Source organism: Anser anser (assembly GCF_964211835.1).
Source record: "Anser anser genome assembly, chromosome: 2".
Taxonomy (NCBI): Eukaryota; Metazoa; Chordata; class Aves; order Anseriformes; family Anatidae; genus Anser; species Anser anser.
In genome coordinates, this window is record NC_139721.1 from 157,587,123 (window position 1) to 157,699,548 (window position 112,426).

Here is a 112,426-nt window from a genome sequence, read left to right on the forward strand (position 1 = left end):
TGGTTGCAGGGAGATGGGCTCTGAGGAAAGTCAGCAAGTCACAGCGGCATCTGCTGCTTTCATCTCCTTGGCAGGGTGCTACCAGAGTCAGCTCGATGGCTGGTGACAAAAGGCAAAACAGAAGAAGCTAAGAAGGTCCTTCAGAAAGCGGCATCCATCAACAAGCGCACCATCCCACCGGGACTCCTTGAGCAGGTACCAAAACCATGGGGGGAGCTGCTCGTCCTCAGAGACCTGCCTCTGAGCGTGGCTTTGTAGCACGCCTTGGAGCTGGGCTCACCTGGTAAACATTTTTCCATGAACGCTGGGATCATTTAGGGTTAGGCTTTTCTTCAGTGAGGGCTGTACAAGTGTGGAGGATGAGCATGAGGTCCCTGCTCTGTGGTTTCCATGTCTAAATGCCCAAAGGGGTGGAGTTATTTACGACCCCACGCATCCCAAGGACCCTGCACTGACAGTGTTCATCCCGAGGAACCTCCCAGTCTCCAATCTATTGCATGGGGCAGCCACACCACAGGCAGGGGAGCCGAGCCCCACTGGGCTGCCGTCCCTCCCACAGCAGCTTTGGGTCACCAGCCTGTCCCACTGAGCTTATCCTTAGTCTTTGGCTGGAAAAAGAGCTAGCCATGGGTTTTCTTTATCTGCTCCGACTCTCTGGCTTTCTCCATTTTGAAGCTGAAGTGTGAGACACAGGCTAAGTCTGGAAGTTTTCTGGATCTCCTTCGGAAGAAGCACCTCCGGAAGGTGACTTTAATCATGTCGTGTGCCTGGTAAGACATTGCCTGGTTCCCTCTTTCCTAGCTTCTGGGTGAAGAAAAGAAGGGCTTGAAGGTTACTCATAATTGTAAATTCACCTCATGTAAGTTTTTTTTTCATGTCTGTGTGCGTTTGCCATCTTTCTGTCTCCCAAGACTGGACCAGATTTACCTTTTCTGTGTGTAGGGAGAAGCTGATTATTCCAGATGCTGTGGGGTTTGTGAGAAAGGCTGAGGAAATTCTGGATTCCTGAAAGTCCCTGGGTTTTGGGGTAGTTTTGTGTCCCCACAGAAATTCTGGGTGAAGAATAAATGTTGCTGAACATATCAGTGTCCATACTGCTTTACCTCATTCAACTGTGTTGTACAGAATTGTCACAGGTGGTGACTAGAAGCAAAACAGAGGTTCCTGGGAATTTAAATAAGTTGTATGTGGTCTAACTAGCCTAATTTTTGAAGAAAAGATCCATGGAAAATCCATCTGATTGCATGTTTCATTCCATTGGATTTCAGGTTCGTTAACAGCCTTGTCTACTATGGTCTGAGTCTGAATGTGACTAATTTTGGTCTTGACATCTATCTCACACAACTTGCCTTTGGGGCAGTGGAGTTAGCAGCTCGCATTTCCTGCATTTTCTTGCTACAGTGGTTTGGGAGGAAAAAATGTCAGGCTGTTCTGCTGCTGCTGGCTGGTGTGATGTGTCTCATCATTGCTGGCATCCCCAAAGGTGAACAACCTCTTCCCAACTCAAAAGCGCGCTGCAGCCCTTTCTATCCCAGTTAAGAACCTATCTCCCCCTATCTGTTTCTACCTACACATTGCCTACAGTCTGTACCTTTGCCCCTGCTGCTATGCTGGTGATACAAGCAAAGCTGAAAGAAAGAGCAGGTTGGCAAGATGCTTTCAAGCTCATAGATGTGATATTTCCAAGTGAGAACTTCCCAATGACCTACAGCAGCTCAGCAACTCACTCCAGTTGCAGACTTAGAAAACGTTCAAGGCCTGGGAACAAATCTGGGTTCTCTTTGCCAGTTGTCCAAAGGTTATTTTTCAAAACATCATGTCAGGGAGTGGTGTCCAGTAGCTTATTTGGCAGATTTCCTTGCAAAGTCCATTAGAAAGGGCTGTCCCAAAACATAATCAAACTGCAGAGCCCCAGAGCCCTGTCTGAACTTTCTCCGTGGAAGCCACAGCAACTCTCTCTTCCCCTCAGACCAGCCCGTGGCGACCACTGTCCTGGCCATCATTGGCAAGTTTGCTGCCTCAGCCTCCTTCTCCTCCTCCTACGTCTACTCCGCAGAGCTCTTCCCCACCGTCATCAGGTGAGGTTTTGCCAGGCTTTATGGCTTCCCTCCCACAGGGCTAGCCTCCTCACAGGAGCACAGTTGCGGCACCCCACCACGGGTGGCAGTGGTGGCAGTGGCGGGACAAGAGCCCAGATGGGCCCACAGACACACTCGGTCCCTGGGCAGGGGCAGGAAGAGGTGGTACAACATGGCCGCCATGGCTGCCCCTTACCCCGTGGCCTGTCCCCTCAGCGGGGCAGCGCTGACATGGCTGAGGAGGGCAGCACGGGTGTGTGCAGCTCTTCTGTGTGGTCACCCTAGCCCCATGGCAAGCCCTCATGAGGGGAGGACACGGGGTCATAGCACTCCACCATGGTGGTGGTAATGCCGGTGACAGGGCAGGGCAGAGGCACCGTGACATGGCTGCCGAGTCTGCCCCTTGCACTGCCCCTGTGGTGTCGCGCTGCTCCCCTGGGGGACGGAGCCTGGCCCGCACCTCCCAGCGCCCCTCGCTCCTGCAGGCAAAGCGGCGTGGGGCTGTGCTCGATGGCGGCGCGGGTGGCGGGGATCATCGCCCCGCTGATCCGCCTCCTGGAGCAGTACCACCGGGCCGTCCCCATGGCCATCTTCGGCAGTGCCCCCGTGCTGGGGGGGCTGCTCTGCTTCCTGCTGCCCGAGACCCGCGGCACCGAGCTGGTGGATGACACGAGGGGTGGCCGCCCCGCAGCAGAGGTGAGCCTCCACACTGCCTCCTCTTGCTCATGGAGGACAGGGGGACCACAGAAGGGCCCATGGGCATTGCATGGGCTGGGCGTGGTGGCGTCTTTGGGGGCTTACATTGATGGGAGGGCAGGGAGTTAGTTGCCCATTGCAGAGGGAGGGGAGGGGAAGGGGTTGTGGTGGTGATCTGCCCCATAACACAGCCCAGAAGGGAATCTCAGACCCATGGTGGTCACCGCTGCCCTCCTGTCCATGAAATGAAAGGACTGCAGGAGTGAAGGGCACTTCCCCTGGCTCCCGCGGCCCTCCCCAGGGAAGGGCTGATGCCTTGTAGCCATGCTTTCCAGCTTTCAGCAGCGCGTAGCTCTCAGCTCCCCGTTCCCCACAGGGCAGGGTGGAATGGCAGCCTGGTACTTTTGTTAGGAGAAGGGTGTCCATGGGTGCTCAGAGAGTGGGTGATGTGTGGGAAGCCAGGTTGTTGAAGGCTGCATGTCTTTTGGCTAACTTCTGAAGGCTGCCATCAAGTCATAATCCATGTTCTCCGCTTTTTAATTCTTTTCTGTTTCACAGAGACATGTTTCTGACAACACAGGTGTGGATACCCCCCCAACAGAGGTAAGTGCATGTCTGAATTTAAAGATATAAAAAAAATGGAAATTTAAGGCCATACAGGAATTATTCAGAAGTCAGGATGGATACAATATAATGCCTTCCTTTCTCCTTCCTGTCTCGATTGCCAGTTTGGAGACTTTGTCCAAGACAGACACTGAAGAGCATGGGGTAGACTCAGAACATGTAGTCTGAAGATGCTTGTAGAGCAAGTGATGAATGAACAGGCACATTCTCAAGGTCTACTCTGATGGAGTCTTTTTTATAGCAGAACAATGAGGCACTGCTGTCTGGACACTGGTCTTGCAGCTGATCAACAAACCAACTTTACTCGTTGTCAGAGGGAGAGGAGATCTGTGTCACTCTGCGTTTGGAAAAGATGCACTTCGAATTGTTCTCGAGACCCGGTCTGTTATGCCTGGCTGTACGAGTCCTCCCCGACGTGTTTCCCAGTCCTTTGCAAACTGGTACCCGTGGAACCATCCCTGTCGTGTTTTACAGCAATAAGGAATTGCCAGTAGAGTGGTATTACTGGGCAAGCGAGCACCGGACTGTGTCCCTCCTGCACTAATCGCTTGGGTCGTCAGCCTTCGCGGCGGCCCGAGCCTCGCCGTTTGATCAGGATGTCACTGAAACCCTGTCACACACGTATTTAGGTTGTATTTCTATGTGGTGTTGAATTTGAATTTCTACATGAGTAATATAAATTATACTTTGCGTTTGATAAGAGACACTTGTAATGCAATATGTGAATAATAAATGGTGTTGATTTTTTTTTCCTACTGTTTCACAGTTGGCCTTTGTAACTGCTATTGGCTCTGGAGTGTTTTCTACACAGAAATTAGAAGCCTGTAATTTAACTCACAGATGGAAACGTGTTTGGTTTCCATCAGCCACAAACAATGCAGAAACAGAGTGTTAAAGCAGAATGACTGGGTTCAGTCAGGACTTATTTTTATTTCCAAGTCTTCTGATGAACAATCTTTATTTAAATATATTTTTTACTCTATGAGCAGCTGCAGAAGCTTCCTGAATTGTGTAGTGCACACTGCGTTTTGATGTCAGTTAAACTGAGTGGACATCTGGACATTTTAGCCCAGTCATTGTCAGCCTTTACTGGCAACCTCGGTTGGCTGCTGCCAGCTCTACTACAACATTTTAGTGTCACCTAATGTCATGCAAAGGCAAGAGAAGGGTGGCCTCCCCTTCTGCTCTGCATGGTTACGGTCAGAGAGTGCATTTGGTGCCCTTTCACAGAGCTGCCTCTTCAAAGCTCACAGCATTAGTCTTGTTCCCAGGAGAATGCTGGTCACTCAGGTTTGTACCATCCTTTTGTTTCCAATTATTTTGTGCCGTGGTAAACGGTGTTTTGAAGGCTGGGATGTTCCAAGTCCATGCCCAGCATGCTTGGAGGCAATACTCATTCTGTGCTTTGTCTTTGACACACAAGATCTCCTCAGATTGCAAGAGTGTGATGGGACCTGGCTGTGGTTGGAGATGAGGCCTCATTAACACTGACACATACAGACTCGCAGCAGCAGCACTAATACTGCGTCTCACCTCCTCAGCCATTCCCTGCTGCATCCCTTTCTGCAATCTTTTCTCCGGTCACGGGTCTGAAGCTCCAGTATGGAGCTGGGAGGAAGGAGAAGACAATGTCCTCCGCTCAAAGGACAGGCTCTGGGATCCTGACACCTCCACCCCACAGACAGATGTTGGAGCTGATGCATGGGGCTGTTCTGATTGTTCCTGTGCTCCCTGGGGGATCCTCTGGCAACAGGAGCTGCTTCACCCAGCATCTCACCTTGCCTCAGGCAACAGGTCTAGGCCTGTTTCTGCTGCCCCTTCACACCTTAAATGCCTCTGGCCCTGCCTGACCATTTTCCTTGGCAGTGAGGAGGTCGTGATAGATAAACATGGGTCTCCTCCAAGAGGGAGATGGAGATCAGGAGGTCGTAACCTGAATGCAGGTGTAAGGTAGGGTGTAAGTGCAGAAGCAGGGCTTTTCTCACATGTCAGCTGTGAACAGCCTGAAGAAGACTTGGACATAAATTGATCTGTCTTGGCAAACTCTTCAGCTACACACAGTGTCCCTATAATTTGCTCACCACTACCACCTTCAGCACCATCCCAAACTGTCTCTCTCATCATGCTTTGACAAACCACTCTATTAAGGCCTTGCATTTGCTACTCCATTTTGTTCCCACCTCCCCTTCAGACTTCTGACTTCCTCCCCTTGGCTATGGAGTTATTCTCTTTCCTGTCGTTATCCATTCAGGTCACCTGAGACACCTTTTACCCTTTGCCCAAACCCTCATTATGATGTGAGCCTGTAACATCCCATTATATGAATGCAAAAGTGTGTTGCATTTACACATGCTATTTTAACTTGACTTTGTACTATCAGCTCTACTTGTGCAGGACCACACATAGACCAGTTAGCAATGGCATTAAAGCACAGTGATACCATTGGATATCCTCCCATTCCTGCTGAGCTGGGCAAATCACCACGAGTCGAACTATTTAGGTTCTCGTCAGCCAAAAATGTATCATCCCGTAGTCTTCAGATTAACCAGGTGCAGTGGTCTAGAGAAGAGGAGGCAAAATGGATCTGCAACCTACTGGAAGCATAAATGAGTTGGAGAAGAAGTACATCAAATGTGTCTGGACACCATTATTTATGACGTGAAGGGAAACAGAGAGACTCAAGGAAGAGTTCTTACAAGGAGAAACCATGTTTCACTCAGTAACTGTTCTACTCCAAGCTCTTCCCTCAACATTTACCCTCAACCCCTTATTTTCCATAAAAGCCTGAAAGAGGAAGACACCAGCCTTTGCAAAGGAAAAAGAGTGTTCTCACTCAAAAGACTGAGCACCTCTATGCTCAGGTCCACTGAACAGGAGCACCACAGCCAAAATTGAGCAAACCCCCTGGAGAGCAGTGCCAGAAAGAAGACGGCACCACAGCCAGCCCCTCCTGGTGGGACTGTTGCATGTCACTGATTTTATCCAGAACGCGGTCTTCACCAAACTGCATATCCATGGGATACTTTAATCCAAGGAAAACATGCAGGCATGACAAGAAGGAGAAATAATGTCTCATTTGAAAGCTTCCCAGCGTTACTAGAAAATAGCCTTCGAGCTGTACATGGTCCAAGCTGTAACACCACCATTGCATATAACTTCTGGGCTCCGTCTATATAAAGCTAGTGGTAAAAGAAAGTATTCTTGTGGGACAGGAGGTAAGAGGAGTGGAAGCACAGAAAAAGAACTTTTTTTTTTTCATAATGTAAGACAAAAGTATTTATAAAACATTTAAGTGCAGGTTGCTATAGCAAGAAGGAATAGAAGATAATAGAAGATAATAGAAGATAATAGAAGATGAATAGAATAGAATAGAATAGAATAGAATAGAATAGAATAGAATAGAATAGAATAGAATAGAATAGAATAGAATAGAATAGAATAGAATAGAATAGAATAGAATAGAATAGAATAGAATAGAATAGAATAGAATAGAATAGAAGATAATAGAAGATGAATAGAAGATAATAGAAGATAATAGAATAGAAGATAATAGAAGATAATAGAAGATAATAGAAGATAATAGAATAGAAGATAATAGAAGATAATAGAAGATAATAGAAGATAATAGAATAGAATAGAATAGAAGATAATAGAATAGAAGATAATAGAAGATAATAGAAGATAATAGAAGATAATAGAAGATAAGATAAGATAAGATAAGATAAGATAAGATAAGATAAGATAAGATAATAGAATAGAAGAGAAGAGAAGAGAAGAGAAGAGAATAGAATAGAATAGAATAGAATAGAATAGAATAGAATAGAATAGAATAGAATAGAATAGAATAGAATAGAATAGAATAGAATAGAATAGAATAGAATAGAATAGAATAGAATAGAATAGAATAGAATAGAATAGAATAGAATAGAATAGAATAGAATAGAATAGAATAGAATAGAATAGAATAGAATAGAATAGAATAGAATAGAATAGAATAGAATAGAATAGAATAGATCTGGTATTTCCCAGAAAGATTTGCACTTTCTTCTAAGAGACCAAGTGCCACAAGATCTCTCAGTTTCCCAGAACAGATAAGCTAATGTGGCCCTCCAGCACAGCCTGACACAAAACATCACTGCACACTTTCATTCAAAGGCACCAGCACCAAGGCAAATATTCTGCTTCCTCTTAGACATCCTCGTTCACTGCTTGCTGTTTATTCTATCATGTAATTTTTTTTTTCAGTTCAGTATCTCAAATCTTAAAAAAAAAAAAAGGAGTGTTTTAAGAGAGGGTGAGAAAACCATGCTAGACAGTCAAGAGAAATCACTCCTGCAAGTGTGAGATTGTTTTCAGTGTTACATCTGCTCTGGCTTTTTCTTTACTGAACACAATACTCCTTTGCTAGTCTATTCAATATTCTGGCAGGTGTCTCAACAGGAGAAAATTAACAGTCTCGCATTCTTGGAGATGGGACAAGAAAGAGAAAATATTGCATCCATCCTGGCTTCAGATTTCTTTCTTTTTTCTTTAAATTAAAAGCATTTTCTCCAGTGACTGCACTGTAGAACATGAGAGACAGCATGCAGTGTCTGAGGAGAAACTATAGAGGGAGATACAGGAAGGCAAAAAAAAAAAGAAAAATAAGGTCAGGAGTTGGCAGTGACTGCTTGAGTAGGATAGGAGGTGTACTGTAAATGGAGACCCTGCTTGTCCTCAATGCCGCCACAGCACCAGGCAGCCTCTAATTAGAGCTGCTTGCAGGCCCAGCTAGAAATAAGTGGTCTTTGTGTACTCATTGTCTTGGCCACCATCTTTTACTTTCACTTGTCCATTTTCAGAGCTGCTGTTGGCATTTTCACAGGCCTAATGAAAAGAAAAGAGTTAAAATTAAAAAAAAAAAAAAAAGAAAGAAAGAAATATGCATTATGACTTGATGGCAGCCTTCAGAAGTTAGCCAAAAGACATGCAGCCTTCAACAACCTGGCTTCCCACACATCACCCACTCTCTGAGCACCCATGGACACCCTTCTCCTAACAAAAGTACCGGGCTGCCATTCCACCCTGCCCTGTGGGGAACGGGGAGCTGGGAGCTACGCGCTGCTGAAAGCTGGAGAGCACGGCTAAGAGGCATCAGCCCTTCCCTGGGGAGGGCCGTGGGAGCCAGGGGAAGTGCCCTTCACTCCTGCAGTCCTTTCATTTCATGGACAGGAGGGCAGCGGTGACCACCATGGGACCAAGATTCCTTCTGGGCTGTGTTATGGGGCAGATCACCACCACAACCCCTTCCCCTCCCCTCCCTCTGCAATGGGCAACTAACTCCCTGCCCTCCCATCAATGAAAGCCCCCAAAGATGCCACCACGCCCAGCCCATGCAATGCCCATGGGCCCTTCTGTGGTCCCCCTGTCCTCCATGAGCAAGAGGAGGCAGTGCGGGGTCTCACCTCTGCTGCGGGGCGGCCACCCCTCGTGTCATCCACCAGCTCGGCGCCGCGGGTCTCGGGCAGCAGGAAGCAGAGCAGCCCCCCCAGCACGGGGGCACTGCCGAAGATGGCCATGGGGACGGCCCGGTGGTACTGCTCCAGGAGGCGGATCAGCGGGGCGATGATCCCCGCCACCCGCGCCGCCATCGAGCACAGCCCCACGCCGCTTTGCCTGCAGGAGCGAGGGGCGCTGGGAGGTGCGGGCCAGGCTCCGTCCCCCAGGGGAGCAGCGCGACACCACAGGGGCAGTGCAAGGGGCAGACTCGGCAGCCATGTCACGGTGCCTCTGCCCTGCCCTGTCACCGGCATTACCACCACCATGGTGGAGTGCTATGACCCCATGTCCTCCCCTCGTGAGGGCTTGCCATGGGGCCAGGGTGACCACACAGGAGAGCTGCACACACCCGTGCTGCCCTCCTCAGCCATGTCAGCGCTGCCCTGCTGAGGGGACAGGCCACGGGGTAAGGGGCAGCCATGGCGGCCATGTTGTACCACCTCTTCCTGCCCCTGCCCAGGGACCGAGTGTGTCTGTGGGCCCATCTGGGCTCTTGTCCCGCCATTGCCACCACTGCCACCCGTGGTGGGGTGCCGCAACTGTGCTCCTGTGAGGAGGCTAGCCCTGTGGGAGGGAAGCCATAAAGCCTGGCGAAACCTCACCTGATGACGGTGGGGAAGAGCTCTGCGGAGTAGACGTAGGAGGAGGAGAAAGAGGCTGAGGCAGCAAACTTGCCAATGGTGGCCAGGACAGTGATCGCCACGGGCTGGTCTGAGGGAGGAAGAGAAGAGACTGCAGCTGTGAGATGGGTGGCCTGATATCACCGCTCAGGGATGATGACTGGGGACTTGTGGTGAGAACTACATCCCCTGAAGGGAGCCATTGCCACTGAACAATGCTTGAACATGGACTGGGGAGCAGCTCTGGCCTGGATGCCACCCTCAGGACACTGCATCCATCTCACTACCCCAGCAAACTAACCAGAGGGCAGCTCTGTCAGCTGAGCCCATTGCTCAGCTTTACCCTCTCCTATCAGTTGGCAGGCAAAGATTTGCTGATCAGAATGGTCCTTGGGTACATGACCAAGCCCCTTGTGTCCAAGGCACTACGTTCAGCTCAATCCCTGACAGCCATGTGGGACTGCAGCCAGACGGATTGGGAAGATGGGGCCTTCACCAGCAAGAGAAGTGCTGGGGCTGTCAGCTCCCTGACCCAGAATCTAATCAGTCAAGACAAGAAGAGGCTGTTCACCTTCAGGGATGCCAGCGATGATCAAACACACCAGGCCACTCAGCAGCAGGGTGCCAGCCTGGGATTTCCTCCTCCCAAACCACTGCAGTAGGAAGATACAACCGAGACGGGCTGGGATTTCCACTGCTCCAAATGCAAGCTGTGTCAGGTAGATGTCCAGACCAAAATTAGTCACATTCAGACTCAGACCATAGTAGACAAGGCTGTTAACGAACCTGAAAACAGAGCAGAATGGAAACAAACATATCTGCTAGCCATGAGCAAATACAATATTGACCTCCACTGACAACATTTTCAGCATATCCTTGGATTTCCAAGGGGACATAAAACCCAACCAGTACCACAGGACTGCCAAAGCTGAGACTGCTAAAGTCTTTCCCACAAACTGCATTTCATCTACAACAACCAGAAAGAGCAATAACCATCAATATCATCTCCAAAACATGAGGTGTATTTACAATTATGAATAACCTTCAAGCCCTTCTTTTCTTCACCCAGAAGCTAGGAAAGAGGGAACCAGGCAATGTCTTACCAGGCACACGACATGATTAAAGTCACCTTCCGGAGGTGCTTCTTCCGAAAGAGATCCAGAAAACTTCCAGACTTAGCCTGTGTCTCACACTTCAGCTGCAAAATTCAGAAAGCCAGAGAGTCAGAGCAGAAAAAGAAAACCCATGGCTAGCTCTTTTTCCAGCCAAAGACTAAGGATAAGCTCAGTGGGACAGGCTGGTGACCCAAAGCTGCTGTGGGAGGGACGGCAGCCCAGTGGGGCTCGGCTCCCCTGCCTGTGGTGTGGCTGCCCCATGCAATAGATTGGAGACTGGGAGGTTCCTCGGGATGAACACTGTCAGTGCAGGGTCCTTGGGATGCGTGGGGTCGTAAATAACTCCACCCCTTTGGGCATTTAGACATGGAAACCACAGAGCAGGGACCTCATGCTCATCCTCCACACTTGTGCAGTCCTCACTAAAGAAAAGCCCATCCCTAAATGATCCCAGCGTTCATGGAAAAATGTTTACCAGGTGAGCCCAGCTCCAAGGAGTGCTACAAAGCCACGCTCAGAGGCAGGTCTCTGAGGACGAGCAGCTCCCCCCATGGTTTTGGTACCTGCTCAAGGAGTCCCGGTGGGATGGTGCGCTTGTTGATGGATGCCGCTTTCTGAAGGACCTTCTTAGCTTCTTCTATTTTGCCTTTTGTCACCAGCCATCGAGCCGACTCTGGTAGCACCCTGCCAAGGAGATGAAAGCAGCAGATGCCGCTGTGACTTGCTGACTTTCCTCAGAGCCCATCTCCCTGCAACCAGGCCCTGCAAGTAATGGGCACGATGTGTGCCAGTTGGGTCTAAATACCTCCTCAGGTCAGGCTTCACAGAGCTACGTTTAGGCCACGTCTGAGGACCTGAACCAAAGCAGCTGCTGCTTTCCAAGGCCCAGTGGCCCAGGGAGATGTGCTGATCTCTGCAGAAAGCCCTCCGGCATCTGTCATGCCTGCAAGGAGCGTACTGCCCACCTGCCACTTACCAGATGAAGAAGAAAAGGGCAAACATAGGAGCAGATCCTGCAATTTCCAGCAACCTCCAGTTACGAATCCCATAGCTCAAGCCAGCCAAAATCATTTGTCCAATGGCAAAACAGCAGTGAGTAATAAGCACTGCACGTGGTCGATAGGAGACCCCAACCCATTCCGTAGCTGAAAAGAAGAATGAATATTGAGGGTCATTGATGTGAATGATTTCCCCTTATTCAAGCAGTTTGTATCCCCTGGAGCCTCTCCTCCAGGACCTGAGGAGAAGACAGCAGCAGTCAGAACAATGATGTCTAACACACGTGCAAGTCACCAGTGTTTCATGAGCTGCATCACCGTTCCTTAACCCCAGGGTGTCCTGTCAGCCATGAGTATAACTAGGGTAAAGTACACCAGCCCAGACATCTGCAAGAGGACGTAAAGCTCATGTACCTCGCCGCTCTGCTCCCAGCATCCAGATATCCCCTTGCTGGGGCAGGGTTTGGGGCCCATCAATGGTATCCCAGACCCTTGGGCTCTCTCCCCATGTTGACCACCCCATCTGGGAGGCAGTCCCCTTGTCCTCATCTGAGCATTGCCATCTTCCAGATGCCCTCCGTGGCTCTCACTCAGGCTTGGCGAGATGCCAAAGGGCAGTGACAATCAAGACCTGTCCTCACCCCTCTGTATTGCCTCCTCAGCAAACCGGCTGCAGAAGCCACTGAGACGTGTCAAGCTGAATGTCCTGCTCATGTTAAAACATGAGCCATTCATTTGGGAGGACATTTTTCAAGATGTCCTGGATGACTTTTTATTTCTTTTTAGGCCATTTCTACTGCATCTTGAGAGACCGCATACATCTGCCTCAGGGTAAGGGCATCCTACTCACCTAAAGCCAGTAAGGTCATGTTGATCCCTGACACTGAAGCCCCCACGACACATCTGAAGGCCATGTATACGTAGAAATGGGGCACAAAGGCAATTCCTACACCAAAAAAGCCCTGGAGAAAGATGGAGATCAGAAGGACTGGCCGGCGGCCGATCCTGTGGAGGAAGAGGGAGGACACAGCTGGTATCTGGAGAGACCCCATGGGATGAGATGGGGTAGAGCCTGGAGGGATACACAATGATGTGGAACCATTCATAGAGGACTTTCTTGAGGGCAATGAGGATCAGACTACTCGCAATTTACATGTGAAACACTCTATGCAGACACTTTGCCCTCTACTTTTCCACTCCATGTTCACACAAGGCCTAAGGACTTTGGTCAGGGTCACTGTAATTTTGGGACAGTCACTGTGAGTGAGGAGCAGTGACCAAATACACAGTGTTGTGGCCAGCCAGTCCTGGAGCAGTGCATGACACTACACACTGCTGGTTTATAGGAGACCATGGGCAATTCCTTGTGCGTCCTCACCTGTCGCTTAGTGGCCCAAAGATCATGGCTCCCAGGAACAGTCCCAGCATGTAGACAGACTGGGAGATGTCATTCAGGTCCTTCCTGTCGCACACGAGGTCGAACTGGAGGAGGGAAACACAGCTGCTTTTGTTCCTGCCAGGTCCCAGCTGGGCAGCTGCTTTCTCAGGACGGGCAGCACGTCTGGCCCTGGGTGGGGACAGGAGGTGGGTGCCCGGGCTCTCGCCTTAGCCCCTGGAAGCAGAGATCCCTCTCCCAAGGATGCAAGTCTTTATCGTGTGCATGAGCTGCACAAGTTGGAGGTGGGACAGACCCCTGGGCACTCAGCGATGCCCCAAGCACCGGGACCTGCAGGAGTGCATCAAGGCCAGGCAGCCCAAGGGAGCCTCCTGGCTGGGAAGTGTTGGGTGAAGTGGGGCCTCGGAGAGGGGTCCCAGCACCTGGCTGCCCTGGCTGCAAAGGCTGGGCAGGGTGGGACAGGCTGGAGGCAGGACACAGGGCTCCAGGGGAGCCAAGGAACCTTTGGAAATGCCAGAGGCTGGGCTCTCTCATCTGGTTTTAGCCCACAGGAAGGTGCCCAAGAGACAGATGGAGCTGGGAGGGAGGAAAGACTGAGAGAGGAAAGAGGGAGGAATGTGGGGAGAGAGAAGAAGAAAGGTGCAGAGAGGGAGATGTTGGAGATGCCAGGAGGCAGGGTCTTTGCTCATCTGCATGGCCCATAAGGACCACATCTTGTCTAAGCCCTGAAGGGCTCTGGAGGTCCCAGAAAACTCAAGGGCAAATTAAAGCTCTTGGAAAGTAAATGTCTTTCAGAGGGAAGGTGCTGTGAGGAGAACCAGGCAGCAGAATAGGGGAAACTGTGGCAGGGAGACCCAAAAGGTCCCCCCAGGCCAGGTACCGTGAGTTACTTGGGTGCTGGCAAGGGGCTGTATGGTGAGCAGAGCATGTGCTGGACTCAGCCCCACACCGCCTCTGCCTTGGCCTTCCACAAAGTGCAGGACAGGAGGCTCCCGTCCATCCCTTCCCCTCCACGTCCCCACGGCGTCAAAAGGCATTTACAGACCTCGGTGAGCAGGGACGGCTGCTGTGCTGAGGGGTACACCCAGCCACTGCTGCACTTCTCCGTGGCGTTCAGGCCGTACGCCACGATGGAGCCGAGGTCCCAGTCCACGGGCGAGTACATGGAGCACTGCTCGTACGCCCCGTCCGCGTCGCGGGGCACGGTGAGGTTCAGCTGCTCCTCCTCGGTCAGGTTGGGGCCGACGGCACGGATCCAGCTGGTGTTGCAGTAATGAGGCAGGTTTGGAACCATAAAAAGCTGGCAAAACTGGTGGAAGGCCAGGCTGAGGCATGGGAGCACGGAGAAGAGCACCAGCCGTTTCTGAAATGTCCCAAAATCACCAACTGCCTTCAGAATTTCCCCGATGCCCGACATTGTCAGCTGAGTCGGGAAGAGGACAGTGCTGGGACAGACTTTCCTGCGGGCTGGAATTAATGTTTAATCCCAAGATAAGCTCTGCAGACGTAGGCAGGCACTACAAATATGCAGTCTCTTCAGGAGAGACTTAACGCCTGATGTTTTACATGTCCTAAGTACACTGTGTAACACATTAATCATTTCTGGGCCACCCACATACGGTGTCTGGTACTGGGTAAAGCGTGCAGAACCAACCCCTGCTTCAGGAGATCTGGATCGTGCCTCTGCCAGGGCCGTGTGGCAATGACACGGAGGAAGACCGAATTGTCCGAATCAATTGCAGGCGCTTGCTCTACTCGAGTGAGCAAGGTTCACAGAGGCCAAGACAGCCCAGCGTGATGCGGAGCTGGGAAAAGTCCAAGAAATGAAGTGATGCTAACGGCTGGGCAGAGCCAGAGGAAGGGCGGCCAGCTGGCTGCCATCCCAGCCGACGGGAGACTCCGTTTCCTTCATCTTCCGTGGCTTCCCCGTACCATCTCCCCTCTCTGTCTTCTGCCTCTGTGGTAAAAGGAGTTCCGGGCCCTAAGCGGCCTCACCCACTCTTCTCCACCACAGCTGAAATGGGAAAGCCCAGGAGGGTCGGTCAGACACCAGTCATGGGCTGCCTGCACCCGGACTGGCACAAAACACGGCCAGAAGGAAGAGATGATGCCACTTTTAGGACAAAGGGAAAGCAACTGTGCTCAGGCAGAAACCCCGAGAAAAGCCTGACCTCGCCTCGTCACAGAACGAGAGAGAAATCTGTAGGATCAACAGGAGGGACGGGAGGGAATGAACTCGTGGTGTGACCAGGTTTGGAACCATAAAAAGCTGGCAAAACTGGTGGAAAGACACTGAGGCATGGAAGCGCGGAGAACGGCACCAGCCATTTCTGAAATGTCTCAAAAAAAAAAACAACTGCTTTCAAAATTTCCCCGATGCCTGGCATAGGCAGCAGCATCTGCAAAGACAGATTCCCAGGGCTGGAACCGAGACTTAAACCCAAGATAAGCCCGGCAGCTGTAGGCAGCCACAAGGAGTAGGTAAACTTGAAGAAAGTGCAGCGCTCCGGGTTGGAAGTTGCACCCACGCTGCGTTCCTATTGAGTGAATCGGAAATTTCAGGAGTTGCACACCCTCCAGGGCAGGTTGCTTTCCAGGTGCAAATTCATCGGCTGCGAGGAGATTGCGAGAAGGCGATGGGCAGGTGGTAAGGAGAGCAGGGAAGCCAAAAGGAACGGGCAGCACGGCCAACTGGCGTGGACCAGTGACCCACAGGAGGGCGGTGAGGCCCTGGTGTAGGGCAGCGTCAAAAAGCTTTAGGAGCATCCATAAATGGATTTCTTACAGAGGCAGGGAGGGGAGAGCACTGGGGTATCATTCCCTGGGGCTTCTTGAGTGAGGTTAGGCTCGAAAGACTGCTAAGAAGTTGACTCGGATGAAGGGCTTGAGATTCAGTGACCAAGATCATCCCTTCCCATCGCACATCTTAAACTTGGAAGTTGTGTTCACCCAAGGTAAAGTTCTCTGGATCGGTCATTAAGGAGGAACGCCTTAAGAGAAATAGATGCAGAAAATGGCAAACTAAGCCGGAGAGCCCTAGCAAGAAAAGTTAACAGAAGACTGGAAACTTAGAGACCTTTCCCTTCTGACACGTCCTTCCCTCGCAGCCCAAAGCATGACCGCTGGCACGGGAGCGTGCTGCAGCAAGGGATACCGGTGCCTAGAGAGGAACAGCCTAAGAACCGTCAAGACGATGAGAGATGTGGATGTATCTGGGGTCTCTCACCTTCAATGCGTTTTGTTGAGGTCCTGGTTGCACTTCAGATGTAGAGGGAAGACCTCAGAAGCACCTTTGGATCAGGTCTGCCCTGGAGAAGTTGGAAAGAACAAGTGTTTGGAGGTGGAGAGGAGGGAGAGCAGTTTGTTCTCCAGACACCTCTCAGGATATAAATCATCCCACTCCAATACTGTTCCTGGCCAGCAGAAGCTCATCCCCAGCTGCACAGGGTGTGCAGAGCTCGGAGCAAACCTTTCAGCTACTGAGAAGCCCCCAGCATCCAGCCCTAAATGCCACCCTGACCCCAACCCCACGCAGACTCTCATAGACCGCCACCATCGAGTCCTCCCGGGGGTCACCAAGCCTCCCATCGCCCAAATAAATGTCTCAGGTGGTGCGGATGCCACTCGGACAAACCCCCAGCCCCCTCCCCAAGACATGCCAGCCAACTCGACGACACGTAAAGCACACGCCGAACACACGGCAATGGACAATTTGTTCTTTATTGATTAAAAATTAGAGACATGCAGTAAAATACAAAGTCCAAAAAAGGAAAAAAAGCCTGAATATTTTACATCTCTCATTATAATCTACAATACACCAAAGTTGTGAAGAGGATCCGTTTTCATTAACAGAGCATTGTCCTTAAAAGTAGGAACTTAAAATTACCACCTGCTTTCAGGTTCGGATCAGTTCGCACAAAAAAACAAATCCTTAATGACACTGGAAAACAATTATGAACAGCATTGGCACTTACTGGAACAACATCAGAAAAGACAGTTGTCTAGCACTGTAATAGCCCAAGTAAAAAATTTGGATTGCTACCCAAAACGCCTGGAGAGCTACAGAGCAAATGACATCAGTTTCTTGCTTATTTTCTCCCATGAAAAACTAACGAGCCCTGGGTTAGTGTGAACTCACACTCGAAGTCCTGGCTTTGGGAAAGTGGGGAATAACTTAATAAATAGAGGCTGCGTTGTTCCGTGTGAGCGGTTCGAGTCCTACCTCTCTCAGCACCAGTACGCAAATGAACCAGGAGGCCCCCAGGGCGTGCAGGCAGAAGTAAAAATAATACTGTACCAAGACTACATCCTCATCAGCCGTGGGGCGACATGAAAAATCAAGGTGCCAGCCTGCTTTTCCCCAAGCTAAGAAGCTTGCTGGGGGAAGCCGTCGGGAGTGCTTTGTGTCGAATAACAGGAGGAAGTGCCAGAGCTGGCACACGCGCGTGCACGCACACGAGCAGCCAAACCCAGCCCCCGTCAACTCCTGGCACCCACCTCCTTGGCTGGTCGGGGCTTCTGCTCAGCACCCCAGGGTGCTCTCACTCCCAGACTCTCCTCCTCCTCTCCTTCCCCTTCACACTCACCAGCCACGGGGCTGCAGAGAGCCGGCAGCTCCATGGGGACGGAGCCAACAGCCTCCTACAGGCTAAAAGGAACTAGGGCAGTATAAAAAGAGCATGCACAAGGCAGGGAGCTTCCGCAGCTGCTCATAGAGGAAAAATATATTTAAATAAAGATTGTTCATCAGAAGACTTGGAAATAAAAATAAGTCCTGACTGAACCCAGTCATTCTGCTTTAACACTCTGTTTCTGCATTGTTTGTGGCTGATGGAAACCAAACACGTTTCCATCTGTGAGTTAAATTACAGGCTTCTAATTTCTGTGTAGAAAACACTCCAGAGCCAATAGCAGTTACAAAGGCCAACTGTGAAACAGTAGGAAAAAAAAATCAACACCATTTATTATTCACATATTGCATTACAAGTGTCTCTTATCAAACGCAAAGTATAATTTATATTATTCATGTAGAAATTCAAATTCAACACCACATAGAAATACAACCTAAATACGTGTGTGACAGGGTTTCAGTGACATCCTGATCAAACGGCGAGGCTCGGGCCGCCGCGAAGGCTGACGACCCAAGCGATTAGTGCAGGAGGGACACAGTCCGGTGCTCGCTTGCCCAGTAATACCACTCTACTGGCAATTCCTTATTGCTGTAAAACACGACAGGGATGGTTCCACGGGTACCAGTTTGCAAAGGACTGGGAAACACGTCGGGGAGGACTCGCACAGCCAGGCATAACAGACCGGGTCTCGAGAACAGTTCCAAGTGCATCTTTTCCAAACGCAGAGTGACACAGATCTCCTCTCCCTCTGACAACGAGTAAAGTTGGTTTGTTGATCAGCTGCAAGACCAGTGTCCAGACAGCAGCGCCTCATTGTTCTGCTTTACGGACCGACTACGTCTAAGGATGCAGGATGAAGGACATGTTTTGCGGAAGGACTGCTTAACGTAAATCAGCAGGTTCAGCCCTCATGCCACGCCTGGCACTCATGTGGAAAGAACCCAAATGGTAAAAAAAAAAAAAAAAAAAAAAAAAAAAACACCCAACAACAACAAAAAATTAAGGCAGTTTACAAAGGGAAGCTGACTTCTAACACCTCGAAGTCAAGGAACTTGTCAAAAACACAAACACAAGGGAAGATGGCTCTCCCTCCTGTGGGTTAAGACTTGGCTTGCTTTCTTAGGTGCAAGCATTCAAACCAGCAGTTTTAAAAATACAGCTGAAGAGAAGCAGATTTCTCAGCACTCCAGGTGACCCAAACAACATGTACATTGGTGTTTCGGATGGAAGGAGAAGGTTAAGAACAAAAAAAATCCATTCAGTATTAAAACTTGTGCAAAAATAGCAAGTGAAAATAAAAATGAAACCACATGTAAGCAAACATTTAGGCGAGATCATCAGAGCAGTGGAACCCCCGCTTCGTACTCAGTAGTATTTTTCTTTAAAGTAAGGCAATAATAAAACGAACATGCAGGCAATGACATGTTGGATCTGCATGTTTGAGATGACATACAAAAACATGAGACTTGTTTACAAAAGGTGTAAACGCCATCGGTAATTTCAGGAAGGTTTGTGATCCTATTAAGGAAAATGTTAAAGCTTCTAGGAAGGGGGCTGTAGTTCAATTCTTTGGCAGTAGTGGTTTTTTTTAGGCTAACAGAAGCATTACGAATATGCACATGTGGGTTCTCTGTTGGGAAACATCTCCTGGGACCATTGTTTAGCTGATGCTGAGCTGTGCAAATCCTATAAGTTTGCCATCATCGGGAATATCTGAGCCTTCGACACCAGACGCCTGGAACACAAGGAACAGAGATGCAAATAGCACCAGACATGCTCTGCCCTCTGACACACACCGTGCTTCCTATCACAACGAGGTACATCAGATACAGTCTGGGGAGGGCGCAGTTACAGGCAGCTTAGCATTGCATTCAGTAGCTGGCCCTACCCTAAGTTAAATTGTTTTTTTCCCCTTTTTTTTGGAGCTAGGAAGGGCTGGGACTGAAGCTTTGCCAATGCCTGCTCTGACTAGGGCTACGTGCACCAACCAGGGAGAAAGAAGCAAAAACAACTTATTCACGGAGAAGGTCAAAAGTAACATAATTCACTGCTTTCACTACCAGTAATCTGGTTACACCCTCGCTGTGCTACTATAATTACCTGTGCCTTTCACCATCTCTGAAGATTTCATCTGCTGTTACCTCTCTTCTAGCCCATCTTCTCTTAGCTGTCCCTCACCCCAAATTTCTTCCTCAAAGACCCTTCTCCTCCATCCTCCTCCAAGAAAGGAGTCAGTGGCACTTCTTAGCCCACTTACCTGCATTGAAGTATTTCTGCCAGTTCTGGGCCAGTGTACCCTCCAAGCCCAAAATACCCCAAAAAACCTTCCTGTAATATTTTGATACCTTTTCTAGCCAGGACAGGGGAACGTCTGTGTTAGCATTAGATTTGGATTGCATACATCAGATGCCTACAGGAGACGACCGCAGGCGCCCCTATGCAATGCTTTATCTTTGCGAGTGACAGCTTGTTCAGTTAGGGAACAGGAATAAATACCAGTTTGAAAGTGACGGATCTGTTTGCTTGGGGCTCTTCCACAATTTTCTGCAAATTAGCTGCAACTGAAATCACATACAGACAACAAGAAAAATGGGCAAATATTAGGACAGGCTAGAGAAAAAACATCCCAAAGTCACAAGGCCTCTTCATACTACTCCAACGTAGAATTGTTTAAAAAGATACAGAAAGTTTAGGCTTCCATTAGACTCAGTCTGCTTAAATCTAAAGCTTTGAACTGTGAATATGCTGCCACTTGTTACAATGCTTCTTTTTCAAAGACAGGTTTTTCCTCAAAGTGATGGGATTAGGAATAATGAACTACCCGACTGCACCTGAATACCCAGTTCCTTCTGCACTTTCAGCCTTCCCAGATGCTGCAGGCTGTGTTTAAGGAAGTCTTGCTTGCTGTAGTTGAAGTACACAGGTGCTGTTAATGGTTCAAAGTTTCCCCTGCTGCATAAAGGGACACTTTTGTTTAGGAATCTGTTGCTGGAGGTAGCTATTCACATGCCCTTGAAGTGCAGCAATGTGTGCTGTTGCCTTAGGCCAACTGCACCACGTGCGTGTGCGCTTCACACTTCCTTCCGCAGCCTGCCTTAAAATAAAATAAATTTAAAAAGCCTGGCTGATTCCAGTCCCAGACCTCTCTTGTACAGAGCCTCTCAGCAGCACAGGCTCGTGCAGCGATTTGGCAGTGCCTGTGTCAGATGAGATTGATTTAGCTAATGCGCTGATTAGCCTTCATTTTGCATTACAAGGAACATTTGCTTCATCATCTTTCCAACTAGATCATCTGCCTGCGGCCTGACGGTTGCCTAAATGCACTAGCACAGAACTGCCACTAGAATTAAAATTAACAGCAGTTTTGTGGAGCTGTTGGAGAAGAGGACGGAGGCCACAGAGAACTTTCCTCGTACCCACTCATCAGGTCACTTTAAAGATGCAGAAGTGACTGGAATGGCTAGAGCAGAAGAAACAATTCGTACTTACCTATTACCAGATCTCTGCCATCAACAAGCCCTGCTGAAATTAGTTCTTGAGACACACCATCAGCAGTATCTGTTGGGGAGAAACACAAGAGCCAGTTACCAGGCAAAAGAAATTGTCCAACTGATGGAGGTGTCATGCAAACCTAAAAGAAACTTGTACAAACCAAACAGCAAAACTGTTATTCACGACCTTGCACGTGGAGGGCACGAGCCCAGCAAACTGCAATATTTGTGCTGAGATGTTCCTCAGTCAATTCTTCTAGCTAGCTGTTTTCAAGAGGGGAGCAAAAGCCACAGAAGGGCAAGGGAATAAACTGCACACACTTGTGGGTGTCAACTAGCCTGCTGCCCACAGCACTGCAGTGAGGCAGCTCTGAGCCATGCTGTAAAACTCAGTAAATTCACTGAAACTCTGAAACTAAATTCAACTCTGTAAAATTCACTGAATGCCTATGCCTGGGTCGTGTCCATGAGAGTTTTACAGGAGTGCTCTCTAGCAGCAGCGCTCCAAGCACTTGCTAACAGCCTAGACATAAGGCAAGCCTTGGAATACCCTCTTAGGAAAGCACCATGGAGAGACACTTCTACAGATACAACTGAACAACTCCAAACACAAAAGATCCCCTTCCCCAAACCCACCCTCACATGCAGGACTTTCACGCCAGCTCACCTCTCCCTGGGGTAAATTCAAATCGGATATCATTGAGTTCTTTTTTCGAATTCCTGTGGGAAGAAGAACATTTTATATAGAAGAGAACATTTCATTGCACCGAGCGGTGCCCAGAAGAACGTGCTATCACCGAAGAACCAGTCTGTGAAGAGAGCTGGGTTCACCCCTGCACTTTTTCCCCTTGAAGGGCAAAAACTGCTCGCTTGGCTGTGCAGCTGGAAGCCAGGCCCTCAGCGCTGGCTGCCTGTCAACTTCCCAGAGCCTGAGTGGGCTGAATTTCAGGAGACATGAGGGCCACAACGTGGTATAAGGCCATGTTCCACTGGCAGCAACTCGTAGCTACCGGCAGCTTTATCCTCAGAGCACATCCTTCAGAGGAAGCGAGCATCTGCTCGTTCTGCAGATGCACGCACATTATGCAACTGTCCAAGAAGGGCTGGGAGATGATGTTCAGAAGTCCCAGTACCTATCAAAAATCAAGATGCCTAAGGAGGTGTGAGCCAGGTTCCTTAAAAAAGAAAGGCCAACTTGTATGATGATGGTGGAGTGCACTTACAACCCTTTTTCTCCTTTTCCTAAGGACATAAACCAGAATCCATGGCTTGAACTGAATAAAAAGCTCTTCAGTCTCAGAACTGGCTGATGTCTAAAGCTGTGCCTCAATGCCCAGATGATCCACAACACAAGGACCCCTGAATCCCTGACTCCCTTTAAGGAACCCGGCTAATTCCTTCCTTCCCAGCCCATCAGAGTTTGGGAGATTTATACCAATATCAAAACCTCTTTCAATCTACAGTTCTTGCCAGGCTGAAGAAGCAGCTAAGATGAAAACTGCTTTTCTCAGCCCCAGTTTCACGAGGGTGGATGAAATCCAGGCTGACAAACAATACATGGCCACCACCCTTTTAACTGAAAGGGCAGATGACAAGATGCACTACAGAATTCCTCCCATGGCCCTCTCCACAAAGACTCACCTTACCAGAACAGGTCAGTTTTGTGCCCTTACCTTAACCTTAGTACAAGGCTGATGGGGACTTTTGTATCTTCCTGTACCGGAGCTGCAGCAGGGGCAGGTGGGGCCTGCAATAGGATTACGTTATTTTAAAACAGACAAAGACCTCCTTTCTCTAGTATTAAACCTAGAGATAACCTCGATCAACTATAAATACAAATTAAAGTTTAACCCATCGTTGGAGCCACAACACTACTTGAAAAACAATGAATATTAAATGGAAAAACTTCACACTTAAACAGTAATTCAGGAGGTTCTCTGCAATTGTCTTTAAAAGAAGAAAAGCTACTGAGCTATCAGAAATGTCAAATCAGCAGGAAACTTCAGAAAAGGCGCTAACTGTAAAGAGACTGCTTGCTTTGCCTCAGAAACTAAGGTTTTGGGGCACCCACAACAGCTTCAAGACCTCACGTGCTTTAATCCCTGCCCCAAAATATCTGATTTAAAAAACTGATACAGTTGTGAAGAGCACCTAGGGAAAAATAATTGGTAGATTAGCATATTCTTCAATTACTTTTTAGTGAAATTGAAAACTTCAGGAGCATCTAGCAGTGAATTCAGAGCTGCCTATTCTCACTTCTAAACTACCTCTGACTAATTATTGGTGCACGCAGTCAAAGCATTTTATAGGCTCAGCAGCAGACTTCCAGTGGGAAGGATCCATCTTTATAACACTAGTGATACTTCCAGTAAAGTACTAATTATTAATCAAACTCCACAAAAAGAAAAAAAAAAAAAACAGAAAAAAGTCAATTACTCTTCCACTGTGCAAATCATCTGTGCTGCACGTGCACGGCCAGGGGTTTTAAATCTGCAGTAACAAGACAGACAATGCCTGGCTGATAATTTAAGCCTAGAAATCTTGACCAAGTTCTTTTTTCATCTAGATTGTTTGCTTTTTCACGAGAGAAGGTGATCAGCCTTTGTATGAGAGTAGTGTTTTACTCCATCTGTTGGTGTTCTTGCGCCACGAATGCAGCTCAGTGCTACTGACCACACTCTTGGTCCTGTTGAAGCCTGAAGAAGTTTTACCAGGTCAGTGAAAACAAACAAGAGCCCACAAAGAGCCCATCAGTCTGCAGAAAGGTAGCCAAGGAGTTACAGGAACCGAAAGAAAGCTATAAAGAGGTGCATGTTGACTCAAAGAGCCATAAAGAAGAACGGAGTGACACGCAGAGCTATAGGATAGGGAAGGACGCACTGACACAGGGGTATGAAGTTCACCTCAGGCCAAGCTACCAACAAATAAACTATTGGGGACGAGTGGCAGGGAGCAGGATGCTCTGCTAGTGCAAATCAAAACACTTGCGTTGAGGCCAATGCCACTACATCAATTTACTGAGCTGACAAGTCCCGGCCTTCACTGCTGCTGGAGTTTCAACTGCTGCATAAAATGCCGGGATTAAACACTGGCCCCTTTTCAAGAGATTTGAAAGGATTTGATTTAAGCGTTAACGCTACTTCTAACGTAGCCAAGAATGTGACAGCCCCCAACCCTCCTGGTTTTGTTTAATGACTAAAGCATCAGCTTTAATGGCTTTGTAAACAGGAACATGAGCTGACTGCAGTGAAGTGATATACGTATCTTTTCGCTTACTTTATAATAAAAATAACGAAATGTTTCTAGGAAGGAGTCATTTCAGTTATTTTTCTAACCAGCGCTGCCAAGTTTCTTCCCTCTGGGTCTGCCAACGGGTGATGCTATCTTGGACCTCTTCAGCAGGGACAGCCTCTGCCCACCAACAAATATGAACATTAGTGTCTTTTATAAAGAGGTGCCATCACTCAGAAGCCTGGCAAACTCGGCGGTGCTTTACTCCAGCAAGCCACAAGACATGTTCCAAGTATCCCAGCAATGATTTGGTTTGGCCATTTTTCTCTTTTTAAACACAAGTCAGTGCTCTTTCCCAACTTTGGCACGTCTGCCTTTCTGACCTATACCCTACACTTTAAAGTGATGTAGCTAAAAATTAAACAGGGGCTTGTCGAGCTTTTACATCCCCTGTTCTTCCCCTCAAGGATCCATTCTGCTTGAAATGGATGTTTGAAAGTACCACAAGATTCAGAGCTTCCCAAAGACAGAGTTTCTCTGCTATTTTTGACTGATCCAAGGACAGTTTCAGGCTTCCTGTCTCTCTTTTGAAGCCAGGAGAACCTGGATGTTCTGGTTTCTTCTTCTCATGCTTGTCTCCATTCTTATCCCATAGACTGCAGCGATGCTGAGACACACACCATCAGAACCTGTTTGTGCTGCACCTTAAACACACTGCGCCTCTTTAAACACCAGGAACAAGCAGCTGTCACTGCAACGACTCTCCCTTCTTACCTTTAACCCTGCCTCAAGCCAAACATTACACTCCCTGAAGAGCAGAAAAACATAAATCACTGCTCACCCACAGAATAAGAACAAAACACTGCTGAGCCCAGTCTCTTTTTTAAAGGCTGTCTTTTTTTTGCAAACCAGCAGGCCAGCCGTCTCTTCTGTGCAAGCAGCAGCACTAACGCAACCCCAGACAAGCAATTTCTAAAGGTTTAGCTCATTTTAGCATGTCTTGAACAGAACGGTGAAGTGCAAAGCTGAAAGCTGGCATGAAGGCTGTCAGACCTCACCTGGGCTGCTGCTGGGGCTGCTGGAGGAGCCTGGCTAGGTGGAGGTACAGCAGCTTGAGGTTGTGCAGGTACTTGTCCTGCAGCCTGAGGTAGTTGAGTAGGTGCCTGTGCTGGAGCACTGAGTGAAGGACCTTGCGGCTCGGCTGATGGGAATAGCTGCAAGCAAAAAGGTGTTTGAATGAGTTAAAAAAAACTCAGCGTTTGGACTCAAGCACTTGCTTCCCACAAAGCGATTGTTTGCCACGTAAATCACTTAGAGAAGTTTAATGCCAAAGGCATTCCCAGGCCCCAAGGACACTAGCACTGATCCTAAGTTGGTGTTCAAGAGGTTTAATGTTTCCTCACGTCCAGGGACCCTTCTGCCCTGCCATTTTCAGTTTTATTCACCAGTAAAAAAGGATAAATAAACAAGATTGCAGCATGACTGCGGATCTTGGACCAAAATTAAATATTGATGCTTGCAAGGCTGGATGCAAGCAGAACACCTCCTACCTTGGAAGAGAACAGCCCTATCCAGCAATTTTCCCCTTCTCAAAATCTGAGGCCTACTTATATTTTGTAGTAGCCATACAGTCAGAGCACAGCAACTCTGCTTCAGTTTGTACTTCTATTCAGAGAACACAGCCTAGCAAAGCATTTCAATATCTATCAATAATTTATCTGTTCATAAAACAAATGTCAGAGTCGGAGCACTGGGGTATTCAACAGAAAAGTGCATTCAGCTACAGTGCAAGTTCTTCCAAAAAAAAAGGTGCGTAATATAATTGGGGTGGAAGGAGCTAAATGAGTAACTTTTTTTTTTTTAACCTCTTGACTTATTCAGATCAGAGAATTTGATTTTGGCATGATAGGCAAAGAACTGTAAGCTTGGTCTCTTCTTCAGTGTGCCCTCCAACTTACTCCACTCAGTTAAAGGAAACGTAACTCACCTTGCATGTCTAAAAGCCTGGGCATTAGACCTTCAAACTACAATATATATCAAGGGATGTATCACAGTGGAGAAATTCAACCCAAACAGATTCCAGCTTTCAGCTTTTTCTTTCCATTTAGCCTTTGCTTAAAATTACACTCCCAGAACTGTAGTATTTCTTATAATCAATCCTTGGAAAGAGGTGAAAGTAGAACAGGGCAGCCTAACCCAAAACTAATTTCTAGGAGACCAAACTCTTTATATATTCCTAGACAGGTAGGGAAAGGAAAGACATGACACATTCTCTAGAAGATAAACAGTCTCTATCACTGAAAGATAAGATATACTAATATTCATAATGTAAGAAACACAGGACAGAGCTGAATGCAGATTATACAATGCAACTGAAGTTTTGTTTATGATCTAATTCTATTAGAGATTTATTTCACAGTTTTGAACATAGGTTCCAAACCAGTGAATTAGATCATGCTCAACAGACCTTTAAAGATTTTTAAAGAAATCAGAACACTGTTGCTCTGTTTAGCTTCTTGCAATCAATTCGTCATATTACAAACTTTTGCCACAGCAAGTAAAGCTGAAAAAATATGCATAAAATTTATCTTAGAATGACCTCTTAGCATTAAATAGCCAGTGATTAATTTCTGTGGAGGTTTTCAAGCACAGCTCAGCCAGATACTAGCTTCTAGTTTACACAATATTGTTTTCGAAGGCTAATAAAAACACACTCCTTGTAACAGAAGTAACAAGAAGTCATCAATTCAGGAAGACGTTTGCATTTAAAACTTACCTCTGAATTCTGTACAGGTTCTTTCACTCTGGGAGACTGAAAAAAAAAAAAAAAACCAAGAAAAAGTTATCATTGCCTTGACAGAAATTAAATTTACTGACTAAAAGGACCTTTCAGAGCCACACTGAACAAATGAAACCTACATTGTTTTCAAATTATGTAGACATACTAAGTTCTGTAATAAAATGCAACCACAGTCTGTTGCCAACCTAATCATATCATAATACCTCAAAACCTGCAATCATACTGCAGTATTGCAGTTGACAAACAGCGTATACAATACTTTAGCTGCTGTAATAATTAACCAACAGCAAAACCGAGCACCCTTGAAGATCATTCAGATTGGATCAAACTGCTCGCGCACTGAGATGGCAAAATCCATTTTAAGGTACCCAAGTCTTGCAGAGAAATATAAGCAACAGATCTGCCTCAGCCTTACATGTGCTGCTTTAGAGAAAGAAATCTCTTGCCTGCTTCTTCTTGCCCTTGGACTCTGCACCACGCTGTGCTCTCCATGAGAGAGAGCAGAAAACTGACGGCCGTGCACGAGTTCAGCAGTGCAACTACCAGAGGAATGGAGAGGAAAGTGCAGTCATAGCAACGTGGCCAGGCCTTGCTTATCAGCAAGCAAAGACAACAAGCATCAGTTATTTCACGTGAACAGAAAGGAATTGCCAGGGATTCCAGGGAATCTCTGTAATTAAGATATCCTGCAGCTCTGACTCCCAACGGGTCAATTACTGCCTGAAGACAAGATAGGTAGGATGGCTTGGTCCATGCTGGGATTAACAAATTAAATCTTCTTTCTCTGCCTAGAGGTCTAAAAGACAGGTTGTGGTCAGGACAGTACAAGCCTGAAAGAAGAGCAAAAGTTTCATTGTGCCACTGACTAGAGGCAGTGCATGCACTAACCAGTGCCACTAACTTAACCAGTGCAGGTCAGGATGATTTGTAATGGATGACCCAGAGGCATCTCACGAGAGAAAATAAAATGTTTTATTCACAGAACAGCCACTTGCAAAAAGTCCTCTGGCCAGGAGGAGAAGGAACAGTTCCTTCCCAGTGACTAAGTGCAGACAGTGTCAGGAAAAAAAAGTCACACAGCTGGAAAGGTAAAAGCTGAAATCCAACCTGGAAGGGTAAAGGCTGAAACCCATCTCGATATGTTAAACTTTCACTTGACAGTGACCAGGAAAAGACAAAAAACGTGGCATTGCTCTCCGAGATAAACAGCTACACTCCACGTCTGCAGGCCACAGCTTCAATGTTGTTCTTTCAGGCAGAAAGTTCACATCTAGAGTACCCGGATGCCTCGAGGAATAACTAAAAGGAGCTTGTCTGAAAGATCACAGTGTGCTAGACACTGCACAGACAAGTTTGGAGACACTGGCCCTGCCCCACAGCTACCAACCAACCCAGATAAATGGCAGACAGAGGTAAACTAAGGAAAAACGTGAACAGGCAGAATGGAAATAAGATAAACATCAGAAGTCATTAATTTAAGGCCCAAGTAGGATGACTTTGGGGATGTGCTTAAACATATTAATTTACTTTTGCCTGTGTAACCCAAGACGGGAGCAACCAGTGAAATCTGACCACACCACATGCTGTTACGCAGATTTATTGAGTAAAGGAAGGTGAACGATTTAAAAACCCACATACTGCAATTGTTTTAGTTTGAATTCAAGGTTTTAAATGCAAAGAGCAAGGAAGTTCAGCAAGGATTCAGATATAAAATGTAAAGTTGAGCCAGCAAGTTCGCATATTCAATCAATTAGGCAGAAATTTCTGGTTCCGTTTACGAGTATTTGTCTGCTTTCAGGTGCACTCCTAGCAACAGACTTGCAAAGCACACATTTGTACATATTAATTTCACCCTATTTTTTTCTGTAAAGTGGACACAAGCAAAAAAATACAAACACTTTATGTATAAGCTTTTATACAGGATAAGAATGAAGTGCTTTAGCAAATAAAGTCCATGGGCAAGCTATCCTTTAAGGGTGAAAGCAGTAAAACGCAGGTGTAGCTGGAATAAAAGGTGACACTTAGTGAATGTAAGTCATTCTGCTCAACAATTTAGTTAAAATTGCAGTGGAATTACTGGAAGGTGGAATTTATACGGTGTTTGAAATATGGTCAAAACGCAGCATTGACATTAGTCCTCAGTAACATCCCTGTATTCAGAGCAAACATTGGCAGTTTAGATCCAAGTCTTAAGACTGCCTGAAAAGGGATCAAATGCAAGAGGTGCACAGGCATTCCTGTTCTTTCACCTTCAGGCTGAAGAAAATAACTCAAAAGGTGTGCAGTGGAAAGACATCCACGGTAGGACTCAGGCGCCTAAGCAGACGGCGTGGTCCAAGACGCCTTCCTGACCTCCATACTGTAATTGGTCTCCTGAAGATGTGCGTTGTATCTACACAGCGTGTCCCCAAAATGGCAATATTTTTCTACATTTAGAGTAGCTGAATTGACACCTGCTGCTCCAACAACCATCCTTTGTTAAAAGACCAAAGGTTTCTTGAATGGGAGGCCTAAAACTTAAGGCCAAGCATGGCCTAAATTGAAGAGATAAGAACAGACAGAAGTACAAGGAACTATGCCAAAGCTCCCAGAAAATAAACTCGCTTGAAAAGGAGCTTGTAAACCTGTGTTGTTTTCTGTGTAAAAGGAATGAAACAATTAAGTACTGTTCAAAACGCAGTAAGCAGTGGTAATTCATAGGATTCTGAGCTTAGATACAAGATAGAACAAATTCTAAGTAATCCCTGAAATAGAGGTAGGGTCTTTTACAGTATTCCATCCTAAAAATTGATCATTGTACGCTACAAGAGGGATTTAGAAGATTTGAGTTTCTAAAGGAAAAAGAACAAGAGGAAATGACCTTAAGTTGTGCCAGAGGACATTTAGGATGGATATTAGAAAAAAATTCTTCACTGAAATGGTCGTGAAGTATTGGAACAGGTTGCCTGGGGAAGTGGTTGAGTCACCATCCCTGGAGGTCTTCAAAAATGTGGAGATGTAGAGCTTAGGGACATGGCTTAATGGCAGACTTGGCAGTGCTAGGTTAAAGGTTGGACCAGACGATCTTAGAGGTCTTTTCCAACCTAAATAATTCTGTGACTTTCAGTAGTACCCACCTGACACCAAGAGATCCTCCTTGACTATATATGAAGCTTGATATAATAAGCTCTTTTATAGTCACAATAGCTATTGCCACAAATTACTATGCGGAATTATTGCATTAATAATACATTTAAACATTTAAATTAATAATACATTTATTAATAATAATACCTTTAGACCCCCAAGCATTTCCAAAGATGCTAAAGACAAAATCTTGCTTTTAATGTTTAAGTGTCTACACAGATCAGCAGTAGAAGGAATGAGAAAAGTGAAAGTTACAAAGTAATAAATGCTTCAAACCAAAAATATTTTTTCCCCTTTGATATTGAAAAGCTTCCTTTAAATATCTTTCCCTGTGTCACTAATTCATCTCCAGAACAATTAAAATGCTCAGCCCACTTCATGCTACCCACCGCATTGGCAATGGAACCGTGAATACAAGCAAGCCATTATAGTCAAAATCTGCGCCGCCACCCACTGGGAGGAAGGCAATCTGGAAATGAATTGTAATCTTTAAGTAGTCAGGCACTGTGCATTACTCTTCTGTGCTCCTAGGGGTTAGGCTGTGGGGTGGGTGTGCTGGGTGAAGCGTTTTTTGGGAGGATTTTCAAGTGCTAGACCAATCACTCCTTGCAACTTCAGGGATGCCACAGGATTTTCTACTTGGGGCTAATTTCAGTGTAACCGGTAGTACAGAGCTAGGCCCTCTGTGGTTCAGCTATCAGCCATAAGCACAGGCCATACCGATTTCAGTTCCATCCTGGAGAGGGCAGCAGGACAAAACCTCTCCTGACACTTCCAGAAGACAGCGTCTCGAGCAGTCAGTACCCCTAAAGAGAATATCCCAGCTCAAGTGCATTAGTATGCTGAGATGGGAGAAGGTCGTCTGACTTCATGTCCCCAGTTACACTCAACATCCCTGAATTAGAGCAGCTGCGCCCCAGAACGAGTACAGAAAAGAGATCAATAGACTTTCTTTAACCTTCAGCCTGCTTCCTCTGGTTTGGCTGCAAGCTCAAGGGGCAGGATAACAACAGCTTACTGTGAACCATACTTCAAACAAGGCTGCATGCTTCTCAGGGATATTTAGACATACTATAGATAGAAAACAAAACAGATACCAGAGTCTGAGGACCCACCCTGAGCTGTGAAATTGCTGCTCTGCCTTCCTCACTTTCTTCGTCTAGCTCGTCATCACTCCACTCCCAGCCACCATCTTCAGTCTTATGAAGACGTCCACTGGAACCTGGGACTCTCCTTACCTGCTCAGCACAAAGACAGAGAAAAGACATGTCAAGAGGACAGCTTCTACAATTTTTATTATTATTTTTTTAAAGTAGAAATGCACAAGAGCATCTTCGGCCAGGGCATTTAATTATTTTATTAAAATATCTAGCTCTATCTAGAAAATGCTATACTACTATAACTCTCATAAAAAAATTTAAAAACAAGCATAAAAACTAATACAACTCTAATAGCAAGAGCCCAGGATCTTTACAGTACCTTTTTGGATCTTTCAGTAATTGTCGGTGCTCTCTGTAACATCTTTTCTTGTAAAAACTCTTTATTCTGAAAAAAAAAAATCACCAAATATTTACATTGCTGAAAATACCCTTTGATTCCTTCAGTGCCTCTGAAAATGAAACTGCTTAAAGTATTTTTAGCAGAAAGTGTTTTATGTGCTTTGCACTCTTCTCCCCTCAAAGAACTGAGCTCTAAAAAAAGTTAATCACTTTCCTCCTTTGGACTACAGTATATGATGTTTCATCTTAAATACCTTTTAAATTAGCAGTCGCACTTTTCCTGCACACACTGATAAGAAGTTAACGATTGAGGAGTTGTATAAAAGTGGCTGACTTACTGGGGAACATGATATACTCATTACATCACAGCATCTGATACCCTGCTGAGACGTTTTAGGTTCTTCCCTTTGCAGATATTACAGCATCTGGATCTAGCCACTTTGCTGTTTCCTATCCCTAAATTTATGCCTGTCCTACTGTCAAAGGCAAGCCTCAGATGTCAGGCCAGGACGCGGGAAGCCCCACATGCAGGGGTAATGATATGCAGGAACTGGGGCAGCAGGAGTTAAATGCACAGCACACGCGAAGTTTAGAAAGGAAGTAAATGCAGTCATCACAGTAAGTTAGATATTGGGAAACTGCTGTGATGCTTTGCTGTATTAAATTTCCTCAAACAACTGCATTTTGATACATGGCTCTCAACATTATTAAAACATATTTTTATATAATATAAACTGGATTTATATTTGGTTCAGTATAAGCGTGTAGAGGCTGGACTCCCCCATCCTCACGTTACAGCTGTCAGCTTGGCAGTGGCCGACGTCTGAAAGTCATTTAACCCTGAGCGCTAACTGGCATATATTTTCACTCTGGGTTTAAGTATTGCCTCATTTACAATAATGTCAATTTTCTATCACCACATGTGCTAATATGGTACTCTGTAGTCATTTAATGAAAGCATGAAAGAGATTTTGTACATGGTGAAGTGTAACATGAACTAAAACATCAGCCAAACAGAGAAAGGTCAGCAATGTGTAAGCCATCTCCTTGTCACTTTGGACACACAACGTGCATTCAGCACACGGATGCAAACAATTCAGTTGCCTAAAACCCCATTAGGGATAACAAAAACCTAGTTAATGCTGTCAAAAGTGCAGACATCAACTAAACTTGCCCTAAAGCAACCTCTTACATTTCCTAAGCTGGCTCACCTCTAGACTTCCTTGGTTGCACGTACTGGATTTGTATTAACTTTAATAGGACACCATGCTCCTTTATCTACGAATTTGGGAGCTGAGTACTACTTTCATTAAGTGCTGACGCTGCCATGCTATCCCAGGTTTGGAAATCTTTTTGAAACTTTACTGGTGTTCTGCTATAAACCCCGTTATTTTGATGACAAATATGCCACAAAAAAAAAAAAAAAATAAGCACACAGAAAACGTTTCCTCATTCCCCTGGAAATTAAATTCTCCCTTATTATGGTTTGTGTCCCCCAACAAGACTTCACAGATGGCATAGGCACTGATCGGCAGGCACTAAGTAGATAAATGCTCACTGGCTGTTTGCCTTATGGCTATAAACCAGAATTTCCTACTATTTTATGTCATAGGATTTTCACTTTCCATAGCACAGGGCGTAATAGTGTCAGGTAACCCTCCACACAGTGGGCCTTATTCACTGTTTTGCATAGAGACTGATTAGAGAGCTCACTAAAATACAAGCTACAGTTACTGCCACAGAGACCTTTATGGCTGGCCACGCAGCCAGAATGGCACCGTTACAAGAGGAGAAAAAAGCCCAAACCCACTGAAAGCCATTTAAATGCTCGAGAATTTCTAAATAATTTCTCCTAATGGTGGCATACACGAGGAGGTAGAGAAGAGAGGTTTCATTCTGTCCGTTCACAATGACCCATTCAACCCAGCCAGCTATGCTGGCCCCGAGTGAAACGGCGCGTGTTCACGCCAGTAAAGCTTTCACCATACCTATTCTCCTCTCTCCTGCCTCTGCACCGATCAGCTTAGGAAGTGTTTTCTTACCTTTGCTTTCGTGAAAAATTTGTGTCTTAAAAGTTCTGCTGCTGTCGGTCTGTCAATAAAAACAGATAGAGAGAAAACATTACAAATGTTCCCTTTCAAGGCAAGAGTCTTCCAGGTTGCTGCAGCTGTAACAGGACAACTCCTAAGGGCATCAGCTTCTCCTGTACAACTGCCCTAAAAGCCAGTCGACTTATTTATAGTAAATTTTACACCACCAGACCTTTAAGTGTCAGTATATTCTCATCAAAGCCTGTTGTGAGTTAACTGGGCAGAGAACGGTCCCATTTGGATGCTGAACTTGAACCTCAGAGCCTAGCTGATAGGACCACAGAAGGAATTTGCTGAGACAAAGGATCCTCACCTACAGCAGGAGGCAGTACTTGCCATGTGCAAGTGACTGAGCTATTTCAGAGACCCTTGATTATACACGTGCAATTAGTTCTATTAAATGCAAGCGGGACAAAGAACCTTTGTCTAACATCAAGTCCAAATTATTTTCCCTTTTAAGTTACGCTTTAGGACCAATACTGAGAAGTAAAAGCCATCCCTTGGTCAGTTTAGAAGGAGTTTTCTAAAGACTCAGACCTCCATGAGGAAGTACCAGCTCACAACATTTCCCAACTGCACGCTGCTATAAGGGAGCAAAGATAATTTAAAAGGGATTCACTAACTTCTCTTTAACAACCTGTACACCTGCTTAAACGTATCTGATTCTGCAAGTTGCTCTTTGCAAGCGACCTCCTGCTCCCATAGTAAAGATGATGACAGTAGCTGTTAGTGGTGCTTGAGAAGAGAGAAGGGGGATGCCACAATTCCAGGTGATTATGGTTAACACATTCTAACCTGCAGGGGCAGGACATGCTTTAAAAATGAGGAAGAAAAATATCAAGCTGGGGAAAAAAAAAACCAAACAACTGCTATCAGCATTTATCAAGCACTCCACTGGATTCATTAAGCATTTCAGATGTAAAGCTTTTTAGAAGAGAGAGACCCCATCTCGCAACGTGTAAGAAGCCTTTATTTCAGGATCTGTCACAGCAGGGAACTGCAAAACGTCTTCATTATTCGTAATTTAGGAAGGGGCTTTTCCCCTTCCAGAATTAGCTTGCTTACTGAGGACAAAAGAAAATTAAGTGGTATAAACGTAAAAATCCAGCTGTGGAAACGTGTGGTTTTTTAGCTTTGTATTTGAAGGAATGCTGTTCCTAATGCAGGACAAACACGCCTTTAACCAGCTTCGCTGAGGCTCTCCTGTGCGATGGGCTGTGGGCTTTAAACAGTGCCGTAGCCAGCTGGACCTTCACACAGCTTCAGATGCTGCCACAACATAACAAAATAAAGCTATCCTGGGAGCCACAGCATACACACCACCCCCTCAGTGATATTTCTAACGCCACGCAGCAGTCAAGCTACTGTTAGAAGGAAGACTGGAAGTGTCGTCAGGTCACTTAAGCAATTTGTATTGGCAAAAACATGTTGGGTAAAATTTGCCAGTGTTTTTTCCTGATTTTTGTTCCCCCCAAAACAAGTATGACATAATTAATCAAGTCAATTGACGCAGAAAGCCTTCTTTACACTGGCAAATTTTAAGAAGTTTATTTACGAAGCTTCGCAAATGAACACATGCTGCCCAACATGTAATTGCTGATTTACAAACACCGAGCAGCTTTGACTAGAAACAAACCATGAACTGCAGTCACCTGTTGGAGGCAGAAAGGGGGAGAATGGTCCCATGCAATAGGGGCCTGGGATGCCCTTGTTAACCCAAATGAAAGATGCATGCCCTGGCCAGACATGACGACAGGCGTTTATCCTTAAAAATAAGGACAGCCAGAAGAATTTGCTGCTACACAGCAGAATTGCTGTGTTCACCGTGACCACAAGGTTGGAGAGGAGTTTTGACATTTTGTTTTTCTTAAGTTTACTTTGGTGTTACCAGTTCTCACCTTTTTTCAGGGTCTTTTTGTAGGCATGAAGAAATCATCTTCCTAAAAGATTTCCCATACTTCTTCAGCATCTCTTTATCTTGCACACCAGTTTCCAAAGACGGAGGATCGTTTTGTAGCGTCAACATTAAAACCTGGAAGAATCACGTCTATTGGCAATGAGATTTTTCTTGGCTTTTGTTAGGTACAGAGCTTTGGAACACAGCATTTTAAAACAGCATTTTCAACACGCATCTGAGTCAACAAGGTCTGTCTCATTGCAGCAGCTCTCTCAGGAAGCCTGAACTCAAAACAATTTTCTTCTTAAGAGTTTCAGCTGTCTCCTCCTATTCGCCAGACAGCAAGAACTCACCTCACTACCTTTCCCTCAAGAAAACTACAGGGTCTCTCCTGTTCCCTCTGTTTCCTACAGCCACTGAGGAAACAATTATTTTCAAACCTTTACACCTCGGAAAATTCTGACTGTCAGCTGAGAGTTTCAAAACTCATCCAACACAGAGAGTTGCCTCCACCTCCTTTCCTCGAGAAGCCAGACTAATTTATACCCAACAGTCCACGCTACTGCCTCCTATTACATCTCCTAGCCCACAGAGCAGTCTGCAGGCCAAACACAAGGTCAGGATGAGCTTTCAGGGATGTTTGGCGTTGTGAGAGGCATAAGCACAGCAGAACTTCTACCAGCCTTCATTTCAGCTGAGTGGTTGTGCAAGGTGTTTGACTCAAAGACTGTTTAGACTTCCCTGCAGATATCTTGCATTCCGAAATGAAGCTAGTGTAAAAATTCTGTAAAATTTCTGTAAAAGCACAAGGGCAACATAAAACAACGCGTGCTCACTTCCATGTACCACTGCGACGACAGGTGAAGACACGTCTCACACAAGTACCCATCAAGCCAAACTGATTATTTCCTTCACATCACTCAGATATTCCAAAGGAAAGGAAGAAAATTACTCATTTCCATTTTCACTTGCCATCTACCTACAGATGAATATCTATTTTTAGAAAAGGAAGCTGCAAAAAGCACATTTAAAAAAGCTTTCAACAGCTATATTGCTTAGGGCAGCAGCAGCCCATCAATCTAGCTGAAATTATACAGTCTGCAAAGAATTCAGGTTTTTTTTCCCCCTCTCCTTGGAGGGTCACTTAATGCACGGGTCAAAATTAACCTGCGGTGAAATACAATCACACTCGATATATAACACACAAAGGTCCTCTTGCAGGCTGAATAACTGGAACCCACACTTAATAACTGGAAATTAATAACCTACCGCATGACAACGTGATACTAAATAGGTGATCTTTGTATCCGAAGCTGCAGCCCATGCACTGAGATCAATAAATAGAAGTACGGCTTGCAGAAGCTACTGCAGAATGCTGCTACTAATCAGTGAGCAGATGGAAATATCAGTGAAAACAGCAACAGCTAAACCAGCACAACATTTCCCTGAACTCCTCACTGTTCTGCCACAATCGCTGGCATGGTACGAACTTGAGTGGTATTTCTAAACCACTCGGCCACTCAACAGTCTCCTGCACAGAGCTCATCCAAATCTTGGAATGAATACTGCTCCACAAGAGTTAAACCGCTGCAAAGTCCTGGCATTTAGAGCAATGCATGGAGGCCCCTACTCTAATGAGTTAGGAGCTACTGGACTCCCAAAATGGTATTGTAAGTAAGAGGTGGGAGGGGATGCACCCAAATCCTAAAGAGATGACACCTGCCTTGCATAGGATTCCAGCAATTAAAGGACTCAGAAAAGGAAAATTTGCCACATGATATGGCTAAAATTGAGGTATTTAGCACCCACAAGCCTTGTGTAAGTAGTCTATCCATTAGCTGTGGGTTACTGAAAGGGCTCTCCATCCCCCTTCTGTTCCATGGGAGGCACTGTGCCTCCTGGGGGGAGAAGCAAAGTGGCCTTCAAAAGGGTGGGAAATGCAGAAGGGGCCCAACATTTTGTGATCAAGACAGGGCCCCCATCAGATCACATGGAGGGGCTAAGGAAGATCTCAAAGATCAGACAGAGGGCAGGATGCTCTAAACCTCGACTAATGTCTCAAGTTGTGGCAGGGGAGGTTCAGGTTGGAAATGAAGAGACATTTCTCCTCAGAAAGAGCAGTCAGGCATTGGGACGGGTTGCCCAGGGAGGTGGTGGCGTCACCGTCCCTGGGGGTGTTCAAGGAGAGGTTGGACGTGGTGCTTAGGGACATGGTTTAGTGGTGACACTGGCGGTAGGGGGATGGTTGGACCAGCTGATCTTGGAGGGCTTTTCCAACCTTAATGATTCTGTGATTCTACGATAACGAGGTCAACTCTGCTAACTTTAACATACAAACTCTTTGAAAGAAGAACATGTTAGACGCAGTTCCTGTTTCAAGAATCAGGAAAGCGGGGAAAGTTATGCAAACTAAGACAATCCACAGTGCAAGACATTCAAAAAGATTTTTGAAGTGCCAGCGTTTAAGCAACAAAGTTTCCTCCACCTCAACTTCAATAAAATATTAATATCACCAATTCCTTTCCATTTCCTCCTGATGTGGCACTTTCCAGAAATGCCTGACCCTGTTGAGTGATTAACAGGACTCTGTTGTTGTCAATGCAAGAAATTCTTTTAGAAAAACTAGTAACAGGATTTCTGAGAGGTTTCAAGAAGGATCATCAATGCAAACGGAATAGTTTCCTGTGTGTCAGTGGATGTTTCCAGTGTCAGTGGATGCCAGGTAATATTTTCTGAATTATTATTTACAGTGGTAACATCTGCTGCCTCAAGGCTCCAGGATTGAGCCACACAGCCCTTTCCTCACGAATGGCGACCCTGGCAAGTCTCGGGATCTAAATAAGAGCTGTGCACAGTTTCAGACAACGCTGATTAAGTGGCGTGTTTTTAAAAGGTGACTTCAAGCAAATCTAAGAACATCATGATCCAGAAACGCAAGGAGAGAGGACAAACTCTTCAACAAAGCAGTCTGGCCAGATTCTTTGGAACGCCCCCAGAACACAGAGATCCTTTGTCTAGCACGAGTATTTGAAGACCTGCTCACCTTCATCGGTGGGTATTTATGGTAAGGAGCTGCCCCTGTAGCCAGTTCGATAGCAGTGATCCCAAAGCTCCAGATGTCTGCCTTGAAATCGTAACCTCTGACCTGAAAGATATTAGAGAATGTTAGCATCTGCGTCTCCTGTTGTCGTGCACCACGATCCCTTTCTTTAGGGTTTTAATTATCCTTGCACCCTTTCCTTACTGTCCCCTCATTTCTCATCAGGAATTTGGAAACACCAACACTACAGTGTTAAACAGATGGAAAAAAAAACAAAACAAAACACTTTCTCCCTCCTCTCCCACAGCTCCTAATGCTCGTAACACCTCTTTGAGGGCTTAAGAAGCCACGGTCTGATGGAAATTATGGTCTTGCGCTGTGCAACTAGGGCTGCTCTACCCAGGCTTCTCCCTGTGTGGAGCATAAAGGGGCACTGGGTTAACCCAGGCTCTGACTTCTACACAAAAACACAAAGTCATTAAACAGTATAATGAAACTCTCGTAGTTAATAGACGGACTGTTATGCCCTCGGGACATATGCCTCACTACACTTGTAGTCAACCGCTTAATCAATCTGACTACAAACATGCTCAACCCCGAAACTTCAGCACTGGGAAGTACCCGGCAGCTCGGTAAAAAGCCCCTCGTTCCTGCCCGCAGCCTCGTGTTTCCCTCCGCTAATTAATAGTAGCTTCTGCACTTGACATTAAACACAGGCTTGTTCAGGAAAATTTATAGCATTTACTTCCCCTCATGCACAGGAAAAAATATTTCATATGCCAAAGCGGTTACTTCCTCATTATCATTAGGTAATATTTTGGCACATGCTTTCTCCACTGCAGGGGAGAGACACCATGTACTAACTCCAAGAAGAGCTACAAAAATCAAAGTGTTTTGGCTGCTTAGTATGGTTTGTATTTCTTCTTGTTAGACCACGGAAAAATGAATAATGAATCAGAGCAAGGCTAATAGGCTTATTGTATTCAGCCACACTAACAAGCTTTAGAAAGACGCCCATCGTGACGAAGCCAGGAATATTCCCCAAACTGCCTCTAGGATGATCTGGAACTTTGAGAAAAACAAAACAAAAAAATCCCCTCCTCTGTTATTCTTCATGTGATTTGATAACTGAATTAACGTTTGTTATAGCAACAGCAGTTTGTATCTTGTACTCATTTCTTCAACTCTGCAGGCATCGTTTCCACGAGCCTTAAGAGCTTGAAAGACTTCCTGAAACGGAGTTTATGGAAGCCATCGTTATGAATGGATTTCAAATAATTAAACTAAACAAGATCTATAGAGATCTCGTATTATTTATAAGAACACAGTAGATGAGGAAATATGCCATAAGTTTTACGAAGTGACATTTCCTTACACCATTTTTAGGCTTTGAGAACAACTTTGGCACATTTTTTGTCTTTATCTTTCAGCTGATCTCAGATTTCTGCACTGCACAGCTTCCCATTTTAACTGATTAGTATTTTCATTGTACCAAAGAATCCTGCTTCCAAATGAAATCTATGAAATTCAAATCTGCCTATAGTAGTTCACCTTAAAATCTATCCAATATATATTAGTCACCATCCTGCAGTTAGTTTATCATCTATTCTCCCTCATCAACTTTTTTTGGCCATAAATCCACCAAATGAACATTAAAAGACAATACCAGGCCATCATGTATTAATGTGCTAAAGCTCCTTAATGACGTTGAAATAAAACAGATGGAATCCAGAAAATCTACAGACCCACGGCCAACCTAGAGCTACCCCTTTCTTTTCCCCTGGTTGGATACAATGGCTCAGAGTGACACCTGCTGGAAAGCAGCAGGATGATACAAATGGGCACAACGATTTCACAGCAGCACTCAAAATGCCTCCTTACCGTCTAGTATTCACAAGTTTGATGTGCACCCTCACAGAAGTCACAAAACTGCCTCCTTGGAAAACAACTGCCCCATCAAAAACATCCCTTTTCTCAGAAAAAAAAAAAAAAAAAGCTGTTTCTTCTTTCCCCCCAGTCCTTTGTTGATTGCAGCACAAGAGGCAGCACTGACACGAAAGAAAGAAAGGGGCAACTCCGATGCAGTTCTAGGAACACTGAATGTGCTATTTTTATTTACTTTTTTTCTTCCCCCTCTTAAAATCAATGCAACAAGAAAATCCAGAAGTATGTGATGGCAGAGCAGTTCAGAAGCGAGTTCTCAAAGACAGCTCCTGACTCGGGGAACGTGCCTCGTGCCCTGTGGTGTTAGACTCGAGGAGACAGCAGGAGCGCTTTAACACATCGGCCCTGCAAAGCTGCAATGGGGAGTCACTGAAAAGGCCAAACAGCGAAAAAGCCCTTCATAAACAGTATATTTAAACCCCTCCAGAATGAATTCAATTTCTCAGGAAGTTTTAGGTATAGGAAAAAAATGTACTAAAACTCTCCCACTGTTTTAGCTACGTTTCATTACAGATACATGGGGGTCTTATTCAAATTCTCCTAAAGTATTTTATTGCAAGTAATAAGAAAAAAAGTTACAAGCCAGGTTTATTTTAACAAAACAATGTTTTTCCTTTTTTTTTTCTTCCAGGAATCTTTGTAACAAAAATATTTTGGAAAAACATTTAGATCGTTGTATTTTTGGTTGGTGCACATGCCAAAACTGAAACCCTGAGCCCGGCTCTCTGTCAAACTTGTAAAGACGATGAGGAACACTTCTCAGAATGTTTACGGCACCGGACAGCAGTGCAATAAACAGCTGCTACAAAAGGCCTCGCTGGAAGTTTGCTTGTTGGTTTTGCTCAGCAATGGGCAGCAGCGCTTTACATTCAACAAAGTTTTCAGGTGGCCTTCATCAGTAGCCGCGCAGACAAAGCTTACCCCTCTAGTTTAGTCTACAAGTAGGAGAGGACAAAAAGTGACATACCTCCACCCAACAGGAAGTATGACATCTATTAGCCAGCCAAAAAAGCAGAAGAGGAAGGGGGAGAGGCGAGCATTCCTCAATATTTACAGTCTGGGCTCTCGTAAGCCAAGAGAAACTGAAAAGCTCGAAGTCGACTGTGCGTAACTTTGCCGTGGTAACTCCCCGCTCGGATAAGTTGCCATTTGCTACCTCGAATTTTTGTATTTGCCAACACCGAAGAGCATGTTACCTGACTGGCTATGTGCGTATTTACCGCGTGTGAAACTATTTATATTCCACCTCACGTTCAGGCATGAGGGAGGGGCAGGTTAATCGTCTTTATGCAACTGCTGAGCTGCCTCATACTTACCTGGGGGTACAACCCTCGAGACAAGCAACAGGGCAAGAAGCTACTGAACTCTGAATAATCCACAGTACAAGCCTAGCAGCAGTAGCCATACCTAAAAACAATTCTGTGGTTTTAAGGAAGCTTTAAAGGATGCAAAATTATCATTTTAGGCTGAAGTAAATATGGCCGTTGCGGACAATGGGGAATTCCAGGTGCAGATCAGCTAAGAAGATGCTAGGAAAAACGGCTCACCTGTTCCATAACTTCTGGTGCCATCCAGCAAGGTGTGCCCACAAAGGTTTTCCTGACTTTATTTCTGGTAATGTCACCACCGGTGGCCAAAAACGCGCTAACGCCGAAGTCTGAAAAGCGAACAAATGAGACTTTGTTAAGAACACATCCTGAGCAAGCTGCAGGGCCGCCCCCCCTCTCCCCCCATATTCCCAGCCATCTATCAAGTAGCAGACCTCGCAGTTATGCATGAGGAGTTTCCTAATGAAGAATAATCAACAGTTAGCAAAGAGTGCTAGTAGACGAATACTCTGTAGCTGACCATCCAAATACTCGGGAGAGCAAAGCATTCGGGGCTGGCTGGCGGAGAGGAAAATTCCACTTTCCATTACAGCCCACTGGACACATCACAGCCCGCCCTCGCTCTCCTGGCAGACCTGCTGGTGCACAAACCTGCCTCTGACAGTCCTTGCTTTATTTGCATTTGTGTACATACGTAACGAATTACTGAGCTTCGTTAGCGTCTCGCTAATATTTACAGAAAGATTTTCTGAACAAAAGAAGTCAATGCATAAAAATCTCCCAGAGCTTGTAACATTTGAGCGTCACGACAGCATCCTGCAGGGTGGAGGCATCAGTCAGTCCCCTGGTTTGGATCTCCTGTTACCAGAACGTGCTTTGCTTGGTAATTTTCCGTCGCGGAGATGCTCGGTGCTTTAGCAGGACAGGTTCTGAGTACTTACCACGCCTGACCCTCACAGGGGATGCCTTGCAGACACCCACTCTCACCCTGCACAGGGTTCCCTCACTTAAAACGTTTTTCACAAGCTGCAGGATGCTCAAAGATGCATTCACCAGTAATTCTTTCTTTTACAACAAAATCACAAATCATTCTTCTATATGAAACCTATGACACCGATGCTTTCCCAATTAAGACTGATATGGAAAACGAGAGCTGCAAACAGCAGCAGGAGGGCGCAGGGACAGCAATAGGATATAATACGTTTGTTCAAAATAAAGCATTACAAAAGATTTGGCAACCAAGCCACTCAGGAGACTTTCCTTTGAATAAAAACAAAATTAGTCAGGTGACAGGGGAACTAAACACAAACTAAAAGTATTTCCTCCCGATTCGCTCTAAACAACATTGCTTATGCCTTGCAGAATTATGGACCTACAACAGGTCAGTCTCTACAACTCAGTTTTACTCCCTTCCCCCCGTTTCTATTTTTTATTCTTAAAAGCAATCACGATCTTCAATGCTGTTTTTGAGGCTGATGACAGGCTTGGAGGGTGAGTCCGAACTCCAGGGGTTATTTTACGTAACAACAGAACATTATTTTGGTTTGAAAACACAACTCAGCTGCTGACAGTTAACTGCAACTGTCCAGGACTTGCTCAGAGGAGCCGTGGAGTTACACCATGGCTTAAGGATGGCGCACCCTGAGAAATCAGCTGCTACAAAACAGGTCTTTTTCAGATCTGCAAGCAACAGCATCCAAGCGAGAACAGGGCCGAGCTTCCCCCTGCCCCACAGCAGCAGTGCAGCGAGGCCCCTCTCACCGACCTCTCAATATTGAGAAACGAAATTATCCCTCGGAATAATAACACGCCGAGAGCTTCCAGCTCCCCTAGATTAGAGGCTTCCAAGGACACGAACGCAGCACTCACTAAAAAACCAAACATCAATAATTGAAGGTTCGCATTAAAGAACAGAAGGTTTCACTGAAATTGCAGGGCTAAAATCCTACGTTTGCACCAACCGCCTACAATTAGGGTCCAGCTTCTTCCAGATGTGCCTTTCTGTCCCATTCCCTCTTCCTGGGGGCATCCCATATTGCTGCTAGCCTGGAATTTTTAGTGTAGTCTAGATGAATGTCTATTGCTGGCAGCACTGCGATCTATATTTCTCTGGAAACCCACTAGATCTGCTTCCTGCAACAGTGCTTTGGCTTTTCCACGCATGCATCTCATCCCTGCTTTTCTTAGAAACTGAAAGAGCTTCCAGAAAAGCGCGGAGTAAAATTACTTGCACTTTACCCTTTATTATGGAGAGCCTTGCAAGACCTATTGTTCTAAACACAAGAACAATCAGAAGTTATTTTAAAGAAAGATAATACTAATAGGAACTTGTCCAAGTGCCATCAGCACGCTATTGTGATGGGCTCTATTTCAGCTCGTGGACATTATCTTACCTCGACTTTCCATGCACTCACTCTGAGAGTAAAGGAAATGCCACTCAAAGCAAAAGCAGTAAAAACACGCAGCATTCACATTTCACATCAAACACGAGGCCGAGTTTCTGAACTCCAGGCTGGAATTGCGCCCCTACGTTTGCCAGCTGAGGTCTGCAGAAAGCTTAAAAGGAATTAATTCGTATTCCATTACATGGTTGATTTATTCAGTGTTTTCCCAATCAATTCCCCTCATTTGCAGTGGGCTAAAACTGGCACAACCAGCCTGGGCTACCCGGCTGTAAGGAATGACTTTGAAACAGCTTTCCCAAATGTCATCTCACTGACTTTATCCGAGCCCCAGCTATTAAGATAAGAATGCGTTTGCTCTCAGGAAATATCTGGAAAGCAATAAATTAAAATCCTAACCACAAGTTAGGGTTCAGCCCTCACTTCTGAGCAGCTGATACGATCTGCGTCTCCTCCTCTCTCTGCCTAAGCTCCTAAATTACTGGGGGCTGCCCCTGTTACACTTCCCTCCCCAAAGGTTAAACCAGAGCTAGAGCATTGCAAATGAATTTAACCCCAGGGAGTGGAGAAAAGTCATGCAATTCAAGAGGTATGGTAGCTCACAAGTGTTCACATCTGTGCTCTTTGGCAGCTTGTGTTTTACACTGCCTCGCCACGGCGATACCTGAAAAGGACTGCAGCAGCTGCTGGTGCAGGCTTTGCAGGAAATATGGCAAATTTTGCCTTTTGCAGTAGGAACTGCACGTGTTCATAACCCCACTGCCTGCAAAACTCTATGCTGGCAGCAAAGTTTGAAGACGTATGGTATTAGGCAATAATTCCTGCTATTATGGTATCCACTTTGCCAAACCTCAAGTTCTGGCCACTTGAGAAATGCAAAAACCAAAAGGACAATCTCCTCTTACTCCTCGGCGTCACAGAAGACCCAGTCTGAACAAATCACAAGGCACGAATGCTGTGCCAGGACCACATTGCAACACACACCTGGGCTGCTGTGGGTCAGGAAAACAGAATTTTGCACTATCACAAGTTAGATTGTTTGATTCAAATCTAGAAGTCAGCTGATAAAAAGAAGTCAGCCTTGGGCACCTGATATTTTAACATTAACTTAATTCTTAAGTCAACATACCTGTTACTGTACCTAGCTATACCACTAGGGCAAAAAAGACATTGTGCACTAAAGTAACTAGGAGCCAGGACCAAAGCGTATTGAGATCAGAAAGGCTCCTGAGAGCTGGCTGGGTTTGAATCAGACCCTAAAACAGCAATTCCCAACTTCTACGGGTGTAGAACAGCATAAACCCACCCTGACTGCAAACGACTCAGAGCTGTTTTTAAACTCAGACAACCAAGATACTGTGCTTCCTCAAGCAAGAAAAAAAGAAAGCACTCAGAAGACAGCACTAAGCGTTTCTTTCACTGAGCACCTTGCCTCTTGTGCAGTTGCTCGCCATCAAAAATTAGCTGCAGTCATACTGTGTGCTCTTCTGCAAACCTCAGGCTGTTAGAGCGCTGACAGCGAATAAAGCCCGACGAGAAGATGATGAAGGCAGTGGTAAATGGCAATTTTCTGCAGGGAACGTAGCAGGTTGGTAAGACAGCAGAGGAAACAAGATTAGTGAAGAGTAAAAAGCTTATTTTCCTTTGAAGACTACATGGTCATATGGTGCTATTGGATCTGTAAATATAGAATCACAGAATGCTTTGGGTTGGCAGGGACCTCAAAGCCCACCCAGTGCCACCCCCTGCCATGGGCAGGGACCCCTCCCACCAGCCCAGGCTGCCCCCAGCCCCATCCAGACTGGCCTTGGGCACTGCCAGGGATGGGGCAGCCACAGCTCCTCTGGGCAGCCTGCGCCAAGGCCTCAATGCCCTCTGAGTGAAGAATTTCCTCCTAACATCTAATCTAAATCTACCCTCTTTCAGTTTAAAGCCATTCCCCTTTGTCCTATCCCTACACCCCCTGACCAAGAGTCCCTCCCCAGCTCTCCTGCAGCCCCCTTTAGGCCCTGGCAGGCCGCTGTGAGGTCTCCCCGGAGCCTTCTCCTCTCCAGGCTGAACAACCCCAACTCCCTCAGCCTGGCTCCAGAGACAGATATGATGGACAAATATGACTTCTCAAATATGATGGACAGAGGCTTAGCAACTGCATCCACCAGTTCTCTCAGGACCCATGGATGCATCTCATCAGGTCCCATGGACTTGTGCACCTTTGGGTTCCTTAACTGATCTTGAACCTGATCACCCCCTACAGAGATCCTACAACGTCTCTTTCTGCATTCTCCTAGTCCCAGCCTTTGCCTTCTGGGGCCTGGGCTACGTGGCTGGTGCTCTTGCCAGTGAGGACTGAGGCAAAAGAGTCATTAAGTACCTCAGCCTTCTGGTGACCAGGCCTCCCGTTCCCTTCTGGAGAGGGCCCACAACTTCCCTAGTCTTCCTTTTATCACCAAATACCTATAAGAAGCCTCTCTTGTAGCCCTTGATGTCCCTGGCCAGATTTAATTCTGTCAGGGCTTTAGCTTTCCTAACCTGATCCCTGGCTGCTCAGACAACATCTCTGTATTCCTCCCAGGCCACCCATCCTTACTGCCACCCTCTGTGGGCCTCCTTTCCGTGTCTGATTTTGAGCTCCTTGATCATCCCTGCAGGCCTCCTGGTGGTTTTGCCTGACTTCCTTTTGCCATCCCATTGGCATGTGTCGCTCCTGAGCTTGGAAGAGGTGATCCTTGAATATTAACCTGCTTTCTTGGGCCCCTCTTCCCTCCAGGGCTTTGGCCCATGGTACTCTACCAAGCAGAGCCCTGAAGAGGCCCAAGTCTGCTCTCCTCAAGTCCAGGGTGGGGAGCTTGCTGCGAGCCCTCCTCTAAGGGCTCCCCTAAGGGGCTTGTTCTCCCAAATTCTCCTTTGGAAAGGTAGAGCTCTACACTCACACGCATTTCTAATCAACGACAGCTTTATTTTTATATGCGTCACCATCAGTTTAGTCTTCTTGCAATAATAATATCAGGGTACATAAAAGATTAATGAAATCTCTCTACTAAGTAAACGCACAAATCGCTTCTGAAACCGAGCCCCAGCTGCAGGTTAATGAAGATACGCCAATGCTGCACGAAGTAACTCAGGGGTGACGAAGCACATGAAGACGCTGCCCTTGGAGAAGTTCACAAGTGGTTACGTTACTTGGTTGTTGAAACACCTCTTCAGGAAACCCCAATATGACACGCAACATGAAGCATAGGTTACTTCACATCAAGCTGCTGCAGGGGAGGCACCAAAACCCCTCCCCAGCCACTAGGAAAACCCTTTTTTGCCCTTTTTTGAACAGCTGAAGAGGCTCAGAGGTGTGAGTGATGGAGCACTCGCTGGTCGCTCAAGCCAGCCCTGCAAGCAGCACTCCTCTCCCCGAGTTAGATCCGTGCCTTGCCCCTCGCTCAAGCAATTTCATCTCCCGAAGCTGCCATTTCCTAAGACGAAGTGGGGGAATGGCACTGCCTGCATCATCGCGCGATGTTTATGCAGAGCGCTATTTTCGTCCAATGAATTAAGAACAGTCAGGAACACAGCGAACTGGTGACAAGCTGGCATGGATTTGTGGAAAGTTACACAAATTCAGTTACACAAGTTTTGCCTGGCCTTAAGTATCCCCATTTTATAAATAGATAAAGTGAGAGGGCTTAGGCAGCTTGCCCAGTATCAATTAGCGAGTCCCGAACGACTTTGTGAGATCTCCATCTCCTTCAGCCACCAGGCAACGCCGCCCGTACGGGAAATTGCAGGCACGACAAATGCCAGCAAAGGGCCTCTTGGGGCTGGTGTTAATCCCGTCTCGTTTTAAAACCTGTAGGGCCAACAACACAATACCTTCAACAGAAAAATCCCAGGCTTCCAGGAACACGCGCCCTTTTGGCGCGAGCACGCCAGACTTCAGCAGACCCTCGTTTCTTCACTCAGTGACGGAGGAGTATTTGACAGTACCGTTCAACATCCCAGTGACTAAAATCAGAAAGAAGGATTTGCTCTGCACCCAGTCTCAGTAGGACCCTAACATCACGCCTTGGCTGATGTGTGGTTCTCACCGAGTAAGCCTCCTGCACCTTGGCAGAGCTTACCTCTCCCATCCGTCTCAGGCTACCAAGAGCCTGTCACTTCATCTTACGATAATTTACAGGACCTGCACAGCTCAATAAACTCAAGAATATTAAACCTTCCTTACTGTGAGACGAAGCCTCCTGCTTTATGCTGCAGTACTGGAACCGATGCAGTTTATGTCGACAAGAGTGTTTTTACCCATGCAAGCCTTTAGACTCCACGGAGCCAGTAAATGCCAGGGCACAGAGGTTTTATGTTCTGATTAAAAAAAATACAGTAATTGCCATGGAGAGGCTGGAACACAAAAGAACGCAGCTATCTCAATTTACATTGCAACCACCGCCAGCGCGGCCCAGAACAATGGTATCTGGGAAAGAAAGTCCAGCTCTTAAGAAGACAGATTAATTCAGTGAGCAAGGAAACACTCCAAGCTGAGAAAGCAATACGCTCGGAATCGTAACAGGCTCCAAAAAGTTGGTGCCAAGCCACAAGCCCAAACCAGTGCCCTTGGAAAAAAATGAAAAAAGAAGTGATTTAGGATAAGGGACCAGCTTCAGTTCAGGTCTGGGTGGGCAGCGGTATCTGCTAAAGGCAATTTTATGCCCTGGTTCAGTGGATGCACATTTTGAAAAGGAGAGTAGTTAAAAATAGTCATGAATAAAAATACCAAGTCCTAGGAGCCAGGGAGGAGCTTTAAGCTGGGTGTTTGTGCAGGCCATTAGAGGAATTTTTAGAACTCGGACTCTCAGCAAATGCCTCTGAACTCAGAGATTTCTCCTCCACCACATTACCTGCACCAGCCTTAACCTCCTGGCGCTGCTGAAGTGGCTTTCACAGCCAAAGTGCATCCCTCAACTCAGAATTACAAGCAGAACCGGAGAGAAGTCGGGCACACCTTCATCACGTTGCTTTTTCTGCTCAGCCTTAACAGCCTGTATTAGCAAAAGAGGCTTTTAGTTTTCAGGGAGCACAAACAGAATTGTATAATACTGCGGCAAGACTGCAGCCATGAATTGGGTACAGGGAAGGTTCCCAAGTGTGCCTTATGTGAATTAAATCACCGACACGTTGTGGAGGTATAGTCCAGCAGGGGGGTTTCCTCCATCACGGGTCAAGCGGTTTTTATAAACCTTCCTAAAAGAAGCTCTTTTGTTTCAAAGGATTTGCAGTTGGGGATTTGCATTCCTTACATTTGCATTTAGGATGCACATTTCTTCAGAGACCCGAATTGTGTCAAGCAGCAGCAGGCACACAGGAACAGGAGGTTGCAAAGGCCAAACACTAACTGAGAACTTCTCACCGCTACTCTGGTAGCTTCGGGCAGCTTTGATACGGGAACAACAAAAGGGAAAGGATCCATTATAAAGCGCTGAAGTCATTTTTTCCTATTAAACTATTTGCATTTTTTATGTACAACAAACCAGCGCCTTCAAGGGAGGTGCCCCATTTACTCTTAACCTCAGGCTTCATTCCACAGCTGATCAATATTTTTCCCCCTCGTGGTGTAACTTTCCAGCGAAACTTAAACACATTTGTCCCATGGGAATGCAGTGATGTCATCCAGATGATAACTGAGGCAGCCAATTAGCAACCAAATTATTCATAAGACGCATTGATATTGTCAAAGGCAGATGCTTTGATCGTGTTGAAACAAAACTCATTTTATTTGGGCTGGCTTGCTTCCAGCATTTTTTTTCCTCCTCAAAAAAATCCACGAGAATCTTTGCTATTTCATCCGGGGTCAGGAGGAAAGGAAGCTTACGTGTTAGAAATTCCCACAGAAAAAATGTTCACGGTTTGTCCACGTCAGGCTCTTCTCTAGCGTTCAGTCATTCATTTATTTTTGTTTCTTTCAAGTCATCAGCTGCCTTCACAGAAATTAAAGCGCTTCCTGCCGCTGCTGTGAACTTGCTGACCTCGGTGGAGTTTAGTTTTTCTACTTTGTCACAGGAAAGATTACAGAATTACTCCTCATGCATGTTTATGCAGAGCAAAAATTTGTAAAAGGGAACTTTGCACATCTTCCTGGGTTGCTTTCACAGAATATGCAGAGAGAAGGATTTCATCATTTAAGTGTTGCACATACAAGCCACCAGTAGACAGCTCGGTTCAGGGGAATATCTACAAATCCCAAATAAATTAAACCCTTTAAAAATTATTCAGCGGACAAAAATACATGAACAGGCACCTATCACCTTAATAAAAACCTTAATTAAAAGTCGAGCCCTGGCACCCTTGTGGAAGAGAAACACAAGAAGCTTTCTCCTGGGCTGGCTGAAACGCTGGAATAACAGCGCACTGCTCTAATGCAACAGCTATTTACAGCCTCTCCCAGCATATGATCTAGCATTCCGTACAATTACAAACCCTAAATGTTACATCTTGGCCCCATTATGGAAAAACCTTGTAGTGTTTTATTAGTATAAAGCATTTTGGAAGCCACACCCTACCTTCCATCGGCTGCCACATGGGATGAATTATTTACACTTCATTAGAGATGTAACAGCAAGCGTTATGAACCCTGGGAGACTTGCAAAGGGAAACAAAGCAGCTTCAGGTTTTAGACAGAAGCCCTGTATTTTAGGTGTTGGGTCTTTCCATAACAGCGCTTGCTGCCTTCCGCAGAGGAAGAAGAGTTACCCTTAAAAAACTTTCCAGTGCAACGCAGCCTGCCTCCTAGCGGAAAATCCGCGCCCCTCGTACCAAGTCGCAGGTCCAGGCGCAGACACACCAGGGGGTTTCACACCTCTCAGCTCGACAAAACCTCTGTCCGCGGATCCAGCAGCTGAGCTGCTCGCGTGGCTGCTTCCAAGGCGTTCATTTTGCCCCACCAGCCAAAGGATTTAATCATGCTGGCATCCATTATTCCAAAGAACAGTATTTTATGATATCAACATGCAAAACTCTACTTTTTTTTCATTTTATTTAAAAAAACAGCTGTGAGTCTTCTTGAAGCTAACATTTTCATGTAGGTTTCTCTTGCCCGTTAAACCATTTCTTCAGACACACGGCTATGCCCAAAGCTTTTTCAAAGCTATTAGGAAAAAGTTACCTGCAATTTGCACTGAGCCATCTTCTCCAAGAAGAATATTTCCTGCCTTCACGTCCCTGCGGAAAGACAAAGCAACAGTAAGTGGAACTCATTAAATCTTTCCTTCGCCCAACAAAAACGCAATACAACTTTGTTATTTCTCCTGTTTAACGTTGTGCTGCATTAGCACCTCTCGCTTCTAATCGCGCAGAAACAGGAGGCACTTAGCACCAGCTGTAACTGCAGCAGCCATTAAGTGGTATCTGTGATATTTATAGCTAGGAGCATTTTAAGTGCTATGGATACAAAGAAACTGGAAAATACTTACCAGAAAGTTCCCTAACACAAAAAAAAAAAAATCCAACAAACCAAGAAGAGTGGTTTGCCCCAGGTTCTCAATTTAGCTATTTTTATGAAAGCAGCACCTAGGACTGGCCTTATACAAGGCAGTCCAGGCCAAGCGAAGCAGCTTTATACCTTTATCACTTGCACGGCCTCTAACCTTGCACCCAAAGCACGCAGAGCCAGTGTGGACACATGTATTGCCACAAGGATGTGAGCAAAGCACCTGCCTGGGGAACAGATGCAGCAGCAAAGTAACATTTCACCACACACCTCACATTAATCTGCACGGAAGAGAAGGAGGGAAAAAGATGGAAAAAAAAAAAAAAAAGCACATTCTCCCCCCACCTCCTTCTGCAAATATTCCAAATGCTTGCACAGAAGAAGGCAGAAGTTATTTTTCTCTCCTCCCTCGTGCACCATGAGAGCAGAACTGGCACGATGGGCTGGCCGATGCATCCCGGCCGGGCCCCGGAGGTCTCCTCCTTCCTGGCTTCTGAGGATGCCTGGGCTGCTGCCAGGGTAATTTTCAACACATCCTCTCCAACATTTGCGCCTGCTAGGTTCCTCCCAACATCCAGTGGAAGATATTGGCATGGCCAGAGTCCCCCCCAGCATGGAGCGGAACAAAAGGGAATAAAAATTCTCTCCGTAAGGGCCAGTGAAGATGGTTTTAACAGCAAAGCAGCGCTGCGAGCAGACTCCAGTCTTCAAAGCAGCGTTTCAAGTCCTGCCAAACGCACACCTCCTGCTAGCAGTGACCATCCTAGGGGCCTAATCCGTGGCTGAGGTGCTAGTGTAAAAGTAGAGGAAAAATACTTGCTTTAATGATCAAGAAAATGTAGATAGAGACGCATGGAAACACGGAGGTTATATGGGGAGCCAGCCTCACGGAGCTGATTTAAAAGCAGAACGGGATACAAAGCAGTAAGGAGCTGTGAGAACGACACGGGAATAACCAAACCTAAAAGAAATCCCTGCAGGTCAACTCGAGACCCGCCCATTTTCCACTGGCTGAACGCACGAACGTTGCATTAATGCACGAACGACGTGCATTAAGGGGTGAGCCGGGTTTCCTGCCAAGCAGCATTATTGCGTTCTCCTCCCACAGCTAAGAGTTTTGGGCATGGCAGACAAGCAGGCGGCAGCACAGCAGCACATCGAGACCCTCAGGTACTCGGAAAGGACCTGAAGGGACTAAATACAGCATTAAAGATGCAGCTATGCTGTCCCCTGTAGCATCTGGTGGCCAACCCCGATACAGTCGGAGCTGTAGAGAGTTAATTTCCATTTTAATTGCGAGTTACAAACCTGACTGTCCTCTGCTCTCCCCCAACGCCTTCACGGTCTGTAACAGTGAGGGAATGGAAGGGCTCCCTGCCAGTATTTAGGCAGAAGATGCTTTTGGGATGCAGCCCCCCGAGCGTGCGGATCCTCCACGGAAGAGGGACGCCCAAATTCGCCGCTTCCTAGGCGAGGATCTGGCTGAGGCAGCGCACAACGCGCTTGGCACCAAAGCCGACAGCCCTCCCCTCCCAGCGGCACTAAATCAGAGGGAGAAGAGGGCGTTCGGGAAGCTCTCCAGCCCTACTAGAAACGTTTACCCAGGCAGTCAGGTCTCCTGCAATAGCCAAGGTGCTCGAGGCCCTTTCAGAGCTGTGGGGCAGAGGAACGGCGGGCACGGGTGCTGCAGGGCGAAGTTATCGCTCCTCTTCCTGAAGATGGATGCGAAGTAGCACGGATTTGGTCTTCCAACCACACTGCAAAGCAGCCCAGGACACCGCAGAGCTGTGCAGGATGGCACAGCTTGTCAGAACATCCCCGCCTGCTCAAGCAGAGCTCGCTCAGTATGGAAGGAAACCTTTAAGCACAACTCCAGGATGAAGCCTCCACCCTTGCGCGCTTCGGAGCCCCAGGAAAACTCAGGCAGGTTTCAGTGACACAGCGACAGCAGCCACAAAAGCGGCACACGTTCAACACCACCAGACTGTCCTACCCTAACAGAGCGAGCTGGGCAAGTTTGGGGTGTGAGAAGTAGTGAAACAATACTTCAGACTGAATCCTGCTGAAACAAAAAGGGTCTCCAGTCCCTTAACCCTCTCGGATGCAGGGGCTTGTTTCCTTTTTAATTTCAGCTTGGATCACTTACAATTTAGATAGTTTCTTGTTGGAAACAAAAATCAATAAATATGGTGCTTCGAGATGATTCAAAAACTTAAAACAAGCGCTGTGATAAGAAATCTGCTAGGCCAACAACAGCCACTGCCAAAATCCACACTGAAGAACTAAACACCAGCTTGATGGGGCATTTCTTCCGGGTGAGCAACCCCCTAAACACACTCTTACTCACCCTAGAGTGGCACATTCCTCCCCTGAGCACCAAAACGGATTGGTGGCAAGCACCCTGGGGACACTGCTTGGGTTTTGGAGTTACTGTAACACAGGAGCAGCTCCCAGCCTCGCCATTCCTCATCCCGGTGTACCAGCAGCAAGACGGCTGGCTGAGCACAAATCCCTTTATTTAGCTTACACTGGCATTACCTGCAGCAGCTACAAATTAGGCACCTTAAAACCATCCTTAAGACAAATTAATTAGATTTAAAGCAACGGGGCGGGGAGAGGGAATAGTGGTTTCCTGTTTCTTCTCTCCGGGAGATGCTCAGAAACTCGCCTGATGAATGGCGAGAAGTTTGTCACGCCGGGACACGGTTACTGCCAAGTCCAGGAGTTTGAAGGCACTTCCCACTAGCGTGGTAGTGACCCTGTCCTGGGCTGATAGGCTCGGAGTAAACCGCGTGCCTCTGGCATAATTACCGTACTGGAAGCAGCTTCAGGCTGCAGTGTAAACACTAATTATATCACATTTTAGATGAAGTTACAGAAGGCTGGAGTAAATGCTTCCTTGTCAGCAGCTTAACAAGTGCCGCCATCATTCGGGACGTTCCCGCTCCGTTGTTGTCGCCTTCCTCTCTTCCTAACGCCTCCAGGAGCCTTTCCCCAAAATCCTGATGATGTTTTTATTTACCTTGCACTTCACACCACACAGGGAAGAGGGGTTTGGATTCCCTCCAGCGCAAATCTGGATTCTCCACATCAGCCTTGCAAGGTTTCTCACCGGGGCAGAAACGCCTCCTCGTTTGCATTCTGAACTGGTTTGGCTTCCCAGCGCTACGGTTTCAGTTGCATCACCTTAATACCTCCGGGCTGGGGCTGGGCCACAGGCATTAGATGCTATATAAACAAAATTGATCCCTGATCCAGCAAAATCGGCATCCAGCTACAAGAGACCTGGAAGGCAATGCGGTGATGCTCTCCAGTTGCAAGTGTAGCGCTTCCACGCAACCCTCATTTCATTTTTCAATAGGCAGGAGAAAAAATTAGGTTGGAAACCATATCCTAATGGGCTCGTTCCCACTACGAAAAGCCCACTCAAGTATTTCAAATCCTTAGTGATCAGCTCTGCCGTCAGCCCTTGGCACTGTCACGGTGTTGTCACTGCAGGGACAACACTAGGGTTAAAGCCAGACTTGCTGCTCCAAAATGGAGCATGACATTTCCAGCAGCCAGCTGCGAGCCTGCAGCTCCAGCGTACACAACACAACCCCGTACTACAGACTTCGAAGAAGTGGCATTTGCCAGCAAAGCAATGAAGCATGTCAAGTTATTGCTTTTTGAATAGCCCTCTTAATATTGTTTGGAGATCAAAAAGGGTTCACTTGGCTTGTGCTCAGAAGTCTACTTCAAGAGCACCAACTGTGACAATTTAAGGCCGCTGAAAATGCAATGTGTGTAAGTGACCTGAGCAAAGCGTGGCATCCCAGGACTCCTGCAGCCCAGCACCAAGAAGAAAACTGCAAAGGGAGGAGGAAAATGTAGAAAAGCCCTGTTTATCGCGCCTTATTGTGCCTTCTCTTCTAACCTGCTTGTATGTGCCTTTAGGATGCGGTGCTGGCTGTCAGCGCGGCCGTGAGTCACCTGCCCATTAGATGCAATTTACATCAACCGCACCAATAAATTTTCATGGGCTGAACTCTGTAGCGCATAATTTGGCACGAAGGAGGAGAGGCTGGTCCTGCCAAGTTTCATTTAAAAAAAAAAAAAAAGAAGGCGCAAGACAGAAGAATTACTATTTTGTGTTAACGGTAATGAGCAACTCGGTATTTATTATGAATGCAACCGACGGCTGCAGTCAACATTATTCCGAGTAATTTGCAAAACGCTTCCAGGACAGGCTCTCTACTTTGTTAAATACAAAGCAATTTGTGGCGTTATACACCAGACGAGCACCGTTCTCTCTCCACGATCAAACACCTTACTCGTTTCTATGCTGTTACCTATGTTACCTCTTCCCCTTGCCTTACAAGCCAGGATATAAACAGTTACAGAAGGCGCGTTATCACTCGAGACAGCGCTGCAAAATGGCAACGAGGCTTGGCACGGTCGAGGGCACAGCGGTACTTTTATGCTCCCAAAAGCCAGCACGTTCAGCACCGCGCAGGAGACATTTGAGACAAGTGTGTTAGAAGCGGTGGAAGTCAGAGCACTCCCATTCTGGGTCAGAAAAGCCACGCACGCTAATATTTCCCTGCCCCAGAGGTGAGCCTGCAGTACTAAACTTCCAGGTGAGATGCAATTACTGACCCGCGCAGTGCGGTACCGAGCTCCGCAGGGGTGGATTCGGGAAGATATCCCAAAGCCAGAGGGCTTCCAGCAGCACAGAGCGGGCAGAGCAGCATCCTGCTCCTCCCTGCACCCACCTGCACCAGCGGGGAGGCCGAGAGCTCGAGTCGTTCCTGCTCATCTGGACTCTGGGACATGCAACGGCAGCCAGGCTGCTAGGAACTACAGCAGGGACCAGCCCGGCGTTGCTCAGGATTGGGAAAGCACCGACGCTGCTCCCGCTCGCTTCTCTGAACTGCTGCTGGGCCAGGGGGAAAGATCAGGGCTTCAAGGCAGGAGCTAGATGCTGGCCACATAGGGAAACCCACAATTTACTTGGAGTCTCATACACATTAGAAATATTTTTAAAGCCTCAAATTTGCATTGGTAAGAAGAGTTTTCCCCTCCAATGCTGCAGAAGTGGACTGCTGCTTGAAATCCAAGGTTTGGGGTCCAAGGAACCGTGACTCAGAAGCCTGATTCACTTGAGGTTAAGTCACTACTTCGGCTCAGACAATGGAGAGCACAGCAAAGCAAGCTGCTGGAGATGTTACTGAAATTTGTGCTGTCATCTCGGCGAGCTGAATAGCTCCAAGGACTTGCGAGATGCTGAGGCAGTAAAGAAAACGTTGAGCTAAGTCAGCACGAGGCTGACAAAGGCAGACAGCGTGGGGTGAAGAGTGCCACATCACTTACTGCCTCGCTGTGTCAAACACTCGCCGTTATCACAGCGTCTGCAACTCTCCTTTATCTCAAAGAATTATGTCCAGCTTACGCCTCTTGCTCCTGTGCCAACTTTGATGGTTTTCCTTCTCTTCCCACGTGTTTACAAGCCTAAAGAGAGGTGTGGTGCAGTGACAGATCCTGTCTGCCTCGGTCTTTGCCTCCCACTGCCGTGCCTGAAGCCCAGCATCAGCATTCAAACTCAACCACTCCTCAGTGCAGGGGCAGAAAACTAACCTTAAAAAGTGTTTCTGGACAGATCGGCTCCTTCAGACAGATAAAGGAATGGTGCAAGCACTACACCTTGCCCTGCCACCAAGTACTGAGATGATCTAATCACACAAACCTTCACAGCCCTGCTTCTTCCTCCCATGCAAGAGGAGGATGTTTCACGAGCTTGCCCCGGTGCACATCGCTGTTTAGCGGCATCACACAAGCGCGTGCACGCACCCGTCGGCTTCTGGCAAGGATGGCCCAGCAGCAAGGGCTGCCGACAGGGCTCAGCCCCTCAGCAGTCACTACAAGAGAAGTTCCAGCTATAACTTCGTACTTCACTTCTTCAGGTTTCCTTTATTCAGTCAAAACTTCAGTTTTTTTCCCCGTGTCCCCCCCCCAAAGGAAAGGACCCCCCCCACCCAGCAGGCTTTAAAACCAAGTTCTCCTGTCACCGAACGGCTGCTGAAATTGTACAGGGGATTTCTTCCACAAATTCATCTACTCAGCCCTTCCATTTCCTGAGCCGACTTCCTCTGGAAGGACGGCAGCGGGGATGAGGCACAAAGCTCCTTTAACAGCTGCTGCATGAAAATCAAGCTGGGGAGTCACAAGATCTGCCTCCCTCCCCTGGAGGCCCGGATATTTCTGGGAGGCCCTGCTTTAGGCACTGGTAGCGGAGGAAAACGCTCAAGTGATAGCCTGGTCTTATTTGAGTGTTTCATGGCACGTCACTGAACGTGTGAGTAGGTGGGGACGCTTTGTGTGGCAATGCCAGGGGTGCACAACACCGTGCTGTGGTAATGCTCTAAAAAGTGGTCCTAAAGTGCACAGAAATGTTCGGGATTTCCCCCAAACTACCAGGCAGATTGCCCCAGTTTGTGACGGAGCAGGGAGGCGAAGAAAGAAGAAAGCCAGTGATCAATGTGTCTCCCTGCTTTCTCCCTGTCATGACAGAGATCATAGGATCACAGAATATCCCGAGTTGGAAGGGACCCACAAGGATCATCGAGTCCAACTCCTGGCACCACACGGGTCTACCCAAAAATTCAGACCACGTGACTAAGAGCACAGTCCCAGTGTTTCTTAACCTCCGACAGGCTTGGTGCTGTGACTACCTCCCTGGGGAGCCTGTCCCAGTGTGTGACAACCCTCTCAGTGAAGAACCTCTTCCTGATCTCCATCCCAAACCTCCCCTGTCACAGCTTGACCCCATTCCCTCGGGTCGTATCGCTGGTCACTAAAGAGAGTATATCGGTGCCTGTCCCTCCACTCCCCCTCGTGAGGAAGCTGCAGGCTGCCATGAGGCCTCCCCCCTCAGCCTCCTCTTCTCCAGGCTGAACAGGTCCAGTGACCTCAGCCCGCTCCTCACACGTCTTCCCCTCTAGGCCCTTCACCATCTTGTAGCCCTCCTCTGGACACTCTCCAACAGTTTCAGGTCCTTTTCGTACTGAGGTGCCCAGAACTGCACACAGTGCTTGAGGTGAGGCCGCACCAGCGCAGAGCAGAGCGGGAAGATCAAAGTTCCCTCCAAGAAACACCATCACCTCAGATCGAATCAGGCTGAAGATTTTAACATAAGGCAGCTTAAAAAAGGTCTCGGTTTGCACAGGGCAACAAGCAGCCCCGCCATGGAGAAGCAGGGTGTGTATCTACACACACACGAAGCCCAGCGCCATCCGGCTCTACGAGGCCACCACCCCGAGCTCCTGCTTGGCAGCATCGGTACGCGATGGAGAAGGGAGAAATTCGAGAAATTCGAGACGCCCAGGGCTGACAGGAGACTTGCCACTTTGACTTTCTGCTCCAAAACCCAGAATAAGACGATTTTAGGTCATGCCGGCATTCTAAGGGGAAAGATCTCCTTATTTCATCCCGCTTATTGCATAAAGTGGAGAAGGCAGTTAAAATTGGGTGAGTTTCCATTGTAAAGTCACCTTTTAATAGGATGAGTCCTCTTGGCACTCCCAGTCTATCTCAGCGATGCTTTCCTCACTTCCACAAAACGATGGATTTCTCTCCAGCAGTTCCCTGTTTGTTGTCCTAAATGTGGGGGGGTTTGTCTTGAATGCGTTTGAAAGCATTAAGCTTTATTTTTTGAAGTCTTATAAGGACTCTGCAAGATGGGACGTGATTTGATTCAGTAAATGTTTAAAGTTAAAATTTTATGAGGCTGCACCAGAAATTGGAGCGTGCTTAATGTTACCACACAAACTCGGTAAATTAAGTATTTCTTATGCTTTAGCATAAGACATGAATGAGAACACTGTAGTAGCCTGAATAAATGCTTAAGGCTTCTCCCCGTATGCAGCTTTTGGGATCTCTGAAGGCCAGGGAAGCTGCTGCATTACACAGGGGACAATGTTCAAAGCCAACTTTTTGAAGCATGCTACTCACTTGACACATGGATGAACATCAGTGATTTAAACAACTTCCCTACTGCTCGAGAGACGCTGCAGGAGCCCGTACCGGGTCACCTACTCCCAACAACCCAATAACCTGATAAAAGCAGAGACAGGAGACGTTGCAAACAGGGTGGCTGTGAGTAAACGGGAATGGCGTTGGGGTTCTGCAAAGGCAAAAGGTAAGCAAGTGTGACATTTTCACCTGATATAACTAACGCTGCAGACAGGAATGAAGATTACCACCCCTGAACCACGTCCAACCCAAACACTCCCGACAGCTCAGGAACCGCTGGAAACCACACTAGTTTAGTGTGCAGCTCGGGCAGGGATCACTGACCCAAACCTGCAAGTGCTGCTGGACCTTTCAGAGCTCGCCCCGCTCTGTCTCCTGCTCCTTACCTTCCCAAAACCAGAGAACAACTCAAGCTGGAAGAGACTCACAAGGAGCATCAAGTCCAGCTCCTGAACTCTCTGCACATAACTTCTTATCTTCATGGAACAAAGGGGAGAGAAAACCTAAACTCTGTTTAACACAGCTCCTAACAGTTGTACGGAAAAGTTTGTGTGTGTTGGTGGTTTTTTTTTAGACTAAATCAAAATGATTTTGACAGGGCATGCAGAGACAAAGCCCAGAGGCAGTACCTGGGTCTGGGGTGAGTGACATGGGGACATCGCAGCAGAACGGGGTCATGCAGCAAGTGCCCATCTTTTGGTGTCCCCGTGGAAGCAGGCACGGGCACCCTCAAACCATGCAGGGCTGGGGCGCTGCCGCCAGCCTGGAGCCGCAGCAGGGCCCTGCAGCCTCCCCTGCTTTCATCAGGAAATCCACGTTTACCCCAGGAACTCTGATCGCCGGTTTTTAGGCTTCAGGGCTGAGATAGTTTTCCTTGAAGCAGATAGAGGCAGTCTCCACGGGAGCTATTGTTTCTGGCCGTCTGCAGATTCGGGATTTACATCTGGTTCTCATTTTCTCGTTGCAACCACAGGGATTTTTTTCTTTATTTTTTTTTTTAGACAATGAATTTCTGGATGATGCAGTGGAAGAAACAGCCACCAGGAGAGCACACTGGTTTGCCAAACCACCACAATACGCCCCAGTCCGACTGCGGTGCACACAGCGGGGAGATTCAGTGGTCTTTGTGCTCTCAGCACTGCCCAGCAAGGTGTTTATTTGGGGGAGAAAAACACTGAGTACAATCCAGAGCAGCATTTCTTCTGCTTTCCCACCGAGGTGCCCAAAGGCACAAGAATAACATTTCCATTGCTCTGGCTACTCAACAGTTTATAAATTAAAGCTGCAAAACTTTTATTAACAACCACCTCTAAAAGTTACTTCTGTCCATCCTTTATTTTCAGGGAGAAGAGACCAAAGCACACTCCCCTGAATATAAAATTATTGCAAAATACCGGTCTGGAGTCCGAACCTTCATTCCCCTCCCTTTCCCCAGCACTTCTCTGCCTCGGGGGACACAATATTATTCCCATACCTCCGAGGTGCCAAGTTTCTGTAGGAGAAGACAGCCTCCGTGAATTGTATCAGGGCAATCCCCTTCCCACGGCTGAACAAGAGCTAGTTTCCAAATTACTGCTGTCCTGCCTTAAAAAAAAAAATCAGCCTGGCAATTAGAGGCGAAATGTTCCACGTCCCGTTATCCCCCAGCCTTTCCTTTCCAAATTTCACTGCCGAAACGCACTCCCTAACATAAGATTACAGCCCGGGTTGGAGGGGGGCTGTGAAGTTTTCTTACGGCTTCGCTACAGAAACAAAGAGCTGCAGTACTTGAGTCGTCAAAATAATCCGAGGCACACTGAAATCCAGTTCTACCGCAGGATCTGCCAGCACAACGACCGGCGCATTAATCAGCTACGTGAAAATGGAGCTTGAATCCTGCAGGACAGTTGAGGTCTGCCAAAAAATATCTATCAGCTCCTTCGTCTTACGTTAAACTCTCTCTCCTGGAGGAGCGTTCCTGCAAAACCCCATACACACGCAGCCTGGCAGTGCAGATGGGTGGATGCTGACACACCAACGCTTTTTTTTTTCAGGAACTCTCCCAATACAGGTAGGAGAAAAAAACAACGAGGTCTTGATCCCGTGCCAAAGCAGTCCTAAGCCGATACATCTGCCATAACGACACATCAAGAATATTATTTCCAGGGTCTCTTCAAAGCTACATCCCAACAGCTGCCACAGCACCCTGCTGTCCCCGTGCTCACAAAACTGATTTAAAAGAATAAATAAATAAAAATAAAAAGCAGTTCCACACCGGAGCACAAACTGGTCTAACTTAGCATATCAAACAGGCTGTTGCACCTCTCTCCCCCCCCCAGAAGTATAGCAGAGAAAAAATTAATAGCTGGATCACCGCCTTGCCAGTATTTCGAGTGCATGCAACCCTAAAGGACTTCCTCAGCTTTTTTGTTTTTACAGAAAAACAAGCATAACGTCCATTAAGCTGCAAGAGGAGAACCTGACAATATACAACCATTCCAGCAATATATCATTGCACGTGGACTGAACTATTCAGTTACACAATGGCTAATCACGGGCAGAAGATAAGCTCAGAGATAAAAATAGGGAGAAAGACACGGAGGCCTTGCAGCAGTTAATCGGCGTGATATGTCTGTCAGCTGGCCATAAAGAGCAGCACTTGGAAAAGCTTTGAACTTCCCTCTGACAAGCCCCTTGAACCAATAAAACCCCCCGGGGTTGCTTTTGCTTTTTTATTTTCAAGTCATTCATTAAACCGCTGGGTACCTGCTGACCCCAAATACGCGGAGGAACCCGAGCCCGAGCGGGGAGAGGCTCGACGTGCCCTGCGTGTCACCTGCTGCAGGCACCCCAGCGAGATCTGCCTGGCACAGTGTCACAGGTCCCGGGGGACTTCACAAAACGTGCCCAAGCAGGGTCTGTCCTGCAGGACGGCTTCACACGGAGCTTTCAGAGTGGTTAACCCGTTAACAGGGTCACTGGGGTTTCAAACTGTCCTTGGGATCGCCGGGCGACACAAAATCACAATGGGGCTGTAGCAGCTGGCACAGGGACGGAGCTGCCAGCCCGGAGATAGGGGAGGCAGTGCTGATCTGAGGGAGTGATGGGGATCGTTTGTACTTGTTACCTGGTTCATGAAAATAAAACCTATTCCGCTTTCTCCTCTGTCTTTTCCATAAGGCCTCCTGCTGTTCCTTTCACCCCTTGCACGATGAAAGCAAAAAAATATCGCTTTGGAGACACGCGCTGAACGGCAGCTATTCAGGGCTCAGCCTCACTCCGGCTGTTAATTAGGAAAGCAAACAAAAAATTATAATTTAAGCTTTCACTACATATTTGGCTTTCTGATCTCCTCTAGAAAATACCGTCCAACTGCCCTCCCGTCCAAGGCAGGAGATTTACACTTCCACACGAAGCCAGCTCCCCAGACCCTAATTGGAAGTGGCATTAAGTTCAAGACGAGCTTAGGCCGGGTAAGATTCAGCAGCAGCAGTTTCATTAAGCCGGTTTTCCACGTGTTCACTTAATTTACCCATTTAACATGATACAGAATTCAGAAGTATTGAGACCTCCACCATCAGATACATGTTTTCTGGCCTGACAGATGATTTAGAGCAGCAACAAGCTGTCCCCACTTCAGGTCAACACTTGGGTTCAGACATTAAATATCCCGACACTAAATATCCCAGCCGAACTCTGTGCTTCGCTGGACTGCTGCTCGCTTTGGGTTCGTTGAGCCCTGCTTAAAGGAAGCCCTTCGGTTCTGCCCCTTCCCAGCTGACCTCGTTTCGGCCCAAGGTGTGCTGCAAACACCCGGTCCTGCAGCTCAGCCATCCCCTGGTGCAGTTTCCTTGAGAGACAGAAACTCTGAGCTGCCCCAGGGGACCAAAGTTCAGTTATTTTAAACACTTCCCCCCAAGAGCATCTCTGGCAAGACCGCGAGGCGTCCACCTGCGTTCCCCATCAGGCAGGACCAGTATTATGACCCCTCGAGTTAAGCGAAATGGGAAAAACATACAGAGATCCATGTGCGGTGCAGATGGGACCTCTCCTCGTGCAGCTTTAAATTGTGTTTATCCCGGTGCTGTATACACATCTGGATAAAATGCAAGCCAGCACGATTAACTCCATTAAGGAAACGTGTTTCCTCCCTCAAAGGCACGTGAGCTTGCCTTGTGCCAACGACCAGGAACCCATCCTTCGCATCACAGGCAGGAAGCCCCCACACAACTTCCTTTCCATGCCTTAAGCATTAGCACTTCTCCTGGTTTCTCTGCATAAAGAAGTTCCCCAGATCACTGCGCTCCCTCACGAAGCGGTAATCTGAACGCTTTTTCTGATAAAACACCCTACAAGTACCTGTACGGGCCGCCCTCAATAAATATGTCAAAGTAGGTGATGCACAACAGCAGCCTTAAGCTGCACCAGGGACATGGCTCCCACAGCTGCGGTGATTTCTGTCCTAAATAAGAGCAAAATGCTTCGACAAGCGGGACAAGAGCAGTCAGAGCAAGCTGGATTCAGTCCGCTGCAGAATGATTCAGTATGAATCACATTTTCTTCGGAGCAAGCAGTTTGAACTTCGTGAGCATCTCGGTTTTGGTGAGTGCAGGAAGGAAAAAACCACGAATATGCTTTGTACAATCCTCACCACAATCACTAGTTCCGCTGTTCCACTACAGCAAGGCACGCAGAGAAACACCTCTCCTCCAACACAGAGATCACCATGCGACATCTTCACAAAAAATTAAGGTTTAACACGTTCCTGCTGCTTTAACATACATATATTTCAGTTTCGTGAGACAAGATGAGCCAAGCAAATCAAGTGGAAATCACACATGAACAGGGTTTTGCCAATCACTCGTGCAAGGGTAAGAAATGACCACGTGCTCAGCAAGCAAGTTGGTCTATTATGTTTGCTTCCTAGGCTGCCCGAAGTCATTTTCTTGAAAACACAGCTAAAACAGCTGCGAAGTCAAACCTGCCTTCAGTGGAGACAACCAGCCTTCTTAAATCAGAGCTTTAATGGAGACTGGAAGCTGAAATCTGAGATTTCTTTCAGGGAGAAGAATGATCCCAAAATTGTTTCCAACCTTCTGGTTCTTTTTAAGCCCAAACAATCTACAAAGACCAGTCGGTTTGACCAAAACTATGAAATAAATGCTGCTTGGCTTTTCTAATTAAAAATTTTGGCGAAAAAAAAGTCACCTCTTCTTGTGCAGCTCTCGCAAGAGGACTGAAACTTATTCCAGCACAGCAGCAGCAGTGCTTATCATGGCATTGTACCAGAAGATGACCAAGCTCAGAGAATTCCCAGGGAAGAAGAGGCTGTTGTTCCCAGCAGCAGCCCGGGGCTGGGATGATGTATGTTACCCACAAGCTGTATGTTCTATTTTCAGTGCATACTTAGGATTGCATTTTTTTTTTATTATTTTTTAACGGCAGAACGTACTGACTTAGTATCCTCTCTTTCTAAAGCACGCCACACCTTGAAACACCAGGGGACAGGAAAACATGCTTTAAAAATACCTCCCAAATGACAGACAAGTACAGAAACCCGCGTTGCAGCAATCCATCAAATCCCAGGCCATTAGTTAACGGGCTTTTACCTACAGAATAAGTTTTTCACTTCTGTTTCCACCTCCTCGAAATGAAATTACCCAGATTTAAATTTTGTCATGTTGACAAAACAGGCTAGCCTGCAGCTAGCCTTAAAAAAGAACCAGGCTTGAAGGGCTCCTTATTGAATTGCCCAACATTTCTTACGCAGTACTCTTAGTGATTTGTAGCACTGCAAGAAGCAAAAGCAGCTGAAGTTTTACCAGCTCTAACAACTACTCATTGTAGCTGGATCTTGACCCGTGAAAAGAGTTCTTCTATACAAGAACTTTAGATATCTTGAAGTTCACCCAAACTTACCCTGGTCATGGCTTTCCTAAAGAAGCAGCTACTGTGCAGAAATTCAAGTCCTGAGTTTCAGCAAAGCTCCCATCTTTATTTTCCACTTTCCATACCCTAACAGCAGGTTGGGTGGTGAGAGTGCACGTGCTCAGCTGCTCTGTTTCAGTGACACTCGTTTCAGAACAAAGATGAGAAATGTAAAATACCTGTGGATTTGCCCGTTTTTATGCAGGTAGTCCAGCCCCTCCAGCACCTCCTTGAGGATTGTGGCTATACAGGGTTCATCCAGGACACCGGTCTTGTGTTCTCCTTTGGCCACAATGTGCTTTATAATATCCAAAACGGAGCCTAGAGAAAATAGTTAAACACGTTAGCGTGATCTAGAAGAACTGATTTGCAGCTCGGTGTACTTTATAAGCACTTAGTACCCAAGTTCTTGGAATTTATTGGGAGGGGAAGCAGCAATGGTGAGGACCAGTCCGTAGCTGCAGCATTTCCTGCAGGAAAGCAGAGGCAGCAACGCAAGCCTTATGCTCATGAGCCTTAAAGAAGAGCAGATCCTCACGGTGGGCTGTAAACACCCTGCGACCACAAGTGCCTGAGAGGTTCTTTGAACAAGCCAAAACGTAAAGTGTACACACACAGACCTCTTGGAAGGGCTTTAAGTAGATACTGATGCTACAGCTGTTTTAGTACTGGAGAAGCAGGAGGGGGAAATGGAAAAAGCAGGGGGCTGCCAGGACTCACAAGCAGAAGGCAACAAGCTTGATAAAATTAGACTCTTTCTGAGCTCTCATAAACTCAATGCAGAGGAACAGCAAGAAAAAATTAGTATGTTAAGGGACGGCACTGCCCTAAGAAAAAAAAGTGGAAATAATTATACAGAGAACAAACGGGACTGAATTCTGACAGTGAGTCACTTCTTCGCTGCAGACAAAACTGGGATAGCTTGGACCCTTCCCTAGAAACATCAGCCTTTAGTTTTTCTCCCAGCCGTGGTGTGAATTACATCACCTTGCATGACAACCCACACTTGATAGAGTAAACTACCTCCCGGAGCTGCAGCCAGGAACAAATGGAATCAATGACCAGGAACAGGTCTCTTGTGCCAGGTCCCATTTTCATGATATATTGGGTACTGGGTTCTTTGAGAAGATCATCTTCAGTCTAGATGCACACGCAGAGCTTGATTTTATTGCTCCTACCGCTCCAGCACAGGATGTCTCAGTTTGTTTGCCAGGCGTGTGCTAGTTAGCACCTTCAGACTTGAGTTTATATGGGTTCATCACTGGGTAGCCAAGTACTGGGATTTTTAAAGATACGGGCACAAAGTAATGTTAGCAGTACCAACAAGTTCTTAAAGAATGAGAAAGGCAGGCATGACTGCAAAGCACAAACGCAGTCTTGATTGTCTTTGAAAGGAAACACAACGCTTCTGTATCTGAAGCACAGCAAACGCTGAGAAACTTGGTCACATGAATTTGGTTAATGCGGAGATTACAAGTTCCACCTTGTAAATTCTTGAAGCAAACTGAAAAATACAATGGGATTTTTTTTTTGTCCTTTTCATCCTTTAAGGTTCAGCTAGGCATTAAACCCTATTGCTCCTAAAATTTATTTTATTAACTATCCTATGAATCGCTAGGCCAGAATAATCATGCAGATAGGTTTTCAGTTAACAAAATATTTTACTTTTGGATTCTCATGTAAGAGCAAAAAGACTACAGGGTTGGAATCTGCACCACGTGGAAAGGCTTACTCTGCAGATAGAACTGCAGAGGAAACAATGACACGGGTGCACGGGGTCCCCAGGTTTGTGGGAAATGATGTGTTTGGGGTTATCCACCAGCTCTCCGCAGCCAGGGGAGCCACCACGTTCCTGCTCTGCCCAGCTGCACACTTTCCATCTTCTCCAGCCCACCGTAGCTGGTGCTCACATACTACGACATCCAAACCAACTGAAAACTGCACTGAGAAGGGGGAAAAGAAAAATTAAATGCTCTGTTTGGTTGGTAGTGAGCATAATCCTTGAAGAGATGAGCGTCAGAGCCAACAGAACGGAAAAGGAGGGTAAGAAGAAGGGAGAACACATCTGGGAGCAGGGGAGGATGCTGGTAGCTCTCGCGTGTCAGCAGTGAAGCCGCTCTGATCGCCGGCTGCTCCCCTGAATGGCACCTCCGGCTTCCTCATCCCCCAAAAAACTTCCCTTGGCTGACGACATTTGCAAAAGACATGACCTGAGCACACACTAACAAAACAGAAAATAAATAAATAAAATAGAGAAGTCTAGTTGCACAACATCCCCCCAACATTTCATGCAAGAATACCCTTCTTCGCCTTCCTTTACCCTGTCTAAGCACAGAACCACTCCTCTTCAGATAGTTTTGACTCGGGTCTTAATCAGCCGAAGGCTCAGGTGGGAGCCAGATTTCCTCTCCTGGAGGAGCCTGTAACACCCCCCAAGTCAGGGCACATGCTCCTTCACTGAAATCTCACATTTTAGGTTCTGCTGGCTAAGAAAAGGACTCTCCTGGACAGTGTGGGGACTCACCTGGGATTCAGCCTCCCACGTATCCCTATTTTAGAAGTACATGCTTGCAAGCCCTGATGCTCTTATTTTGGACACGACTTTTTGTGACACCTACGAAAAAACCACCCAAACCCCTCCTCTTCCACTGTTCAGGTTTCCCCTCTGAAATGTGCCTTTATCTGGGGAACAAACTGCCGCTTGTGTAGAAGTCCAGTGAAAATATGCGGTTCTTCACGTACTCGTTTTGTCCTCTTCCCACCCACAAGGCTGTTAGCAGACTTTGTTCAAAAACATTTCCCTTCTCCTGCGAAGGGCTCGGGGAACATGAGGAGGCAGATCATCTGGTGCTGAAAATCGTGTGGTCAAAAATCCTGCGTTAGCCAAGTTAGAGGTTGCACTTAGCCCAGAAAAAGGAGTGGGGGGAGAAAAGGGGGGAAAAAAAAGCCAACAAGGCACGCACACAATGAGACTCCTTTGCAAAGGGCAACAGCTGATTCACACCCGTACTGTGCAGCTGCTTCTAGTCCAATCTGCCATTTTCAGCATGTTTTCCAAATTGCACTTCTTCCCATTGTGATGTTCAAAAAAGCGCAGGAATTCGCCAGTCTCCGACGGAAAGGGAAACAGCAACGAGGCTGTCAGCGAAATGCTGAGCTCAGGGAACAGCAGAGCAGCCAAGAGCCACCTTCCTGGTGAACAAAGCGTTACAGGGATCATCCCCATTCTGTTTACACGTGTTAAAAAAAAAAAACCGTTTTGCTACTGGCATCACAACACGGTGTGGTATTTCTCCCAAGACGCAGATCGGTAGATGGGGAGGTCGGAGCTACCTCCAGAATCCAAGGCAACCTTGTAAAAGGCAGCGCAGTGGGATACGAAGAACGAAGCCAAGCTTCATCTCCACACACTGCTGTGTGCAGCGTTAGAAATCTTGTGACATTCTGGTTCAGGGAGCTGCTGTGGTGTGAGCGAATACCCCCAAAGAGAAAACCACAACTAAACACGGAGCCACTCAAAGACAAAGTCACGGGAATCTCACTACTGAGGAAAACAGTCGCTACTGTAAGGTTGGCATTGTATTTCAGCATCAGCCTGAAAAATTCAATGTAAAGCCATTCCCAAGCATCTCGGTTAAGCGTGTGATACCCTTGGTGAGGTCTCCTTGTTTGCTTAGGCAAATTTTCTCCCTTTCACCAGCTGCGTTACACTCCAACACAAGACAGTAGCTTGGAGCCCTACCCTCAGCGTAAGAGAAAAAAAAAAAAAGGAGTGTTTTGCACAAACTGGCCTGTTCCCAATCCGGCCGTATGTTAGCTGCTCGAAATTAACTGGGAACATTCGGCTGAGCTGGAGCCGAGCTCAGATCTACACAAAGGCACGTGCTTTACAAATCCATCATCCTGTTTCAAAACAGCAGCACGATTCCAGATAGTGCCGGTTTCTGAGCCAGCTTCCGAACCTGCTTCAAAGAGGACCTGAGGAAGGAAAGAGTACACCTTAACTTTGCTGCACCTCTGCTCAAATGCAGTTTCAGTATGGATTTGTGCTCCGTGTGCACAGCGGGGCTGAACAATCTGCAAGACAAACAGCTCCCATAATCGAGTGGCCAGAAGAGAAGGTTAACAGCGGAAATAAGGCACACGCTACAGATATTACAGAAGAGTTACAACAACATTTTTAGGAATAAAAATCCACTAGGATGTCTTTAAACCAAAAAAATCTGAGTTTTCCCTTGAACATGTCTCCTATTTTGGATGACAGCGTTGTGAAGTACTGGTGTGTGTTACGTACTAGCACTACACATAGCACTAGGTATGGTTACAGCAGTTCCCTCCTCGTTTTTTTCCCATCAGAAAACGCACGAGAGAAGCTCCGCACTCACAGAAGAGGGGCTAAGCTTAAGCTGGGAGAGAAAAAGAAGTGAAGTTTGGCTGGGGCTGACCGAAAAGCTATTCCGAGCCCCGAAGGGGAAGCACGTCAGGAAAAGACAAAACAAGACTGAGGGCAGAGCCAGAAGTGGAGCCTAAATGTAAACACAAACAAGGCCGCCATTAATAAGGATGTTTAAAGAAGCCTGGCGATGAGCAACTGATCCCAAAGTCCGAGAGCACACAAAGGAAAGGAGCAGACGTTTAGAGATTGATGTGGAAAAAAATGCAGCTATAAACAAGCTCCTGCCTCTCGAGTGCACGCCGAGCAGCACACGGACAGGAAGCCTACAAGATGTTGTGCAACGTGATAAAATGTTTCGCGTTATCGCCCGTTCATCGTTAAAAGTGCTGCCGATCACCAACCCTGTTATGTCTGCTTAGAAAGTACATTCTCCAAGCGCAAACTGTACGGCAATTGGAAGAGAAGTGGTTTTCCGCTCAAATTAACAAGCCCCGGCTCTGAAGGCTGCTAATGACAGGGGAAATCACGAGGGAGCTCGCCGTACGTCGACTTACAGGTTGGGTTTTGTCGCCTTACGGGAACGTCTACGGGTCAGAGACAAGCCTGCAGGGAGGGACTTGTTGTGGAGCCCTTCCTGCTCCGTCAGAGCTGGAGCAGAGGGGTCAGGCGACGCCTGTCCAGCTGCAGGAAGGGAACAAATCCCCCATCACTGGTCTCTCCCCCAGGACCGAAGAGCGGGAAGCCCCGCAGCGTGCCTTGCCCTTTTTGGCACGGCTAGGAAACAGCCGATCAGGTCTGACTCCATCCTCAGAAGGCAGTTTCTAATTTCCGGAAGCAAACGGTTAATTTCCACCCACGGCAGCAGTATCTGAGCAACGAAGACACAAGCAACCTGCGAGCAAACCAGCGTCCTGAATTTCTAAGAGGGCAATGCCCTTGTAGAGTAAGATCAGGCAGAACATTCCCAACGGACTGCCTGAACCCTAGTAAATACACTCCTGTCTTGCACCCCACACACATATCTAGGAAATTTGTCTCCTTCAACACACGCCCTGTACTATGTGCTTCTCCAGCGTTCATTTCGGCAGCAAAAAGCGATTTAACAAGTTCCAGAACAACAGTTCACCACCTCGCCTGCTGTGCCAGCGCATCTGCTCACGAAGCCACACTGTAAATGAGATCACTGCCATGACTGGTAATCCAGTTTTCCAGGCAGGGTGGAGAATGAGCAGCCAGGAACTTCTAAACCCAGCTCTGCTGCTGGAGAAAACGCGAGTAATCGCGCCCCTGGGGTAAGAAGTTCTAATTGTTCCACTGATTCGCTTTCGACAGCAAGCCACCGCAAACATCAGCGCTGCTTCCTGCTCCAAATCCAGGACGCCTTTCTTCAACCTCACCTACATCAGCAAGCACGGGGAGGAATTCAGGAAGCCCGCTCCTAATTCTAATTCCTTTTTTACGGAAAGGGTTGTTAGGCATTGGGATGGGCCGCCCAGGGGAGTGGTTGAGTCACCATCCCTGGAGGTCTTTAAGAGACGTTTAGAGGTAGAGCTTAGTGATATGGTTTAGTGGAGGACTCGTTAGTGTTAGGTCAGAGGTTGGACTCGGTGATCTTGGAGGTCTCTTCCAACCTAGAGGATTCTGTGATTCTGTAACGTTTCTCCTTTGATGCTCATCAGCCTTCCCATTTAATGCTTCGGCACGCGGGGCTGGGGCAAAGCGGTGGAGAAAGAGATGAAAACCTGAGCAGAAAGGAAAGCTCGCTCGGAACAAGATCGCAGATAAAAGCGGGAGGATTACATTACATGCCCCCAGAGGCAAAAGAAATGTCTAGCAGAGCCAGTGGCTGTGGGAAGCACATCTGACACGGGACACTATAACCCCAGCAGCAGGCCAGATGCAGGACAAATCACACGCAGAAGAAACCTCCTCCTTTACATCTGGCTGGCAGGCAGAACCACAAAATGCAATACTACCATTTCCAACCCAAAGGCCTGCAACTGATGATAATTCAGACATTATTTGCCATTTAAAGGCCTGGCACAAATAGGCTGAAAGCATCCCTGGGGATCAACGGTGTTTTACCACCTCATTTCAGGAGAATTGAGATCTGCCCCAGAACCGAAGGTGCAGCACGTTCAGCACCCGTATCCCCTGAGCGCTGGGCGTTAGCAGGATTCATTGCTACTTCTTTAAGACCTCTCAGCAGAAGGCAGCGGTTTCGGTGAGCCTGCCTGCCACCGGAGCCAAGAATTAAATCTGCACCTTGTCAGCCTCTGACAAACTGAGGAAGAAAACGCTCAAGAAGGAAGAACAGCCGCCTGCATCCAGCAGCTCGGGGGCCGAAGAGGACAGATGCAGCAAAGGAGCTCTAAAGGAAAGGGAAGAACAAGTTACACAAACCAAAGGTAGACACCTATGCAGATTTCTGAGATTTTCTCATTTTTGAAGTTTCTTCTTAACCCTGGTTAAAGCATATCAGAGGGAGAAAGTTACGGGAACTTCCACTTCTTGCCCCTTTCCCTCTAGAGCACTTGTGTGGATGTATGAGAGGGACGACAGCATTAAGGCAGGAAGCAAGATATTAAAATAAGGGGGTAAAACAGCCTACTGCAGTTAGGCCTGAAACATTTACAGGCGAAAATCTGAAGAAAATAAAGTGAAAAATTTATTTTTTTCATACTCTTCTTATTATAGCTAGGAATGGCAACATATCTATACAAGTTCCATATCCTGTAATCGTATACAGCCCCTCCAGCCTCCTGCCTTATCCCATCCTTAACGGTTTGAAATTTATTTGTAGAGACACTAATTAAAAGCCCTCCAGAGGGACTCAGAATAGTGTAGCTCTCTCCTAACAAAACAAGTCAACAAAAACACGAGGATTTCTAAGAACCTGTGACTTTGATCTGGCCCCTCCTAAGTCCAGCAGCGCGTTAGGATCAGAGATTAACGCGGCAGAAGGAGGACGAGATGTCTTAGGTCTCCACCAGGGAGACAGGACTTGTCATACGCTCCCTGTTGGTCTGGCTGGCTGATCTGCTGGCCAGGCACTTCATCACGCCGTCAAGATGAAAGGCTGGAATAAGAGGTAGATTAGATAATCTTCAACTTTCACAAAAAGGCAAGGTTTAACTATTCCAACACAACAATCTCCTTAGCAGATTTAACAAGGAGCCTTCAGGAAGGCAGAAGATCCAAGAGCCCTGTCTGGAAATGTTTCAGCATTTAAAAAATTTACAGTTTGAAAATATTTTTGGAGGTCTCCTCTGATTTAGACTAGGACAGTACAAGTTGCTGTGCGATGGAGCAGCCATCACCGACGGCTGTTTCTTTCGAGCAACTGTTTTGTGGAGTTAGCCACAGCCGTGGGTCACCTGTTAGCTGAGAGCTGTTCAAACCAGGGAGAATGTAGAGGACCAAACAGGTCACAGTCAGAAAAAGCACAAGAACAAAAGGACAGCTGCTCCTCTTCCTAATAAAAAGCCCCGGGAGCTGGAGAGCAGGACTGGGCATCAGATAGCTTTAAAAGGCACGAATGAAATCCGTGACATGGGAATGTCAGCGAGGCAAAGAGCAGGTCAGCAGTTGTCCAGAAATATCCATTGAGGTTTAGTTTGGAGTAACATCGGACCAAAAGGCCAGGGTGCCAAGTTGACATTGCTAAGCTTAGATCCCTGGAAAACAGTTTCGTCACCGGAGGAAAGGGGCTGCGATTTCTGCTGAAGGGAACAAGCAGCAGATAACTTCACAGATCTGTCTCGGGCTCACGTTGCCAGATCTGAAAGAGGGTGTCAGAGTAACGGGGCACGCCAGCACCCCTTATCAGTGCCAGCTGTGTATCACAGCCACGTTTCTGCCACCACTCTCCTGCGTCAGCGTCACATCAGCTGCTTCAGGCTGCTTTCGGCAGTAACCTCGAGCAGCCTGACTCGGACCTGAGGCAGATCAGCAGCTCTCGCGTGGTGCTCCCTAACAGCTCACCCATACTGCACCTCTGCTGCTGACGGCTTTCAGAGATGGGAAACAGCACTTTCCACCAGCACTGAGCTTGCCAACGGAGGCAAATAGCTGAGTTTCAGGGACAACTGCTCTCTGGCTTCGTGGGATACCTCCCCTTAGAGATATTTCTGAAATATCTGCATGTCTGGCTAGGTTAAGATTTCAACAGACTGACTGTACCCAGAAAATAAATTAAACTACACTCAGAACAACAAAAAGAGGCTTGCATTCAAGACTGTTTATCAAAGCGTAACATCCATGTAAGCAAAACTATTTGCAGCCTGAAAACACACGCCAGCATAGATTGACACTGATGGAGGAGAAGCAGTAAGATTCTGAACTTTTACCCAGCAAAAATCCCAACTATGAAACCACGATCAAGACGCAGTACGATCATCAAAACAGACTTGATATGTGCTTACTTGGATGTACAAATCTCAGCCCAGGCTCTATGTATAGTTAGACGGAATAAAGGAGTTAGGCTCCACCTTTCCCCCCCCCCCCCCCTTTTGGGTTCATAAAAAAGGGCCAAAGTTTTTTCCTGTTGAGAAATTCAGACCATTATTTTTCCCACTGGATGACAGATGACCACAAAACCAGCCAATTTATTACTGATAAGCAGTAAGCTGAAAGGAATGAGAAGCAGTTTTTAAAGCATCTCTCGTTACATAAATCACCCGACCCAAAAACAACAGGAAAGAGTCTCATTAAAAGTGAATGGGAAAAGCTCTTCAGTCAGAAAGCTCCAAAAAAAAAAAAAAAAAGTTTCTTGCCCCATCCTCAGGACTATCCCGTGTAACTTGTCTAGGGCATCTAAAATGCAATTTCAGTACAGCCATGAAAAGAGCAGAAGCTGAAAAAGGCTGGGAAACCTCTCTCAAGGTATCTTCCTGCATAAAACCTAACAGGTCACCTTCAAAAGCCTACTTCAGCCATTCCCCCAGCCTCCAAATGTTTTACTTTAAGTGAGAAATCAGCCCGTCTTTTATTGTATGACCCTGGTCTTCAACACGGGCAACAAAAAGTGCCATTTGGTAGGACTGCTTTAAAGCAGTACTCCGTTCCGGGCCAAATGTGCACAGGGGTCAAACACCCGCCCGTACAATGCAGAAGCCTATTCAAGGTGACTCGTACTGACAGCCAGGCCATTTCGCACCACCAAGAGGTTGGTGCTGAAGCTCTGATTATTTCCCAGCGATTTTCCAGTCTGAACTTTACATTTACGGGCCATCTTTTCATCATCGAGGCACCACAAAGCCTGATTTTTTTTTTTCCAGCTACACCCAAAAAAAAAAAAAAAAAAAAGACGACACAAAAGCGAGGGCAAGCAGAAGCAACATTTGGAGGTTCAAGGATTAGCCTAACCCTGACTTGGTTCCAACAGAAAACCACTACGAAAATGTTGTACGTTTTCTTCAAGGAGGCTGTGTATCCTCCTGAAACAGGTCAAGAACGTTGCTGCTGTCTGTCCTGCACCCCTGAAACGCTATTTCTTCATGTTGAGAAAGCTTTCCCCCATAGACACTTTTTATACCAAAATTATTTGCAGTAAATTGGCAAGGGATTCTTTTCTGCAAACAAACAGCAATCCTATCTTTAATGACCTGCCTGTTAAGTGTCCCTCCAAGGAAAGGAGAGGTATTGCTTAATGACACATGAGCACATGGGTCATTAGAAACCCTTTAAAAAAGGCTCAAGCTAGCATGAAATCTGATCGCCCCCAGGAGAACTGCTGAAGTTTTCTAAAGAAGATCTTCAAAGATGCATGTTTTATGGTCATTATTGAGCTCTTGAGGAAGAAGCCAAGATTTGAGCCAGATTCTGGTTGAGCCAGATTTTTCCACATCAGCATCTGGCATTTTACAGTCTACAACATGAAGCCAAGAGCAGAGAAGCCAAGAAGTTTTTAGAAAAAGGCAAGAAAACAATTTTTTCAGCTTTCAATGCCTTTTCGCTATGGTGCCAGGAAAATCAAGTCTTCTGAAGACAGGCCTAAGATTTACAACAGTCCTCAGTTGTCATCCAGAACTTGAATCCCTTTCGTTTCTCAACGGCAACTTAAACATGAAGTCTGGAAAATACTACGACATCAGATTAGGCATTGCTGATAGAGAAAATGTAAAAACTTCCTTTCTTTCTCTCAAAAAAAGCTGTTTCTACAGCACCTGAGAGAATAAATCCAGAAAGGGGAATGTTTCCCTGCCTCCGGTAGTTTGAAATTGCCCCAAATATTCCCAGTTATTTTGTCACCCAGAAGAAGTGGGAAGGTAACCCAGCTCTGAGGAACGAGACTATACAAATCAAGCTGCTCCTACACTGAGGTTTTCCTGCCTTAGTAATACACTGGCATTACAGGAGCAGTTCTGCTTGAAATACAGGTGATTTAAGTTCCTCACAAGGGCAGCCAACATGTAAATAAGCTAAATCAATAGACTCGATGGCTGCCTCCGAGCTCCAGGTGAGAAAAGGTCAGGCGATCAGCCCTGCAGGAGGAGTTGTGAACATCACAGTCCCCACCAGAAAGCTACTGGGGACGGGTGGGCTCAGTGGGCTCAGTCACATCCTCCTCTAGTTCAAAACTTTATCCTAGGCTTATGGAATAAGATGAAGAAGCTTTTGTAAATGTGATCCGAGAAACATCATTTCAGATCCGCCAGCTGAGAAGATGCAAATTAGATTTTTACTTCTTTGTATTTCTTTTTTTAAGTCTGGGATGGTTTCAACTACTGCATCTGTACCTGAGTTTCCCTTGTCAGCGTCTAATGTCCCATCCTCCCAAATACTCAACTCAGCCGTTCAGCAAACACATACAAAATACCGTCAAATATACAAAGCAGGAGTTAAAACAAGCTACCAGTCACGCAGTTAGGTATTACTACCGGTGTACGTAAAATGAAAAGCTATTTCTGAGCCAAATGGGTTGAGGTTGAGCATTATCATTCAAGCGTGTTAACTCCCAAGGAGGAGGGAAGCCTGGGAGGAAAACAAGAGTACGACAGTCAACTTGTGACGTTGCTTTACAGGGTGCGTAAATTGGATCACTCACCTCCACTAAGCAACTTCATCACCAGCCAAAGCTCGTCTTTCACCACGAAGGAGGTGTAGTAAGATACAATGTTGGGGTGATGGCACTGACTCATCGCTTGAATTTCTTTCTGCAGAGAAAAATAAAACATTAGCAGTCGAACTCGACGGTTTTTGTTCCTTGGGTACAGAAAATATCTCCCTCAAGACACAAGGTTTAAAGAGGGTGAGAGGAAAAAGGCTACCTGGGAGCTAACCACAGAAAAAGCCAGAAATGCTCCTAACACTCAGCCTGCACCATACTAGGGCTCAAAGCTATTTTAGGATGCTCTACCTGTTTACCTGCCTGGCTAGCAGAACACAAGAAGTGATGGAAACTCCCTTGGCAAAGGCAATAAAATGCTCTCACACCAAGCACCTGCTTCCAGCTACAGCAGACTACTCCTGAAAATTTTACCTACGAAGTTCACGCCACCACCTCCTTTCAGTGAGCCATTATACAACAGGTGTAATCAGCTGCAGGCTATTGTTTGGGTGAGAAAGGGAAATATTTGCCTCTAGAAAAAAAAATAAAAAAGGAAAAAAAAGAGTCTCTCATCCCTAATGTCTCTTCCCAGCATGAAAGCAGATGGCTCGGCTCCATCAGGTTGAGGGCACAAAGGACAGCTCCGGCTTTTGTTGCACGGAACAATAGGGAAAACAGTTTGAAATTAGAAAGTGGTTGGCTACTACTGATGGAGTACAACATAAAGTGCTCTCGGATATGAAATTGCTTGAGTTTTGACCGTGCTTGTTCATAGATTTTTGTTACGGTTTAAGGGTTGAGGTTTTCCAGGGTACGGGGGAACAATATCCCAGAAAACAGACCGAGTTTTCGTTACGCAAGTACAAATAACCACCGTGAACAGAAAGCCTCCCAGTTTCTTGGTTTCCTCCATCAAAAGCCATCCATTGGGCCAAGGCTGGCACCCTGCACACCCACAAGGAGAAGAAAGAGGAAAAGGTCCCCCCACAGCCCTGCCCTGATCCTTTCCTCCCTAAGCACAAACCTCCCTGCCACCAAAACTCCAGGGGAAGCTCTGAGGACGTGCCCACGCCTCGTGTTCCTCTCGACCTGCTCTCGCTGGAACCGGGTGATCTTTAAGGTCCCCTCCAACCCAAGCCATGGGTCTATGGGGTTAAGGCAGCCCCACAAATACAATAATGGGGATTTCCCCAGTCTACCGCTGTTTTTCAGGGAGCAAATGAGGAATTGGTTCCTCTTCCAGCTCCCCCAGGAGCACCCCCAGCTTTCCAGGAAACCCCAATAAGCTGATTCAACAAGGATCCTTCTACATAGGAAGGGATATTTGAAGAGCTGGGGAGTTGTAGGTCACTGATCTCACGCCGTTGAGTAAAAACCACTCTGTGAAACTAAATACAGCCTGAAATAAAACCTAGCTCCCACTTTCTGCCAGGGGACAGATGAGAACTGAGGAGGTGGACGAGCACAGGTCGGATTCAGCGACTGCTCCGTGCCCCGGGTCACACATCTCGCACAAAACCTGCTTAGGAAGCTGTCTGTAAACATCCACTGCGCGACATCCCATCCGCACAGCCTCTCCAAAAGGCAGCTCCTTGGGCTCAGTTTTAAATTCACTTGCTTAAACTGGGATCTTTTGGGGTTTGCTCTGAGCCCCCAGTTAAGGGATCCGTGAACCTGCCCCAGCTTTGGTGCCTCAGCCTGGAATTAGCTCTTGAAGTAAGGCTTTAAATTAATTTTAAAGCTTTTTTTAAAAAACATGCAGGCAGAGCCAGGTGCCTAACCTCTCTCTGACAATTAAAAAAAAAAAGAAGTGCACAAATGGCACCAGAATAAAAAAAAGAGGTGGAATGAAACAAGAGGGACGCAGATTTGCTAAGTCTTCCCATCAGGCAGCCCTTCCCCAAAGCCACCATTCTCAGAAAGGATCCAAAGGAGCTGTTTTTAATCTTTTCTCAGTTAGACCTCAAAATATTTTGAGCTGACTCCCTGGGAGATCAAGAGAATAGTACAAAAAACATACACCAACATTCCATATTTTATATATATTAGCATATCCCGCCGGAATTCAGGAGACAGTGAGGCAAAGCCTGGCCCAAATTTATTTAACAGCCTAGATCTGGATCAGGTCTTTGCCATGAGAGCAGCTCTGTCCTACAGCATTTCGCAGGGATCCTGTGTCGCTTTATTACTATTTTATTGTTCTCCAAGAATTTCCTCTCCTGCACATTACCATATGCTGCTCCCCAGGCTGGAAATAACAGTTTAAAGCAAAAAGGTTACGTTTGGCATGTGCTGCAGCGCACAAAGGAGGGTCGCTATTATTTATTTTCCCTTTTCTCAGCTCTGTGACAAAACACCTCCATCGGCTAGGGGCTGTGTAGCAGTGGCGGATTAAACCATTCCTTACACGGTGCGGCACGGCTCTGGTAAGTAACTCCATCCCAGCCGACAGCTTCCACTGGTCCCACGTTATTACCAGGAGCAAAAAGCAAGGTCAGGCAGCCTTTCCCTGTCACCCCCAGCCTCCTACCCCATTTACAGTTTCCTAGGCTCGTCTCACAGCAGCTGCATCAAAGTTTCCTTCCTCTTTGCTCTCGTGGAGGGTACCAGCATCCCGGCGGCTCGCTGCTTTCAGCTGATGGTGGCAAATCACAGCGGGCTGGGCGGTTAAAGAGTTTCCTTGCACGACTGAAACCGAAGCAGCTCTGTCGTACACACGCCGGTCCGTGCTGCGTGGGAAGGCTGGAAATGAAGCCAGGAATCGCAGTCAAGAATCACCGGGGGGTCGCTTCCAGGAAGAGGAGGGGGGATGAAGCGCAGCAGCGGTCCTTCTGGGGAATGCCGCTGCCAGAGTTTTTCGGAGAGCTCGCTGCAGAACTGCTTGTCGGACACTACGACAAGGCAGCATCAGGGAAACTTCTCCCAGAAAAGCCTGCTGTCCCCGATGCACGTAAAGACGAAATAATTAGAGCCGCGCTGCCCTCGCTTTCACTAGCATCAGAACTGCGTTGGAAAACTCGTAGAAGTCTTGTGGATTTTCACCCGTCTGCCACGATGGAGTGCTAAATATTACAATTTATCGGGGCTGCAACATCCAGCTTTTCAACTGGAAGTGTTGTTTTTATTCCTGCTCAGGGGTGACCCGCTGGAGGCCCCTCAGGCTGGCTGCAGACCCCGCTGGCGGCAGACGGCCCCTCCGTCCCGCTGCTGACACACACGCCCCCTGAATCCCCTTAGCCACGAGACGCCTCCTTACTGCCAGTCCCCGACTGCAGGACCCATAAATCATGCTGCCTGCCGCTCAGCTGCGGAGAAGGAATTACCGACACGAACACGTCTAGACACAGCGATGGTTTGGAGATGGTTACAGGCTCACCCTGGGCTGGATATTAAAAATATCCACGCTGACAAACACCGAACGCAAACAGAGTGGGATCAGTCATAAAGGCCCGCGTGTCTTCCATTAAGGGTCCTGATGAATGTTTTCAGTGCTTCTGCGGGCAATAAAAGCAGCATTTCAAGGCTTCCGAAACACTAATAAAACTGCTGTGAGGGATAATTTAGAATCACAAGAAAGCTATTCATCTCCTCGAAGTCAGACGTGCTTCGGGAGACCTGCGATGTTGGCAGGAGGTTTATGTGCCCGCTGATGTACACCTGAAGTCTGAGTTAAGAGGAGCAGAGAACCAAAGCAGGTTAAAGCCGTATTTAAGCTACGAGCTGAGCCATTTTCACCGGTATTTTCTGTCCCCATTATCACCTTCTACTCCGTGCTTATCTGCCCGTGAGGCACATTTCGAAGACAGGGGCGAAAATCTTGCTTTATTTAGTTGCGCTTCCTACACGTTGACGTGAGCTCGACAGATGCAGCACGGAAGCTGCCTGCTCGTACGTGGGTACCTGCAACTTCCCAGGAAGACAGAAAGCTGTTGGCTTGGTTATCCTGGCTGAAGGCAACCACAGACAAAAGAGATTGGGGTTGAGGAGGGAAAAATCAAAGCAGGGCAGATGCAATCTCCTTGAATACACCAAGCGGTGCGAGAGCTATGGGTGGCAAAGTACTTGCTTTAAGTAAAATTCTACGGGCTTAGTTCAAGGACTAGAAATTCAAGCATATTCATTCATTTCTATTTCTAAATATCAGGGTAAAAAAGCCGTGTTCTTCTACTACAATCACCTTAAGAGCAATTATTTGAAGGAGACGAGGAAAAAGCAGAGCTCAAAATGAGAGATTCCAACCCAGCTTCCATGTCCAGACTACCCAGCTCAACTCCACACCTCAGGACATGGAGACTGGTCCGATTAAAAAGGGATTCAATTCCCCCATCCAGAACAACAGTGGAAAATGTCTTCAAGAAGTCTTCATAGAGAAATTAACCTTAGGCGATGGGAACAAACTCCCCCTGTGGCAGGTCATCCAGTGCCATTCCAAGGTTGTTCCCTCCTTCAAGACCTGCAGCGTCGGTGACTACACGCCGAAAGGAGCAGATGGTTGAATGGTTATGGTGTAGGAACTCACACTCTCCCATTTTTTCTTGGTTTCAGCCAAGCAGTCCTTTGCAGAATCTGTGAAGTTATTTAAACGCCCCATCTCACGCTCATCCAGTCCAAACGAAGACGGTCTTCTTGCAGGATTTCACACACCATTAACCCTGATGTTCACACTGAACTTCACAAGGAAACGGCATCAGCCAGCAGAGTAATCACAATTTCTGCTGTTGCTGCTCTGAGGACTCTACCCAAGCAGTACACCAGCTCCAGTTCAAGTCTCCTGTACAGCTGCAATCCCATCAGGCAAGAAATGCGAAACACGGCGTATCGAATCACCGTGCAGAGGCTGTGTTACACTACCTGGCCCTGACACTTGGAGACTTGTTTTCCCTTGGAGCAAGTCCCCAGGACTGGAAATGCCATTACAATGGCAATTGCCGTAAGATGACGGACATGGGTGAAACATCTGGACTGCTCCAGCAGCCCGTTCCTTTGTTCCCACCAACCTTATGGTCTGCTTAATCCACTTGCAGGAGCTGCTGTCAGATCAAAGCCACTTCAATATCCTGTCCAAGTCTTCAAAAGAAGGTGTAAAACCCTGCAACAAGCACTTACAGAATCATCTGCCCAGAGGGGAGACTTCTGACTAAGCCCGGGCAGTTAACAGTTGGCTTAAGCGTTAAACCAGGGGAGTTCATAATCCTGTTTTAAATCCCATCTAATTTAACCTTCTCAACTATAGGTTGATTTATTTAATCTCACGCAATGTTTGATCTCCGTATTGCTGGCAGCGAGCTCCCCAGGTCAATTCCACAAAATTCGAAAGGACGTTTCCTCCTGCTGGAGTTACCTTGGCACCCGTGGCTTCCTTAGCTGCCTTCCTTCTTCCCCTCCTCCGGCCAGCACCCTCACTTCACTCCTCTTCTGTGCGACACCTATCAGGCCCAGTGCTACCCATCCCTGGACTCCTGCCACATCTCCCCTGCTCCTTCCTGAAGCTGCCTTCTGCTGAATCGCTCCGGGAATGGCAGAGGCAGCAGCTCCCCCTCGGCTGGGAAAGCCCTGCCTGAAATGCCCCACAGCTCACATTCCCCTCTGCTATCCACACCCCTGCTAGCCGCTGGGCAGAGAACCCTGCCATCTGCTCCTCTACAAGCATGGAAAAACCCAAGTGGATGAAAGAAAGACAACTCCGCTCCAACTGCATGAAAATGAAGCAGGGGCTGATGGACCAAGAGCAGATTTAAGGCCTTTTAGAGGAAAGGGCTGCCCACAGCTGTGACACACACCATGGGCTGCTTCCAACAAACTTAAGCAGCATTTCACATGCATTTATCTCCTGCGGGCTGCGAGACAGCTAAGGAGTGGAACTTAAATACCAAATACAGCAGCCCAGGACCAGCAGCGGACACCATTTGACCACCTCTCCTTATTCTCTGCTTCCAGTCTCACCGGCGAGCGAGAACCATAAGCAGCTTTATTGCACCTTCCTTCCAGCTGAACCTCCTAGGTGTTCTAGGAAAGATCTGCGAACATTTAAAAACGTACAGGAGGACAAAAATAAAGCCAAGCATTAAAATAAAGCTCTGACAAGTATCACCTAACTGGTAGCTGGGCTAGAAACATTCTCTGAAGTGCCTTTTACTCCTGCCAGTCTGTGTCCTTGACAGCAGTTAGCACTTCTCTTGGAAGACCTGAACGCCCTCGGCTTGCTTTGCTCACAGCACAAGGAAATTGCTCCCTCCTACGCTTCCATGCCCATAGCAGCGAGAGATGAATGCATGGCAGTAAGGGAGACATCGCGCAGCGGTTGCAAAGGTTCCCCCTGACCACCCACGCTGCTTGCGTGCACGCCGAGATATGAGGACCGAGATCAATGCCTTTAACGAGCCAAGCCATCCTATCAGGCTTAATTTTACTTAATCACCTTCAGCAAGGCAGCCCCACAAGCCGGGAGGTGCTCCAGCCGCACTCCCGTGCCGCCAGACACCCGCTGCTACGCAAGCGTACGGGAAGCCGAAGGCCACTGACCCATTTGGGCAGTGACAGAGCAGCTTACAGCGAATTCCCTATAACTGCTCCTCTTCCACCCCAAGAAATGGGAGCACCAGCTGCTAAGGGGCATGGGCACGAGGAGTGGTAGAAGGAAGAAATCATCCCTACCGATGCCAGAAGTGCCTGCAGCCCTACCTGCTCCCCCACAAGCATCGCAGCACTGCTTCCCCTTCTTCGCTAGGTAAACTCTGGGAATACGTAAATTTGTTTCAACAGGAAAGTCTACGGGTCTGAAGCACTGTAGGGGAAAAAAAAATATGAGTTTTAAGTGCAATTTTCCCTTTTCTGTGCCACGGGCTGATGGCTGGGCGGTGCTGTAACACCAGAGCATTGATTTAGTGCCTGGGGGACAGAGCAAAGTTTCCCGTAAGCTGACTGCTGTGCTCGGATACCCCCAGCGCACCAGAAGGATAATGGATCTAATGAAAGCCCAAATTCATGCTTTTAACAGTGGTAGGGGAGAAGAGAAAGCAAGTGGAGAGTATAAACACGCTCTAGTACGGACTCAGCTATCTCTCTTTGCACTCACCTCTCAAAAACACTGTTCTCTGCAAGGACTTACATTTACGGGTTTGGGATTAAAAATAATCTTGCAATGACGAGTGGTTGCTCAAAAAAAAGGTAATTAAACAGATCTGGGAAACTGCCATGAAGGGAGACGATGAGACGGAAAGCCTTGAGAATATTTACGCTGAAGAAGCAGCGGATGCGGAGGCAAGACTAAAAAAAATCGAGAAGGTAACACAGAGGAGGGAGATGAGGAGTTCCCATCCTTTTGGCTCTCACGCTGAGAAACGCCATCCAACAAACTGACAAGTTCAGAGTAAACCAAGGGAAAGCATTTTTTCCATGAAACACACCTACCTTGGTGACGCCAGGAAGCTACTGCAGCTCCACAACACCCTTCCCCCAGCCCTCCACGATTTAAGTCTCCATAACCGCCTTTTTAAGACATTTTCAAAAATAATTATGAGATCAGCTTAAAACTGGATAAATAAGAGCTCAACCGTTGCATCTCCGAACGAGAACTTGTTTGGGGAGAGATTTTCCCCAAATTGCCCAGAGCTTGATTCCTGCACCTTCCTCTGAAATATCAGGCAGTAAGCACTTACCATGTCTCTTAAATTAGGTGTGACTTTTTTGGGGTACGCAGGAAAAGAGAGCCACTCGTATCCGAGTGAAAACAAAAGCCTCACCCTCCTAAAGGCGGGTGTATGACAACATAAAATCTCCGGTGTTCTTTGACCTGAAACACGACATCTGAGGAGGGATCAGCTGGTTTTGGTCGAAGGGCTGTTTGCCACCAGGCTCTCTTTGCTTTTACACAGCCTCCTGCTTAATGGCTTGTTATTTTTATAGTTTTGTTGCCCAAGGTTGTCAGTTGGAGCCATGTAACCGTGTGTCGCTGGCTATAAGAAGCCACTAGGCAAGTCATCAAGTCTCTTTACTGACAGCAGGTAGAGGAAGACCTCAAAATCCTGCCTTCACCCCAGGCATTGACAAACATGACGGCGAAATGCAAGCATCCACCTTCACAAGAGACCTACAAACAAGCCCGCAGAAGGAGCCACGCTATCTGGTCCCCAAATTGGAAACTCGGACCTGGTAAGAGCCATTCACCGCAGTCCTGCCCCTAACAAGAAAAATCACGGTGAGGAAGGGGTCAGCTAGAGATTGAAAATACGCAGTTAGACGCAGTTATCTAAAATGACATGACGAGTCTTTGTAGCATCGCTTTCCGAACCTAACCCTTGTAGCTGGAATCGGCAATTAGTCAAACGCCGACGATCTCAATTAAATCTCCACCTCCCGACGACACAGTTGGGTTTACAACTGAGGCAGAGCAGCACGGATGAGCCACAGGAAAGACCTGAAAAGAGCACCAAGGGATGGTGTCGGGACAGAAAGACCGACTGGGAAAAGGGAAGGGAGCCGTAACTCCTGCGCTAGCGAGAGCAATAAGAGGATGTGAATGCAGCTCATCTGAAGAGTCCTACACACGGCTCTTCACAGGCACACTAACGTGTGACAGCTTGAATGGAGCCTTTCCTCTCTACAAGAGTATTTGCTGATACCTATAATGATAAAAACAGCATTAGTCACCACATGGAAACCGGAGCCGTGCTTTAAGTGACTTGCTGAGAATTAGAGATGAGTAGAGCTGGCTCTCTCCGTTCTGCTTTCTCATTGCCATCACCACAACCAGCGCCTGGGTTAACGCGACAGGAACTGCCAGGATGCAAGCGGAAAGAAAGAAAGGTTTAAAAAATATCCTAGAGAGTTGCTTTAAAAGGAGAGGTGATACAAGACCTCTCCCTGCCTCTCCTTAGACCCTGCCCATCAATATTTACAGTGGAAAGTTTTGTTCCAGACGCCTCTCTCAGCTTCGGGGGGACACCTCATGTTCACAGGAATGCCTCTGTGCCTGGCTTCAACCCAGGGGCCTTCCACATGCAGGGTGAACGTGGCAGCTGCTGCTCCCACACACAGCAAAGCAGAAAACAAATCCCATCAACGTGCGAGCCAGATAACAAAAAGCCAATTTTAGTTACCATGGCTACCTGCCCGAAGCTGTTTTCCATTGAGAAAATCTTAAGAAGCGCGCATCAGAGGAAAATCACAGAGCTACAGCTCCAGAGGAGCCCACCTCCTGTCCCGAACTCGGAATGAGTGAGGGTTCCCACACAGCAGCCTGCAGCACATCAGAGCGATCCCTTAGCTGGCATCAGTTCCATACACAGATTAAGAGCAAGAGCTGCTTTACTCAGCTTCTCTCTCTACAGGTGAAGGATAAAACACAGAGAACTGAAGGAATGGGGGAGAAAGCAAAACCACTCCCCTAAATCCTGATGTTTCTGGAGGCACATAGCTTTTGATCCCCCTCAAACTGCAGAGCTCTCGTACAGGCAGCTGAGCTTAACCCTTGCACGTCAACTCCACTCGAAACAAAGGGATTATACAGAGTGCTTGGCTCTAAACAATAGCCTGAAGTTCTCCAACAACTGATCTTTTTAGCATTTTCTTCAACGCTGTGTCCCACAGCCAGCAACTGAACTGCCTCTGGTGAAACCAGCCGGGTCCTCTCACCGCACCGCAAGGAAGGGTGTTTAACGGCGCTCAGCGAACAGAGCTAACGGAAATAAAACTCGTCGGGCCATCGTGGTTGCATACCAGGAGCTCGTCCATGCTCGTCTGACACTTCTCAAGATTGATCCGTTTAATCGCGACCTTCTCCTTCTTCGGAGCACAGAAGGCTGCCTGCACCACCGCAGTCGCTCCGCTCCCTGTAGGCATAAAACCAAAAAGAGAGAGGGTTAACATCACCTTGTGGGGCTTCTGAACAAAGGAAGGGAAGTCAGACAACCAAATTTACAAGTGCCAGTCGCTAAAGACAGCAGCCAGGTGAAAACCAGGTGAAGCCCATCCCTAAAAACCGACCCCTTCAGGTCCATGAAGCTCAACAAGCCGTAGCAAAGAGCTACAACCAAAACAAGTGGACCTTCCCGAGGGGTCATACAGCTCTGCAGACGATAAAACAAGCCTGCAGCTTGCTCGTAACAAAGGACTGATTCTTCCAGCGTGCTTTTAAAAGAAAGGCCACCGAGGTCACACGGACTTTTAACCTGATGCGTTCGCCCAAAGTGTCGAAACGAGCCGCAGCCTTTGCTACCAGCGCTAATGAGATTTTTCGAATGGTTTTGTGTCCTAATTGCTCCTTTCGTCTCCCCTCCTTGTATGCAAAGGCATGAGGTAAGGTTCGTTCGAGCCCGTCGGGCTCCAGCTCTCACGTGGCAGCGCAACGCCTCACTTCTCTGGATGCGGTTTTCAAACCGGGAGAAGCAGGCAAAGCAGCTCTGCAGTTGAACCGCTCGGCAAGATCCCATCCTTCGGGATCAGACAGCACCCAACAGCGAGCCTTGCGACGCCGAGCTGCTTTTGGACCTGCCTCTCCTGGCCTCCAGAAATAGCTGCAGCATTTGCATCTTTTCCATGGGACGCCTGGTTGCTTTCCCCTGACAGCGGTTCCTCGCATTCGCACGCTTCGCTGGAAAAGAACTAATTCCAAAGAACGAGAGAGAGAGGAAGCTGTTGAGCTTTCTCCCCTCCACCCGCCTATTTCCAGGATTTTAAGGACGTGGCATTAAAAGAAAACAAGATGTTCATTACCCCAGGTATAACTCTCAGACCCGTTTGGGTTGATGAGGGAGATGAGAAGACTTATTCTGCCTTTTGGCATAAACCGCCCCATTTAGTAGCTTCTCCCACTCTTAGCACTACAAAACCTACCTCCTGATTCTGCAGTACGGGCCAAGCACAACGTTTTTGCAAAGAATCTTTTTCTTACGTGCAGATAAACCAGGGCCAAAAGCTGGCAACCCCCAAACGAAAGCCCCTGAAGCTGCCTGCAGCAACTCCCGGTCGCCTTCGGGCAGAATTTGCACGAAAACCCACCAAACTCGAGTGCCAGGCTGGGGAAAGAACCCGAAATCCAGCCCTAAAACATCAAGAAAAACTGCTCCGTCCAAAATCACGGCAGAATAAACGACAAAGCTCCGAGAAATTCCCGATCCCTGGGAGTCCTGGGCGGCACCGACCTCTCCAGCCGGCGCCCGCTTCTGCCAATTCGCTGCTGCTTTGGGGGGAAAGAAGTGAAAACGCACAGCAAAGCGACTCAAGACGAGGGCAGCGGAGCACGGAGAAGCGGTGACAAAAGGCAGGGGAAGCCTCCCTGCAGCAAGAGCCTTTTGGAAGTGCGAACAAAACCGAGCACGTGAGCGTCGTTCCTCTGGGAAGAGCCGGAGCCCAGGAGACGCGCTGCAGCAGACGCGGCCGGTGTGGTGCCACCAGTGCCACCAAAACCTCTGACGAGAGGAGCTCAAGTCCAGGGCTTCACAGAAATGACTGCACAAAGAGAGGCTTTGCTTTTTAGTATTGTTATTATCTAAGATGCTGCTCCCAGAAACAACAGACGCAGAATAATTAGGAGCAGGGCCGTGCACGCTACAGCTCCGTCCCGCTCCCCGAGGACGGGACTTGAGGGCAAAACCCACCTCGCCCCAAGCGTTCGGGCAATGCCCCAGCCCCCAGGGACTCGCTCTGGTCGCGGGGGGGGTGACATTACTTGAACGGTAACGAAATCCCAAAGGAAATCCTTCCGGGCGCACGGCGGGGAAGGTTCCCAGCTCGAGGCTCCTCCCGTTTAATTCCCCGCAGCTCCCGCTCCTCCGGCAGCTCCCTCCGGGTCGATCGCCACCTGCTCTCCCCGCTCCCCCCCCCCTTCTCCAGCTCATTCGTCATTTCTTTCAGCTCCTCTCCAGCACTTAATTAGAGAGAAACAACGAGATCTCCAAAGCCTATCGAGCACGGATTAAGGCAGGCTGCAGCACGGTGCGCCACGAGCAAGCTGCTCTTCGGGAGCCGCCGCCGCGGCGTGCCGGGAGGGGGGGGGACTGCACAAAGAGGGGAAGCGTGGAAACCCCGAAGGGCACAGAAAGCGGCAACGGGGCCACCGAAGGATTTGCAGCCGCCAAATGATTTGCAGCCGCGTAATTTGTTTAGGAAATGAATCAGAGGGAGAAGGAAGCGAAGCTGCAGCGAGGATGCCAAGCAGTGAAGAGAAGCAGGGATGCGGAGGATGCCAACGGAGAGGAGGAAGAAGATGCACGGCGAGGAAGTCTCTGCGAGTTTCGGAGCAGGTAACAGACACGTGGGGGAAGGAGGGAGGAGAAGTGATTCCCCGCCTGCTGGGAGCTGTCCCGGACACGAAACCCTACAAAGGCGTTGCTATAGGGTGGCACAGCCCGGGCGAAGCAGCCCTCCCCGCAGATGCTGCCTGAAAGGCGCGAGGTCGCTTCGGTGGTGGCCAGGGGGAAGGAGAGGAAGGGAAGAGACCCCGAGGGGCGTTGGGGTTTGTTTAATGCCCCCCGCTTCGGCCCCCGTAGGCTCTCAGCTCCGGTCCCAAGCCCTGGGATAGCAGCTGCCAAATTCTTCCCTAAGAGGGTCACGACCTGCTTTAGGAAGCGCTGCTAGGGAGGAAGGCGTGCCCTTTTCCAACCCTTTTCGCGTTTCTGGGATTAAATGGCGCTTTCTGAACTAAATCCAACTCCTGACGTAATGAAAACAACCCAAACCTCCCAAGGACGGTCACTGAAGCCCCGTTTCCCTGGGCCATACGCATCTCTGGGCCTGTTCTCGAGCGACCAGCAGAGCTCCAGCCCGAATTCTCCTTTAGGACTGCTCAAATCCACCTCTGGCCTTCGAGGTTATCACGACCAAAATCCCTTTTCTCATCTGCAGCCACCCTCCCCGTACCCCAACTCGCACGCAGCGCTACGGGAGGTTTACGGGGTGATTTCAGTTGGAAGGCACCCCGCAGGCCCCCAGCCCGCTCCCCTGCTGGCAGCAGGGCCGTACGAAGTTAAATCAGGTCCCCCAGCATGAAATTCGGTCTGATTTTTAATCAGACACCCCACAACCTCTCTGGCTGTCCCTGTGTTTGACCACCCACACTGTAAAGCTTGTTTTTTTGTTTTTTTTTTTCCCCTGCTCTCTAAAAGACTTTCCAGGGTCGCGACGTGCACCTGTGGCCTCCTGCGCTTTCCCTGCGCACCTCTAAAGGGGTTTGCACCTTCTCAACTCCCCGGCGGACAGCAGAGGACAAGGACATCCCTCCTTCGCCTTCCCCCTGGGGCTGAAGGAAGCCAGCTCCCCCAGCCAGCCCCTCCATCACGTTCCCGAGCCTCCCGCAGCACGAGAGCAGGCTCGGGCTGAGAACGCCTCTGCGCAACCCTGCCCTCTTCTCCCACCTCCCCCCCCCGGCACGAGCCCCAGCTCTATTTTTAAGCGAGGGGCTGGAATCCATCCTCCGCTATCGGCAAGGAAAGCTGCCCGTGACGCGGGCACGGCTTGATTGTGGCCCCGGGTTTTCCTCTCGCGAACGACGCGCACAGAAAGCTCTTCGCCACGCCGGTGCTCGGGGCCAGGCAACAGCTGCCGGGCTCCAGGTATCCAGTTTCAGGGGAAAAAAATAATAAAAATTCAGATTCAAGCCCCATGGGCTCTGGCACAAGCTCTCAAAGGGTTTCCCTTACACCCTGCTGGTTACTCCGAAGAAATACGCTGGTGATTTTTTAAAAAAATAAAGGGTTTTTGCACGAGATGCATCGCCAAGAGCCCAGCAGCAACCGCCAGGCACCACAGCTTGGATGGAGGCTTCCGGGAGAGGCAATCCTTAACCTGCGGCAGAAAACCAGAAGCTAGACGCAGAGAGGGAGCCCCAAACGCACCCTCCTTACGCTCCTTCCCTCCACGCTTCCTTCGCCAGGCCGAGAGCATGCCTCACCTCGACGGGACGTGCTGCTCGAGACGCCAGTTCCCCGCGCGGCAGCGGCTGGGAGCCCACTTTTAAGAAGAAAGAGCAAGGAGAAGATTGCCGGAGTGCTTCCGCGCGCATTGGGCTCGGAGCATTGAATCCTACGGCGTGGAAATCACCGCTGCTTGTGTCTCCTTGCTCCTGAAACGCCTCCAGCACGGCCGGCGTGCATCTATCCCCTTTTCTTTCCGTTCATAAAAGCAGATGAGGAACAGGACCAGCCACGTCCGTGACGGCTTCTAGAAAGGAAGCTTGCATGGGAGGTGCTGGAAGATCGAGAGGAAACAGCGTGAGGATTTCGGCTTTTGGTTATTCTTTAGAGCTAACAAAACGCGGACCCTGGGCAAGCGGCTGCGCTGGGCGGGCAGCACGACCCCGCCAAATCAACAGGGTGACACGACACGAGCTGGGAGCATCTCTCCTGGCCATCGGGTCCCCCAAATACCCCGGGGTCTTGGACAAGCCGTTTCTCCTTGCCGTTTCTCAGCACGGCTCTCCTTCTCACAGATTTTCCTTTCTCCCCAGAATCCTGAAGGAAATACTCAACTTTTGCCAACGTCTGGAGGGGGACAAGAATCAAAGCGCAGTTGTACACGTTGCCTTGGGAGATGTCATGGTCCTGGGGTCCTTTTCTTCCCCAGGGTCCTGCCCTAAGTAGTTTAAGAGGTCAACGTTTGGCTTTTAAGCTCTCAGCCACCAAAACGTAGACCCGGGGAAGCGAACAACGCACTTCATGCCTCCTGATCAGCCTCGGAAGCAGCGAGAAGACGGCAGTTTGCTTCGCTCCACATCTTCGTGTGGGATTGGAGATCTGTAACAGGAACACCTGGGGAACCCCTCACACCAAGGTCTCCAGGTCTGACATCAGGGGTCCTCGCTCCACACGACACAGACAGGACGCCCAAAGCCTCAGATGATTTATGAGAGCATTCACAGCTGCCAACGCCGGCCCAGGAGCTGCAACCGCATCTCTGGATGTTCCCTCACGCCGAGTAGCCGGAGGAGCTCTGCTCTGTGGTTGCTCGCTCCAAGGACAATACGGGAACGAAACAAAGGCTGCAGGACTGAGAACTGGGTTTCTTAAGCATCCTGCAGGAACGCAGGGCAGACAGGGATCTGATTAAACCAGAAATCAACCACCAGATCACAAACTCAGACTGATGGAGCGTTCGTGGGTCTGCTTGCTGGGAAGGCGAAGTTCTGTTTTCCCCACCTTCTCCAAAGTTTATGGTGCAAGAAGAGCCTTCTCTCGAGGAATGAGCTTCTGAAAACGAGCTAGCAAGAAAGCCTACGTTCAAACTTGCTGCCAGCTTGGCATGGGGTGGGAATGGTCCTTACTCTCCAAGCAGGACTTTTCGAAGAGACATCGGATGCCCTGGCACAAGCCCCAGGGCTCGGGAAAGGAGAGGTGAAGCGGCGTCGATGGGTCCCGAGTACGGCCACAGCTCTTCAAGCCACCTCCCCACTGCCCGACTCCTGCTGCAGAACGGATGATCTAATCCGCACGGACACTGCGAGCAGCATTAATACAAGCAAGGGGAATTCATGATGGGACACAGACACATTCCCAGCACCGTCACGGAGGGGACAAAGAGCTGCGCCCGCCCGCACCGAGGAGAAAGCTCAGGCGGGGAAGTGCCCCCAGGAAGGTCACTGGGTGCCTGCAGAGCTGCTCAGAACGACCCTGGGTGCCGCTGTTACACACCGATGGAAACCAGGAAGGGGAAATTCAGCTGGTTTTGTTCTGTGCCCGGTTGGAAAGCCCGTGGGGCCCTAAGGCAGCAATCCACGGCTAAGAGATGACCAAAAATACCCTACAAAACCCCCACGGCAAGGGGGGCTCCTCTCCCACAGCCCCGCAGCGCTCGCGCCCGCCGCCGGGAAGCTCCCGGAGCCGCAGCAGCACGGCCCCGCGTGGCCTCGGTGCGCCCTCCTCCACCTCGGTCACGCTGCCTTCCGACTACCCCGGGGGGAAGAGGTCGAGCAGAGGGAAAGAAAGAGTTAATACAGAGAAAGGAGGAAACAAATCATCTGTCATAACAAAGAGCCACGAGGAAAATGCAAAGACAAAAGCGGATTTAACACAACGGTTGTGAGGGAGCCAATTTTAAGGTTTATGTTGGGGGGTGGAGGAAAAACAGCAAGCCCCAGTGACTACATATATGTATTTATATGTATATATCCCAGCACATTATATAGAGTGAGGTACAGATACACCTTTCTATCTTTATCTCACACTATACAGTAGGACACTTGCACTACGTGTGTGCAGCAGCCCTGCAGGCAGGCGTAGCAGCCCAACTCTCACACTTACACGAGAGTTTCTCAGAAAAAAGCTCAAAAAGAACAACTCGACCCCACCTTAAAGATGTTACCCTTTGCATTTCCACATCCTCAATGTCAAAACCCCCCCGTTACCCCCTACGGGATGGCACAGCTCGCGCCTCCAAGGCAGCACAGCCGCTGCTCCTTCGCTCCCCCCTGGAGCAGCTGATGGCTGTGACCATTTCGCTGGGTTCCCACACCGAGACACGACACAGACTGAAAGGGCAGGCGATGTGCTCAGGCACGGGATTAGGCACAAATGATCCCTCTATTTCCCACCAACGTGCCTGACAGCTACAGTCCAGACCTTCTAATGAAGGAACTGGCAGGAGGAACGGGACAAAGCCGGGTCACTGCTTGGGAAATGCTTGTTTCAGTTAGACTGCAGGTGCGTCTCGGCACCGACCTCCGGGCATTTTAGCCAGAGCCCACGCAGCCTGCAGTTCTCTGCAAGCTACAAGGCCATTTATTTCCAACCGCGTTCACGTACGAAGGATTTCCCTCCAAAACACAATTCCACGTTTCCCCAAAGCTCGAGAATCTCCCCTTCGTCGTTTCCCACCAGTACCTGCAGCAGCCAGCTCATCCTCCGGCGCTAACCCTGCACGTTCAAAGAACTTCACAAAACGAGAACCGCGTTTCCCAAACTCGCCTGTGACACACGAACCAGCCCAAATATTTGAACGGGGTGTAAACTTGCTGACAGGGAGTCACTCCCCGTCTCGAGAGCTCTGGCTGCTGACAGTGCCGCTGGGACACAGGCATTGTGCTCCGAGGGGTCGGAGCCTGGAGGCCTCCAGCGGTGTAACCCCGTAAAGATGGGGCTGCGGTGCCAGCGTTGTTTTAACGAGCTTCCCCTGACGGTCCCTCCGTCCAGAAACACCCGGCGCTGCTTGTCAGGCTTACTGCCCCGCTCTCGAGCTCAGGGGGACGAAGAGAAGCCTGTACCCGGTCCCTTGCGCCAAGTCCAGCAGCATTTTTAGAGCCAGCAGCAACCGCCCGGCAATAGCCACGGCTTGGTGCATCTCCCCGCGACCCCAGGCTGTAAAGAAACGGGTCTGATTTATTTCTGAACCGCGGCAAGAACTGCCTGTGGTAACTGCACAACTCCTTGCCGAGGTTCCTGCAGAAACGGAGGGAGTCTTGGGGACGTTTCTGCCCCACCTTGTTCTCTGGGAACTCTTTTGATTTCTAAGGCCCTGAGGACAGAAAACCATCGCCTGCATTCCACCTTCGGGCAATCCTCACGGACTAAGGGTGCTTCCTCCAACGGGTGTAACATCATTTTTGGGCGAACAGCTGGCCTGGCGATATAACGCAGGGCACGACTGGATGGAGGGCGAGGAACAGGAGCGGCCACGTGAAGCCTGTCAGCCAGGCATCCAACAAAACCCTCACCCAGCCCCTCTGCTCCTCGATTCCACCGCTGACCACACAAACACCCGCCGGATGCCACGAGGAGCCCGGGCCATTCGGGGAACCCCCCCGGGCCCCCTTTCCCCAGGCCAGAAACCCCAGGAACCCCAGGAAGCTCCCCCGGGTCAGTCACCCAAGCCCTGCGCGACCCACGGCGTTTACTTCAGACGCTATTCGCGTGCCTAAATTAGATTTTTCGGTTTCGAACCAATTATATTTATTTGATCGGGCGCCAGCATCTCTGGCTAATTTAAAGGGCACCGCAGCCACGCGGCGTTAACGCCGCGCGACGGAAAGCAGGGCTCAACCACCCCACTTCCAAACACAGCCATATTCCTGGAGCGGGTCGAGCCTTCCCTTTTAATCACTGTCAGTTGCCTCACGGTGCGCCCAGCAATGTAAATACGGTGCTGGCTGTCAGCGGGTATTACCGAGGCTCGAAACGCAGCCCTGGTGCGGGAGCCAAGCCGGCGTTCTCCCCCTTCTTCCCTCCCAACCTCCATCTCTGAACTCTGTCTCCGCCGTAATTGTCGACTGCAGAGGATATTTTATTTGGCCTGGGTTCCGCTGAACAGAACACTCTGCCTGCACACGGTGCAGACGTTTGATAGCACAGCGGCTATTTTAGGTAAATAAGCTTTTAAGTATCTGCTATGTCCTCTCTCGAAGGCTATTATCCTTTCTTTTCAGGGAATAGCTCGATCTAATGAGTCTGTTCTGCCTCTGTCAGTGCGGTCAGCAGCCAAGATGGGCCCGCTGGTCAGAAATGGCATTCTTTGACCACCAGGAGCGGGAATCTTGGGCTCTGGGCAAATACCGCAGGCTGCCAGCCCATCAGGCTCTCAGCTGCCCAAATAAAGACTCCCACCGATGAGTTGTTCCAGAGGAAAACAGTCCGTGCTCCAGCCGCCTTTTCCAGAGAAGCACAGTTTGCCGGGAGTCCACACCACGTATTTCTGAGCCGCTAACACCAAGGTAGGTGTTAGGCAGCACTTGGCATCCTCTGCGAGGGTTTTTTACTGCCGTGAAGGCACGGACGTGAAGGCCTCAGCTTTCAACGCGCACGGTGCACTAACTCACGAGGTCAGAGACACAAAGAAGTCCACCTCCTAGGTCACTTCTTTGCGAAGTTCTTGCAGGTGAGGGCAAAGAAGACGCCAAGTTCCCAAAGGCCTCGCTTTCCACTGGCATGTCTTAAGGACTCGCAAACCAGAAGACGTTTGCAGCCGCCTGATGGAGCCTGGCCGCAAAGCAAGCAGCAGGAGACAGACACGGAGCCGTAGAGCGGGCTACGAAGAGGCGGCTTTGTTCCTTCCCGCTGTCGCGGGGAATCCATTAAGCGGCTGCTTCACGCAGCAGCGACAGGGTCGCACGGAGATTCGAGCGGTTAATCGAACGTGCGCCCCTCATTCCCCCACGCCCCAGTTCAAACCCAAGCATTCATTAGTTTGCTACAGGGATTGCAGGATTCGGCGTCTGCAATAGCAGGGAACCGGGCACCGTGACCCAGGGAGCCCTTTCGAGCCCCGTCTCGGCGACGCAAGCGACAGTCGCTTTCTGGTTTTGGTCTGAAAATTGACGTGATGAAATCCATCCCGGGGGGTTTTGCGGGAAAGGTGTTCACCCCGGGACGAGAAGCGTCCTCTTTAATTTACGAGGTTTCAGCCATCGGGACAGCCCAACGTCGTGCTGCCTGCCTCAAGCTAGAGACACCCGAAATGAGGGGTGCTGTTGTCTGCCCCACTCACCTCAACGGCTCCCAGCTGATTTTCTTAGGAAGAATATTCTGCAGGTGCTCTCATCAGCCATCGGCTTGCTCCCCCTCCTCAAACGCCACCCTTTTCTACTACTCTCCGCACCGTTTTCACAATTCCCTCCTCGGAGAGCTGGAATTAACCCCGGATCCCAAGAAAATGGATTTATAACCCACCGAAGACCAAAAATGAGCCTTAAACCTGATGAGCCTTAAAAAAAATGAGCCTTAAAAAAATAAAAATGAGCCTTAAACCTGACCTAGGACAAAAGGCAACCGAAAGCCTCCCACGCACACGCGGGCAGAGGCCACCACAGCTCCCCACGCTCACATCTCCCCAGCAGACTCCTCGGTGGGGGTCCCAAGGGCCAAGTGCCACCCCGCAGCGTTCATTCCCAGTCCCGGGATGAAAAGGGAAGGAGCAGAGCATCCTCCCACGCAGCTTTATTAATAGCGAGGTGGTAGCAGCAAAAAAAAAGAGCAGAGCCGGTGCTGAGATCGCCAATCAGGGCCACAAAGCAGCGCCAATTCTGGCGAAACCCAAGGAGAATTTACTACGATGTGAGAGGATCACTGAAGTGTTTCAGTTCCCACTTCTGTGTTTTTTGTTTTTTTTTACAGCTGCTTGGACCTTTTCTCTCCAGGACGAATTTACACAGGCTCATTTCCTGCCCGAAGGAAATACTCGTTTGGGAGACTGCTATAAAGTCGGTGCAGCACAAAACACAGAAGTTTCAGAAGTGAAATAATTTCCCACTCCTCTTAAAAAGAAAAAAAACAAACTAGCTCTTGAGACATAACGGATGAAAATTGAAGGTTGGCAAGGAACTAAAACCTCCTTCACGGGAGCTTTTCTGTACTCCAGCAGAAAGGCAGTTTGATTTGACCAAGTCAGAAGGTGCTCAACGTGCTGTTTCACAAGCACGCAGCACAAAACTTTAATGGATACACGGAGGGAAGTTCCAGCTAATTTGATGATTTGGTGAAAAAAGTGAATCAGCGCTCTGGCTTTCCTCTGCATTTCACCCACAGATGGGATTTGCGAGGCTTTTACGGCTTGCCGAAGACAGCCGTCCCCTGCAGACTTCTGAGCGTGCAGAACTGAAGAGGTCTACAAAACCCTTGCAAGGCGAGTTAGAGCCTGGTTTGGTAGAGGTCGATGCACAACCAAGTTTATTTTCAGTGTGGAATTTCTCTTGCTTGCACATAAAAAAAAAATGCTAAGCAAAAAAGTCTGCGTGCGGTGACTCACATCAGGAAACAATGATCTTCGAGAACCTTGGGGAGTGGTGAAAGAAACGGCTCGAAAAAAATGTTGCTGGATGTTGTAGCTATTGTGTACGGGGGGGAAAAAAAATACAGGATCCTTCCAGTTTACGCTTCGGATCACCACAGATCCCCACCTGCTTGAATTATCTGGTTAGAAACACGGGATACTCAGCCTGGGATGGCTGACCCAAGAACCCCATCAGCAGTGTTTGAAGGCAGAGGACGGACAGAGACATCCCAACAGAGCAAACCTGCAGCTGAGCGAACCCCACACCCGCGTCAGTCTCTTCGTCTGTGCGTGAGAAATGCTGAAACCACACCACTGACCGCGTCTGGTACCTGCAACCCTATGAACTCCAGCCATATTTATATTATTTGGCACGCTGATTTTACGTTACTCACATCAGACAGGTTTGATTTTGCTGTTTGGAAGGCTCCCTTCACCAGCATACACTTAACTTTTGCCTAGTAGGGGTGCCACAGCTCTCCCACTAAAGGGTGACCCCATAAAGACCCCGCAGCGCCCGGCTGGGACCCAGCCCTGCCTCCGGGACTTCCCGTGACTCCAGGCAAGATGCTCGGAGCCCCGTTTGCCAGAAACGTCCCATCTGCGCTCCTCGAGGTGAAGTCCCGGGAAGCCAGGCTCCATTACCGCATCGCCGCTGGGCAGGGAGCGCAGGACAACAGGCGAAACTCGTCTGGAAAGCGCCAGGAGCCTGATATTTCGGGGATTTTGCAACGCCAGATTCCAGGGCTCCGCAGCTATTCTTCTACACCCACAGAGCTCCCAAGTCTGTCTCTTCCTATTAAGAGAGTTCAATAATGCCCAGCTTACGAGCGCCCCGTCCGCATGTCCGCGGCTAAATTTACTGCCGCGGAGACTTACGACGGATAGCGTCCGTTTGAAGGGAAACCTTCCAAGATCATTTGACCAAAACGCAGGTTTTTTTTGGTTTTTTTTGTTTTTTTTTTTTCTGTTTGTTTGTTTTTAAGTAATTTGCTAACACAGTTAGCAACCAGCGCCGCTGCCCGTCATTTTAAAACAGCTCCAAGCTTCGGGTAAAAAGATCCCATCTCCAGCCACCGGCTTGGTGGGCAAGCTGCTAACGCCGCCAAATACAACAGCTGGGGCCGAGGTTAACCAGGGGAGAGCTGCTCCTCTCCGAGGGCGCAAGCGGCAGAAGGAAGAAGCCCCCAGGGCAGGGTTTTGTCGGCCTGGGCACCCCCCAGGTGTGGTCAGCACCCCCTCACAGCCAGGTTTGCCGTCTCTAACCGAGATATTTGGGTTAAAGCGAAGCTGTTTGAATGGTTTTCTCGAGGAGCTCGGGTGTCGAACGTCAGTCGGCGCTGGAAGCAGCTGCCGTACAGAAAGCAGCCCCGGGGAAGTGCGAACTGCTTCCACGTGTAACACCTCGTATGGGTTTTTTTTTTTTTCCCCCCTCAATACCCCAGAATAGCTGAGAGCAGCGGGATCTGTCTCTGCCCTCCCCTCCGCTCAGCAGGGAAGGCTGCCACGCTGCTCCTCTAATAACCACGTACTCCTTCCAGGCAGCCTCCTGCACCGACGCTCGTCTTTTTTGTGGCCTCAATCCGCTTCCCCCAGGCGTTTTATCCTCCGGCGGATCCGGGGGCACGCAGCAGAGGCACCACACGGGGGGTACGCGCGCAGCGAGGCGCCGCCTGCTTTCGCTTCCCAGGGGAATGACGCAGCTCGGCCCCGCCAGTATCAAAGGTCTTGAAGGAAAGAGAGGTGCCAAGGAGCGGAAGGGAAGGCAGCGGGGATGCAGAAGAAACCCGCCTGCTGCGTCACCCAGGAGCGAGCGGGGAGATGCATTTACCCATGCCCAAGGAGCTGAGGAACCCCAAATCATCCGCGTCGGTGCCCAAGCAGACCAAGCACCACGAGGGGCTGCTAGCAAGCCAGTTATTTATTCCCAAACAGAGCTGCGTCTGCCCAGGATTAATTTTATGCCAGCTTTACCATAATACAGAACGAGAAAAAGGCTTCTCCACCAGCTTTACGCTGAACAAGCTGACGGCGAGCACACGGAGCCAGCATTTCGGTGACTTCACCCACCTGAACGCTGGGAACGTGCCACAGGAACCCATTTGTCTGGCCGGGCTCAGGGGGAGGAATGGGAATCCACGAGGAAACGCTAAACCAAAACATATGGCACCAAGACCGAAGCCCGAACGCTCGATTTAGTTTTCAGGCAGTTGTATTTCACGGAGCGCACCGCGGTTTCTCAAACGGGTGTAAAACGCTTAGGCGTGGGGAACTGGCTGCTGCTAGCACGGAGGACCCGTGGGTAAATCAGCACCAGGCTTCAAAACAGGAACCTAAAAAGTTATCACTGGGCTAATATCTCCCGTTTCACCCCCGTCTGGCCATACAGGGGCTTCAGCTGTACCTGGGGAGTGCTTACAGGCTGCTCTGCCTTCGGAGGCTGCGCATTCAGTACAGGAGCTAGCTCCCGAGCACAGGGTGACCACAGATACGCTGATAAGCTCGCCGCTTCCCCAAATTTTAGCTCTCAAGTTCCTACATACCTGCAAAAGAGAACTGCTCCCACGCGGGCATACGTGCGCTCACGTGTACGGCTTGGGGAAATCACGGCTGGAAAACTAAGCGTTAGATTGCAGAAGAGCACCGCGTTCACGGACAAAACCCAACTCTCAACCACAGTCATTAAAAAAAGTTAATCGTTTAGTGAGTCTTCGCTTCCATTTTCAATGTCGGCTTGATTTCTGAGGGGAGAAGCAACTCCCACCACATCTGCTCGCCCAGCCTGTGTCGTCCTCACGACTGTGAAGGAATCTGTCGGGGGAGAAAGGGCACAGGAACGGAGCAAGGGAGAATTCCCAGCGCTCGTTTATCTCCTGCTTCTGGCGCAGCCTGTTCGCGGCAGAGAGGATGCTCCTAAATCAAGCGGCCCCAGCCAGCACGGCTCTCACCTTCCCGAAAAAAAGCAGCAAAACGAGAACGACCCAGTTCCAACCCGCTCCGGTACCGCTACCAGCGCTTCCAGCAGGAGCTGGGACGCGAGGGAACCACGTGCGCGCGTCTCGGAGCGGCACACGCAGCATGAGGTCTGCTTATTTATCTTTTTTTCTTTTTTCAGCCTTCGAAAAGAGGATTGTCGTCATTTGTATGCGGGTCACACTCGGAAGAGCACCTTCACAACCACCCAGACGGGCTGCGTGGTTTATTTTTTTCCTTTCAAGAGGAAAACTCAGCCATCTCCAGGGGCGGCACTCATCTGCCAGCCACGCGTACGTCCCACGGAAACGCTCCACAACTTCTCCTCTCCGCCCACCTCCCTTTCAGCCTTTTTGGAAGCCGAAGTCCGGCTCTGATCCTTCGTTCAGCGTAACGTAAGGGATCTAAGCCTCGGGAGGCGACTCAGCAGTAACTCCCCACCACTAACCAGGCATAATAAACGCAGGCGTTAATCCATACCTTTATAACGGCGTGAGTCACCTCCGCTGCTGAGTAATAAGAGTTTTTTTTCCCCCCTCTTGGTATTAGCCCGAACGAGGAGGGCAGTTTTACAGGAGAAGTTCTCTCCGCAGCTACAAAACGTGCTCTTTTGTGCCCGCACTGGAACAGCGCGGAGCCCTCCACGCTAAGGGAAAGCCGCGCGGTGCTACCTGCAGGCAAAGCCAGCCCAAATTAAGGAATTTGGCTGCACGTGGATCGCCTTTTTTCTGAGGTGGGAAAATGCCTGAGCCGGTAACCCACTGAACGGCAGGCTCTCAGCTTAAAGAGAGACATTTTTCATTGGGAAACAAGACAAATCCTTTAAAAGCACCGGTGCAAGGTTCATCCCTTCCCACACCGGGTCCTCTCTTTGTTCCCTGCCAAAAAGGGCTTTTACGGCTCTGCACGAGTCAAGAGAGCTCAGAAAACCCCCCCGAGGCTTCCAGGAGACGTGGAGCGGCCCAGCTCGGTTAACGCGGTGACATTTTGTCCCACAAATCATATACGTGCTAGGAAACTTGCGTCACATCTCCATCCAGGCCGCTGGCAGGCACGCCGATGTTTGAAGAGAGTAAAGGGGGGGGGGGGGGGGAGAGGGCGGGGATGGCGAAGTTAAAAAGAGAAACCATATGTTTGCAATCCACGCGGCGCGGTGTGCGCTCCGGCGTGCCAACGCGAGCCTTCAATGAGCAGACGACATCCAGAAAGTCGCCTCGCGGGACAGGGGAAGGAGCGAAAGGCTGCTTGCCCGGCCGCCGCCCAAGTTCGGGGAGCGACCACGGGGCTGTGATGGCTACGTCCTCCTCCTGACGATTTGGGGCTGGGGGACATGTGTTTTGGGGCCGGATACGCATTTTTGGGCTGTAGGATGTGCTTCTCCTGCAGCAAGTTCTCCTAAGAGCAGAAGGACATTCGCACCCCCTTTGTTCCCATCCCGCTCCGCTCCCTGGCTACGGAGAGGCAGCCCGGCTCACCCAGCCTTGCACGCTGAACCCCAAATCCCCTCTTTGTGCTCCCAGAGCGCCCTTCGTGCGATTTGGATGCACCCTACACTCAGGGAACCGTCCCTTTCCCGGCGATCTCGGAGCCTGGTGGGGTATTGCCCCCCTCCTGCTGCTCCAAGAGGCTGAGCATCGTCATCCCCAGGGCGCGTTTGGTTTCCCAAAGGGCTGATCTCCCTCTACAGGGGGCCGAACCCTTCCCAAACCTCGCTGCTCCTCCGCCAAGCAAAGGGAGAGGACAAAGCCCGACCCCAGGGAGCAACAGGGATTTCCAGAAGGATTCCCCCCCCCCCCCCCCAATAGCTTTAGTTCCTTCCTACTTTTAAACAATGCCAAGAATTTAATCTCGTAAGGCAGCATTTTCCCCAAACTCTCCCACCCTCGCTGACAGAAAGCGAGGCTGCCCGTTAGGCAGGGATGCAAGGCCTGGGCACGACACCACCACGTCATTCATAAACTTCAAATAAAAGCAACTCGACAAAAGCCTGCGCTAAAAATTAACCTCTTTCCTACAAGCCCTCGGCCGGGAGCCTGCCCTGCCACCTCCTGCTTTATTTCCTGCCCCGGGAGAGTGACAGGAGAGGCACCGACCTCACGCTCACCTGTGGCACCGCCTCGGCCGGGTCACATCCCGGCCCTAAAGCGGCTTATCCCTCAAACAAACCCCCCGAAAAGAAATGGTCGGGGCAGGCAATAAATCGGTACGGCTGGGGGGGGCCTCGGGTGAGCACGCAGTTTGATGTGAAAGGAGAGGGGAAAAAAAAAAAGAAAAAATCATTTAATGGAGAGCAAGGGCTGGGGCCTCGAGCCGAGAGGACAATGAATGAAAATCCACGGCGGCAGCAAAAAAGGCCGGGATAAGAGGCCGGACGGCGGCACCGCAAAAATCCTGCGTTCCCCCGACGGGACCGAAGCTCCAAAGAGGCCAGGGGCTGCGTGGGGAGGAGGCGCCCGCCCCAAAACGAACGGGGCTGCTCGGGGAGAGACGTGGGGTTTCCTTCCAAGGCACCCTCAGGCCCGATGTGGGCAGGAGACGGAGGGGTGAGGGAGCACCCCCTCTGCAACACCCCCTAAAGAAGGGGGGCACAGGATGGTCTCGGTGCCCCCAAAGGGGGGCGGTGAGCCCCCAGGGGCACGCCTGACCCCCAACCCACCCCATATCTCTGCAGCCCCGCTGTGATGCATGGGGGGGGGGGGTGCAGACCCCCCCCCAAACCCCTCCTCCCTTTGCAACGAGGGGAAGACCCCCCTACAAGACACCTCCCTCCCAGCAGGGGGATACCCTCAAAAAGAAAAAGGGGTTCCCAGACACCCCTCTAACACACATCCCGCAAAATTGGGGAAGCAATCCCCCCTCGTCCTCCCCAAAACAGGGGGGCAGGCAGCTCCCCCTCACCCTCCCCAAAAATTGGGGGAAGGGGGTAACTCCTCCTCACGCACACCCCCAAAATTAGAGAAAGGGCGCAGCTCCCCCCCTCACACCACCCCAAAAAATAGGGGAAGGGGGCGGCTCCCCCCTCACCTCCCCCAAAAATTAAGGGAAGAGGGCAGCTCCCCCTTATAACCCTCTCAGAAATAGGGGGGGGGGGGGCAGCTCCTCCCTCTCACACACACCCCCCAAAAATTGGGGGCAGCTCCCCTCACCCCAAAACAGGGAGGCATCTCCCCCTCACCCCCCCCCCCAAAACATGGGGGGGCACCTTCCCACCCCTCTGCGTGGCCCTGAGAGAAAAGCACGACGCCCCCCACGCCCCACAGCGACACGCGGGGACCCCACAGCCCCCCCCCCCTCAGCCACGGGGGGGCCCCCACCCCCCAAAATTTCGTGGGTGCCCCCCCCAATCCCTCGCGTCCCCCCCCCCCCCCCAATCCTCACCGATGACCTCCTGCAGCTCGTAGTCATCCTTGTTGATGGACCAGGGCAGCGCGCTGGGCTCCTCCGCCATGGCTGCGGCCCCTGAGGGCTGAGGGGACCCCTGAGGTACCGGGGGACCCCCTGAGGAGCGGGCGCGGCCCCGAGCCCGGCCCCGCCGCCGCCTCCCGTTACCGCCGGCCAAACTTTGCCTGCTCCCTCCACCTGCCCATGCCCAGAGCGCGCTGACGTCACCCGCCGCCACGTTCGCCCGCCGGAGCGGGGCGGCGTCGGCGCCATCTTGAGCGCGGCGCTTCCCCCCCCCCCTTCCCCCTCCTTTCGGTTAATCCGGACTAAAAAAAAAGGGAGCCGCCGCGGTTCGCTTCGCCGGTGTTATTTTCGGAGGTAGACGTCGCGCGGAAAGGCCTGGGGGAGAAAGGGGTAGTAAGGGGTGGTAAAGGCATGGAAAGGAAGGGTGGGGATGCCACACACAAGATGGCGACCGCTCGCATCCTCCCCCCTCCCTCGGAGAATAAGCGGGAGGATCGCCGTGCTTAAACCGGACTTCAAGCAGCGATTGGCTGCTGGCCGCGGAACCCGCGGTTCCTATTGGCGGAGGGGGTTGTCAATCGTGTCTCGTCCTTCTGCAGGGTCCTTGCGCCCGTAGGGCCTTCGGGTGCCTGAGGGCTGCCCTGAGGGGAGGCAGCCCTGGGCAGGCCTCAGGGTGGGCTCTGCGGTGGGTGCCGTGGATATCCCCTGTGTTTGGGTGTCAGAAACCCTCCTGGTCGGGGGGGCACACATTGCTTATCCACCTTCACACAATCCTAGAATCATTAAGGCAGGAAAAGCCCTCCAAGCTCGTCTGGTCCAACCATCCCCCTACCACCAGCGTCACCACTAAACCATGTCCCTAAGCACCACGTCCAACCTCTCCTTGAACACCCCCAGGGACGGTGACGCCACCACCTCCCTGGGCAACCCATCCCAATGCCTGACTGCTCTTTCTGAGGAGAAATGTCTCCTCATTTCCAACCTGAACCTCCCCCGGCGCAACTTGAGGCCATTCCCTCTTGTCCTGTCACCAGTTACCTGTGAGAAGAGGCCAACCCCCAGCTCCCCTCAGCTTCCTTTCAAGCAGTTGCAGAAAGCAATGAGGTCTCCCCTGAGCCTCCTCCAGACCAAACACCCCGAGCTCCCTCAGCCGCTCCTCACAGGACTTGTGTTCCAGGCCCTTCACCAGCCTCGTAGCCCTTCTCTGGACACACTCCAGGGCCTCGATGTCCTTCTGGTCTTGAGGGGCCCAAAACTGAACACAGGATACCAAATAAATGCCAATTTTTGGTGACCTGCGTGTGTTGTACATGAAAAGCCATGGCGCTGCCCTGCCTGGGCTTGGTCTGGGAGCAGAGGGACATGTCAGCCCTGAGGCCCAGCTGGCTGCATGCAGCAGGCCCCACGGCATCGCCCACCTCCATTTCATCCCCACCCTGGCTTTGGGATCCACATTCCTCAATTAAAAATAGGCCCGGGGGTATGAAGGGGTCAGGAGGTCTGGTTTTCCCCTCCCCGCCTCCAAAGTCATGCAATTCTAAGGTTTCCCACTGCCAGGTGTTTCTGCAAGCTCCACTGAATTTCAATATTCGGTGATAAATCCAACACCCTTGCCTTGTAGTTGATGGCTCAAATGTCTGTAGCTGAAGCACTGGAGATCTGGATACATGAAGTGTTAAAAAAATAAAAATTAAAAGAATGAGGAATACGGGACTAACTGGTACCCACGTAGGCCGCTGTCTACATATTTAGGTTTAAAGTGTTTACAGTTTGGTGATTTATTCTTTACTGACATAAAACAGATAAAAAACTGCATCTCTTGCTATTGCCAGGCATAGTAATATTCATCAGGAGAATCTGGCAAGATTTGGGATTTCTGTGTCAGGTTTCATTGTTCTTCGCCAGTCACTGTTCTTATAGCTTGACAGGAGATGCTACTGTGAGGCAAAGAACATCAGTTACACATATTTTTAGCTTATTAGGACAAATTCCTGAGATGCCTCTGATGAACCAGGCTTTGTAGAGGGCCATAGCACCCTGCCAAATGCATGGTGTGACTCCAGTATTTTCACTTGTGCAACCTAACACAGGACAACATCTCCTTCTTTCTAGTCTTTTTCTGTCCTACAGATGCAAGAGGCCAACAGGCCCATCTTGGCGCAGTTTACAGACACTGAACAAAGATGGTCTCTGTCCATAAGGCAGAGCTTTCAACTTAAAAGCTGTTCGTTTTTCCTACTTGCCTGCGTTAAACATGCCTCTGCCAAGCAATATTGCGTATTTGCTAAATATGCTTTAATTACTGCTTGGAACTGTCTCTCTGATCTTTTAACTATGTTATAAAAGCAGTTTTTGTAGCAATTAAAAGTAGGTTTTACCCCAGAGCATGCGCTCAGGTGCCCAGTGTCATGTTTCTGATAGTAACAGCATGTTAAAAAAGGATCTGAGCCAGGCATCAGCAACAAAAAAAGACAGAGGATCTGATCCTGATCCTGAAAGTATTTAAGCGCATGCTTTAAGCCTTTCTAACCACAGTGATACATATGCCTGATTTTACCACAGTGTTTATTTAGAGTCGGAATCATATTTTGAATTCTCTTGGTTTAGGTAGAAGAATCACCGCCTGAAGGCAGCGCTAGAGCGCCTATTGAATTAGATCAATGGGACAGGATTAGGCCCACAATGAACCCCGTTCTTTATGAATTAGCACGGGCTTTGATCAAAATTAAGATCTGAAATGTGAACTGACGAGACCACCAGTGGCCACTTGAACATATACAAGTGAATGGGGTATTTTCACTTTTCAGGTCTGCAGTGAAATACGCACTTCTATATATTTAAAGCAAAATCTCTCATTCGTGTAAAATCTGGATCCCACAGATTTTGTAATATTTTTTAAATGACCATTTAATGAAATTTTAAATGAACATTTTGGATCCCTCAAAAGTCAGACGTTGCTGTTGCATTCATTCACTCATTCGTTCATTCAGTGAGTTGTTTCAATGGCAGTCTGATGAAGGATGAAAAAAGGGAGCTGTCTTCCACGAAGATCTTAATCCTTAGCCCACTTCACACCTTCAAGCAGCACCTTCTCCTGTTTCACCATTAATATTCTGCTCATCCTACTTTTCCTGATTTGCTGTATTTTGTCTGTCTCGTGTAGGTTGTAAGCTCTTCAGGGCAGAGGAAACGTCTCTATTTATAAAACAGCCTGTGAAGTGGTGCTGCTGAATCAAGTGGTTTGTTGTAATAACAAGACATTTTAGTAGAAATCTGAAGTGGAAAAACAGTTTCCTGTGTATCCACCTCCAGGCTTTAGGAGAGACCAAGAAGCGGAAAAACTCCGGACTTCTTTCAGGTAGGAAGGCTGCAGGCCAAGGGAAGCTCTCACACCTGGGTTTCCCGTACTTTTTGAGTGAAACTAAAATAAAACGTCGCAACGATTAGAGCGGGCAGTCCCCACCTCCCATTGATTCTGCAGCTCAGAAAGACTTTCTTCTGACACCCGGGGCACATGTTCCTCATCGACATGCCCTGAGCCTCTGGAGGTAGCGAGAACAGGCAGGCACACACACGCATGCACCAAATGCTCTCATTCTCGTAAGGCACATGGTTTCCTGCCTTTGGGAGCCAATGACTTATTGTTTCAATGAAACTTACTGGCACTACCCAGCCCTTTGCCTTTTTTTTTCCATTCAGGTAATATTGGCTATCATAAAAGTGATGTTTAATGGATAGAGTGGTGGTTCTCACATTCAGTGCACAGAAGTTACTGCCTTTAGTACCTGTAAAATCCGTGATGATTGGTAATACATTTTATCATCGTCATAAGTGCAACCATAAATAAATTTCATTTACACTTGGATTATAGAAAACGAGTCTGAACTCGTTCGCTTATCAAGGCATTGCAGATTTCATCTTACTATTCATGCAGCCTCTCAAATAGCTTCTTTGCTTCTTGGTACGGCTGAACTTGAAGCCGCTCTTTCAGAACAGTCATGCAGAGGCATTTAGTGTCACAGTTCAGTAGTGTTTTGGGCCACGGCATTTACTGCCACATTTCTAGTTAAAAGCTTTTTAGGGCACCATAAACCGCTGTTTGTAAGTGACTGTGCATTAGCTACCACGATTCCTACAAACAATAGCAGTTAATGTGCTTATTGAACTGCTTGGTACGGGCACGGGTTACTAAAGCAAGAGGAAGCCCAACAATGCCTGTATTATTGCATTCACAATAGCACAAGTGTGCATCGGCAAGCAGAATGCCTGACCTTGTTTCCCTGCAAAATTTGCCTGCTATTCTTTCTTCGTGGAAATACTTTCAGGTTTATTGAAGGAATCTTCCTCTATCCAATAGCAGCTTTATTTAATAAAGAACGAGGTAGCAAAGGCAGGCGTGCACATTGTCTCCGGGTATTTTTCATGGCATTTTTGCCCAGGACCGTGCAGTGGAGTAAGGAGGAGTGGTTTAAAAGCCTCCGACTGGAGAAAGTCTTTAATAGTAGTTGTTTTCAAAACACGAGCCCAGTGCCAGTCTAAACCACACCGACAGGTTTTCGTAAATGGGCCCGTGTAGCACCAGGCACCTCCGCCCCGCCATTCACTGCCGGTGAGCTAAGGCATTTAAACTCACCTCTGAGGTCACTTTGAAGTCAAGTAGCTGAAGGCCCGGTTCCAACAGGTGGATTCTGGTTCTTACAGCGTGTGCACTGAAACCAAATTTCGCTCTGCAAACACGCTCCTTATCCCATCCCACGGCCTCTCAGCAGAAACGCTGCACCGTTCTCTCACTTCCTCCACTGAAAGATCCCCAGATTTTAAGGATTAGGAAACAAGCAAAGAGCTTATGAACAACACAGTTTTTTTCTCCTTACTCTTTTTTCAATGTTTATGCATTTTTTAAGTGTACAAATTGCAAGCCAGTTAACCTTCTAACAAATTATAGCTTTGCTGTCTCCTTTAAATCTAATATAAAATTGATGCTAGGTTTAAGAAATAATTATGACAAGATCTTGATTACCACATACCTGAACCACAATTTAATAATCGGTTCTTGCCCTGTTCTGGCTTACAGCAATGCTGTGTCTTTAAAGAAGCTGATGAAAGACATTTCTCTTGCTCGTACTTCCTTAAACCCCAGGAATCTTGCTGTCTCTTTGGAACAGCTTATCAGGACAGAATGGTTTTCCCACTGGCCTTTTCTGTGGAGGCTAAATCAGAAAGCATTTGCTAAACAGCTGAGCAGGACAGGGGGAATAAGAATGTGTTTTAGAGCTTTTCTCTTCTTCATTAAAAGTGCAGCATAAGTCTGATGCAAGCATCCAAACCCTGCTGCACAAGCGGGTACACCTGGACGGACTCCTCGTTTGTAGGATATGAAGAGAGGCCAAAGATTGTTGGCTCTGTTACGTCAAGCATTGTGGGTGTGCCTCTATTTAAGACCATTTCAGACATTTTATTATTCAGCAAAACTCTTCTATAAAAATACAGATAAAACTCCTAACAGAAATCAGCTTAATAATGCCAGATCGCCTCCTTGCCGCTTGCTGTTGCAGCAAAGAAGTCCTGAGTGTCCCTGGGTACTCACATCGTATCCTGAGGGCTGGTCGTGGCAGGACTGAACAAAGAAAGCAGTCTTTGGGAAGAGAAACTGCTGCTTTCAGGTGATACTGTATGGATATTCTGGCAGCTGGGAGTGCCCAGGCCAAATCTGCCCCATTTACAGCTGGCAAACTTTGAAGAAATAAAATAAAACATCTTTTGTGACGTCACAAGGAAGCAAGATGAATTCACTTTAAAAGGCAGTGAGAAGAGAAACCCTAGAAATAGAAAAGATAGGGTTGAATAAGATTTCATTTATTTTTTGCCATCTGGGAATGAGAAGTGTAAGGGAATATTGTTCTTACCCTTATAAATGGATGATATCTTCTTGAATCCAGCTACGCCGAGGCCAAGCAAGGTTAGTGGTTCACATTAACAGATTCTAATGACATGAGTTTACAATAATAGTTTAATAGTTCAGTGTAACAGTGACTCATTGCTTATTACTATGTCGATAGGAATGTAAAGAGATCTCATTTGAAAAAAAAAAAAAATCTGTTTGGATAGTTCACATCCTTTCCTCCCTGCTCATGAATTCCTATGTCACTGACTGCGGGCTGCCAAAAATAGGATGGCTTTTTGTGTAGCTAAAGTCAAGGAAAACCTAGAATCAGGGAGACAGTAGGAGGATCCCACTGTCCTTACAAACAGAGCCTTCAGGAAATATTTATAGTGAAAGCTCTCTGAGAGCGCAGGAGATAGGAACTATCTAAGTAAAAGAAGGTATTTTGCAGGAAGAAGAAGAGTTAATGAATGCCACCAGCTCTCTGCTTTGATATTTTGCATCATGGGCATGTGAAGATTCATGTCCCCATCAGACATAGGCTCAACCTGTGCTTTTGTCTTAGAGAAACCGCTCCATTTCAGCAGCAGGAGAGGAAGTTTCAGGGAACAACTCAGGAGAAGCCCTGTGGACTGACAAGGAGCCAGAGAAGAGCCAGAAGCGTCATGTCATCTAAAAGCCGAGGCCGTTTTGCAGTTGCGTGCTCTTGCTGAGGTCTGTTTGGATCCCCGAGAATCTGGGAGTTGACGCCTTGAGCATCTTGATGTCTCGGTAATGAGGAAAGCACTCAAACCTCCCCGGAGAACAGAGAAATGGAGAAGGAGGCTCAGTAGGAGTCCTTTCATTTGCAGTCACCTGAAGCCGTACAAATTGTTTAAGTAGGAGAAGGGAACTGGGGAGGCACGAGCAACATATCTGTGAGTTAAATGCACTACCGTCACCACCCCTTAGGAAAAAAAAATCCCGCATGGCACCTCAGAAACAAACTGCTGAAGTGTGAAATCAGGCGGCAGGGAAAGCTGTCATAGAGGATCAGAAATTGATTTAATAGAAAAAAATCGACTGCTGCATAATTTGTGCAGATTGCTAGGAGAGAGAGAGAGAGATCCACGGCTCCTGAGGGTTTAACTGCGCGCACCGTCTGGCGAGAGGTGCAGAAAGCAAGATTTCCTAGCCGGCAATTCTACGTGTGCTGAATGCTTCCTCTTCAATACCCAACAATTAAAATCGATGACAAGATGCTAGGTAACAAAAGAAAATGACTGATCAATATGCATGTCTTGGAGCTGAAGAAAAAGCCGCCTGCCAAGAGCAGCATGCTGATGAGGCGAGATTTCTGAGAGCTCAGAGAGGAGATCCTAAAAGCTTCCATTCCCAGCGCTCGATAAAACAATGCAGCTAACCAGATGCCAGACGCAGTGCTAGGAGAGGTTAAGTCACCAAGGAGGCTAAAGAATAACTGTTAGGAAAAACAGGGGATATTCATTTTTAGAGGAAATAGCTTTGGAGTGAAAGCCATATTTCTCTTCTTTGCCTTTCTTTTGAAAGATCTCAAAAGCTCGTTAATGATACTGAAAAACTGGGTTCTTTTCATACCCGTATGAGGTTTTCGAGATGCTGAGACACTGACGCTTCAAGGCCAATGTCCATTTTAGTCCTCAAATTTCTAGCAGATTTCCAAACATTTCTGCAAATGTTGCTCTGAAGCAGCCCTCGTGGCTCGCCATGGCTCGGGCAGGACGGGGACCAGCACGTGGATTTTCAGGTTCATTTACCCACTTTTCCCATCTTCATGTCACTTTTTGTTTCCGAGGCGACGGATCCCGGGCTGGCACACAAGCAGTTAAGCACCTCAGGACTTGCGGCTCCGAGATCCGTTCTGCTGACACCAACAGAAGGCGAGCATAGCCGCAGATCGGAGCCAGAAAAACGCTGCAAAAAAAAGTTTGTGAAAGGTCACTTTGTCGTAACGCCCACGTAGGCCTGAACACGTTTCCTCCGAGTCCATACTTTTCACCTTAAGGGGTGGATAAAGACCCGTTTTGTCACCTCGGGGGGGTTGATTTCATCAGCAAACCCCATTGGGTTCATACCATGGAGCCC

General features: G+C 48.4%; 3 protein-coding genes and 1 long non-coding RNA gene across 4 annotated transcripts in view; 2 read left to right on the forward strand and 2 right to left on the reverse strand.

The window, feature by feature from the left end:
- Window positions 1–3,377, forward strand: part of LOC310895564 (solute carrier family 22 member 13-like) — a gene marked incomplete at its 5' end in the record, with an annotated part of 9,818 nt that extends 6,441 nt beyond the window's left edge. Inside the window, 5 exons of the mRNA XM_083827032.1 lie at window positions 75–195; window positions 676–770; window positions 1,269–1,483; window positions 1,970–2,078; window positions 2,564–3,377. Of these exons, the coding sequence (XP_083683158.1) occupies window positions 75–195; window positions 676–770; window positions 1,269–1,483; window positions 1,970–2,078; window positions 2,564–2,903 (880 nt within the window). The 3' untranslated portion in view covers window positions 2,904–3,377. The remainder of the gene's footprint in view (window positions 1–74; window positions 196–675; window positions 771–1,268; window positions 1,484–1,969; window positions 2,079–2,563) is intronic.
- A 4,212-nt stretch (window positions 3,378–7,589) lies between these two features.
- Window positions 7,590–14,799, reverse strand: LOC310894849 (solute carrier family 22 member 13-like). The gene is made up of 10 exons (XM_083825452.1): window positions 14,111–14,799; window positions 13,048–13,151; window positions 12,520–12,674; window positions 11,648–11,816; window positions 11,235–11,355; window positions 10,660–10,754; window positions 10,128–10,342; window positions 9,539–9,647; window positions 8,843–9,053; window positions 7,590–8,264 (listed from the first exon to the last, which is right to left on the reverse strand). The coding sequence occupies exons 1-10, from the start codon at window positions 14,480–14,482 to the stop codon at window positions 8,169–8,171; spliced, it is 1,647 nt and encodes a 548-aa protein (XP_083681578.1). The 5' UTR covers window positions 14,483–14,799; the 3' UTR covers window positions 7,590–8,168.
- Window positions 14,800–16,767: 1,968 nt separating this feature from the next.
- Window positions 16,768–104,637, reverse strand: OXSR1 (oxidative stress responsive kinase 1). The gene is made up of 18 exons (XM_083825453.1): window positions 104,413–104,637; window positions 87,091–87,203; window positions 77,371–77,479; window positions 66,106–66,247; window positions 51,686–51,741; window positions 42,362–42,471; window positions 38,874–38,975; window positions 35,832–35,965; window positions 33,886–33,934; window positions 31,824–31,889; window positions 31,460–31,582; window positions 27,195–27,230; window positions 25,477–25,632; window positions 22,861–22,934; window positions 21,855–21,907; window positions 21,186–21,254; window positions 20,193–20,257; window positions 16,768–19,431 (listed from the first exon to the last, which is right to left on the reverse strand). The coding sequence occupies exons 1-18, from the start codon at window positions 104,480–104,482 to the stop codon at window positions 19,357–19,359; spliced, it is 1,602 nt and encodes a 533-aa protein (XP_083681579.1). The 5' UTR covers window positions 104,483–104,637; the 3' UTR covers window positions 16,768–19,356.
- On the forward strand, window positions 87,217–96,185 carry LOC310894854. The gene is made up of 2 exons (XR_014580244.1): window positions 87,217–89,615; window positions 90,477–96,185. It is a non-coding gene; the product is annotated as an uncharacterized lncRNA (long non-coding RNA).
- Window positions 104,638–112,426: the final 7,789 nt, after the last annotated feature.

What these genes read in the sequence shown, in the direction of transcription:
- LOC310894849 (XM_083825452.1), bottom strand. Translation starts at nt 14,482, where the DNA reads ATGTCGGGCATCGGGGAAATTCTGAAGGCAGTTGGTGATTTTGGGACA. An exon ending in CATGACCTTACTGGCTTTAG is followed by an intron (nt 11,817 to 12,519) that starts GTGAGTAGGATG and finishes TCTTCTTTTCAG; the next exon opens with CTACGGAATGGGTTGGGGTC. An exon ending in CATCGCTGGCATCCCTGAAG is followed by an intron (nt 9,648 to 10,127) that starts GTGAACAGCCTC and finishes TTCCTCCCTCAG; the next exon opens with ACCAGCCCGTGGCGATCACT.
- OXSR1 (XM_083825453.1), bottom strand. Translation starts at nt 104,482, where the DNA reads ATGGCGGAGGAGCCCAGCGCGCTGCCCTGGTCCATCAACAAGGATGAC. An exon ending in TTACTGAAAGATCCAAAAAG is followed by an intron (nt 31,583 to 31,823) that starts GTACTGTAAAGA and finishes TGTGCTGAGCAG; the next exon opens with GTAAGGAGAGTCCCAGGTTC. An exon ending in AACCTGTACAGAATTCAGAG is followed by an intron (nt 25,633 to 27,194) that starts GTAAGTTTTAAA and finishes TTTTGCTTGCAG; the next exon opens with CTATTCCCATCAGCCGAGCC.